Source organism: Salvia splendens, chromosome 2, assembly GCF_004379255.2.
Source record: "Salvia splendens isolate huo1 chromosome 2, SspV2, whole genome shotgun sequence".
In the NCBI taxonomy this organism is placed as follows: domain Eukaryota; kingdom Viridiplantae; phylum Streptophyta; class Magnoliopsida; order Lamiales; family Lamiaceae; genus Salvia; species Salvia splendens.
In genome coordinates, this window is record NC_056033.1 from 26,848,671 (window position 1) to 26,992,849 (window position 144,179).

Consider the following 144,179-nt stretch of genomic DNA (forward strand, 5'->3'; position numbering starts at 1 on the left):
CATATGCAGTTATTCTCATGGTTAGACTCGTGTCAGTCTTTAAGTTGTTTTTGTGGTTTACAGTATATACCCTGTGCGATGCAGGTTGGATGTATTGGGTTTGCATGAGTTTGATAGTGTGCGTAAAAGAATGTCTGTTGTCATTAGATTTCCCAATGGTAGTGTGAAGGTGTTGGTGAAGGGGGCTGATACATCAATGTTCAGCATCTTAAAAAAAGATCTTCCATGTGATGATCACATGAGAGATGTAACGCAAGTACATCTGGATGATTATTCATCTGAAGGTTTACGCACCCTGGTTGTTGCCGCTAGGGACCTTAATGGTGAACTCCTTGCAGAGTGGCAACACATGTACGAAGATGCGTGCACATCTTTGACAGATAGAGTTGTAAAACTACACCAAACTGCAGCTCTCATCGAATGCAACTTGACCCTTCTTGGAGCCACTGCTATTGAGGACAAATTACAAGAGGGTGTACCTGAGGCCATTGAGTCCCTACGGCAGGCTGGAATAAAGGTGTGGGTTCTCACTGGTGATAAGCAAGAGACAGCAATATCCATTGCACTTTCTTGCCGACTCTTGACTGCAGATATGCAGCAGATCATTATCAATGGAAATTCAGAACATGAATGCAGAAAGCTATTATGTGATGCCAATGCCAAATACCATGTCAATTCTGCAAGTTGCTTTGATAATATGACGAATACGCATGGGAAGACTGAAAAGAATTTTCTCGAAATGCCTTCCCAAACAAAGTCTTCCAATATGTCTCAACAGACAGCCGGCAAGGAAGACCGGCCTACTTTTTGCCCACTGGCCCTTATAATTGATGGGAACACTCTGGTTTACATATTAGAGAAAGACTTGGAGCATGAGGCATGTATCATTCTTTTCGATTGCTTTTATTGATTTGACAGTTTCTTAAGTCTTTCTTTATACGTATTTTATTATTTTTTGTGTAGCTGTCGTGAACTAGTTTTACTTTTAAGATTAAACTCAGGAATTTTTTAGCTGTGTTTGATATCTTAATGGAAGCTATTTTGAAGTAGTAAGATTGACCGAACCTCATACTAATATCTTGTCAATGTCTTCAGCTATTCAACCTTGCCACTTCGTGTAAGGTGGTGCTCTGCTGTAGGGTTGCTCCCTTGCAGAAGGCTGGAATTGTGGACATGATTAAAAGACGCACTGACGATCTTACACTAGCCATAGGTGACGGTGAGTCGGATATCTTTTCAGTTCAATCAGCTTTGTTTGAGTTGGCTTGTAAATCTAAACTTGTTATTCCGGTATGCTGGTACTCTCGTGTGACTCAAACACATCATCCTTCATATTTTCTACCTGTAAACTTTATGAACTAGTACATGTTTCCTGAAGGTTTATGAAAATCTCGTTGTCTTCTGATGAATAATGCTTGCAGGGGCTAATGATGTTTCGATGATCCAAATGGCGGATGTTGGTGTTGGAATTTGTGGTCAAGAAGGGCGCCAAGCAGTGATGGCATCAGATTTTGCTATGGGCCAGTTCAAATTTTTAAAAAGATTGCTTTTGGTGCATGGGCACTGGAACTACCAGCGTCTTGGCTATCTCATTCTCTACAACTTTTATCGCAATGCTGTTTTTGTGTTGATGCTTTTCTGGTATGAAACTATCCTTGATCTATATGTATTGCACAATGGTTCCTTACAAATCTCAGGCTTTCCAAGTTGATATGCATGCATACTGTAACTGCATATATCTCCGTGCTCAAACTAGTACTTTCTTCTATCGATTTTGCAGGTATATCTTATGTACAGCCTTTTCTACTACTTCTGCATTGACAGATTGGAGCAGTGTTTTTTACTCTGTCATATATACTTCAGTACCTACAGTTGTTGTTGGTATTCTGGACAAGGACTTAAGTCACAAGACGTTACTCAAATATCCAAAGCTCTACGCAGCAGGGCACCGACAAGAGAGTTACAATATGCCTCTCTTCTGGATTACAATGGTTGACACATTATGGCAGAGCCTCGTTCTCTTCTATGTACCGTTGTTCACCTATAGAGAGAGCAGTATCGACATATGGAGTATGGGCAGCTTATGGACAATAGCAGTGGTCATATTAGTCAACGTGCACTTGGCAATGGACATCCAGCGTTGGGTATTTGTTACTCACGCTGCGATATGGGGCTCAATCATTGTGACATATGGCTGCATGGTGGTGCTCGATTCTGTACCTGTCTTCCCAAATTATGGGTTAGTCCACTTCAGAAGCCTCATATTTGTTGAAAATTATCGTTTATTGCGATGCACCCGCTTAGAAATTGCTATCGTTTTTTTTGCAGTACAATATACCAACTTGTGAAATCACCGGTTTACTGGCTCTCGATCTTACTGATAACGGTTATAGGATTGCTCCCGCGGTTTATTTTCAAAGTTTGCCATCAGATGTTCTGGCCCTCTGATATCCAGATTGCTAGAGAAGCTGAGATATTGAGAAAAAGGAGACCTTTTTTTGGGTCGAATTTAGATCAGGATTCAAGCTGACATGCTTGCTGGTTGTGTGAAGACAGCAGTGGAGCTTTTTTTAGTTTGTTCCTGCCTGTTGTATAGTGTTACTGTAGAGGATAGGTATTTTTAAGCAACTACTGTTGATTAGATTAATGAAATATAATTTTTTTCTCTGATTAAATTTTATACTATTCCTCCCTCCGTCTTGCTATTTGGAGTCCTATTTAAGTTCAACACGAGTTTTAAGAAATATGAAGGAAAGTGGGTGGAAAAAAGATATTAGAATGTGGGACCCTTTTTATGTACTCCCTTGGTCCCGTAAAAGGTATCTAACTTTTCTTTTTAGTTTGTCTCACTAAAGATGTCATATTTTCATTTTTAAAAAAAGTTTTCTCTCACGTTAATAAAACAAAATCACCTAAAATCTTGTGTTGTTCTAAAAGTATGACATATTTTGTGGTATTAGTTTTATAATATATGTGAGTAAAATGAGTTAGTGGAATGTGAGATCTATCCACCACATATAGTAAAAGTAAATCGGGACTTCTAATGGCGGACAAACTAAAACGGTAAATCGGACTCCTAATTGTGGACGGGGGAATATATTTTATCTATATACTCCTTCCGTCCCAACGAAAGTTGAGTTGTATTTTTTTTTAAGATGTCACATCTAAGTTGAGGCTTTTTCTTTTTTAAAAAAGATAAAATATTCCATCATTCTTACTTGTTCTATTAGTTACTTTACTTTTAACATATGTTTCTAATTTCAAAGTCCAAAATTTTTGACACAGTCTAATTGTACTATAGATACTTGAGTGGCAAGGACACTTCCCAACTGTCTTAGACCGTGACTAATTTTTTTAACATTAATTAATAAAGAATACTTTTATAATGAAATAGAAATAAATGCTTGTCGTTTGCGTCAACTTTCCACGCAGATGACAGTGTGAATGCAACTTTTCTGTGCACATGGAGTTTGTAATTTTCTTGATAATATTCTGCCTCATGGGTGTGAGTGAAGTGTGAACGCACCTTTTTTCCAACCCAACTAAACACTCCATCATCTCTGGCTAATTACACTCTAATTAATTTATTGAAAGTGAGCGGTTTTTTCGTATGACAAATCTTGGTTTTTTTGTTTGAAGCCAGAGCTATTGTGACAACTCTTTTATATCTCTACTTACCATTTGATAAATCTAGGTTATTTTGTTCGAGACATTAACTTAAAGAATGCTGAGATTGATTGAACTACAAAATGGACTGAGATGCGATGTTTGGTAAAAAAATTTGATAATTCTCAAGACATGTGTAGAATGCACATGATTGTTATATTATGAATATGATTGTGTGTATTGATGGTTCCAATTATAGTAATAATTTTATGTCTAGCATTACAATAACGTATATGTGTGTGTATATATGTAGATGGAATCCAATGCAAACTCTATATATTGTACAAGTTTCAAACTACTATAATTTGGACGGTTAGAAAATGTCACAGATGACAAAATAACATCAACAGAAAATATTAACACACTGTCAACAATGACAACGTGGACGATATGTTGACATTGTGTTAATATTTTATTGACATTGTTTTGACATCAAAATCTTGAAATTTGATATTGTGTTGATGTTATGTTGACATTATGTTGAAGAGTTTGAAATTTATAAAATATATAGAGTTTGCATTTTATTATATACATATGTGTAGAATACAATCAACAGATCTATAACACACAATCGCCATATTTATCAAACATACATAGAAATTAGAAAATATATTGATTCACAATACCTGGATCTACTTGCATTAATTTAACATCTAACTTTAATAGGTAATAAGTTAATTTAAGATCACAATTTTTCTGGGACATGATGTAATCACAATTTTTTCTCAATTGGCACCGCTGAATTTTTAAAAAAGTACAAATAGTTTGTACTATAACTTTTTAGAAATTTCAAACTATTTATATTTTTAATTGTGCTATTTTTTTTAACATTATGCATGAAGTTCATGCAATTTTTAAAACAAAATTAAAGTTTAAACATTTCTATAAACGATTTCAATTAACTTTCGTTATTAAAGCATAATCTTAGGCCATTCACAATGGGGCGGACGATATCGGACGCGCTATCGTCCGCCACTGTGGCTCTGCGGACGACGGGCGATGCGTTGTCCGCACCCGACGCTTAGTCCGCGGACGAAGCGCGGACGATAGGGCATCGTCCGCCCACTTTGGGAAGCGCGGACGATGCAACACGTTTTTGATTTTTTTTTAAATTCAAAATTTGTCTATTTAAACCTCGATTGTCATTCCATTTTTCATACGAACATTTCTCGCATCAGTTCTCTCATCTCTCACATCTCTCCAAATCTCACAAGCCAAAAGAACCACGACGACGACCATGCGCAACTCGTGAACGACATGATTGAAGAAGTGTGGGCCCGTAACCGCCGTCGCTGAGTTTGCGTATTTTTTTGTAATCCGTATTGTAATATATTAATTTTGTAAATGAAATGAAGGTTTTTCCCAATTTTTGTAGTTATTTAAATATTCAAATAGAAGAAAATGCTTAGGGTGCCCCACTGCAGATGAAAGAGCAGGAGAATAAAATACTGACGTGACGGTGTATAGGGCGGGCTTTAGGGTGCGCTTCAAGCGTCCCATGGTGGATGGCTTAGTAATTAACATAAGAATCGGATAACTGAAACTGGGGACCATTTCCGTGGTATACATCGAACAAAGTCCATAGAAATTTTAGATTGTGCCCACATTATTCGTCTTTATCCACACAAGTTAATAATGTTTTAATCGAATAACATAAATTAGATTTATTGTGCTAGTCATAACTCTGAATTAAATTACTGTCTCTAAAGCTAAAGGGTCTTGTCACATGTAACCTAACAATGTACTTATCCCATAAAATTAAATTCTTTCATGATTTTGATCCCATCAACCCGGACCTTCAATATGATGGTTCCTCACTAGGGATGTCAATCGAGCCAGCCCACCGGGTTTCGGGCCAAGTCTATTCGGGTTGCGGGTCAATCGAGTGCGGATTAATCGGGTTGTGATTTTTTCGGGTTATAAAAGTTCAACCCTAACCCTAAAAGCTCGGGTTTCAGGCTAGCCCACCGGGTTAATCGGGTTGCTACCGATAAAACTAACATGCGATCAATCCAATAAATAATGTTGAAAATTAATTATATTTATAAAATGTAAAATATTTAATTATGATAAATTTGAGATATATGCTTAAACTCAAACATAAACATGATCAAATACTAATATTTGAGATTTATGCAAAATAAAACATAAACATCAAGAAATTTTAAAGCATGTTTAGAAATTTAAATATATTTTTTAGTGAATTTGAAGTTTCTAATTCATTTATCTATTATTATATTAATAAAAACTTAATATATAATTTATATATTTAATATATAAAATGGAAAGTTATTTTTTCAGTAATCTATATTATAAAATAATCAATGAGTTGGAGTCAAACAAATAGAACAATAGAAATTTTATCAGGTTTCCGGGCCAGCCCATTGGGTTTTCGGGTCTGGCCTTAACGAGTTGCGGGTTAATCGGGTGTGGGCTAATCGGGCTGTAATTTTATCGGGTTGAAAATTTTCAGCCCTAACCCTATAAATTTGACGGGCTATTCGAGCCAGTCTACGAATTACGGGCTAAATTGACATCCCTAGTCCTCAGAACAAAGCAACCTTTTTATTGGATAACCCCAACCACCATCTATAATCCAATTTCAAACCAAACCAGAACATCAAAATCTGATTGATAATTAACAAATAAAAAAGTGATCTTTGGCGGGCATTAAAATATTATTGACTATTAGGTTTTAATTAAGTTCAATTTATGAATTACTCCATTATTAAAATAGGCTAATTGAGGATCATACGAATTTTAATACGTAATTAGTAAAGTAAGAGAAAATAAGAAAAAATGGTTGAAATAATGCAGTGGTTTGGTGGGGGCCCATAAATGATAAAGTAAAAGATGAGAAAAATGTTTTAATAAATGGATATGGACTATTTCTATGCGACAAATGAAAAAGAAAATTTGGTATATTTCTATAGTATGGGACGAAGGGAGTAGTACATTATTATTATATAAATAAAATTGAGTTACTCATTCCTTTAAAATACCTCATAAAAGGGAATGATGTGTATGATCATCATCAAGTTGATATGGAATAAGAATTAGGGGTTTTAATACACTCTGGCACGTGTGAACTGAATACAGAATGGACTCCCACGTTTACGTGGGTGAGTTATGATGATACATATAGAATTTTTTACAGTCACTGAAAATATCAAATTTTAATAAAACCCTCTAGAATGGACTAGGGCTGGCAAATCGTGCGGAATGGGTCGTTATCGGGTCAACCTGATAATGACCCAACCCAATAAGGCCTAACCTGAACTCGACCTGTTAAGGAAACTGTAAATCCGAACACGAACCCGACCTGCTACCTTCAAATCCGAACACGACCCGCACCCGACACGAACCCGTTATCGACACGATATAATATGGGTTGACATAACACGATAACACCTGAACCTAATATTACACGATTAAAACCTAATATTACACGATTAAACCTTAATTTTTAACCTAATTAACACAATTAAAATTCGTTTTATACTATTTAAACCTAATTTATAAGAAATTTAAAAATTAAAGTAATATATATATATATATATATATATATATATATATATATATATTTTTAAATAATAATAAAAATAATAATATTATTTTTTAATGGGTTACCCGTATCCTACCCGCATCCGACCTGAACCCAACCCGAAATTATCGGGTTCTTAATGGGTCAACCCGATAAGGACATGGATCCAATAAGACTTGACCCCAACCCAATAATTTTGTGCGGTTTCGTATCAGATTATCGTGTCGTGTCGAAAATTGTCAGCCCTAGAATGGACTCCTTCATCGTCGGGCCCTAATGCAACGCCTATGCCTACCAACATGAAAATAACATCGCCAGTTAGCACTGATGAGTACGAAATCAGTGATATGAAGCCCGCTGTAGGGAAGGGCAAGGCCAAGGTTGCGGATGATGAGGGGCTGAAGAAGTACATAGTCCGCAGGAGACATTGTGGCTGGCCAAGAACTTCGTCGATGTCTCTGAGGATCCTATCGTCGGCAACCAACAGGGCGGCAAAGCGTTCTGGGAGCGGATTGCAGAGAAGTACAACGCTGGTCGACCAAAAGGGTCGTTCGAGTGTAGCTACGTGAAGCTACGCAAGCATTGGGGTCGGGTCCAGAAGGATGTGAACAAGTCGAATGGCAAGTGAACTAACGTAGTTCGGATGTGGCCGAGCGGAACCGGCGGCCAGTGGGGCGCCGAAGAGAACCAAAGTTTCCACCGCCGGACACTACTCTTCGAGCGAAGGAGGTCCGGCGATCGACCTCAACGTGACAGACGACGACGTCTTCCTCTCATCCCCTAGCACTCAAAGCCGTCCGATGGGAACAAAGACGGCAAAGAGGAAAGGGAAGGGGAAGGCAACTGCAAGCTACTCTGCTATGCCGCCACCGCCGCCCAATCAGTCTCTGGACAAGATCGCCGACTCTATGTCGGAGATGAGTATTACCTGGCGGATGAGCCAGCTGACGGAGTTGACATCGAGGGATACCTCGACAATGTCGGAGTTCGATCTCGAATTGCACCATGAGATGATTGTCTATCTTCGCGCCCAAATGAAGAAGTAGTTTTGTTAGGATTTGTATTTTTTTTCCTAGGACTTGTAATTTTTTTTTCTAGGATTTGTAATTTTTTTTTCTAGGATTTGTAATTTCTTTTTTCGAATGAACAATTTATTTTCACGGTTTTAATTGTTCGACGTATTGCATTTACGAGTAAAATAGGTTGAAGTTGTGAATAGTGTCATTTATTAGTTACGGCCCGGGTTAGGGCCTGCAAAATTAGAGCAGTTGTGACCTGGGAATGAAATTTAGGGGAATGATAAAGTGGATGGGACTTGGGGCCTGATTCCACGCCGGGGTTAAGGATGCTCTAAATATAGTGATTAGTCAACTAATCAAAATGAAAAAATAAAAAGGAGCCAGCCGTAATTGCATTGCACATGGTGATGACATACCCCATGACAAAGCAGCCATTCGTCACCTTAAAATGCGTGACAGTAACACCCCACGCGCCCAAGCATCCGTCCATCACACGACTCCTCCCATTGAAGCACACGCACGCTTTTCAATCCCACGAATCCTAAGAGCGCGTGCAATATCAAATCCCATGAATTTCCTACAAATTTCCGACATTTCTAAATCCATTTAACTTTGATCACCCTATAAAAAAGGATTCTTGCACTATAGTTGGCAAAACATAGAAAACAAAGAGAGAGAGATGGCATCTTCTTGTAGCGAGAGTGAGAGAGTGGAGCAAGTGATAAGCGAGCTGAGCCGAGGCAGGGATATAGCGGACCGGATCCGGGTCATGCTCCGGCAAACCGGGTCGGATGGTTCGGTTCAGATCCTAGTGAGGCAGCTCTTAGACACCTTCAATCACTCCCTCACCGTGCTCACTCACGCCGCTGCCGACGACTCCGGTGAGGTTTCGCAGGCCGCCAAATCGGAAGATAGTTGCAAGCCGCCGCCGCCCCCCAAGGATCGCCGTGGATGCTACAAGAGAAAGTTAGTTCGAATTCATTTAATTACTCGCTTCGTCTGTTATTAAATAATTTTTTGATATCTTATTCTACCTATTATGTTTTGTTAAGTTGATTTTTTTTAAGATTTCAATTAGTAATTTATGGAATTGAATAAGTGAGGAGTTGTGATGTGGTCCTTTTGTAATTAACAATGGCAATTAGTAAGATGGTACTCCCCTTATTTGGATTTAATTGTGAAAGGTGAGTATTGGCCTACCCAATCGACCAATAATGGTATCGTGTCTTGTTAGGCATATGATGAAGATTAGTACTATTAATTAACAAAAAGATTGATTAATTTGTTGCAGGAGAAGTTCAGACACGACAATAAAGATGAGCTCGGATTTGTGTGAGGATGGACATGCATGGAGGAAATACGGACAAAAGGCCATCCTTAACGCCAAACATCCCAGGTCTTGATTCTTTTAATTTACTCCCTTTTCTACTACTACTACTACTTTGGAAGTTTTATTTTACTTGACTGAGTTGTGATATAGGCAAAACTAATTCCTAGTGTCGAACCACCGAGCTAAAATATATTTATTTTAAGATTATTTTAGTTCAGTATTTTAATCAAGTCCATGTAAAATGAAATAAAACGAAGTACTAAATCATTTTCAGATTTATTTTATCCACTAGATTACTAAAATGAATGATTGAGATTTGGTCTGCCGTTCGGTCTTTACTGACATGTGTGTGTGCGCGCGCGCAGAAGCTACTTTAGATGCACTCACAAATTCGACCAAGGATGCCAAGCATCGAAACAAGTCCAACAAATTCAAGACGATCCACCTTTGTACCGGACGACGTACAATGGGCAGCACACGTGTGACAAATCGCCGCTGAATCATCATCACATCCTTCCCACGCCACCCGATTCTTCTATCATCTGGAGCTTCAATCGGCCCGTGGATTCGGTCAAGCAGGAAGAAGTTCAAATAAAATCACCATCGGAGGACGACTACATGTCACCGTTCCTTGATTTGTCCGGGGATGTGTATTCTTGCACTGCGAGCACTCATAGCATTGAGGATGTTGTAGGCTCTATTGAAGATTTTTTGAATTTCAACCCTTGAGTTGAATCTTTCTATCTCAATTATCTAGATTGGAATAATTTAGGATTCGTGGAGATCAGGCTAGCTAGGCTACTCATGTCCTACTTATTTAAATTTTAGTGTATGTAAATATATAACCTACTTTACACTATGTATTTCGATAGAGCATCCATATAGTACATAGCTAGACACAAGATCTTTACATATTATGTAACTTTTCAAGTTCTACATTTCATACATCTAGTTCAATCTTGCTACATTTGATTTCCTGAATGTTGCAAATTAATTCTTGTTTATTGACTGATGTGGCTTTATGAGACGATTCATATGCTTTCACATTGCCATGATCATGGGCTTCCTTCATGTCCTTGAATGCTCAAGCATGATTCGAACAAAGATAAAGGACATATACCGAGGCTATTCCTAAGCTTCAAGAATAATTGATTACTTCTAATTTTGGAAACATCCTCAATTTGATCAAACGTTGGCACAAAGTGAACAATCTAGCTCCATGAATGCAACACCGAATTGCTTCCAACGACTATAGTAGTTGATAAGACTTGTTTGTTTTGTGTGAAATTGGAAATAGGAATATATGAGGAAATTGGACCTTGCCATTCTGGTAGTGTGATTCCATTTCTTTAGTTTCTAGCAACCTTGTTGATATGCATGGCTGCAAGGCAAACCATTGGCTATACTATCGTTACACTATATGCTTGCAGTTAGTTAATTTTAGAGCTAATAAATAGTGCTCATTAGAGATATGATCTGAAGTCTTATCCGAAAGTAAAATAAATGTTTGGATGTATGAAGACTACAACAAACTCTAACGGTGGCTCCATCGCCATTAATAATCAAATATTGTTGAAGGGAGAAAGATCTAAAAAGTAGAAAATTTAAATTAAATTTAAATAAATGGCGTTTATTATGAAAATATAATTAATGACCAATTATTGTTTTTTAATTATATAAAAGTCCCAGTATATATTATTTCTACCACAACAAATTTTGATGATCACTAACTACGGCTAAAATAAAATATTTTCTATAAACTTCCGACCCAACCATAAGAGCATCCGCAGCGGTAGAAGGACGGTGTCCTTCCATCCGTGCCAGCAGCGCGGCGGAACGCTGCTCGCCGCTGGCGCGGCGCTGCTCTTAGCTAAGAGCACGTCCGTGCCAGCGAGCAGCTGACGTGGCGGCTCCTGATTGGCTAACGGCAAATCTGTTGGAATTTTAAAAAAAATTAAAAAAAATCAGATTTTAATTAAAAAATCCGATTAAAAATTAAAAAATATATTTTCCCACTTCCCAAAAAATTATATCCGTTTTCTCCCCACTTTTAATTTATTTTTCAATTTTTTTCCCAAAAAATACACATTTTCATCTATAAATACCTTCACTTCCACACAAAAAATTTCACACCACACTACACAATTCTCATCTAAATTCTCTCATTTCCATTCTTACAATTCTCAATCTTTCTTTTACTCTTACAACAAAAAAAATGTCCGGCTCCTGCGATCACCCCTCCGGCTCCCACGGTTGGAACCACGAATGGTTCGGTTCACAACCATTTCCTAGTCCGGAAACGGAATTTTCGGCCCCTCCTCAAACCCAAAGTTCGACGACCAAGATTCCCCCGATGGGCAATACGGGTGGGCACCCGAACCACCCGTACCTAGAGCGGGAGGGAGCAGCGGCTCTCAAACTCCTACTCTTCCTACTCGTGGTGTCCGCACCCCGTACACTCCGGGGGAGATGGAGCAATTATTCAAAGAGTTTTTGTCTATCTCCGAAGATCTGGAGATTGGCACGAACCAATCTGAGGACCATTTTTGGTGGCGCTTCTGTCGCCGGTACAATAAAAACCGACCGGCTAGAACAATCGAGCGCAACGAGAGTATGATGTGCAATGCCATATACAGAGCAAACTAAGAAATCCAAAAGTTCCAGGGGTATTACCTCCAGGAAGAGTGGTCGACGAGGAGCGGCCGAAGCGAGGTCGACATCATCAGTGCCGCGTTGGCGACCTACCAATCTCAATACTACAAACCGTTCAAGTACCTCAATGTTTGACAGGAGGTGCGTGGGCATCCGAAGTATAGGGGGGAGTAGCATCCTCCTCTAGCTCCTCCGGCAAACGGTCGAGGTCGGTATCCCTATCCGACGCTGGCTCCGATGAGGTGTCCACCCAGTTCGCCGGAGCTAACTTGGGTAGCCCCGACACCGGCCCGAGTAGTTCCCAACGCCGGCCGCAAGGAAGGAAGAAGTCGACGGCCAACCGCCGTCGCGCCGCGACTCCATCCGCCCCCGCTCCCTTTGTGCCACCTCAACCCTCCACCAACTCGTTGTGGGGGGTTTTGGCCCAACTGAATTTGGCCGATAGGTCAAATATGACCCCCCGAGCAACTTCGATCGCTTGTGGCAATGATACGGGGTCTCCAAAGAACATTGGGGGTAGAGCCTGATGAATAGTTTTCCACGGGGGTATTTTAGCCTTTAATTATGTAATTTTTATTTTTTAGGAGTTTAATTATGTAATTTTTATTTTTAGGTGTTTAATTATGTAATTGTTAATTTTTAGGATTTTAATTATGTAATTTTAAATTTTTAGAATTTTAATTATGTAATTTTTAATTTTTTTGTAATTTGTAATATTATTCCGCGTATTTTTAATGCATTTTAATTTTGTGAAAATGTTTTTATTTAAATTGAATAATAGAATGGTGAGACCCTTGAGCTTGTCCTTGCGGAAGAGCACAGATGTGAGTGTTGTGCTCTTATCTAAGAGCATGGAGTAAAAAGGTAATAAAAGTGGGCCTGGGCCCACATCCGTGCTCGTTGGCAAGAGCACGGATGGGGATACTCTAACGACCCTGAGGTCTGCACCGTCCTTGATTCTTGTTGGTGGTGCAATCATCATCGTCAAAGGACAAGAGCAAGCGGTTTTTGCGACTATCGAAGGTAAATCTGGAGGCACTGTTGTCGGCTAGGTTCGTGGAGCGAACATGGGAGCGGAGGGTTGAATCTTGTCATGCTCAGGCTCTTTCATCTTAATTTTCGTTGAAGATACAAAATACAATCAACACAAGCTCTTTCATCTTGCTTGTTGAGGATACAAGTCACAGATACAATCAAACAATTTTCAATGAATAAAACTTACTCCAAAACAAAGAACACAAAAAATAGGAGTTTATTGAAGTTAAATCGATCACAAGCAAACACCCAACTTATTGTATAGTACTCCCTCCGTCTCTTTTTAGTTGAGTCATATTCCTTTTTCGGTTGTTCCAATAGCTGAGTCATTTCCTTTTATGGTAAAAGTTATACTACATTTCTTTTCACTTACTTTACTTTATTTTCTCTTCATCTCACTATATTTTTCTTTTCTATTTTATGTTTCATTTACTTTATCTCGTGTTGAAAAGAAACGCCGCTAGTACAAAGAGATGGTGGGAGTATTTAGAAATCCATTATCATGAAAATATATATTAATAAAAACAATTTATTTATCACATATAGTAATTGCTATAGTTCAAAAGAAGATTTACAAGTTTTGCTTTCTTGAATTTCAAAAATTGAGCTTCTGATTTGTACTATGAAATATATGGTCACGAAAACTAACATTGTAGAAAAATTGCACACTTTTTAAAGTTTGTGACATTTACTATAGATTTTAAAGTTCATGCAAAATACTAGATTTCGCCAAAATTAATAATTTAACAGTTATTATCCTTTCAAAAGTGATAAAAATTGAAACTATCATTGTCTCTATTTTCTTACTTTCAAAAAGTGATAAAAATTGAAACTGTCATTGTCTCTGTTTTCTTATACTTCATTATCTTTCATTTAACACTACGTATTAAAAAAGAAATATTACTATTCCTTCCGCTCCAATTAAGTTGAGTTGTATTCCTTTTTAGGATGTCACAATTAAGTTAAGTCATTTTCTCTTTTGACTAAAAACAAAACATCCCATCACTTTTATTTTTTTCCATCACCCACTTTACTCTCTCTTAATCTTTCCTACTTTATTTATCCCTCATACTTTTCAACGGATTTCTTAATCTCCGTGCCCAAAAGTTTTGTATCAACTTAGTTGGAACAGATGGAGTACTATTTAGTAGTAGTATATATGAATGAGATAGATGAAGTAATAGTTTTTCTTAGTTTCATTCTTATTACTAGATTACCATTTTACTAGCTGTCACGCCCGCATTTTCTAAAGATAGAAAATACTATAATTTGCGACCAGGGGAGGGTTAAAGAAGCGGGGAAGAAAGGGGAAACATCACAACAACATCATAGCTCGAAATAATTGGAAATAGCTCGAATAAAATTAGAATATCATTTCGACAATCAACAACTCAAAGGGATAATATTATCTCAACAATACTTGAATCAAAAGAAACAACATTAAACGGAAACATTCGAGAGAAGAATAATATTATGTAGAAGACATAATATATTCAGAATATTTTATTTGCTATCTTCATCACTTTCATGCTCAACACCCACCGCACTCGTCACAACTAAACCTGCACATAGGGAAAACATATGCCGAGTTGAGTACTTGATGCATTCAGTGGAATCATGCCGAAAACATTTTATAAAAATTGTTTATCATGCCATTAACGAGTGATCTCAGGGTTTTAACTTTGAAAATACCTGAGCCACTAAAATTATTTCAACGTACCATCCATCAACACCACCATCATCAACATCACCATACCATATCTGAACATACATGACAAGGGTTGTGGCCACATTCCAAGTCACTAGACCGACCAACTAGAAGAGATAGCACAATCTACGGGGTGTACACTAGCCTGAGTAGGGACTCACTCCCTAGTCAGACCCGAATTCGATTAAACATACATGGCAAAAGCCACTTCAGATAGGTCCCATAGCAATACAAAAGCATGGCATGAGAAACATATTTCACATCATTTGAAAAATAAACATACTTAGGACATAATCCTTATTTAAAAAGAAAGCACACCCTATTGGTTTAAACCCTTAACTTGTCTTTCCGTTCCACTCTAAAAAAGCTTGCAAAATCAACCCTTTTTAAAAGAATATAATATGTAAGAAAATAATTTAATTTTAACAATGCATGTATAAATCTTACCCTTTGGATCTTAATTACAAAATTCTGAGCTCTTCTAAAAAAAAGTCAGTACTCTTCTTTCCTCGAAATTCGTCCTCTCGGCTAGGCCTGTCGAAACGGGTAGCTGGTATCGGGTATTTCCCAACCTGACCTGATACCCGTCGGGTATCAGATACCCGTTACCCACAAAAATCGAGGTCGGGATCGGGTAGTAAAATTTTCAAAATATCCGGTATCGGGTATACCCAACCGGGTATCGGTATACCCGAATACCCGAATAAATACCCGATTAGAATTGTAGAGTAGAATATATCATATATTTATACTGCACAAGTCCTCTATCATTTATCTCACTTTCAATGTGGGACAACTTGGTTAGCCACCACCTCTAGCTACTATCTCAAATATCATTCAAATTCAAATAGTAACATATAAATTTGAATCAAGTGAATGTATAATTTGGGACGATTTGATCAAACAAACATAAATTTTTATTATTAATTTCGAATATTTAAAATGAAATAACTATCAAAAGAGTTTATAAAAATAATTGGACTTAAGACTAAAAAATAATGTATCTAAAGGCGTAAACAAGTATTAAAATTGTAAGATAAAGTCAAAGAACATTTTTCTAAAATATTTATTAAATATAATTGTAAATTGACAAATTATATTAATATTCCACATGTAACTATATAGTTTACCAACTTAGTATCTAACTTTTATTAATTACTGTATATAGAAGGTGTGTTGTCTTATTTAGTTTCTACTCCATTTCATATTTAAAATTTTGTTAAAATATTAATCATTGTTACACTTGAGAGCATCCACAACCGTGCTCTTACCAGCTAGCACGGTTGTGGGCCCGACCCCACTTTTTCTGCTTGCTCTCTGGCAAGAGCACAACACCCACAGCTGTGCACTTCCGCAAGGACGAGCACAATTCAATTTAAAATTCAATTAAACAAAAACATTTCCATAATATTAAAATTCATTAAAAAACCACAATAAATATTACAAATTACAAATAAAATAAAAAAGACATAATTAAAATCCTAAAAATAAAAAATTACATAATTAAAATACTAAAAACTAAAAATTACATAATTAAACTCCTAAAAATTAAAAATTACATAATTAAAAGCTAAAAATACCCCCGTGGATGACTACTCATCCGGCGGCACTACCCCAAATTGACTTTGGAGGCCCAATACCATGGCCTCGTGCGATCGAAGTTGCGAGGGGGTCATAGTGGACCTATCGACCATTTTGAGTTGGGCCAAAAGCTGCCACAACGAATTGGCGGGGGGTAGAAGTGGCGCATATGGAAGTGAAAAAGTGGAAAAAATGGTAAAAAACGGATATATTTTTTTTGGGAAGTGAATAAATATATTTTTTTTATTTTTAATCGGTTTTTTTAATTAAAAACCGATTTTTAATAAAAAAAAATTCAAAGCGTCGTTGCCCAATCGCTGCTCGCTAGCACGGATGTGCTCGATGCAGCGAGCAGCGCCGTGCCAGCGGCACGAGAGCAGCGGCGACGGACCTCGTTCTTGCCAGCGGCACGGACGGACGGACGCCGTCCGTCCACCGTTGTGCATGCTCTGATTCTCTTTAATTTATGTTGAGTGTCTCTTCGCATGCTGCCAATCTCAGAAAATATAAATAAAAACATGAGTTGTGTATAGATAGATATAAGATGTTAATGAGCTTATTCACAAGGTTTAAAAGCTATCCCACGTTGCCTAAGTACTTAATAGTAGTCCCTTAACCAAATCTATACAAATATTGACAGATGCACACTAATTAAATTAACTACGCCTGCGGGTGCGAGTACCCGCAATGCCTTGCGGGTCGAGTATCGGGTAGTATAAAATGTATTTTTTGGGTTCCGATAAATGTGAAATCGGGTGCGAGTACCCGCGGGTACCCGTTTCGACACCCCTACTCTCGGCCAAGACTCCCATGTAACTTCATCTTACTAAATAGTACTGTACTAGTAAATACCAAACCAACCTTCTCTATAACATACATATTCTGCCGGCCCAAACCATGTAGCCTATCAAACAACTCATCCCCAATTAATTTAACAAGTTAGCCCAAAATATTCTCATTCCTCAGCAATTTCTTCTCCCCCAATTTCACACTCATCCTCTTCTTCAGACTACACAAACAACGTCTTTGGAGAACAAATAAAAAGTAGAAAAAGTCGGGTATTACACTAGCTAAATTAGAGTTTATAATTTATATTAATAGCTTTACTTGCTAATTAAGGGTGCGTGATCTTTTAATTTAGACTATATCAACATCAAGAATCGGTCAAAATTACTTATAAAATTTTGTAGTTAGATTACTAATCTAATCTTACGCTAATAGCCTAATACAAACAACATAGTTGTTGTTTACAAGGAGTTTTCAAATATTAAAATATTCCTTCTTATGCTATAAATGATTAATTTATTTTAGTATGAGATTTAAATAATGAAATTTATTAAATTAAGTATTGAGTAAATAAATTAAGACAGAGCAATAAAGTAGAGATAAGGAAAAAAATAAAATAAACTAAAATAAGAGTAAATAATTATATATATATTTTTTACTATGATTGGAAATTAATTAGACAATTATTAATAATGGGACAAATGGAGTGTTATTTTTTTAGCCATAGAATTAAAAAATTCGAGATATTTATATATTTTTAAGTAAAGTGGACTCCTCTATTAAGCTTTTTCACTTTGCTTACTCAACGTTGCAAAATCTGTTTAGGATTTATCTGCGGGTTATATCGATCTTTCCGCTAGTTCGGCAGTTTTTTCGATCTGGGCTGCCAGCAATCCACTTTTTTATGCATAAATCTTCGATACAATTTGTGTTTATCGAAGAAAGATCGAATCTTTTCTTCAGTTGATCACTTTTAAAATTGATCGGTATTTTAGGTTTTCTAGCAAGTAGCAATCCTCTTTTGGCTCTGATCTGATCCGATTGAGTAGAGTTAGAAGGATGAGAGAGAAATTAGGGATTTTAGTTTGTGTGCTGTTTGTTCTCTGCGGTTCCTGCTTGGGAAGATTTCTAGTGGAGAAGAACAGTTTGAAGGTGACATCGCCCGATTCACTGAAAGGTGTTTATGAAAGTGCAATTGGGAATTTTGGGGTTCCTCAATATGGGGGAACGATGATTGGCTCTGTTTTTTACCCTAAATCGAATCAGAATGGGTGCAGTAGCTTTGAAGATGTCGAAGCTTCCTTGAAGAAGAAGCCTGGAGGCATTCCAATCTTCCTTCTTGCTGATAGAGGGGGTAAATTTCGCCCCTTTTCGATGGATTTAATCATCAATTTTGTGTGAATGTTATGTTGATTTTACTTGATTTCTAGTGTATATGTTCAATTTGGTTGTTAGAGATCTATGAATTTATAAATTTTGAGAGCAATATGTATATGTTGTTATGAGCTGATCGAGGATTTTTCATAAGATTTGTGTAGGCTTGTTAAGGTAATTATAAGAATTCGAAAAATTTTCATGTTTATGTGTATGTTTCGGAGGGATCACATCTGGAATTCGCAAACCTTTCTTCAATTTACAGCTTTCTGCTGGTTCTGATTGTCTTGAGTTTGCAAGACCTCTTTTTTAAAATCTAGAAACAACAAGAGGCTACATTCAATGTTGAATTATCTCTATATGATTCCAGATGAACTGTTTGCATGCATTGCCTCGACTTATCTATTTAGTTTGCATCTCTTGCAGAGTGTTACTTTACGGTGAAGGCATGGAATGCGCAAAATGGTGGTGCGGCAGCTATTCTTGTGGCGGATGACAGGAATGAGCCTCTTATCACCATGGATAATCCCGAGCTAGAAGATGCAAGTCCTGATTATCTGCAGAACATCACTATTCCATCAGCCCTTATCAGCAAGGATCTTGGAGACAGAATCAAAAAAGAATTAGCTAAAGGAGAAATGGTGAGTATTAATCTTGATTGGAGGGAAGCCCTTCCACATCCTGATGAGCGGGTTGAGTACGAGTTCTGGACAAATAGTAATGACGAGTGTGGCCCCAAGTGTGAAAGCCAGTTAGATTTCGTCAGAGATTTCAAAGGAGCTGCTCAGATACTTGAGCAGAAAGGCTACACTCAGTTCATCCCACGTTATATAACCTGGTACTGTCCTGACGCTTTTAAGTCGAGCAAACAGTGCAAGTCACAGTGCATCAACCAAGGGAGGTATTGTGCACCAGATCCTGAGCAGGATTTCAGCAAAGGATATGATGGGAAGGATGTTGTTGAACAAAATCTACGTCAAGCCTGCTTCTTTAAGGTGGCAAATGAAAGCGGAAAGCCATGGCAGTGGTGGGACTATGCTACAGATTTTTCAATCCGCTGTCCAATGAAAGAGAAGAAGTATAACAAGGAGTGTGCAGATCAAGTAATCAAGTCACTTGGTAGGTTTCATGCTTTTACGTACATTAATAAGTGTTTATAGTTCTGTTAACTTCTATTATCGAGGTTTAATCACTGAAATCTCTGGTATCTGCAAAGAGCTTTTGTGCTTACACAAATGATCTGTTTTTCTCTCAGTGAAAGTTTAGTGTGTTTTTGCATTTTGGTACCATACACGATTACTTTTTTTCTGATTATGCGTACCATGCTGGGAACTGCTGTGTGTTTATCGATGTGGCATCTTCCTCGTAAGTTGACGGTGGAGTTATTCATTTTTCCCAATTCCCTTTCTCATTTTCCCTTTCTTTCTTTTAAGTGTTTGGGGATATCTCTTTTTGCATGCTGTTACTCCTTTGGGTAAGTTAATATTAGTTGATTATCCTTGCTTCTGTCCTCCGGAATTTTCATTTAAGTTTATTCATTTTGCTGTACCCCCCTCTGTAGGAGCTGATCTTAAGAAGATAGACAAATGTATTGGGGACATAGAGGCAGATGTTGATAACCCTGTTCTGAAAGCTGAACAGGAAGCACAGGTTCGGTGGTCGTCAAAAATCTCATGTCGGTTTCAGTTAGTATCCTCTGTTAGAGCTACTAAATTTGAATGATACTTGATCTCAGATCGGAAAGGGCTCAAGAGGAGACGTTACTATCTTACCGACTCTTGTTGTGAACAATAGACAATATAGAGGTAACTGCTCTGGAGAATCAGTTGTCCCTTAAGAATAACAACGAAAAAAGGATCTGAAATCTTACGTACGTGTTCATATGTTTCAGGGAAGCTGGACAAGGGGGCGGTTCTCAAGGCTATTTGTTCAGGTTTTGAAGAGACTACAGAACCTGCAATCTGTCTGACTCAAGGTTATTTTTGTTTTAGCAGTTGTGTATATTTATCGATGAAGAGCATCCCTGCCCATCAATAGATGCTGGCCCACCCTTGTATATTTCCCTCATTGCTTTGCTATAAATATAATTGTTGTCTTGTGTTTGGTGGCCAGATATACAAACAAACGAGTGTTTGACTAACAATGGCGGGTGCTGGCAGGATACAACTTCTAATATTACTGCTTGCAGGGTATCGAGATTTTAATCAGATTCATTTTAATCTTTAGGTTGCTTTGCCATTTTTTGTCCTATCTAAGTAAGAATGATTTGCAGGATACCTTCAGGGGGAGGGTCTGCGAGTGCCCCGTTGTGCAGGGAGTGAAATTCTCCGGTGATGGTTATACTCATTGCCAAGGTAATTTATTTTCCCTGAATCATAATTTGCACGAAGATATAAATATTTTCCTAAATAAAAGAAAATGAGATATTACCTCACTCTTGCCTCAAATTGGCCGGCTTACATTCAAATGCTATACGCTAACCATGGATTCCTCATACTTTTCTTGATATGACAGCTTCTGGTGCATTAAGATGCGGAATTAACAACGGAGGTTGTTGGAAGGAAACAAAGAATGGACATACATACTCTGCATGCATTGTTAGTCTCCACCCCCCTTAACTAAGAGCATTTTTCTTTTTCCATCACACAAGTTTAGGCCTTTTTTCAATATGTTGATGTTCGGTTTATATTTCAGGACGACCATACAAAAGGTTGCAAGTGCCCTCCTGGATTCAAGGGTGATGGAGTTGATCACTGTGAAGGTAAGATGACAGATATCAGCACTTTTACGTCAGTTGCTTTTGAATCTGACCAGTTGTTGACTTGGTTTAACTTAAATGGCATTTAGATATCGATGAATGCAAGGACAAGTTGGCTTGCCAGTGTTCCGATTGCAAATGTAAGAACACCTGGGGAAGCTATGAATGCAGCTGCAGTAGCAACCAACTGTACATACACGAGCATGATACATGTATAGGTAAAAGCTCTTGTTCACACATACTCCCTCTGTCCCCTATTGAAACAGCACGGGTTTTAATGTAAAATTGGTAAAGTAGGAGAGAGATAGAATGAAAAGTGTGGTAGTGGAAAATGGGTCCCACCGAGAAATTTCTTAAAATAGAAAGTTTCTATTTTTAGAGGACGGAGGGAGTAACTTATTATTAGCTGATTTGCAACAAGTATGAAATCAGACATCGACAAGGGTACATACCCACAATTATAAATTGATCTCCGTGCTTAAGATTAAGAATACTACTATATGATGAGCAGATTTCAATCAAGTTTTCTCCGATCTATCCAATTGCTCTCAGTCTTCTTTTACTATGAAAGATGTCTGATGGTAAAACAGTGTTGTTGCTCGTATGTTAGACATAGAATAACTTCCTTAGTTGCTCGTCCGTGCAGGTAAAGATTCTGTCACAGAATACAGCTGGAACTTCGTGTGGGTGATTATCCTCGGTTTGACAATGGCTGGATTTACTGGATATGCTCTATACAAGTACAGGATCCGAGTAAGTATCAACGAGATCTTGAATACTCGTCTTTTGACTAAAACTTGAATATTGTTAAGTAAATGTCTCTACTTGAACAATTTTGCAGCGATACATGGACTCAGAGATCCGGGCTATCATGGCGCAGTACATGCCGTTGGACAATCAAGGAGAGGTGCCGACTCACACGCCGGTTTAAATTGCACCACTTTATTGTAAATTAGCAAAGCAACTCACCATCGCTTTATTTGGTTGTGTGATGTTTGCTTCCGTTTGCCGCTTAATGATTTCTGTACATTTTATTATCTAGCTTACATAAACTCCTACTCATGGAAAATGTTCGTTGGATTTATATTTTATTTAGATCTTCTAGCCATTTAAATAATAAATTTTGGTCAAATTTTATTCAATACCATAAGCGTGTGTTCGGTACCATTAAATTCAAGCCTTGGAATGGGAATTGTTCGGTAATACAAAAATACATGGATTTGGAATTGAATTTCAGATCCACCAATTCCAATTCTACAAATCTAATTCCATATGCATGCACAACGGTTCCGAACCGCCGGTTCTGGTTCATGAACCGGCGGTTCACGGTTCATCATATGCATGAACCGGAACCGGCCCGCCAAGGGTCCCAGCGGTTCCGGTTACGGTTCAAAAAACCGCCGGTTCACGAGGCGGTTCAAAACCGCCGGTTTTTGGCATGAACCGGCGGTTCAACCGAAAATTTAAAAAAAATACTTTTTATTTATAAAAATTGATTTTTATACTTAAAAACAATTTTTACAAATAAATGAATATAAGAAATTCATAATAGCCTATAGATATTTGATGGGCTTGTGAATTTATGAAACCATTCTTGGTTGTTTCTCTTTTATAGAGACATCCTTGAATGTTTTATGTTTCACTTTCGATGTGAGACAAAATATGTTGAAGTATTTTCTTTTATAACTACATGTTTAGAGCATTCATTCATTTTTTTCCAATGTGGGATACAAAACTTTCTTTTATTTTCTACTTTTCTTCATGTTTTGTATAATATATATAAACAAAATTATTATTCAAATATATTCTTGATTGATAAAAATAAAGAATTATTGAGAAATATGATTTGTATATAGAAAATATTTATTTGTATAATAATTATTGTTAGGTTTATACAATTTGTATAAGAATTATTCTTTCAATGTGTATAATATTATTTATTAGTTAACATATACATAAATTTATAAACATAAGCAAATCATTGATGATAAAGAACTAATGAATAATAGTTTATGTAATAATATTTGTTGTTAAATTATAATAATAGAAGATAGAGTATTAATATACATGAAGAATGATGGACGATCTATAATATACTTATAAATAAAGACTTTTATCCCACATTGAAATAAAGAGTAACACATCCAAAATGTGTAACTATACAAGAGAATAATTCAATATACTATCTTCTAAATTAAATAAAATCCAATATACTATCATCCAAGTATTGGCATTTTAAAAATTAAATCCAACTTTAAGTATGGAGTAATTTTTTTTTGACTTTTTAGTCTTTATTATGTATAAAATGTGCTTAAACAAATTTCAAACAATAAGGTGAAAATTACAATTTTATTGATAATAAATTTGAATTAGACTAAAAATTACAACTTATAATGAATACTATATTTTATTTACAAAAATTAATAAACACTACTTAAAGTTAAACCTTTTGATTTTTAAAATATCAATACTTAATATTGGACTTGAGCATTTAAATTGGAAGAGAGTGTATTGAATTATAGGGAAAACACTACTTGAATTATAGAGAGTGTATTGAATTATAGAGAGTGTATTTCAACTTATAATGAATATATTTTATTTACAAAAAATAATAAACACTACTTAATATTTTATTTATTATTAATGATTTGCTTATGTTTATAAATTTATGTATATGTTAACTAATAAATAATATTATACACATTGAAAGAATAATTCTTATACAAATTGTATAAACCTAACAATAATTATTATACAAATAAATATTTTCTATATACAAATCATATTTCTCAATAATTCTTTATTTTTATCAATCAAGAATATATTTGAATAATAATTTTATTTATATATCATACAAAACATGAAGAAAAGTATAAGACAAAAGAAAGTTTTGTATCCCACATTGGAAAAAGATGAATGAATACTCTAAACATGTAGTTATAAAATAAAGTACTTCAACATATTTTGTCCCACATCGAAAGTGGAACATTAAACATTCAAGGATGTCTCTATAAAAGAGAAACAACCAAGAATGATTTTGTCCCACATCGAAAGTGGAACATAAAACATTCAAGGATGTCTCTATAAAAGAGAAACAATCAAGAATGATTTTGTCCCACATCGAAAGTGGAACATAAAACATTCAAGGATGTCTCTATAAAAGAGAAACAACCAAGAATGAGTTTGTCCGACATCGAAAGTGGAACATAAAACATTCAATGATGTCTCTATAAAAGAGAAACAACCAAGAATGAGTTTGTCCCACATCGAAAGTGGAACATAAAACATTCAAGGATGTCTATATAAAAGAGAAACAACCAAGAATGAGTTTGTCCGACATCGAAAGTGGAACAATAAACATTCAAGGATGTCTCTATAAAAGAGAAACAACCAAGAATGGTTTCATAAATTCGCAAGCCCATCAAATATATATGGGCTATTACGAATTTTTTGTATTCATTTGTTTGTAAAAATTGATTTTAAATAATAAAATCAATTTTTATAAATAATTTTTTTTAAAAAAATTCGGTTGAACCGGCGGTTTGAACCGTTGAACCGCCGGTTCAAACCTGTAAACCGCCGGTTTTGAACCGCCGGTTCACAGTTCACGCATCCTTCGACCCTGAACCGGCCCGTTGGAACAGGCAACCCGCCGGACGGTTCAAACCGCCGGTTCCAGTCCCGGTTCCGGTTTATGAACCTGTGGGCCGGTTCGGTTTGTGCACACCTAGTATACAAAAGAATTGTAATTCAATTCCACGAAAAAACGGGTCAAAATTAAAAAAGGCACGGATCAACTTCCGGGTCAAAATGTAATCGGGTCATATAAAATAAAAAAAATATGCAGCGTGTTTCTCTCTCTTCTCGTTCCTACTCTTTCTCGGAAAAATCGGGTTTATGGGGCACTTTGCCCTTAAGATTACGTAAATGTACCCATTTTGTTATCTATTCCATAAATGGGAAAAACGCCTATGAAATTGGCGTGTCTTTAAGTTAAAACGCCAATAGTAATGGCGTGTTTTCAAGTAAATACGCCAACGTAGTTGGCGTTTTATACTTGTGTCGTATTTTGGGCGTATTCTCTCCGATTACAATTACGATAAAAAACGCCAACTTGGTTGGCGTGTATAACTGGAAAAACGCCTTTGTAGTTGGCGTGTTATCATTGTTGAAACGCCGAACAGATTGACGTTTTTACAAAAAGACGCCAACGGGAATGGCGTGTTATTTAAAAGACGCCAACACGAGTGGCGTATTTACTAAGTCATAAAAAACGCCAACCTGAGTGGCGTGTTTACTCAGGCTGATATAGCAGGCGTTCCTCCCCCAAATCGCGAAAATCTCACAATACACACCTTTCGCGATTTCTCCAGCTGCGCGCCTCCTCTCCCCCAAGTCGGCTTTATCAGGACCTATTATGTCCTCAACCACATCACAATTGTCACGTTCCCCTAAATGCACGCCTCCAGCTTCAAAATCTTGTGTTGCAGCTAAATATGGTTCTTGGGCTCTCGTAGACGTACCAACATCAAAATCTTGTGTTGCAGCAAAATATGGTTCTTGGGCTCTCGTTGACGTACCAGCATCATAACTTATGACATGATGACTATGATGTTGAGTAATTGCCGAATACTCAACATATAATTCAATTACACCTCCAATAATCATACTCTCACTAAACATTAGTTGCATGCATACTTCTTCTAGTTGAACACCTATAAACGTGACTCCGGATCCAAAGCATATAGTACGTTTCCATATTATTTGAATATTGTTTTCATATATGCTTATCCCCATCCTTTCACAAATTTTTTCCACAAGCTCATCGTACGAAATTGTTTCATCCAACATAATGAATCCTTTAGCAAAAGGAGGATCATACGAAATAACTGCTTCGAGAATTATCTTTCCACCCCAATATAAATTGACACACCACGTCATACTATCTGCAATAATGTAAAACACAAATAAATATGTATTATTTTTACATTCATCATTATGTAAAGTCAGCCAAAAAATTGACAAAATAATTCTATTAAATACACTACAATATATATTATCATAACAATCCATTAAATATTGGTAACAAAATTAGATATACTACAACATATAATAGCATAACAATTGGTCAAAATATTTCTATTAAAATATATACTATCATAATAATCCATCAAAATATTAGTGTGCCCATAACAATTGGTCAAACTATTATATTAATTGCACTACAATATATATTATCACAACAATCAATCAAATATTGGAAGACTAATGTTTAGAAGAATGAGTCTAAAATTTGATATACTAACCGATTAGAAGGACTAATGTTTGGAAGAATTAGCCAAATTCAAAATATCCACGCTTAAATCCACCACCGGGTCGACCCGAGCGAAAGGTTTTTCCGCCTTGGGAAGGGTTTTCGCGTTTTGGGGAGGGAAAGTGTTTAGGGTCGCGATGTTGGGGGAGATCTGATAAGGATATGGTTCAACAGAAACACGCCGACCGAAATGGCGTTTTTAATGTAACACGCCAACCTCAGTGGCGTTTCTATTATTAAATACGCCTACTGCAATGGCGTTTTAATAATTAAACACGCCGACTATATTGGCGTTTTAGCCTAAAACACGCCAATTAAGTTGGCGTTTTTTATATAGCTGTATTTGGCGAAAATACACCTACAATACGACGCGATAATAAAACACCAATGATGTTGGCGTATTTACTAATAGAAACGCCAATGTGGTTGGCGTTTTTCCCATTTTTGGAATAGATAACAAAATGGGTACATTTACGTAATCTTTGGTGTAAACTAGCCTATATACCCGATTTTCCCCTCTTTCTCTCCCTCTCTTCGCCAGCGCCGCTGTGCCCTAGCCGCTTCTCTAAGATCGATTGAAGGATAATCAGGTACTCGATTGATGGATACCATGAGTTTCGTGTTTGATCGATTGAAGTTTCTTGTGAACTGCTTCCAACTTATGATGTAGCTATCTTTTGTTTCACATTAGATCTTAACTAGTTGCTGCTTCCCCTAATTTTTCAATTCAAAATTGATTTTTTCTTGTCGGAGTACTACCCTGTAACTATTCTTTGAGTATTGCGATAATTTCTTGAAGCTCTTTTGTTAAATTTTGTGGAGAATTCTTTGAATTTGTTGATCATTAGGGTTGATAAATTAGGGCACTTCTGATTTAGGTTTCATTTTGTATCAGGGTGTTGTAATTTTTAAGGAATGTAATTAGTTCTAGCTATGGATGGTGTTGGAAAAGATGCTAGTGTTGAGCCTTCTAATGAAATGATGATTCGGTAAACTACAACAAGATTCTGGTTTCATCGAGAGGGCAACGAGATTCTGGTGAGCTTTGTTGGAAAAGATGCTAGTGTTGAGCCTTCTAATGCAAATGATGAACCTTCTAATTCTGGTTTCATCGAGATGGTAGCAAGATTTCCATGCTTCAGTGGGGGGAATTTTGGTGAAATGATGAACCTGTTTGCTGTTCCTGATCAGCTGAATCCGTTCTTGTGGGACATGGGTGTGGTTCACTCGCTGAGACATGAAATGAACATGGCCGAAGAGGGAGGTCTGTTTCTGGGGAAAAGGGGGCTAAAGGGAGCCCTTTCAAGAATGAGAAGAGGAACGAGAGCTTACATGATGAGGCTAAACAGGTAGTTGGGGTGTCGTGTAATGACTCTGATGAGGCTAAGTGTAGCGGTCGTGGCCTCAAGAGGAGGTCGCGTGCCTGACGGGGGAGTCTCTCAGTGAAGGGCTTGGCTCTAAGAAGAGGAAGACAGAAGGGGGGGTAGGTTTTGATCTTGTTATGTTGTTTGTTATTTCATAGACTTTTGTAATTTGATTCACTTGTGTTTGCATTAACTTATTCAAATAAGTTATTCAAAGAATAATCTTTTTTATTATGTTCTTTAGATGCAAATTTATTATTAATATTTGACTTATTAGTAGAAATATATATTATATAATTGACATGATCATAGTTTGTATGTAACATGTCTGTATGTAACTATATTCATGTATAATGCTCTTGTATTTGAATTATATAGGCATACACATCACATATATATAACTATATTGTACTCCATGTTGAAAATAAAATAATTATTATTGATTAATTATTTTAATTATGATATATACTGCTTAGTTTTTAATTATTTTAAATATTTTTTTTGAATTTGAATAAATAGAGCTAGAGAAAAAAAATATTAAAATTTTGAATAACTCAACTAAGTTCATAAAAAAATTTGAAGTTTAGAGCAAGAGAAAAAAAAATAGAAATGTGATAATTAATTAAAAAAGAGTTACTTTAAAATTTTTGAATTCAAATTCAATTCCAAATTCTTTGTTTTGAGTTACCAAATAAAGGATTTGGAATCATAATACAATTCCATATCAATTCTTTAACTATACCAAACATAGGATTTGGAATTGAATTATAATTCAATTCCCTTAAATTCAATTTCATAGAATTCAATTCAATACCGAACGGACCCTAAGGTTTCAAAACAGAATAGTATTCAATATCAAGTTTCAATTGTTTTCCAATTGTATTACTCTGTGTGTAAAATGACATTTTTAGATGCTCAAAAATGATAATGTTTCACTATAATAAGAAATATTTTTCTACTTTTTTTATTAATAATATATCATCATTTTGAATATTTCTACAAAAAAAGTCTCATTCTTGGATGACATGAATTTTAATGAAAAATTGATGAAGTAAGAGAGATAGAAAAAAAGTAAGTAAAGTACAGGAGATAAGAGGAAAAAAAGTAGATAAAGTATGAAAGAGAAACTTTTCATTTTTTTAGAAATGAGACTATTTTTGTGGACATTCCAAAATGACAATGAGACAATTTTTCATGGACGAAGAGAGTATTAAAATATACTACAATTAAGAAACATTTAAATTTTCTAATTTAATACTCCACGTCCTTAAAAAATAGACAAATTTTAAAACGACATGAGTTTTAATGCACAATTGGTAAGTGAGAGAGATATAGAAATAAAAAAGTGGTTGAAGTATTGTTAGTGGAGAATGAGTTTAAATGTGTTGTATGTGTGCATTCAGTGAGTGTGTGCAGTGTGCGTATTGTGTGGTTGAACTTAGTGTGTATTGGGCGTGTGGTTAAATCTATAGTGGATATTGAGGGGAGGGGGGTTTGCGTGTGTAGTGTGCTGTTCTTTAAAATTTAATATCATATCAATACTTTATTTTACCAAATAAAAAATTTAGAATTTAATTGTTCAACTATAAGTGTTTGGACACAAGATTCAAGTAAATACTAGTGTTTAGTGAGTTATAGAAATAGAATAAGGTAGATTCAAGTAAATACTAGTGTTTAGTGAGTTATAGAAATAGAATAAGGTAGTATAGTAAAGATGAGTAAAATGAGAATAAAGATAGAGTTTATAGTAAGAAAGGAATACAAGTCACTTATAATGGGACCGACAATAATACAATTCAATTTTCTCAAATTTAATTTCATAAAAATCTAATTCTAATTTTAATTCTATATATATAACAAACCACATACATACATTCCCCAAAAATCAACATTAGCTAAAATCTTCTTGATACATACTTATTAAAAATTACCAAAATCAAATTACTAACAAGTAAAAATCTCAATCATGAATATATATTACAGAGCTGAAAAACATCAATTTTCAATTGAAATTCCTGTAGCATAAAAAACATGCAGCTTGACTCAGACACAACAGCTCTCGATGTAGAAAAAATCGTGACTTATAAGCATTGCCACGTCAACATGCCCCTGCCTAATTCCAGTTTGGAGAGAGAGCTAAGGCCATCCACAACGCTGTTCCTATACCGTTCCTATCTCGTTCCTTAAACCACTATTTGAGGGCCCCACTGTACTTTTTTACTCCATTCCTTAACTAAGGAACGGAAGCTGCAACCCTTCGTTTCTTATCCGTTCCTTAAATTACTAATCATTCAATTTCATTTTTTATTTTTATTTCCAATCCAATTCAATTAAAACAAACACACTTCATTAAAATTAAAATAACATTCCAACATAAAATATAAATACAACTTAAAATTCAAAAAAATAAAAAAGACATAATTAAAATCCTTAAAAAAATGACATAATTTAAAATACAATTTTATAGAGACATCCTTAAATGTTTTATGTTTCACTTTCGATGTGGGACAAAATCATTCAAGGATGTCTCTATAAAAGAGAAACAACCAATGATGATTTTATCCCACATCGAAAGTGGAACATAAAACATTCAAGGTTGTATCTATAAAAGAGAAACAACCAAGAATGAGTTTGTCCCACATCGAAAGAGAAACATAAAACATTCAAGGATGTCTCTATAAAAGAGAAACAACCAAAAATGATTTTATCCCACATCGAAAGTGGAACATAAAACATTCAAGGTTGTATCTATAAAAGAGAAACAACCAAGAATGAGTTTGTCCCACATCGAAAGTGAAACATAAAAACATTCAAGGTTGTATCTATAAAAGAGAAACCACCAAGAATGATTTTATCCCACATCGAAAGTGGAACATAAAACATTCAAGGTTGTATCTATAAAAGAGAAACAACCAAGAATGAGTTTGTCCCACATCGAAAGTGAAACATAAAATATTCAAGGATGTCTCTATAAAAGAGAAACAACCAAGAATGATTTTATCCCACATCAAAAGTGGAACATAAAACATTCAAGGTTGTATCTATAAAAGAGAAACAACCAAGAATGAGTTGTCCCACGTCGAAAGTGAAACATAAAAACATTCAAGGTTGTATCTATAAAAGAGAAACAACCAAGAATGAGTTTGTCCCACATCGAAAGTGAAACATAAAACATTCAAGGATGTCTCTATAAAAGAGAAACCACCAAGAATGATTTTATCCCACATAGAAAGTGAAACATAAAACATTCAAGGATGTCTCTATAAAAGAGAAACAACCAAGAATGAGTTTGTCCCACATCGAAAGTGGAACATAAAACATTCAAGGTTGTATCTATAAAAGAGAAACAACCAAGAATGAGTTTGTCCCACATCGAAAGTGGAACATAAAACATTCAAGGTTGTCTCTATAAAAGAGAAACAACCAAGAATGGTTTCATAAATTCATTTATTTGTAAAAATTGTTTTTAATTATAAAAACAATTTTTATAAATAAAAGTATTTTTTTAAAAAAATTTGATTTTTAAAAAAAAATCGAATTATTGCATCACCGTGACGACGCTCACTCGCGGGGCAGCGAGTGGGCGTCACGCACGTCGCGGGGAGAGCCACGTCGCCGAAGCGCGTGGCGGCACAGACCGTGCTGCGTCTCGTGCCGACGGCACCCGGGACGGCATGGGCACGGAACCGTGACGAAACGTAGCCCTCACGAGACGTCAAATAGCCATCAAATAGCCTTCACACTGCCACATCATCAGCACTACAATTCTCCTGCCACATCAGCTTGCCACATCAACTGGACATCAAATAGCCCTCACATAGCCTTCACACTACCTATCCACATCACTAATAACAATTATATAATTTAATTTACACTTGTATCTACATACGAAATTTAATTTACGAGACAAATACGGAAAATTCGAATAATAATATTAAAATTTAAAAAGTACATTACTTTTTTAAAAAAGTACAATAATATAAAAAAAGTACAAAAATTAAAAAGTACATTAATTTTAAAAAGTAAAACAAAATCACTCATCGCCGCCGTCCTCGTCTCCGTCGTCGCCCAGCGCTTCTTCACCGTCGTCGCCGCCGCCTCCGTCGCCACCTACGCCGCGGCTATTCCCGCCGGTGTCCCTCCTCATCGCCTCCAATTCTTCACGCTGGCTCTGGAGCAATACACGAAGAAAATTCTTCACCTCGGGGTCCACCGCCGCTTGGAAGTCGGCTAAGGCCTTCACCATTTGAGCGCGCGTTTGTTGGCGCGCGAAGAATTTGAGCTCCTCAGTAGACCTGCCGAGGGGGGATGCCGAATGGACGTCCTGGGAACTCGGGGTGCCCCCCCTCGCAACCTGCTGCGCCCGCCTTTGCCCAACCGGGCGAGGTCGGCGACCGAACGACCGAGGAGTCGGGACCTCCTGGGCCGTCTCAGGGAGGTCTGACGAACCACCGCTGCTGCCGCTATAATCTCCGGTATAGTTCAGTCTCTGCCTCTTCGGCCAGCCAGCGTCGACGCCTACCCGGAATTTCTCCGACTCGTTGAGCACAACGTAGCAGTTCCAGTAGGTGAACTCATAGTACTTCTTATCCGGATCGGGGTAGGCTCTCTCCGCAATCCTCCTGCAGTCTTCCTCTGTTTGGCCACTGGTCTGCATACGGAGGGCGTTGGCGTACAAACCCAAAAATCGAGAGACGCCAGCCCTGATTCGGTCCCAGCACTTCCGGACCTCCTCCCCGGTGCACGGTCTCCCTTTAGGGCAAAATGCCCTGTAGGCTGCGGCTATCTTGGCCCACATCGTCGCAGACACTCACCCACGCCTTGGCAACCGCAACGTTCTCCGCGTCTGTCCACTTCCTCCGGCCCCGGATTTCGGCTTGGGGCTGCGACGACTCGCCGACCTTCTTCGCCTTGCCCTTCTTCTTACCCCGCCCTACTCCCTGGCTTTGAATGAGAGTTTCCGAAACCTCGTTAATATCAAAACCCAAGTCCGCTAAGGAGAAGGTCTCCGTATACTGTGCATCCGTTGGGGTCGATGTGTGCGAAGAACCGGTGGAAAAATCAAAAGTCGGCCGATAGGCGTTGTCCCCCCCGTGCGTCCCCTGCGCCGGGGAAATCATCTGCTGCGCCGGTGGCATCATCTGCTGCGCCGGTGGCTGCATGCCGGGTGCCCACCCCGGCATCATCTGCATAGGGGGCTGCATGCCGGGTGCCCACCCCGGAATCATATGCTGCCACGGGTACATGTTGTAGTACCCGCTCATCGGAGGCCAACCACCTCCCCCATGAGCCGGGGAAGTATGAGACCCTGCCCCGGGAGTCGGGGGCGTATGAGACCCTACACCGGGAGGCGGGGGAGTCTGAGACCATCCCCCGGGATTAACTGGAGTACCTTCGTAGTTGTTCTCCATTGCTCGTTATTGATCTTGTACAGAAAGTAAGGTAGAGAGAGAGTACTCGTTAAAACAAGTGGTGCGAATGAAAATGAGGTTCAACGCGCGTATATATAGTGTTTTCGAAAAACAAAAAAAAAAAATTAAATCCGACGCCGGTTTGGCGCCGATCCGGGACGCACAATGGCGCCCGTGAGGATCGGCGTCGGAACCGGCGTCAGCGCGGGAATCGGCATGGCGATGCCGATTTTGACGCCGATTTCGCCCACGCCGGTTCCAATGGTTCGGCGTCAAACCGGCGTGGGCGAAAAATCGGCGTCGCGGTGGTGACGCCGGTTATTGGAGATGCTCTAAAATCAGAGTGATCGTGAGCATTGTTATATCTGGTTTTTACTTTTCTGTATTTCCTATTTTTCACTCATTGTAATTCCTGTTTGTTGACTCTTCACGACCTTATTTCCTCTAATTTCCACTTCAATTGTTGCTTATTATGCGTGGAAACTCATTCACAAGATGCTGAGAGGAGAGCGCATGAAGTTTGAGCAAAGACTAACGTGAGGGCTCGACATGCAAAGACTAACGTGAGGCTCGGGGAAATGATGCAACTGTCAAACATACCAAAATCAAGAAGCATAATTACAGGAGGAAGATTTGTAATTGATATAGAATTAATGTTTAATACATTGTCCTAGAATAGGATTGATCCTTACCTAATTTACTTTGTATTCTTTCCTACATAACCAGGAAAGGACCGAGACATACACACACTTGAAATAAGAGAATCATCTTCTCCTCCAACAGCTTTCTCTATGACTTTCTCTATGAATTATCCTCGCCTAACTCTTGATTACCATCTATAAGATGGTATCAGAGCAGGTTGTATAGGGATTGGGACTCAGAAAATTATCATCATAGTCCCGAGTACCTTTCCCGACCCTTTGAAACCTGCACAAAAAAAAAAACAGCCAAAAATGTCAGATTCAGGATCCAATACTCCACCAAAAACCAGTTCAGCCATAACCCTCTCAGCCGAACAATTCGCTGAGTTCATGAGACTAAGCATGTCTCAGAAACACCAAAACCCACCACCTTCATCAGTAGAATCACTAGGCGAGGTGCGCCTAGCAGAAAAGCTCAACGGAGACAACTACCCGTTGTGGGCTAAACTGATGAGCCGAGGGATCCGCGGGAAGGGTCTGGCATCTCACATAAATGGAGTTACAGACCCCCTTCGTCCGACGGACCCCAACTATGATCGATGGCAGCAGCGGGATGATTGCTGCTTCAACTGGATCATAAATAATATCGACGCCAGCCTCATCAATGAGGTATCTCAATACGAAACGGCATATGACTTGTGGGACAGTCTAGCCACGACGTACGGAAGCGGCGCCGATCAATTTCAGATCTCGGACCTGCATAGACAAGCGTATACCATCAAACAAGGTGAATCGTCATTAGAGAGTCTATGGCAGAGGCTTCAGGACCTCTGGATATCAATTGATACCAGAGATCCCAATCCCATGGATACTCCGTCGAGTATCGAAAAGTACAACCAGAACACGCAACGGCACCGTCTGTACCAGTTCGTGTGGGCACTAGACGACCTCAAATACAGCAAGATCAAGAGAGAAATACTCAACATGGATCCAATTCCAACAGCAAGAAAGGCATATGGATTAGTCAGACGAGAATCAGTAAACGAGAAATTACTCAACCAAGAAGCCAAAGAAGCGTCTGGAATTGGAACAGGGCTCGCGATGATCGATCGAAATCGAGCACCCGCCCCACAATTAGCACAACACCACCAATATCAGTCAAGAAACCCTAACTATCATAAGGAAGAAGATAAGAGCAAGTTATCGTGCAGTCATTGCAGGGGGAAGAAACACACCAAAGAAACCTGTTTTCACATCCATGGGTTCCCAGAATGGTGGGAAGAGATGAAGAAGACAAGGCAAGCCCGGAATGGAGGCCGGACCGGCGGAGGCAGAGGAGGGAGAGCCTCGGCAGCTATTGCACACGACCGCGCCTCCTACGCCGAGAAATCGACGGGTGGCGGCGGCGGCAGCAACGTCACCGACAACAATGGCGAAATCAGAACCGAGGAGAAGCCCTCAATTGCATCTGCATCCATGGCAAGAACATGGTCAGAAGGTAACCAATCAAGAATTGGAGGGTGTGCCGGTGAGATTGCCGGCGGTCTCGGCGAGAAGTCAACCGGAGGGATGGCTAGGGTTCCCACAGGCAAAGGGGGTGAGGCGGCTAGGGTTCCTCATTCGGCCCAATCGAGCCCCAAATATGAACCAGATTACAAAATCTGCAAACCAACCCCCGAAAATCATAAAACCCGTAACCCACCCCTCTCACATACTTATCCCCAGTTTCCACCCCATATTTTTCCATTATCACAAATTAACCCCCGAACTGAAAATACCCTTCACTCTCAACCCCAAATTTGTCCAAATCTACAATTAGACCCCCACCGAAAACGAAAACTCCTAAACTCACCCCAAAAGTCTAAACCTCTTCAAAGTGACCCCCCAATTGCAAAAACCTTGCATATTGCACCACAATCCTCCCATATAATACCAGCCATACCTTGTCGGAACTCCTTCGAAGCCCTTGCCTGCTCCTCCACATCTATATCTGGCCCAAAAGATACCCACTGGATTTTTGACTGTGGGGCTACAGATACGATATCGTTTGAAGCCTCAGATTTTGTCACTATAGCCAATTACAAAAAATCCTATGTCCAAACTGCCAGTGGGGACCTAGCAAAAGTTATGGGGGCAGGCACAATACAAATTTCACCGACTCTATGCCTCTCTAATTGTCTTTTTGTCCCGTCTTTATCCCCTAAGTTATTATCTATTAGTCATGTGACTAGAGAGTTGAACTGCAAATTACTAATGCAACCTAAATTCTGCATGTTACAGGATATCAAGACGGGGATGATAGTTGGGCGTGGCACTGAGCGAAGCGGCTTGTATTATGTGGACGAGATAGCCCAACAGAGTGCTGCCATGATGCTGACTCCCGGACCGACAGACAGACAGGCTTGGCTTTGGCATCGTCGGTTAGGGCACCCATCTTTGGGATATTTTCGTCTTCTTTTTCCTACACTAGCTAGATCATTAAACTCTTTTCATTGTGAAACTTGTGTGTTGGCTAAAAACCATAGACATTCGTTCAAATTAAACAATACGAGAGTGCAATCTCCTTTTGCTTTAGTTCATTCTGATGTGTGGGGTCCTGCACCTATCACGGGGGGGCAAGGTTTTCGCTATTTCGTGCTTTTTATTGATGACTATTCCCGCATGACATGGATCTATTTTGTGAAGCATAAAAATGATGTGTTTGATAAGTTTGTAGATTTTTATAACCTTATTCAAACCCAGTATAAATGCACTATCCAGACACTTAGGTCAGACAATGGGGGGGAATTTGTCAACAATAAGATGCAAGAGTTCTTTAGGGTAAAAGGACTAGTCCATCAAACCTCGTGCGCTTACAATCCAGAGCAAAATGGGGTAGCCGAAAGGAAAAACCGTTACATCCTAGAAATTACTCGGGCTCTCCTAATTGATTCCAAAATACCAAAATCTTTCTGGCCAGAAGCTGTAGCTACCGCTGTCTACCTCATCAACCGTTTACCCACAGGCATACTAAAATTCAAAACTCCATTAGACCTTTTTTCCCAACACTTCGATATCCCATCATCACTATCCCTTGAACCTAAAGTCTTTGGCTGCTCGGTCTTTGTCCATATCCCTAAACACGAACGTTCTAAATTTGATCCCTGCGCCCTCAAATGTGTCTTTCTTGGCTATGGAAAAAATCAGAAAGGATATCGATGTTATGACCCAAAAACCCGCAAGATACACACAACCATGAATTGTGATTTTGTGGAAGGGGAGTACTTCTATGCACAATCTAGCGGTCAGGGGGAGACACCATCCTTAGACAATAGTCCAAACAATGACCTTCTAGATTGGCTACCAGATGTACAACGCCACAACTTAGGGGAAGAACCAACTGGGGAACCACAGACAGGGGGAGAGCCAATGCCAAGTCCTGTCACAGACGTTGGTCCACCTGAGGAAGCTAGCGACACCGCCGGGCTGTCAGATCCCGTAATACAGAACGACGAGCGAGGTGAAACTAACCAACCGTCGAACCCGTCTTCGATTCCTGAGGTAACTAATTCAGTTCATGATAATGTACCGTCGGATAGTGCTGACCTGGACAGGGACAATCATGAGGAATGTGGAACTAGTGGAAGGAATGAAGACACATACGAATTGCCCCCGAGGAGAACAAGAGGAGTACCTCCTCGACGATACTCACCAGACTGGAAAGGGAGAAAGGCAAAATACGCAGTATCGAATATTGCGCAGAGCCACCTATCAGAAATGGCTCGAGCTTTCGAAATTGCATTGTATGAGGAAGAAGACATCCCACAAACATTTGAGGAGGCAAGCAAACATAAGCACTGGAGAGAAGCCATAAAGAAAGAGATAGATGCCCTAGTAAAGAATGGCACATGGGAGAAATGTACGTTGCCAAAGGGAAAGAAGCCAGTTGGATGTCGGTGGATATTCACCATAAAACGACGAGCAGATGGGTCAATCGAGAGATACAAGGCGAGACTCGTGGCGAAAGGCTACACCCAAGTCTATGGGGTAGATTATGAGGAGACCTTCTCCCCTGTAGCTAAAATGGAGACTGTGCGAACACTGCTATCTGTAGCGGCATGCAAAGACTGGAATCTACACCAGTTCGATGTAACTAACGCCTTCCTCCATGGAGAGCTAGAAGAGAACAAGGAAGTATACATGGAGGTCCCACCAGGATTTTCTAGAGAGTTTGGAGACGGAGAAGTATGCCGACTACGGAAGACTTTGTACGGGTTGAAGCAGTCTCCACGGGTCTGGTTTGGCAGATTCTGCCAAGCTATGCTCAAACACGGATTTCAACAAAGCCAGTCTGATCATACACTCTTCACAAAAAGAAGGGACAACAAGGTAACCTGCCTTATTATCTACGTTGATGATATGATTATTACGGGGGATGACGTTGAAGAAATCCAAAGGTTGAAGGAAAATATGTTCAAAGAGTTCGCGATGAAAGATCTAGGAGCACTGAAATACTTCTTGGGGATCGAAGTGTTGAGATCCAAACACGGAATATTCCTAAGACAGAAAAAGTATGTTCTAGATCTGTTGACTGAAACAGGTCTCCTTGAATGTAAGCCCGCAGACACTCCAATGGTTCCTAACCATGGTTTGAAGATAGAGGACGGAGCAGAGCTCGCAGACAGAGACAGGTACCAACGGCTTGTCGGAAAACTCATCTATCTCTCACATACCAGGCCCGACATTGCATACGCCGTGGGCATCGTAAGTCAGTTCATGCACCGACCTCAAGCTAATCACATGGAAGCTGCATTAAGGATCGTGCGTTATCTGAAAGGAACTATAGGATATGGGGTGTTTCTGGCAAAGAAAGAAGACTTGGAGATTGATGGATACACCGATGCCGACTGGGCAAGCAACCCGGTAGATAGAAAATCTACGGGAGGCTACTTTACCTTCATAGGGGGAAACTTGGTGACTTGGAGAAGTAAGAAACAAAAGGTTGTAGCACTATCTAGTACCGAAGCTGAATTCCGTGGAATGAAGAGTGGACTCATGGAAATCCTCTGGCTACGGAGGTTGCTCACAGAAATCGGGTTCCCACCTGCTCGGAAGAGTCGACTATTCTGTGACAACAAGGCCGCCATTAGCATCTCAGAAAACCCAGTGCAACACGATAGAACGAAGCACGTGGAAGTTGATAGGCACTTCATCAAAGAAAAGCTGGACGGTGGCATTATCGAGTTCCCGTTTGTCCGTTCGGAAGAACAACTCGCAGACATACTAACCAAAGCAGTTCTGCCGAAGGTTTTTCAGGAAACATTAGCCAAGTTAAGCATTGGGGATACCATTGCTCAACTTGAGGGGGAGTGTCAAACATACCAAAATCAAGAAGCATAATTACAGGAGGAAGATTTGTAATTGATATAGAATTAATGTTTAATACATTGTCCTAGAATAGGATTGATCCTTACCTAATTTACTTTGTATTCTCTCCTACATAAGCAGGAAAGGACCGAGACATACACACACTTGAAATAAGATAATCATCTTCTCCTCCAACAGCTTTCTCTATGACTTTCTCTATGAATTATCCTCGCCTAACTCTTGATTACCATCTATAAGAGCAACCAATTACGGCTCTCAACATTCATAATCAAGCGAATACCATTGATGCGTATTTTAGAGTATCTAGACCAGTTCACCTAAACTATCAAGTTTAACTAATTAACTCTAATAATACTACAAAACTGCAAGATTACAACGTCGTAGTAGTATTTCAAGTGTCGATCCACAGCGAGGTGAGAGATTGATTATACTTAAAAGCATACAAAAACATGGAAATGTTTGATTTTTTATTTTGAAAGTTGTTGACAAAATAAAGCTACAAATTTACTAAAGAAAGACTTTTCAAACGGGAAAAACATGCAACTCCAAGTTGCTCACTGGACCTTTTTCACATTTTTTTTCCACCCGGTCGGGTGAATTTTTAGGCGTGAAATTCACCCGTCCGAGTGGCTCTTTTTCAGCTTATTCTGGACTCTGACACAAACTGGGCAGGCAGTCTGTTAAACTGGACAATCTGTCAAATTGGCCATTTTGCACGACTTTCTTCAATGACCTTGTGCTCATCCCGAGCTTCATTTCATGTCCAGTTTCACCAACCATTCTACTTCCTACACCATAAAACATACTTTTGCGAGCATCAAATCATATAAATCATGTAAAGCAATGAGAATAAAGATATACTATTTGATTCACATCAAATACCCCCAAACTTATTTGTTTGCTCGTCCTCGAACAAGATCACATAAAACACAAAGTTTCAAAGCTCAACTCACAAAAGTTTTCATCACAAAGAATCAAGTAAGGATGTGGATGACAAAATCTAAACCCCCAACATTTCCAATAAAAAATTCTCACTCTCAAGAACGATCACTCATCCACCTAGAATTTCAAGTCAATGTGCACTTCAAAGTAAGTTCAAGCATAAGATCCTACAACTCAAACCGTCGTCATTGACTCGTCATGCAATACTTATCATGTAGCCTTGCGGATTTCAAGTCAAACTTCTTTAACTCTACTGGGTCATTTACAAACCACCCATAATTTATCAACGTTAAAGTCCAAGGTCTTTAATCATAGGTTGTAATGGGAATAGGGATGAGGTAAGATAAATATGGATAGTAGCTCAAAAACTACATATTTGAGTGCCAAATTCTTCACTCCTACAACTTCCTTTCAAAGAACCAAGCAATGTACATTTTACAACCCATACTTTCACTCCCCCAAACTTGAGATCTTTTCTAGACAAGATTACATCTTCAACATGCAATAGAAGTTCTATCTTTATTTCATTTTTTTTTCAAAGGCCCTGACTTTTACAATTTGAAGGCTGTCTTTTTCCTTACAAAGAACTTCATTCTCAACACTTATATATTACATCAAATCTGAAAAATCTCTAAACTTTAATAGAACACCACCCAACACTCACAACTCAATTAACAAAGCCCAAACTTGTATTTAGCACTCAAATAGTCGTAAGGGTTATTGATGAGGCTAAAAATAAGGCTTATTTAGTAGCTAAGTAATTGGCTAAGTGTTTGTAAAAAATAGGGAATAAGCTCAAAGTGGCTTCTAGGGAATCATTTGTTGGACTAGGCATGTGAAAATTTAGCCATGGAATTCATCCTAGTGCCTTATCGTCCCTTATCATTAACACATATGAATGCAAGCACGCAACTAAATAAAACAAATCAATCCAAGATAATTTCTACAAGACACATGACTTTCATACTCTCCTCAACTCAAGAAATCGATTGTAGTCATAAAATGCTCTTTCAAATAAATCAATGCACAAATTCCATACATCCTAAGCTTCAAAAATCAAGAAAAATCAAGCAAGATTTCCCAAATTTGATGGGAACGGATTTGAAGGGTGGAAAATGAGAGCTTAACTTTACCCTAGAACTTCCATAAGAACGGATTAAGCCTTAAGACTCATATCTACATTATTATAAAAAAATGCGGTGCTAATTATACGACTGATTATTAAAGTATATGTATTATGTGCCTGAACCCAAAAGTAGAGAAACCCAATATATAAAGGAAGATTCAATGTCATAACTCATTTCTAATATGCAGATATGATTATCTCCAAAGATTTATTTCGCATATTGAAAGAAAAACTAACAATCTCTCTCAACTGAATTCCTTTAACTGACCCCCCTACTGGAAACAACTTCATTCTATTCCTTCAACTCATCACTTCAAACCATGGTTATTACTACGAAGCATCGCAAATCTTGGCACATCATATATCGATGGCTTTCCTCCCACCCGTCCTTTACTTGATGCAGAGTACCTTGTCTGTGTAATCACGACTTGCATCACCACAAGGATTAAGTTTCGGCCCCTAGTTCCTGACTGGACCCTCCCGTCTGCTCTCTGTCCCTGATGATCCTATAGAGATAGAATGCAAGTACTCCGCCACTACATAATTACAAGCTAGCCGTCAAATAGGAGCAAGACGTTTCATACATCAAAAAATGAGAAAGAACTCTACTTGATTTAAAAATCAGAATAAATGTAATAACAGATCATATGAGTGCCATCTGCTATTAATTTAATCTTTTAGCGTTCATATTTATCTGCATATTTAGCGCAGTTCCCTCACATGTTATGGAAGAACAACAGGCTAGCCCAGATTAGCCAGTCTTTTATACCTCTTCGGCTCCACATTTAGACAAAATGCATAACACTACTCCTACTTCTAAAAAATGGCATTTCAGATGGAATGAAATGATTATGTTTAAAACTAGAACAACTGAATAAAAGTTTATCGAATACATGATGAGAGAAAACGGACCTGATGAGTGTTGTAATGAAGTTGGAAATAAACGGTCGCTGCAAATAAAAACAAAGAGAGACTGAGTTAGAACAATGGATGTGCATGACCAGCTTAGAATTTAGGCACGACAGATTTACCATAGCCAACAGGCGCAGTTCCCTCACAAAAAAGATTGCAGCAATTACTGCAGAGACAACAAGAAGTCAAGGAAGGAGTTCGAACAAAATAAGGTAGTAGTCCCCACAAGATAGATAACTAGCATAGTTAAACAAACAAATCTAAACAATTCCACTTCATCTAACAATGAGACATTCCAGACAGACAGTGCATATAAATTCTCAGATGCTTGATCACGCCACGCCTCAACAGTATTACGCAAACAGTATCAGGAATCCACACTCGACAGATACCATTAGGTCAGGACATACTACATGACTTCTTGTCAATGGATACTGGATTTGATCTTGTTTTTGCACAGATCTTCTTTCAAAAATAATATTTTTATGACAACTAGAACGTAAGCACATAACCTTAAAATGCAACTGAAGCATGTATGCTACAAGTTTTTACTATTAAAAAAAAATCAATCAATTGCTAGAAGATACCCCTACATTTTACACTAATAAAATCATGTTTTATTTATTCACTAGAAAGACACTTTAAACCTTAACATTTTTATGCCATAGGTAACAACATAATGGTCGGCATAAAATCATGAAATTACAGTGGACTAAACACACACCTGTTTGTCCTTTCACAAGCAAGGACGACGGCTCCCCCTTCTTCCACGATTTCAAACTTGCTATACTCAGGGCCAGAAGAGTACCACCAAGTATAATACCAAACCTGATGGCATGGATGCTTCCAGTTAACATAAACGAAAGAAAGCCTCCAACAGAAAGAAGTGCACCTGATGAAACAGAACAATTTTGGATATAACTATGTATCTCAATAAACTTAATCAAGTATGACAATTGGATGAAATAAATAATGCACTTGTATCCATACCATAAGGTATCCCAACATAAAAGTCTCGGACTTTAGACACATCGTTGAGCTCATCCGTTGAGGTAGAAAAAGTTTCTACAATATCCTTCACCGGTTCAGGGGAATTCTCTGCAGCTGCAGCCAAGTATTCTTTACTTTCTTCAGCAGTTTCTTTAGCAATCTCAACTAAATCCTGTCTCGCCTTTTCTGCTTGAATCTTTAACTTCTCCGAAGTTTCTTTTAGAACGACGAATGCCTTCTCAGAGTACAACTCATAAGCTTCCTTAGACATGCTCTGCATTTTTACAGCTTGCTCCTTGAAAGATTGGAGAGCCTGCTGCCATGCTTCCTCTGATTCTTGAGCTTGCCCTTTAAGATCCTCCTTTTCTTTCTCTATACCAATATCAGAAGGCTTCTGGCGACCAAGCCAAAACAAAACTATATATTACGTGTTTATATTGAAACTATAAAAACAAGGAATAAAAGTTTAATAATGACTCCTAACAACAATAAATTCACTATATCTGCTAGCATCCTATATAATTTTAAGCTAATTCTGGAATTGGGTCAGCAGCATCTATCTTTAATCCAATATATATATTGGAATAATTTATGCTCACAACGCAGGGTAACTACACCACACATACAAAATGTTTCGTGGACAAATATTTGAAGTTTGCATAAATAATACAATTTGTGTCATCTGTGTTTCATTTTAAATTTTACTCCATCCGTCCCACAAGAATATGCACTCTTTCCTTTTTAGTCCGTCTCACAAGAATATGCACTTTATAATTTTGGAACTCCTTACACTCTAATAAGGTGGGACCCATTCTCCACTTACAATACTTTATTTACTTTTCTTTTCTTTCTATCTTTCTCTTACTTTACCAATCGTGCATTAAAACCTATGCCCAACCAAAAGTGCATATTTTTGTGGAACAGAGGGAGTAATACATTCCATCATCTATTTTTAAACGTGGTCAACTCTTTACCTACATGGAGGACATAAAGTTTCATCATTACTTCATGTTTGGTGCAAAAAGATTCAATCTTTGTTTTATGTTGGTACAAAATGTTTCATTGTTGTTACAAATTGGTATAAAAAGTTTAGCTAAAGAATTGAATAAAACATTTTGTATCATCAATTATGCAAACCTCAAACTTTTTGTACCAAGATGAAACATGGCAAAACATTTTGTATGAATCATGTAACTTCCCCTCGGAACACAGAGAAAGTGTTAAGAGAATAATGACACCAAGTCCTTGAGAATCAAATTAAAACTTGATACATTTCCATCTCGTAATACATTTTCTAGCAGAGCATCATTATATCTAATACATTGACACAATGCAGAAAACCGAAATCTGATAGAAAAACAGTTAAAGTAAATTTAATTGAAGAAACGAAAAAAATAATTAAAAAAAATAAATAAAGACGAGCTCACCGATTCCTCGTGGGACGCAGCGAAGGAGAAAACGGTGCGATTCCTGAGAGTAATCGGGCGTAGATTAACACCGAGCAGCCTGGGAAGCGGCAAGCTGACATTGATTCTGGGTGGAAGCAGAGGTTGAAACCCTAGAGTTGTCGGCGGCGCGTGGCAGAGTGGCATTGTTGAAGCAGGTGTATTGATGTTAGGAAAGGAGTTTCTGAATTTGATGGATTCCAATCTAACGCTCATTTCGCTAATGGAATTGCTCTGTGTTTGTGTGTAGATAGGAATTAGGGAGATGAGGGTTTTGGCTTCGTTGATGAACGGAACAAGATACTGATGCTTGTATTTAACGTGCGCAGTGTGCGCACGCAAAACAAATGCTTCTTATTTTTCGTTTCGAAAAAAATAAATTAAAGTGTAGTGACACTGAATCTGGTAACGGGGCGACACATTTTAAGAAGATCCGACCCGTTTCTTGATTTAAATTTTTTCAGAACAAATTTAATTAAACTTATCGCGATTTAAAAATACATATAGCTTTCGGTTTGAGTTAAGCTTTTATATGAAAATTGAAATTTAATCTATCAATTGGTTTGGGTTAATTCTGATAGTACACACTGGATTAAATGAATACTTTTATAATGGAAGTGGTGGATGTTGTAATTTTTATTTTCATTTGACAGTTGCTATCTGTTGGAAAGAAATCATGTAATTAAGACAATTGATCACAAATTGATTCTTACTATAACTAGATTATCTCCTTACCATATGGAGGAGTGATTGTATCTATAAGAATTGTAACCCTAGCACACAATGAAATCAAGAAACATATTCATCAAACTACCGATCCTAGTTTCTTCATGGCATCAAGAGCAGGAAAAAGATCTCTGGCTCAGAGAAATCTCATCATTGCCGTGTAATACCCCTCTCGGCCTTCACCTAAAATCAAACACAATCAACCTCACCCAAAATGTCAGACGGAGCAGAAGAGAAGCCAACAACAGAAACCTCAACATTGAGGACAAACAAGAACGTTACCGTGGCGTTCAAATTGAACGGGAAGAATTACCCGTTATGGTCGCGCTTAATGAAAGTCGCGATAGGAAGCAGGAGAGGATATACGCATATCCAAGACAAATCGCCGGAACCCGGCAGTAAGGGTTACCGCGAGTGGGAAGAGACAGACCTCGTGGTCTTCTCGTGGATCATCGACAACGTCGAGCACGATATCATTGCCGACTTCGCCCACCACCAAACGGCCAAGGCGTTGTGGGATAATCTCGCGATTACGTTCGAAGGAAAGGCGGATCCATGTCAGATATATGACCCGGAGGACAAGATAACATATATGAGACAGGAAAATCTTGACGTAGAAACATATTACCGTCGTCTCCACGGATTGTGGATTAGCATTGATCGAACCCAGAAACAACCGGTCACATGCTGCGATAAGGGGATCGGGCAGTATCGACAACAAGCGAATGACAAGAGGCTCATCAAATTCCTCACGGGCCTAAATCAAGAATACGACCACATCCGACGGGAGATCCTCAAGGAACAGCCGTACCCCTCAGTCGAAGAGGCCTACGGATGGGTGAAGAAGGAGGCGGCTCGACAAAGGATCATGCCGCCGGCATCAACTCCACCCACCGGAGACCCCTCTGGCATTGGAAGTGCCGATGCATCATCGGGGGAGATAGGCTACGGATTCGGGGCACAGAGAGATCGACCGAACAACTGAGGGAACAACAACATCCGCCACCCGGAAACCACCTCTAGACCGCAGGTACCGGAGGGAGACCGGACAAGAGCAAACTGTGGTGCTCCCATTGCGGGAAAAACAAGCATACGAGGGAGACCTGCTTTCTCCGGGTAGGTTACCCGGAATGGTGGGACGAAAAACAGCGAGCACGAGCCCAAGGAAAGCTCGCCGCCGTCGGAGTCATGGAAATCAGTCAGCGACAGCCCCCAAATCAGAATCGAGAGGGGGCAATTGATGGAGGAAATTCAACCGGTAACCCTCCCCAGCCAGAAATCGGCGGTGGAGGTGGTAGCAGCGGCGGCGGGAGCGGCATCTGGATCGGGAATTTCGTGGAACGGACCAGAGCAGCGACAGAGAGTCAGAATTGGAGGAGCGGCGGAGGAGGTAAAGGGTTTGATCTTCGATCAAACCCTAATAAGTCTCTTCAATTGTGTTTTTATCCCCAGCACTCTCAAAACTTACAAAATAAACCCCACCACATTAAAATGAAACCCCCAGACTCTTGTTATTTCGAAAAAGCCCCCACACTTGCTAAAAATCTGAAATTGACCCCAAAAGTTGACCAAATTAATGTCCAAAACCGTTTTGCACCCTTGTTAAGTATTTCCGCTGCATGCAACGTGCAAAATAGTGATAGGATTGATAAAAGAGGTTGGATTTTTTATTGTGGAGCCATAGATACCATGACCCCTGAAAGAACGGACTTTAGCGATTTTAGTGAAGTCACTAAAACCTTTATTAGAACTGCGAATGGGGAGTTAATTAAAGTAGCAGGGGCAGGAACAATAGAAGTTTCTCCGAGTTTTCGATTGTCAAATTGCTTATTTGTGCCAAGCTTATCTCAAAGATTGATGCCGGTTAGTCATGTCACACGGGAACTACAGTGCACCCTTCTGATGCACCCAAATTGTTGTGTTTTGCAGGATATTCGGACGAGGAAGATCATTGGGCGTGGCACTGAGAACAATGGACTCTACTACGTGGATGGGGTAGTTCAACATGGCAGTGCAATGCTAGCTCACGGATTTACAAGAGAAGAGGCTTGGCTGTGGCACAAAATATTAGGACATCCTTCTTATGGTTATTTTCAACTTTTATTTCCTAACTTTAAAATTCCTAAAGATTTTTCCTGTGAGACATGTGTTTTGGCCAAGAGCCATAGACAATCTTTTAAACCTTCGAATTCTCGTATGAAATCTATGTTTGAACTTGTGCATGCTGATGTTTGGGGCCATGCGCCAGTTATTGGGGGAAAGGGATTTAGATACTTTGTAACTTTTACTGATGATTGCACTAGGATGACATGGGTTTATTTCTTGAAACACAAATCTGAAGTGGTTGAAAAATTTGTTCTTTTCTTCCATATGATTCAAACTCAATTTCAAACCACCATAAAAATCCTTAGGTCCGATAATGGGAGGGAATTTGTCAACAGTGATATGTCTGATTTTTTCCGAGAAACTTATTCATCAAACTTCGTGTGCGTATACACCCGAACAAAATGGGGTAGTCGAGAGAAAGAACAGAACAATCCTAGAAGTAACCCGAGCTATCATGATTGACTCCAAAGTCCCAGCCTTTCTTTGGCCAGAAGCCGTGGCAACTTCCATCTACCTTATAAACCGATTACCCACAAAAATCCTCAACAAAAAAACACCCCTTGATGTCCTCTCCCAACAAGCCAAAATACCTGAATCCCAGAGTTTGTCACCAAAAGTTTTAGGATGCACAGTTTATACCCATATTCCCAAACATGAAAGAACAAAATTTTCTCCGTGTGCTACCAAATGTGTTTTTGTGGGGTATGAGATCAACCAGAAGGGATATCGTTGCTTTGACCCAAGTACCAGAAAGATTATCACCACCATAAACTGCACCTTCTCAGAAACCGAGTTCTTTTACACCCACCACCTTAGCAGTCAGGGGGAGCAAAATCCTGAAATTAATCATAGGGACTGTCTAAGTTGGTTTGTGTCACCTCCAAGTCCTTCAATTGAGGATCCACCAGAGACGGTAGCGGTCACTGCTGCCGAACAGGCCTCCCCACCAGAGTCTCCTCAACCACCTCAAGATCAACCTCAACCGATATCCCAGGTATCTCCTATACCACCATCTGAAGAAAATACTATGGTTAATACTAACCCTGCAGAAGAGGAAGAAGAAGATAATACCATTGATAGTGACACTGGGAGATATGTCCTCCCAAATCGGAGTACTCGGGGCATCCCTCCGAAGCGGTACTCCCCCGAGAAGATTGGTGCCAAAAGCAGATATGGGGTTGCAAATTTTGTGCAAGGGAATTTGAGCAAGATGGCACGCGCATTTGAGGCAGCGCTGTATGAGGAAGAAGAAATTCCACAAACTGCGGAAGAAGCAATGAGGCACAAACACTGGAGAGAGGCCATGGAAACAGAAATGAAAGCATTGATGAAGAATGAGACATGGGTGAAAGGAAGACTGCCAGAAGGAGTCAAAGCCGTGGGATGTAGATGGGTGTTCACTATCTAACGAAGACCTGATGGCTCGATCGAACGATATAAGGCACGACTGGTAGCCAAGGGATACACTCAGACTTACGGAGTTGATCATGCTGAGACTTTTTTGCCAGTAGCGAAGATCAACACAATCAGGGTGCTATTCTCGATTGCAGCCAACAGAGATTGGCCACTTCATCAGTTTGACGTGACAAATGCCTTCCTACATGGGGAACTACCCAAGCCAATCTTCATGGTTCCTTCCCCAGGATTCGGAGATAACTTTCAGCCTGGAGAGGTGTGCAAACTACGGAAGACATTGTACGGACTTAAGCAATCTTCGAGGGCCTGGTTCAGTCGATTCACTGAAGTGATGAAGAAGTATGATTACCGGCAGAGTAACTTGGATCACACGTTGTTCATCAAGAAGAAGAAAGGCAAAATCACGTGTCTTATCGTCTATGTGGACGACATGATTATCACTGGAGACGATGAAGAAGAAATCCGGGAATTGAGAAAGAACATGTTCAAAGAGTTTGAGATGAAGGATTTGGGTCTTCTCAAATACTTTCTAGGAATTGAAGTCCTAAGATCAAGAAGGGGAATCTTCATCAATCAGAGGAAATACATCCTTGATTTGCTAGCGGAAGTGGGAATGGTAGACTGCAGGCCAGCAGACACGCCAATGATATAGAATCACGGATTGCAGATAGTTGAAGGAGCTAAACTCACAGACAGGGGGAGATATCAAAGGCTAGTAGGTAAGCTCATCTACCTAGCTCATACTAGGCTCGACATAGCATATGCTGTGGGAGTGGTAAGCCAGTTCATGCACTCACCACAAGAAGATCATTGGGAAGCTGCTCTCAGAATTGTACGCTATTTGAAGGGTACAGCGGAGCATGGGGTCTTGTTCGAAAAACATGGACACTTGGACATTAGTGGTTTCATTGATGCAGATTGGGCCGGAAACCCGAATGACCGAAAATCCACGGCAGGGTACTTTACGCTGGTTGGAGGAAACCTTGTCACTTGGAGGAGTAAGAAGCAGAAAGTGGTTGCTCTCTCAAGCGCAGAAGCTGAGTTTCGTGGAATCAAAAGTGGCCTCACTGAGATTTTGTGGCTAAGGAAGCTCATGACAGAGCTTGATTTGTACATACCAAAACCGTATAGATTGTTCTGCGACAACAAAGCTGCGATCAGCATCTCCGAGAATCCAGTCCAGCATGACAGGACTAAGCATGTTGAAGTGGACAGACACTTCATCAAGGAGAAAATTGAAGCTCGGATTGTCGAGTTTCCATATGTGAAGTCAGAGGATCAGTTAGCAGACATTCTAACCAAGGCGGTGAACTCCAAGTCATTCAAAGGAGTACTGAGCAAGTTAAGGATCGGAAATCCCGTTACTTAACTTGAGGGGGAGTATTGGAAAGAAATCATGTAATTAAGACAATTGATCACAAATTGATTCTTACCATAGCTAGATTATCTCCTTACCATATGGAGGAGTGATTGTATCTATAAGAATTGTAACCCTAGCACACAATGAAATCAAGAAACTTATTCATCAAACTACCGATCCTAGTTTCTTCACTATCGATTATTAAATCTTGTGACATTGGCTGAAATTTTTCAAGAGTTTGCTTAAATATGAGTTGGGTATGCCCTTATCTAAGTACACAACAGGTCCCATTTCCAAAGCCAAAGATTAAAGGAGTTTTTTTCTGTTTAGTTTTGAAAGATTCAAGTGAAATCTTTTTTACTGAAAGAAGCATAAAAAATCGATTATGAAAAAATGTTATTTAAAGTAGTTAATTACGTCACAATTTTTGTACTTTTCTGTCTCATGCAACTATATAATTTTAATGAAATTTGTTGTGATTTTTATACTTTTCTTTATTATATTTTTATCAATTACGTAATAATCATCTAAAAGTGATCATCATAACATAAAACAATGCTAACAAGTTAACAAAAAATTATGATTTAAATGATAAATTTCTTCAAAACTTTAATTATATGCTAATTCTATGCAGACATTAACTAAAAATTATGATTTAAATGACAAATTTCATTAAAATTGTAATTGTATCGGACAATTGAAAAATATGCAAAAGTTATGATTTAATTAACTACTTTTACAAATTATGAGATTGACTAGAATTTAACCAAAAGTTTAATTTAAATGACAATTTTCACTAAATTGATTCCTCATAGTTGTTGGTAGCGGTTATTAAAGTAGTTTAACCTTCAAATGGAGTACTACATACTACAATAGATTATGTATACCATATTGTTAGAAATGGTATAGACAAGGCATGCATCTTTATGAAAGAAGCATGCTAAAACTGAAAATTGGACATACCAAAAGTAGTAAGGAAGATGTTAATTATTTATGCTGCAAAGCAAGGCATAAATTCAAAACCTCTATACAAGTACAACTCAGGTTGGGCCGCCATATTTGGGCTTCTTATTATCTTGCCTACCTACAATATTTATAGTTTTAAAGGCCCAATTAATAATGGTTTACAAATGTAAAAGCCCAACAAGAAGTGGACCAATAACAAATTATGGACACACAAAAGCTCAATTGATTTATTATTAATTGATTTAATTCTGCAGAAGCTCAATTTTCTATATGAGGACAACGCACCATTCACGGCACTCAATTTATATTTGTGCAAATCCAACCAAATTTCAACTTTTAATTCTAACATAAAGTCAACTGTCAATCAAAAGAGGCCACCACGAATTGCATACTCATTTAACCAGAACACCATTTCTTTTTTATTTTACTTCACCTAATAAATTGAAATAGAGTCAAGTCAAACTTATCCAAACTCTTTCTATTTCTTTGTTCTAGGGTTTTAATTATGTAATTTTAATTTCATTTATATAATCTTCATTTTTTAATGAATTTTAGTTGTTTTGCTTATTTATAAATTAATTTAATAAAAAAAATGCAACAAGAAAGCATTATAAAAAGGGATATAAACAAATATGTGAGTGATGTAGCATTCAATTATTAGAGCGAAAAAAATTATGAATAGTGCTCATCAAAAAATAAATGGTAATACTGTCAAGATCTTAAAGCTCAAAAACTATTATATGACCCGACTCTATATAAATATAAATAAAAACATAATTTTACTACTCCCCTTCCTCTTTCCTCTCTACTAGTTAGACTATATAAAGCCTAAAATATTATAGCTCAAGGCTTGAACGGTACCTGTGAAAAAGGCAATAATAGGGCGAGAAAGTGGGAAAAGGTCACTGTTTGAGCTCCTTTTCCTATCTTTGGTAGCTATGAAAACTATCGGGTGACCCGATATAAAATCACCGGGTTTCATAGGAGTGGAGATACTTATCGGTGTTTAAGGGAAAATCTTGTCGGCAGAATTTTGTGGTATAAAGTTTATCACTCTTTCTCATAAATCTCTAATCAACGATTTCTCCCAAATTTGCCCTCAAACCTCTCCAACTGCAACACCCTACTTCTCCAACTGCAACCCCCCACATCTTCAAGCATCTCCGCGACACGAAGAAGACGCATTGCCGGCAGCGATTTCAACTTTTCGAGACAGGTACTTCTCCATCTTTTGAGTTCGAAAATTTCACCCAAATTCAATACTGGAATTTTTTGTGTTATGAGCCTTGTCGGCGGTCATGTGCTTCTATATGAATTATGATAATGAGTATTGATGTTTGAGGTAGTGTTTATAATGGAATTTTGTGGGTTTTTCTGTGAATTTTGCAAGAATTGGTCAGATTGTAATATTGTACACTTTTGTTTGTGAGTCTGTTGGTGATTGTTGGTCGCGATTTCAACTTTTCGCGACAGTTACTTCTGCATCCTTGACTGTGAAATTTCGCCCCAAATTCAATACCTCGAATTTTCTTCTGCATCCTTGGAGTAGTGTTTATAATGGAATTTTGTCTGTGTTTTTAGATTTTCGCAAGAATTGCTCAGATTGTAAAGTTGTAGAATTGTGTCTGTGGCCTCATCTCTACCTAAATCCGATTGCGAAGAAGTTGATATGGATTTGGAGTGAGTGAGTTGTGGGATTCCAGCCACATGTTTATATAGAGGAAGCACGTTTCTGTTGATGGCGCCAAACTCAAGGAACTTAGCCGCCAATTTTTTGGCAAGAAGAATGAAGAAGAGTGGATGGTAATTTCATCTCCCAAAAGTAAGGGTATTATTGTCAGCACAAGTATTATCATCACGTGGGAATATATCTCATATCAGCTACCAAACATAGGTATATACAATTTCTGAATTCTCAAAAATGCTACCGAACACTAGAATATATGAAAAATACTATCTCCCAACTTGTGAAAAGCTATCTAAAATGTAAACCTATGAAAACACTATCACATAACCAATCACACCTAAAAATGAAATAGTCTGTCAAGATAATAAATTAATGTATATATATAGGAGTGTGATACGCAAAATTTAATCTTACTACAGGACAAAAACCTTATTAAACTTAGATTATTTTTAGATAACATGGAGATCATTTTTAGTTCACTTTTGTTAAGAAAATTGCACAATTAAAGTGAAATTGTAATTGACAATAAAAGGAATATATTAAAAAGAACAATTAAACCTGACCAACTCAAAAATTTAATTCCAACAGTGCTTGCGAAAAAAATTGATTTTAAAATAAACGGATTTCCATACATAACTAAGTGGAGAATTAGTGTAGTGGTATATATATATATATATATATATATATATATATATATATATATATATATATATATATATATATATATATATATAGGGTTTTGATCTATGCAAAACTAGATTTAAATACAGAAACGCAGAACAATATCATAATTAGGTCACTTTTAGGTCATAATTAGGTAATTTTTAGGTCATGCTAACAAAGCATGACCTAAAACGATCTTAGCATGACATTAAACTCAAATATTATAATATGACCTAAAATTGCTTAATTATGACCTTCCGTGTTTTTGGTTAATTATTGACCATTAGATCATCTAATCCTAGGGCCAAGATTTGGTCTGCATTTCTGGATTTAAACACATACTTATTTTGATCATCTCCCTATATATATATATATATATATATAGGATTGTATTCAAATCCTTTTCTCCTTATTAATCCAATCTCCTTCTTAATCACATCCGTGGATTTATAGTGATCTAATGGTTTAAATCTTTGGCTGAAATTATTTAATTTTCTTAATTTTTAACGTGTAAAGGGCATAATAGAGATTAACAATTGGAGTTAGTTATGGAATGCTCCATGATTTCAGCCGTGGAGGATTTGTTCAGTTTCTCAAAATATTTTCTGCAGATTCTGCTGAATTCTTTCTCCATTAGTCCGGGTTTAATTTTGCTTGAATCACACATCATCTTCCCGATTTTATTCGCGATTCTCCGTGTCCACGTTTCCTGCTCGCTTCTGGGGTAGGTTTCCCTATCTCTCGCTGCTGTGGACGTTGCGTTTTTGTCTTTGATTTAATCGATATTAATATGATTTTCAATTGCAAAAAGTTGTTCACCAGTAGTCTCTCGACTCTGTTAATTATGTATATTTATGTTTGTAATTCATCTTCATCTGATCAGTCGCAGGGGATTAGAAGCTGACAAAAATATTCTCTTGTCTCCTCGACGAACAGGTCTGTCTGATGACTAAGTACTCTACCCGTTGTTTATTGTTTTCACCCATGGTTATTGATTTCGATGTTTTCATTTTTTTTTGGAAAATAAGTCGCATTACCAAATATGTGTAGATCATGAAATTCGAGACCTTCGCTGCCTTCGGAACTGTGCTCTCTTGCAAGATCGCAGTCGATCACAACGAGAACTCGAGGGGCTATGGCTTCGTGCAGTTCGACAAGGAGGAAGCCGCGCAAAACGTACTCATAATGTACATATTGTATAGTATAATGCGTAGTTTAGTTTCTGTAATGCATTATTTGTGATATGTAATGAACATTTATACGGCGCGTTTAATTTAATTTGTGTCGTGTTTCGATGTTTGGAGCACGTTTCTTGTTTTCCCTAAGGGTTTAACAATCCTAGGGGCTAGGGTGTAGTATGTTCTAAGTCTAAAAAACGTTGTCCAAATACAAGAGCTGCAGTAATTCGTCTGGGGTTGCACATAATGTACATTTTGTATAGTATAATGCGTAGTTTATATTTTGTAATGCATTCTTTGTGATATGTAATGAACATTTATCCTGACCCGTTTAATTTAAGTTGTGCCGTGTGTCGTTGTTTGGTGAACGTTTCTTGTTTTCCCTAAGGGTTTGACAAGCCTAGGGGCTAGGGTGTAGTATGTTCTAAGTCTAAAAAACGTTGTCCAAATACACGAGCTGTAGTAATTCATCTGGGTTTCCACATGCATAACGCGTAGGTATATTTTAAAACAGATATACATAATGTACATATTGTGTAGTATAATGCGTAGTTTAGTTTCTGTAATGAATTATTTGAGCTATGTAATGAACATTTATCCTGCCCCGTTTAATTTAGGTTGTGCCGTGTTTTGATGTTTAACGCACGTTTCTTGTTTTCCCTAAGGGTTTAACAAGCCTAGGGGCTAGTATGTTCTAAGTCTAAAAAACGTTGTCCAAATACACGAGCTGCAGTAATTCGTCTCGGGTTGCACATGCATAGCGCGTAGGTATTTTTTAAAACAGATACACATACTGTACATATTATGTAGTGTAATGCGTTATATAAGTTTTTGTAATGCATTATTTGTGAAATATAATGAACATTTATCCCGACCCGTTTAATTTAGGTTGTACCGTGTTTCGATGTTTGACACACGTTTCTTGTTTTCCCTAAGGGTTTAACAAGCCTAGGGGCTAGGGTCTAGTACGTACAACAGCAACCACGTGATACCTAAAACATTATAAATAATGCATTCAAATAGCCAAGTAATATACAGAATCAGTCAAGTAATTAACATACAAATATTGCATTCATTCTTAGACTCTTGTACAACATCAGTCTAATGATGCATAATACAGGATAACTAATGCATAGAAATAGCTAAATAATGTACAAATAATGATTCACTCCTTGCAATTCCTACTGGCAGTATATCATCGACCGCCTCGTTGATGTCCAATTTTAGCTGCTTTGATGCTGTACAACATACAGAATAATAACATACAATTAGTTACATAATGTACAGACTGAATAAAATAATGTGGACAATTATACTGCATTCACTTATACACCCTTGCACAGAAGCATCAAAATAATGCCTAAAAACTGATACATAATGCATTTTCATAATCAAATAATGTTCAGAATAAATCAACAAATGCACCATGAGTATTGCAATCACTCATTGTCACATGTCCAACTACAGTCACATAAAACATAAACCATGATAAATACTGCACTAAAATAACTAAATAATGTACAGATCCGGTCAAGTAATAAACATACAAATATTCCATTCACTCTTTGACACATATACAACAACAGTCACATGATGCATAAAATAGGATAAATAATGCATTCAAATAGCCAATTAATGAACAAAATCGCTCAAGTAATGAATATATAAAAATATTCCATTCACTCTTATACTCATGTACAACAGCGGTCAAATGATGCATAAAACATGATAAATAATGTATAGTAATAGCTACATAATGTACAGATTCAGGCTAGTTATGAACATAAAAATATTTCATTCATTCTTTAACCCATGTACAACAGCAAGCACTGGATGCATGAAACAGGTATATAATGCATAGAAATAGTTAAATAATGTACAGATTCATTAACACAATTCACATATAAATATTGCCTTCGCTCTTCGAAGGCTTTACAAAAGCATTCACATTATGTATAAAACATGGTAAATAATGCATTCAAACAAGCGAATAATGCACTGAGTAAATAAAGTAATAAACATACAAATATTCCATTTACTCTTTGACCATATACAACAGTCACATGATGCATGATACATGATATATAATGCATAAAAATAGTTACATAATGTACAGATCCATTCAAGTAATGGCCACACAAACATTGCATTCAAGTAATGACCACACAAACATTAAAACATCTTCTATGTTCATCCTCAACTGCTTTGTCCCTGTCCAGCAGCACCAACATGCATCAAGAAATGTGCAATATAAGGAATACCAAATAGATATATATTGTAGAAATAAATGTACCAAATGAACATTAAAATTACAACCAAAAAATTTCCACTGCCCAGCAACATATATAATGTACTCATTTAGGTAAATACTGCAGTGACATATAGTTATATTAAAAAGAATGTAACAATTACTTCCTTTACTATTTGACTATACAAAACAACAAAAAGGAGAAAATTGATAAAAAAATGAGGAATTCATATTAGTATACTAAACCTGCTTGAGCTCAGGTTTCGCTAAACCTGACATGGCAAAGAAACTCGTCGCGTCATTTCCAGTTAACCGGCCATCTCGATCTGTAAACACAAATGATAACTGAACTAAACGGCTAATATTCCATAGACGGAAACATTTCAACTTGGAAATAAAAACAAAATTTGAAAAAAAAGGAAAGAGGAAGCAACCTGTATCTGCAAAGTTGAACCAAGTTTGATACATTTTGTGTTGCTCTTTGGAATACAAGTTTATGCCTGAATCGATTTCCATTTCTCGGCGAGAATTTGAATTGCTTCTGTATGCAGTGCGCTGGTGATAATATTGTTCAAACCAGGAAGGGTTATTGGAAATCAAGGCAAACCCCGGTGAATTTCCGAGAAAACGGCTTGATTTTGAGTGGCTGCGGCTAGGGTTTTTACAGGAATTGGGAAGACGCGTCGAGAGAGAGAATCGGGAGAGATATTGTGAGTAAATTTCGCACAATACGTTTTCGTCAGTTTTGAGTACATAAAATGACTACTTCACCCTCATGATGCATGAAATTGGTCAAATAATGAAGTGCGGGATCATAAATATGATTTTAATCAAGAACGTCCATCCTCCTGATCCAACGATCCAGATTGCGAAGAAACTTAAATCTAAGGGGAGAAAAGGAGTTTAACACTACCATATATATATATATATATATATATATATATATATATATAGGGGTGCGTTATAATGATAACCCCAATTTCCGTAATAACCCTATAACTAAATCTGGACCACACATTTTTAAAATCACGCGGTCTAGATTAAAACTTAGATTTACTTCATAAAAAAAGCGCGGGGGTAAATATGTCATTTCGCTCATGATAAAATTTACGTATCCAAATTTCGCTCATTTAATTTCTGAATTTCGCTCATTTTATCATTTTATCAGTCAGTCAAAAGTATCATTTTATCAACCCAGAGTATCATTCTATCCGGGAAAACTATCATTCTATGCAATAAACCTAACATATATCATTTTATCATTTTATCAGTCAGTCAAAAGTTCATTTTATCAACTCAGAGTATCATTCTATCCGGAAAAACTATCATTTTATCAGTTTTAAGTCATTTTGTCACGTTAAAGTATCATTTTATCAGCTTATATGCAATTTCTTCAGCTAAACTATCATTTTTATAAGGTTACTGTCATTTTATCCGCTTAGATTATCATTTTATAAGGTAAAAGTATCATTTTATTAAACAAAAATGTCATTTTATACACAAAAAATACATATCATTCTATCGGCTGAAAGTATCATTCTACCCGGCAAAACTATCATTCTATCGGCTGAAAGTATCATTCTATCCAGCAAAACTATCATTTTATCATTTTATCATTTTACGTGATATTTGGCGAAATTCAGAGTATCATTTTATCAGTCAAGAGTATCATTTTATCAACTCAGAATATCTTTCTATCCGGCAAAACTATCATTCTATGCAATAAACCTATCATTTTATCATTTTACGTGATATTTGGCGAAATTCAGAGTATCATTTTATCATTCAGAGTATCATTTTATCAACTCAGAGTATCATTCTATCCGGCAAAACTATCATTCTATGCAATAAACCTATCATTTTATCATTTTATCATTTTACGTGATATTTGGCGAAATTCAGAGTATCATTTTATCATTCAGAGTATCATTTTATCGGCTGAAAGTATCATTCTATTCGGAAAAACTATCATTTTATCAGTTTTATGTCATTTTGTCACGTTAAAGTATCATTTTATTAGCTTATATGCAATTTCTTCAGCTAAACTATCATTTTTATAAGGTTACTGTCATTTTATCCGCTTAGATTATCATTTTATCACGTAAAAGTATCACTTTATTAAACAAAAATGTCATTTCATACACCAAAAATACCTATCATTCTATCGGCTGAAAGTATCATTCTACCTGACAAAACTATCATTCTATCGGCTGAAAGTATCATTCTATCCGGAAAAACTATCATTTTATCAGTTTTATGTCATTTTGTCACGTTAAAGTATCATTTTATCAGCTTATATGCAATTTCTTCAGCTAAACTATCATTTTTATAAGGTTATTGTCATCTTATCCGCTTAGATTATCATTTTATAAGGTAAAAGTATCTTTTTATTAAACAAAAATGTCATTTTATACACAAAAAAATACCTATCATTCTATCGGCTGAAAGTATCATTCTACCCGGCAAAACTATCATTCTATCGGCTGAAAGTATCATTCTATCCGGCAAAACTATCATTTTATCATTTTATCATTTTACGTGATATTTGGCGAAATTCAGAGTGTCATTTTATCATTCAGAGTATCATTTTATCAACTCAGAGTATCATTCTATCCGGCAAAACAATCATTCTATGCAATAAACCTATCATTTTATCATTTTACGTGATATTTGGCGAAATTCAGAGTGTCATTTTATCATTCAGAGTATCATTTTATCAACTCAGAGTATCATTCTATCCGGCAAAACTATCATTCTATGCAATAAACCTATCATTTTATCATTTTATCAGTCAGTCAAAAGTATCATTTTATCAACTCAGAGTATCATTCTATACGGCAAAACTATCATTCTATGTAATAAACCTATCATTTTATCATTTTATCAGTCAGTCAAAAGTATCATTCTATCAACTCAGAGTATCATTCTATCCGGCAAAACTATCATTCTATGCAATAAACCTATCATTTTATCAGTCAGTCAAAAGTATCATTTTATCAACTCAGAGTATCATTCTATCCGGCAAAACTATCATTCTATGCAATAAACCTATTATTTTATCATTTTATCATTTTACGTGATATTTGGCAAAATTCAGAGTATCATTTTATCATTCAGAGTATCATTTTATCAACTCAGAGTATCATTCTATCCGGCAAAACTATCATTTTATGCAATAAACCTAACATATATCATTTTATCATTTTACGTGATATTTGGCGAAACTCAGAAATTAAATGAGCGAAATGACATATTTACCCGTCCGCCTTTTTTTATGAAGTAGAGTATCATTCTATCCGGCAAACCTATCATTTTATGCAATAAACCTAAAATATATCATTTTATCATTTTACGTGATATTTGGCGAAATTCAGAAATTAAATGAGGGAAATGACATATTTACCCCTCCGCCTTTTTTTATGAAGTAAATCTAAGTTTTAATCTAGACCGCGTGATTTTAAAAATGTGTGGTCCAGATTTAGTTATAGGGTTATTACGATATTTAGGGGTTATCATATGATCACGACTCTATATATATATATATATATGTATGTATTTAAGGAGTCGTCATCAATTGAGATTTTTTAGCCTAATTGAGAATTGAGATACGTTATCAACCACTCATTTTTATTAAATGAGTGGTCCATAATTTGTCACATGAAAAATATCTTTAGATTAATTAATTATGAAAAGGTAGAATGGTAATTTACAATTAATTTTTAATTTTATTCAATAATTTTTTTTAATTTTTTTATTTTTAATTTTAATATGTACAATCCATGTCAATTACATATATAATCCATGTCAACTACATATATACAATGTCAATTATATGTAAAATGTTGTTATTGACATAATTTATACGTAAAATATTGCTGTTGACATTAATTATATGTAAAATGTTGTTGTTGACATTAATTATATAGGTCGTTGACATGAATTATATTGCTTGTTGACATAATAACGTTTGTTGTTGACATGAATTTATAGGTCGTTGACGTAAATTTTATGAAAAATTTTGTTGACATAAATTATATGTAAAACATTGTTGACATGAATTATATAGGTCGTTGACATGAAAATATTTGTTGTTGACATTAATTATTTGTAAAATGTTTCTGTTGACATAATAGTTGACATAAATAACGTTTGTTGTTGACATTGTAGTTGACATAAATAACGTTTGTTGTTGACATGTAGTTGACATAAATAACGTTTGTTGTTGACATCGTAGTTGATATAATGTCTCCGTAGTTGACATCGCGTGAAAATGACAATTATGCCCCCTAGTTGACATAATGTCTCAGTAGTTGATATTGCGCGAAAATTATGAATAAGTGACTAAAAATATATCTTAGTTCTCAATTAGGCTCAAAAATATCAACCTAACAAGACCATGTATTTAAGTGTAGGTATTAATGAAGAGTCTCGAAAGCAGTCAATGAAAAAATTGTCATTTTGTGTTTCTAACAATTAAAAATGAGCCCTTTTTCTTCAAAATATTATTTATAGAGCAGAGTAAAAATTTGGATTTGACTCGTTTTCTATTGGGCTTTTCGATATCAACAAACACATATCTTTGGATTTACTCTTTACTCAGATTTTACTAACACGTAACGCCAATTTATTTCCATATGCATGTGCCAACTTTATTCAACTAATTTCCACTATTAATCTTGGATTACGTAATCTTCTAAATTAACGATCTTATCGTGCCAAACATCAATTGGCATCATCTAACAAGGATTTTTGCTTAACTATAAATAAGGGTATACAAATTATTTGTTTATTTTCCAACTTAGTCAACAAGGACCAAGGCCAATACTTTAGATCAGATCTCAAAATTTAAATTTCCAACGTGGTGTGGAATTAGTTTAGGAATTTTTTTTAAATAATGGTATAGTTTGATGGGTGTGTTTGTAGTAGAATTATATATCACGTTATATGCATAATTACACATTGAATAATTGTGGAAAAAGGTGAGCAAACTTCAAATTCAAGTCTCGTTTACCCACATTAGGCATAATGGTAATGCTTGAAAAAGTCTGAAAATCAGAGGAAAGGAAACAAACATAATTGAATTGTCTTGACCATGTAAAAAAGATGGCAGGGATGAAACTTTAACATATATTTTCTCTATCTAAAACTTTAAATTTACATAAGTTTTTCGATTTTAATTTAACAAATAAATGTATTTTTATCAGGAATCTAATGACATCTTAGTTATATACTTCTTTTTAAATCAAGAATTTTGATATTATTTTCAAAATGTTCTCCCTCCATCTCTAAAAATAGTTTTCTTTACCATTTAGTTTATCCTACAAAATTTATTCATTTTCTATTTTAGTAACATTTTCATCACATATTACACTATTAATAAACACCCACATCGTTTGGAATAATACCCAAAAATTGGAGTAGTAAAAATTTGGCTACCCTTTATAATTTTTAGTTGATGCCCTAGAGTTATGCGACGAGATTATATATGATTGAGAATAAAATGTTCTCCCACCATCTCTAAAGTATTTTTCTTTTGCCATTTAATCTGTCTTATATAATTAGTCTATTTTTTCTATTTTTTAACCATCTCAGCACATATTAAACTTTAAATAAGATGGTCTCTCTCACTACAACGCTACTTTAATTAATTTTCTCTTATATTATTATCAATTTTACATTAAAATTAGTGTCATTTGGTGTTAAAATATAATGGAGACAAAATAATTACTTTGTTTAGTTAAAATGATTTTACATTAAGAGCGTGTCTATTACAAAAAAAAATTATGCCTTTTAGGCTAACCAAATATCTCATGTGAAACTAGCATTAAATAAACTTTTTAATTCATTCGAAATTAGCCCTTATAATAGTAGCAAAATAATTTGTTAGTAGCAGTATTATCTTCCATTTGAAGTTTTCACATAATAATATTGTATGTTGGCTTTATCAGAGACTCCATGGAGAGAAGTGATGAGAGTATAATGAAAAAGGCATAGAATTGAAGAATTTATGAGAGAGACAGATAGATTGAGAAAAGCAAAAGTGTAAGAGCATTCAAGGCAAAGTTGCAACCGCACTCACATTCTTTAATCACCACAAATCATCACTCCTTCTCTTCTATATTTCCTCTCAATTCTTCCAAACACGATGAAAATCTCCCACTCCCACATTTCTCCGCCGTTTCCCGATACCTCTAGCCCAAAAAAATCCAATCTTTTCGCTTTTCAAATGCTTTTCTGAATCGAAAAAATCCAACTGAGAAATGCTGTTGCCGGTAAAGTTAGTATCTTTTTTGTTTCTGCTCCAATCTTGGTTGCTTTCGGCTCAATCCCTCGCCGCCCCTGCTTTCAACGACGACGTTTTGGGTCTCATCGTCTTCAAAGCGGGCCTCTCCGACCCGCAATCGCGCCTCGTTTCGTGGAGCGAGGAAGACAACGTGGCCTGCAAATGGGCCGGGGTGAAATGCGACCCGAATACCAGCCGGGTCACCGAGCTCGCCCTAGACGGATTCTCCCTCTCCGGCCACATTGGGAGGGGCTTGGCGCGGCTGCAGTCGCTCACGCTCCTGCAGCTGTCAAGAAACAATTTTTCAGGGGAGATTCCTCCGATTCTCGCCCAAATTCCATCTCTGGAGGTTCTTGATTTGAGTTCCAACGCTCTCTCAGGATCAATTTCCGAGGCCCTTTTCCAGCAATGTGGGCGGCTGAAGTCGATTTCGCTAGCTAAGAACAGTTTATCTGGCCCACTGCCGAAGTCCTTGACCTCTTGCTTGAATCTGCAGAGGCTCAATTTTTCCTCCAATCGCCTCTCAGGTCAGTTGCTACCTGGGATTTGGTCTTTGGCTTCGCTTAGGTTTCTTGATTTGTCTGATAATTTGTTGGAGGGGGAGATTCCGGGAGGGATTGAGAGTGTGGCTGATTTGAAAGTGATTAGTTTGAGAAACAATCATCTTGTTGGTTTGCTGCCTGAGAGTCTTGGAAAGTGTTTGAATCTCAAGAGTATTGATTTTGGTGGGAACTATTTTAGGGGCAGTCTTCCTGTTTCAATGAGGGAGCTTGGTTTGTGTAGATATCTTGATGTGAGTTTGAATTCATTGACAGGGGAGTTTCCTGATTGGATTGGGGAGATGGGAAGGTTGGAATTCTTGGACATTTCTGGTAATAAGTTTTCTGGTAGGGTGCCTAGCTCTCTAGGCAATCTGCAATTGTTAAAGCAAGTTAATGTGTCAAGGAATAGGCTTAGTGGGAGCTTGCCTGAGTCATTTGGGGGATGTGTGAGCCTTAGAGTTGTTGATTTTGGGCACAATTCATTCTCTGGCAATCTTCCTTCTTGGATTTTTGTGTTGGCTCTGGAGAGTGCTTCTTTGAATGGTAATAGGTACAGTGGGAGCATCACTTTTCCGGCTTCTTGGTCGCAGTCGTTTGAAAGTCTTCAAGTGTTAGATTTGTCGTCCAATGCGTTAACCGGTGGGATTCCAGGAGCTGTTGGGAATTTCAGTAGGCTGCAGTCGCTGAACGTGTCGTGCAACTCTTTAGCTGGTTCGATTCCAGCAAGTGTCGGGGAGCTTAACACGACTCGTGTTCTTGATATGAGTCACAATCGGCTCTCTGGGAGCATCCCACCTGAGGTTGGGCGCTCTGTTTCGCTGCAGCAGTTGAGATTGGACCGCAATATGCTGATTGGAGCCATTCCGAAAGAGATTGGGAATTGCTCATCTCTAACTTCATTGTGAGTTGTCTTGAAATACTATGTTTAACTGTGAAATTGTTTGATCTGACATGATCTTGCTTTGTGTATAGGGTCTTGTCGCAGAATAATCTCACCGGCCCTCTGCCTGGTTCGGTCACAAACCTATCGAACCTCGAGGTGTTGGATTTGTCATTCAACAATTTATCAGGAAGCCTGCCGAAAGAGTTGACAAATCTTTCGCGTCTTGTGTCGTTTAATGTCTCATTCAATCACCTCGAGGGGGAGCTCCCGGTTGGAGGCTTCTTCAACACCATTCCCTCGTCGTCTGTTATTGGAAATCCATACCTATGTGGCTCCATAGTCAAGCAATCGTGCCCGGCCGTCCATCCCAAGCCTCTCGTCCTCAACCCCAACTCGTCCGTCTCAAATCACGGCCCTCTTCCACCAAATCTTCGCCACAAGCGAATCGTGCTCAGCATATCCTCCCTTGTGGCCATCGGTGCAGCTGTCTTTATTGCTCTTGGTGTGGTTACAGTCTCTATTCTCAACATGCACGCGCGTACCTCCATGGCACGGTCTGCTGCTGCGAGTGCATTCTCCGGGGACGAGGATTTTAGCCCTTCCCACGACACTGAAGCCAACTACGGGAAGCTTGTCATGTTCTCTGGAGAAGCCGAGTTTGCTACCGGGGCTCAATCTCTGCTCAATAAGAACTGTGAGATCGGCCGCGGGGGGTTTGGGACCGTCTACAAGACAGAGCTTCGAGCGGGACGCTCCATCGCCATCAAGAAACTTAACACCACGAGTTTGGTGAAATGTCAAGAGGATTTCGAGAGGGAAGTTAAAACGCTAGGGAAGATCAGACATCTGAATCTGGTGACACTCGAAGGGTATTACTGGACACCTTCGTTGCAGCTGCTGATTAACGAGTACGTCTCTGGTGGAAGTTTGCACAAACATCTCCACGACGGAGGGGAGGATAGCTGCCTCGCGTGGCAACAAAGATTCAACATAATTCTTGGTATTGCTAAAGGGCTGGCTCATCTGCACCGGATGGGTGTCATTCACTATAACATGAAGTCGAGCAATGTTCTGATAGACGTCTCTGGTGATCCGAAGGTGGGGGATTTCGCCCTCGCCCGGCTGCTGCCAGGGTTGGACCGATATATCCTGAGCAGCAAGATTCAGAGTGCGCTCGGGTACATGGCCCCAGAGTTTGCGTGCCAAAGTGTGAAGATCACCGAGAAATGTGATGTCTACGGATTTGGGGTCTTGACTCTGGAAGTGCTGACTGGGAAAAGACCGGTGGAGTACATGGAAGACGACGTGGTAGTGCTGAGTGACATGGTGAGGGAAGCGTTAGACGAGGGCAGGATCGAGGAATGTATCGACATGAGGCTGAAAGGTGGATATCCGGTGGAGGAGGCGATTCCGGTAATAAAGCTCGGCTTGATTTGTGCCTCGCAGGTGCCATCGAATCGCCCCGACATGGAAGAGGTCATAAGGATTTTGGAACTCATTCAATCTTCATCAGAGAAGGAAGAAATGGAATCATGATCTGCAAGAGGAAGATTTAAGTTAAAAATTGTTGGTATCAGGTGAAGAGGAATCCAGTTTGTGTTCAATATACAAAGAAGGTAGGCTTGCTATGAAATCTATATCATTAGTTTTGAAATCTCCTTTGTTTTATTCTTTACATTACTGGATTTGTTTTCATGTGATCTCTCTAGTAATAGTAATATTAATATTAATAGTAATAGTAATATTAATAGTAATAGTATACTTGTGATTGATCTTGATCACAGTCTTTAAGTTGTCTGAAAATATGCCACCTCATTTTCATTACTGCTTTTTGGTTAGTTTGGGTGTAATCAAATGCAAACCGTAAATATCGTACAAACTCCAAATTATGATCTGGAGCGCTAGAAAATGTCAACAGATGACAAAATAACATCAACAGAAAATATCAACCGTTGACGTTGTGTTAACATTAATATTTTGAAATTTTACTATGTTTCTGTGACTATCCAGTGAAAAATGAAGAGGGATTTGCCTATCTCCTTTACGTTGTAGATATAGGTCATTCATATCCAAGAATATATAAATGAGACATAATCATCATCAAATTGATGTGGGAAGTATGAGGGTTTTCAACGTACTTAACAAACGAGACATGAATCGAGCAAGTTGACATGTGGTCTAACTTAAAGCATACACTGCAGTTAATTATGTTTGGTTTGTTCGATTATTACAACTTGGATGCTAAGCAATACTTAATGTTTGTTGATTCTAATCAACAAACAAAATTAATCAACACCATGTCGTGATCATTGCTTACTATCTAAGTGAATTTTCAAGCACAGTAATCTCAATATTCAAAACAGTTTCAGGCTTTGCATCTCATGTTGTCTCCTGAAAGCAATGCTCATAGAGTGGGCCAATCAAGTAGAAAAAAGGGAGAGTAATGGGATTTTGGGAAAATTGTTTAAAAAATTGTTCCATTGAGGTTGTAGGGGGCACTGCTTTGTAAGACAGAATGATGAGCCATGCAACAACTTTTATTTGAATAGGCAAAGTTGGATGGAGCATAAGCATAAGCATGATGAGTATTAGTATGTCATAAGGTGTGATATAAGTGGGGACACATTCCATGTTAATGCTCATTTGGCATAATCATTTCATTGATTAAAGTGAAGCATGCCCTTTATATTTCCATATTCCACCAAAAACTAAACCATATTATTTTCATCAACCACAATCTTCATTATTGGTATGCATTGTATTGATGATGTTGGGATGAGATATAAACAATTGCACGCTTCCACTTTACTTTCCAAACTAAAAATATTGAATAATCTTGTGATTTGATTTTGAATATTTATCAGACTACTACGCAAACGAAAAAAAAAGATTAAAAAAATGCTATAAGAGCAACCATATCATTATTCCTTTCCTTTGTCATATGCCACGCACCTACTTTTCAAAATAAAAATAAAAATATTTCTATAATTTAAACATTTATCACACTACTAACAAATAACAAAAAAAATCCAATGGTACTCCAAAACCAATCTTATTTTTGGTTTTTGAGTAAAAATCACTTATTTTTAGGTTTACACTAAAACAAAACCAATTTTTGTTTCAAATTTGTGAGTAGAAAATGTATAATATAGAGAATATTCTTTTTAAGTTTGAGTTTAGTGTAAATGGTTAAAAATAAAATCATATTTAATATGACATTTTACATTAAAATGAGTTTGAGCTTAAAGTAAATGATTAGAAATGTTCTTAGAGCATTCATTGTTGAGAGCCTTTAAAAATTTCTTTTCTTGCATAGTACTCATGGCAAAAGTGGTGGATGCACCGGAGAGCAAAGGGTACGACTGTACCCTCAAAATTAGGTGTGGGTCAGTTAGGTATACTTTACTAAAACAACCATATCTTATACCTTATCAAAAATTCAGTATAAGAAAAAAATATACTTTTAGAAGTTTATCTTATTAAAATTTTTGGTATATCAAATTTTGAATTTTAGGTAAAACATTATATTAAAAAATTTGGAAATGATAGAGATACATAGGACATAGTTGGAAATAAGAGAATAATTTAAGGGTGTATGTGGAATTTAGAGTACTTTACTGCTTAACACTAGTGTAACCCAACACGAAATATTTTCTTTGGTAATTAAACATACAAACCAAATTACTTATCCAAATATTCTAACTCAAGAAATGAGCTTTGCAAACACACATTCTCCCTTTTCTTGAGAATTTGTAAATGCCAAAGCAAACACATCCTAATAAGACAACAAGTCAAAGACAAGAATTTCATTATTTTCTATAGAGCAAAATAGTAAATTATCTAAGTTGCTTGATTAAACATAGGGGTGGGTCAGTTCGGTATACGTTACTAAAAACACCATATCGTATACCTTGTCAAAAATTCGGTTTGAGAAAAAAACCATACCTTTGCTTTACTAAAATTTTTGATATACCAAACTTTGGTATACCTTATTTTCGGTATGACGAATTTCAATATCAATATAGTACCTCATTTTCGGTATGTTATACCGGAAATGGTAAGACTTATATTTTGTGCATATAAGAAGATACAATAATTGATAACCAAATTTTGAGACTTGGTGCGTTGTGGGTCATTAAGACTACCGTCATCAGGTCATTTTAATAATGTTGATTTATTTTAGTTATGTTGCATATTTTTATTGACGTTGATGCTTGATCAATTAGCTAGTATATTTTTCTCATTAAGTTAAATTAGTTGAGAAGGACTATATGTATTATTAAACTAACAAAAATCTATTTTTTATATTATTATACATTTTTTCATACATGCATACACTTCCTAATATAGTGTATGATCTGTTCATAACAAATATGCTTCCTTTTCATAATGTAACAAAAAAGTTGTTCTTGTTTACAATTTCTCCAGTATAATCCTGTTTCAAGAAAATTTAAAAATAAAGTAGGTTTCGAATTTAACCTTATGTACACCACCATTGTAGACAGTGACGAAGCCAAGATTTTTTGCCTGAGGGGGCTCAAAAACTGTTTATAATTGTGAGCTATTTTTTACATCGACATTAATATCCCCGTAAACAACTGCAACATAAGTGGAAGTAATAGTGAGAGATGGAGATGGTAATGAAATAAATACTAGTGATAGAAACTAGAGATATATACAACAACTTTAGTAAAAATCAATCCCGACATCAAAATTGCACAATGTCGTGAAAATGACCGTATTTGCATCTTATATACTATTAATAACATTTCTTATTAACGATTATAAATCGTAACATTAAATAAAGCATATAATATCATTTTTCACACATATTCATTATTCGAAAGCTTATAGTATCCTTTCGGCAGAGCTCTTCATGTTTTTCGATCAATTTATGTTTCAAATTAACTAAATATTTGTGATTTAAAAAGTAGACTAACAATGGACTTATGTTTTAAAATAATTAATACATTTATCATTCATAAAAAATTTAAAAAATAGACTAGAATAATAACTAATTACTATAGTTAAAGTATTAAAAAAAGTAGCCAGAATAAATAATAACTACTATAAAATAAAGTACTAAATTAAAAAATAGACTATAAATAAAGTCTAATATTTAATAAGTGATACAGCATTTAAAATTCTATACAAATGATATATATTAAGATTCAAGAGTAATTGAAATAAGATGTTTTGAGGAAATAAAATCCTACTACTAAAATAAATAAAAAGGAAAGATTCAAAAGTAATTTAAATGAACTGTTTTGAGGAAATAAAATACTACTACTAAAATAAAAAGGAACTTTGAGGAAATAAAATACTACTACTAAAATAAAAAGGAACAAAAACCATGTTGTTTCCAAGATTCGAACAACTGACTTTAGGAAGGAAAATGGGAATATCAAACCAACTCGGCTACCAACATGCTTGTATATCTTAGGAATGTACACTCCATATATAGTAATAATTTCAATAGCTGGGGGGCCCAGTGCCCCCCAAGCCCCAATGTGGCTTCGTCCCTGATTGTAGACATCTTCGCTAAGAGGATGTTTGATGATAATTCGCAGACGTGGATTCCCATCTTTGTTGGCATGCATAAACACAAAAGTGTGATCTTTAAGAGCATCTTTGTTTTTTTAAAAAATTTGGTTCGCATGCATACATCAACCTATATATTAGAACAGTAATCATTTATCCCGTTTCAAATATTACACTAATAAGACAACAAATCAAAGATAGGAATTTCATTATTTTCTATAGAGCAAAATAGTAAATTATTCAAGTTGCTCAGTTAAACATAGCTTTGGGTCAATTCGGTATACGTTACCAAAACCATCATATATAGTGACTGATCCAAATTCATAAAATGGAGGGTGCGGAATTACCATTGCACATTTATTCTTCGGTTTCAAAAAAACATGCTCAAAATACACCAAAAATAATGAGTTATTGGTGGGTAATTAGTAGTGTTTTATTTTGATTTTTTTAGTATGATTGGCGAGTTAAAATAAAATATGAGACTATTTTTTATAGACATAGATATGTTAAGTTAAAATGAATATGACTATCAAATTTGAAATAAATAACATAATTAGTTATTAGAAAAAATATTTTAAAAAATTTAAAATTCTTCTTTCAAGAAAAAGAAACCTAACAGAAGAAATGAGAATTATGGATTATCAAATATGGCTTACAAATAATTGAATAGATATTTATACCGAAATGACTTTAGTTCCAAGTTTAATTTTGGATTAATATTGAAAATTTTATTTCTAAATTATTAATTAAAAATATTAAGCTATCTACATTGAAAAAAAAAATTTATACTCCCTTCGTCACCTATTATTAATAGTGTTTAATTGTGTTCTATTTTTCGTGGACGGAGGGAGTAAAAGATTGGAGAATGATGAATGCCTCATACCTTTGACTATTGCGAACTATGCTTGGAGAATGCTGAATGCTCGTTCCACATTGTTTTCGCACAAACTTTTGATTTTTGGAAAAATAGACTTTTATTAGCTCAACTGACCACAAAATGGTCTAGACGAATGTTGACTTTTGTGATAGATGCGTCAACTAGATAATAGTCCACACTCATAGAAACGTCCATTGGTCATTAATCACCGTACATGCCGTTGAACAATTTTTCAATCCTATTGCCTGTAGTCTAGTTGCCAAGCATGTCAGGGAAGTTGTTTTGAGCCTGACGACCACCCGCCATCGGATCACCGTATAATTTTGTTGCATTGAAAGCCCTTGCCACTTGAGCCTATCCCATTGTCACGGGAATAACTCTTCACGAGCCACCAACGTATTTTCTATGCACATGAATAAATCTTTATGATTACGAAACCTATGACAAAATACCCTAACCCCTATTGCAGATTGTTGATGAAATAATCCTCCATGAAGCGTTCGGCCAAGTGCCGATGACTTCTAGTTGCCCCTGTGTTGCAAGTGACATTGAGAAGCTTGTTGCACTCGTCAGACGAACTATCTTCATCAGAGAAGTTTCTGATGTCGTATGAACCCATATAAACGAAACAGATTTAAAAGAAATAATGGTTGAAATATAGAGATAAATTGGGGAGAAATTGAAGAAGAACTGAAAATGTAGTGTGAACATGAGATTAAATGAAAAATATTTATAGATGTTTAAATGAAAATTGGTGTGTGATTCAACAGGCGAATTCGCATGTCGAATCGAGTAATAATGATGAGGAAAATGGTTCATCTGAAAGCAAAATTGACAGATTAATATGAAGGTAGTGAAATCAACTCGGCAAAAGGGAGGGGAAACGACTTGAAGAGATAAAAGATTGGAGAGAAGCAAGAGAAAAAGAAAGAATGAGCTAACGTCGTATTGCTTGCAAAGTTTTCATTATTCACGTGTCATAAAATGCGACATGAATAGCTGAAATCACTCTCCATTCGAAATTTGACAAATTTGTTAATTTATTTACAATGATTAAAGTTTGGAGAAAGTATCAAATTTGGTCTAAGATTCATGGTTTTCGACCAACATTTCTTTTTAAATCATTTTAAAAAAAGATATTGGCACTCAAAAACTAAATTTAAATAATAATACTAATTTGATTAATGATGACTATATATACGCAAAATCTTATACTACCTTCATCCCATCAAAATAACCACTTTTGAAGCGACATGAATTTTAATGTATAATTGATTAAATATAATAGATAGAAAAAAAAAGATTGAAATATTATTAGAGAAGAACGAAGTCCGCCGCATTAGAAAAAAGAGTTTCCTAGATTAGAAATTATTATTTTTAAACAACGGACAAAAAAACAAAAATGATACTCCATCCGTTCCTTCATAATTGATGCACTTCTTTCTAGCATGGAGTCTAAGAAATACTACTAATGTTTAGTGTGTTAAATTGATAGGTAATAAAGTAGATAAAGAGAGAAATGTAGAAAAATGAATAAAGTAGGTAGAATAAAGTAAAAGAGAACATGAAGTAAGAAAAAATTGAGTTAATTATTACCATATGAAAATGACCCAAATATAAACAAACATTCCGAAATGGAAAAATGACTCAACTATGAAGGAACAAAGTGAGTATGTTTTTATTGTACGGACCAAAAGTACAAAAGTGGTATATTTTTATGGAAGTAATATTCAAAGATTAAAAAACATCAAATTAATGCCTGCACAGCAGCAAAACCCGTCAATTTTGATGCATGTAACCCAACCGCGCTCTGCACATGCCTGACATGAAAGGCGCGGCTGGTCCATGTTGCGGATGCTCTAACTTACAAAACAAGAGCTTCCAATTTTAGCACAAAACTGATCTTGCACAAAAGATCCAATATAAAAAACAGTGCTTACAACTTCCTATCATGGCTAAACGAGGAAAAAGATTCATAATTTACCAATGGCTCTGTCGTTTGTTATCCCGCCTCGCAAAATCTGTATGTCTTACTCTTGTGTGGAGTTTTTCGCGCTTCGCGAAATCTGTATGTATTACACTCTTGTAAGGGGCTTTTTTTCGTGTAATCCTAATCGTCCCAGCCATTCTCCCATCCATCTCTCTTTGGAGACCTAGAGGTGAGTCCATCGGCAGAGACACTTCTTACTTGGTGTCCAGAGGGGGACTTCACCTCAACATCCTCATCCCAATCGTCGACCCAATCCTGATCCCAGCCTTCGGAGCTATCCACGTTAGCAGTAGATTCTGGAAGGCCCATTTCAAGCTCTTGATAAGTAACTACATCCTGCTGGTTTCTCTTCCTAAATCTGCAACAGGCCCATGTCCCTCCTAAAAGTAATGTGATGAGGAAAGAAGCATATACGGCATATATAGGAGTCACTTGCTTAGAGTAGAAAGAGAGCTGCTGCATAATCTTGTCGACAGAAGCAGACTGCACTAAAACGAGATTGCATGGGGCACCTCCAGAACTCACTATCAGTTTATTGCTCTTGCCAACTACAGATGAAATGTTTATCTGCATAGCATGGATTCATTAATTAAGCAAAAAACGAGATAAAAAAACAGAGCGTAACACGTCAAGTAGCATCAACTGCCAAAGCTAAAATATGTGTTTTTCATATGCGTTATCCCATATTCTATATCCACATTTATGCATGAACGAGTATTTCAAATTATGAATATATTGTGTTTTAAACATGAATCCTATTCGTCTACGATCCTATGAGCTACAGAACTCCCTTGTTTTAGTACTTGAGAATGAAATTCACTTTCAACCTAGCATTCCAGCATCAAACATACAGAAATCATAATACTTGTTGTCTTCAGTTTTCAATTTATATACAAGTATTGCAATGGACTAGCATCAGGCAATAACTTACATCGCGATCACATATATGGCAATAACTTCCAAAATTTGATATTTAAATTTTTATAAAAATGGTCATTTGCTGTCATACAACTTATAGTTTCCTTAATCATCATACAAATATCAATTTTTATAAAACAAACAGCCTAATAGAATATTCCAAACATCATAATTAATATGTTGCAAGTGAGAGTAGACAAACAACCCAATGAAATATTTCTATGCACACAAACAATGCAGATCCATACCTTTTTACTTGTATGTTTGGGTACTTCGACATCTGACACAATATATTGAACTGAATTAGGTAATTTGATGTTGACTTTTAAAGTATTTTCTCCTTCATTCGTCGCTACAACAAACACACTATCTACCCCTGCCAAAATGAAGCGTGGTTATTTCTTTGCAGCTCAAATAAGTAAAGCAATTGACCCAACAAAAGGAAATGAAAACCATCAGTTTTCCTAATCACACAAGCGAGAACAAAAGATTTTAGGATCTCTAGCAAAGAGCTACAAGTCGTAGGAGCAAGACAGTATTCTTTCTCCTTGTCTATCAAACAAATATTGTGAATTATTTTCGTTCTTTTCAGAGCCCTATACTAAGAGAATGAAGTGTGTCAGCAATATCTAATAACAATGTCTATGATATGATGTATGATGAGAATCAAGATGCTCTAGCACGGCCATGAACTTCCTAAACTAGTGTTGCACTATCCTTAATTAATCCGGCTAAATTTAGCCCTGCTAAGGGGAAAAGGTTCCTACATCCAAGATTATGCTACTACCACTGGAACTAACTAATACCACACATATAATCTTAGACATTTTTTTGAATAAAAACCATCATCTAGCATTCAAACAAAAGAATTAGATACTACCAACATTAACACATAATAGGAGAACAAGTACCGCCATCTTTCGACATTTTAATGCAGGCAAGCATTGTTTGATCCCTGCAACTGCTAACTGATCCATCGCAGCTGACGATGTCATCTGGCTTCGGCATGGTCACATTGGCCTTCTCATTGCCTCCAACAACTTCATTGCTCTTCTTCTCACCCCCTGGCAGGCTAGGATCACCTAAACTTTTAGTGCCATTGTCAGGTTTCTTAGATTCCTCCGGAGCAACTGGTAGTGTCGAATCACTATTAGTCTGATTGCCCGCCTGAGATTCCTCTGGCTTCTCTAATTCAGGCTTTTCGGATTCTTCCGGCTTCTCTAATTCAGGCTTTTCAGTATTTATCGAACTCGTATTCGTATTCGAATCATTAATTGGGCTTGCAATTGGTGAAACCTACGCCACAAAAATAAAAAATCACTCATAAAAATCTAAGATTTTCGCAATATACAGAGGCGCGCGGAAAGAAGCTTACCTGAGAATCCGCAGAAGCATTATCCCTCTCACTGGCAATCAATTTCCGTAGATGAAACACTAAGGAGGCATTGGAAGTGGTAGACAAAAACAGGAATACCAAGACGATTGCGATAGAGCGATTTTTATCCATTCGACAATACTTCCAGCAAATTTTCTAGCTTGTTCCGATCATTCCAATCGAAACGAAGCCAAAAAACTCATTTTCCAGCGGAATCTTCAAACTTAGCTATCCCTTCCAATTAGGCTTAGGATTCACGCAGAGTTGCTTCTGAGAAACGAATTAGGATATACAATGAATCCAAAAGGGGGAATTTTTAAAAAATGAAGCTGGAAAATTAGGGGATTAAGGCAAAATTGATGAACGAATGAATTTAGGGTTTACGAATCGATGGATCTAAAACGTGAACACAAAACGAGATCGCGCGAGTGTTAATCAGTAGTTCTTCAACGAGCTGCTCCAATCAATAGCGGACACGTGCCAGCCCAATCACTTTAAAGGTCTGAGAGCATTGAGAATAGTGGACAGCCCATTCTCAGCCTATCTCACTATCTTTATGATTCATTTAATTGTTGATCAAAAATAAAATAACAAAAATGAAATAAATTAGAGAAAAAAAAATATAGAAATACAGTGAAAAAATTATTTAAACAAAAAAAATTGAAAATGGTAATCGACTCATCGTTCGCCGGTGGTCCACCTACAATAGGCGCCGATCAGCGAATGCTCTAAAGGAACATTGTTGGCTACTAAATCAATCGAAATTGTTGTTTTGTTTTTATTACTTCTCATGTCTGTAAAAAAAGTCTCATTTGTAGACGATACATGTTTTAATAAAAAAATTAATAAAGTAAGAGAGAAAATAAGAAAAAATGAGTAATGTATGAGAGAGGAAAAAAAGTACTAGTAAGTATGAGGAGAAACTTTCTTTTGAATATTTTTATTTATGATAAATTCATAATTGTGTAAATTCTCATATAAAAAAAATATCCATGTAGAAAAGATAGACTACCTTCGATAAAATGGCATATGTAAGTATTTATCGACTAGAAGCCTAAATGTTGCGACAGGGCATTTGGATTATTAGAAAATTAAAATAAAGTAATATCATCACAAACACCTAATAAGTTACAAATTTATGCACTATTAAATTCTTATGGTTATTGATTGATTTTACCCCAACACCAATTAATTTAGTTGAGAATAGGTTTTCCGTCTCGAAGTTTGATTTTCTAATTGTTTTTATTATATTGTAGTACACTAGTACTATAATTTTGTGTATATGTATATTTTTAGAGGACCATAGTGTAGTACTATAATTATGTGTATAAGTTTGATTTACCACAACACCAACTAATTTTGTGCAAAAGAAGTGAAATATAAAGTTGCATGGCCTGACCTTTTTGCTGAGGACACTTCTACTTCACGAAAGCATAGAGCGGCACAATAACAGTTTTGGCCTCAAGCGTCCTTACGCTATCCAAATCCCTATCTCAATACCGTCTCATCCATTAACTATTCATAGCTTCACTGCACGTTTTACCACATTTCTTAACTGAGAGACGTCCATCTATTAACCATTTCATCCATTAACTATTCATTCAATTTCATTTTTTATTTTTATTTCCAACAAATTCAATTAATATTTCATTGAAATATTAAATTAATACTAATAATTCATAAAATCATTAAAAATCACGAAAATTACAACATCCGAAAATACAAAAAATACATAATTGAAATCCTAATATTACAATTTATTGAAATCCGCATAATCATGGAAAGTGATGCGGTGACCGTCTAACGGTTGCCAAATTTTGCCCAAATGTATTTCATTAGATCCTCCTGGAGTTGAGTGTGGGTCATAGAATCATGTGTCCTTGCCCGGACACACAACCGCTCTTGCAAAGAAGGATGTACTCCACTGCGAGGCGGACTACTTGCGGAAGAGCTTCCCGGGGTTTCAGGGTCGAACCAATTTCCCGCCTCAGGTCCTTCGTCGGCGACAATAATGTTGTGCAAGATTATGCACGTATACATGATGTCGACCATATTCTACATAAACCACGTACGAGCCGGGGATTTGATAATGTGGAATCGAGCTTGTAGAACCCCGAACGCTCTCTCCACATCCTTGAGAGCAGCCTATTGCTTCTGCGCAAAAAGAGCCTGTTTGTCGTCTATCGGCATGTTGAACCTCTTCACGAAGGTTGGCCACTTCGGATAGATGCCGTCGGCAAGATAGTACCCCATTTTAAACTGGCGGTTGTTAGCGGTGAAGTTGATGGCCGGCTCTTTACCATTCAAAACTTCGCTGAAGAGGTCGGATTGGTTGAGCACGTTGATGTTGTTGTTCGATCCGGGGACCCCGAAAAATGCATGCCAAATCCATAGCCGGTAGTCGGTAACGGCCTCGAGTATAACGGTGGGGTGGGTGCCTTTGTGGCCGCTCGTGTATGATCCCCTCCACGTAAGCATGCACAAACCGAACCGAACCGGCGGTTAACCGCCGGTTCATAACCTGGAACCGGAACCGGCGGCGGCGGTTCGAACCGCCGGAAGGTTCGGTTCAGGTTCACGATTTTCAGAAACCGGAACCGCTGGTTCAAATAAAAATAAAAAAAATATTTATTATTTATAAAATTTAATTTTCACAAAAAATAAATACAAAAATTTCATAATATCCCATATTTATTTGTTGGGCCTCTGAATTCTAAAAAACCATTCTTGGTTGTTTCTCTTTTATAAAGACATCCTTGAATATTTTATGTTTCACTTTCGATGTAAGAAAAAATATATTGAAGAATTTTCTTTTATAACTATATATTTAGATCATCCATGAATCTTTTTCCAATGTAGAAGACAAAACTTTCTTTATATTTTACATTTTATTATTTACTATTTTTATATTTATTTTTGTCATAATTCCTTTTCTAAGACAAATTTATAGTTAATAATAGCGTCAACTAGAATAGTTTAGTTATAATAGTTTAATTAAATTTGAATGTGGCATGTTGCTTATAATTTGTATATTTATAGAATGTGGACATGTTCAAATAATTGGATTTAAATGTAGGTATGTTACTCATTTTTCTCAATGTATTGATTAAAATGTGCAAAAAAGCAACAATTAATATAATTTGTATAAGAATGATAAAAATAGAGGATTAAAAAAGCAACCAATATTTAAATTTATTGTTTAAGACTTAAAGTCTTTAGTGATTTGTAATTGTTGTAACTTGTAGACTTGTTCAAATTTATATCAATAAAGTAATTTTCTTCGTGGTTTTTTGAATTTTATTTACGCACATTCCATAGATAAATAAAGAAGAAAATGGCTGAACCGTCGCCCGAACCGGAACCGGAATCGCCTAAACCCTTGGCGGGTCAGATGAGTTCATGATTTTTTTGAACCGTGAACCGCCGGTTCCGGTTCGGAACCGACGGTTTTTGAACCGTGTGCATGCCTACCTCCACGCCACAGGGCAATTCTTCCATTGCTAATGCATGCAATCGACGCTGCCAAGCATCCCGGGGAACCCGTGCACTTGTTCGTGAAGTCGGAGCAGAAACTGACAATCTGCGGTGCTTGGCTTCCGGAGAAATTCATCGGTGAAGGCTGCCCGGACGCCTTTGCAGATCATCAAACACAGTCTCTCAGTGCTTTCTCCAATGTGCAGGTACTCATTGAACAAATCCGCCGTTTGTCCAGTAGCGAGCTGACGGATTGCTGCAGTACATTCTGGAGCGTCGTGAGACTGGGATGGCCAGTCGTGTCGAACCACTCTTGGAAGTACTCTTCCCGGGCCGCCAATGTATTTGCGATATGCATAAATAGCTCCCACCACATGCGTAAACGGCGACGAAAGTAGGTATCTCCCCATACCGGGTTCTCACAAAAGTAATATCTTACCAACCTTGAGGCAGCTTCCTCCCGGTCACGATGGATGTATTTCCGGGGTCGCTTTTGACGCGTCGCGGCTTTCTCCTCCTCCCTACGTCGATCTTCTTCTAGCGATTCTTCCATCATTCGGCGCATTTGCTCAAATGGATCCATGAATGGATTAAATTTGGGAGAAGAATTGGAGAGGAAAGAGAGATGATATGATAATGACGAGAAGAAAAAAAGATGAGAGATAGTGTGTTTGTGTGTAAAATGAAAGAGGTTAATAGGAGTATTTATAGAATAAAAAAAGAAAAAATAATAATAAAATAAAAATAAAAAAATCACCGTTTCAAACGGTAATATTACCGTTAAAATTTTTTAAACTAATTTTTTTTTCGAAAAATCGATTTTTTTTAAAAAAATATTTATTGCGTCAGCATGACGACGCCTATTCGCGTGCCGGCGAGTGGGCGTCACGCCGCGCGCCAAAGCTCGCCACGTGGCGAGACAGCCCGCCAACCGTCCCTTCCACCCGGGCTACGCGACAAGACGGAGCATCCACATCGGTGTCTCGATGCCGTCTCGTCTCGCCAGGACGAGCCCGAGCCCGCATCGAGACACCGATGCGGATGCGCTTACTACACGCTAATGTTTCAATAACTACATAATTATAGATCAAGTCAATATTAGACAATATTTATATATTTAAGTCTTCAGCTAGATGGTTATCGGTAATTTGATAACTAAAATTTTCGATTGCAATTAGTTATTAAGATTTAGTAATCGAATGTAACAGAAAAATCCATCTAAAATATGCAGTAATAGTAGTAACACATTATATTCCCTCTACCACTATGTAGTATATGCGTTATAATATTCTTTTTTTCTCATTATGAAGTTGGGAGAAAGTAAAGTTTGAGAGAAAATAAGATAGAGAAAACTCTTCGTTATAATATTCTTTTCTATCAGTATACTTTCTTTTCACTTTAATTATTTATTAGTATTATTTATAAGTATCACTTTACTACGTAGGGACCGAGGGAGTACAATGATATTGTTTTTATTAATCGACTTACCGATAATAAGTTCGGTTAGAGTAAAGGATTTGAAATTAATCCCCGACATATCTCCATAACTAATACTAGTATTGTATTTCATAATATACACATTTAAAAATCATAGTAGCACAATGGAAATAGTTATTAATTTAATATAAAATAATAATAATAGTTATTATTATATAATATTATATGATTCATAATTAAAATAATTATACTATAATTATTTATTAAATACTAGTAGTTTTTAGTATTATAACAATAATATTATTATATTACTAATTAAATATAATTATAACTATAATTTTAATTAACTATATTTGAATGATATTAAAAAAAATTAGTTATTAAATTATAACATCAAAATAATAATATTAATATTGATTAATAATAATAGTATAAAGAGTGAGGATAATGAGAGAAGATATTATAATATCACGTTTGGTATTAGTTTTGTGTATGCCCAAAATAACCTTTATGACACAAATGGAAAAAATGTATTTGATTGGAGGGTATAGATGAAAAACCCATCAGGTACCAAAAATGTGATTTATAGGTACCAAAAACGATATAAAATAAAGATCAGGTACCATTTATGTGCGAAAGTGAAAGATCATGTACCGTTTATATAGTTCACTCTTTAGAAAATGAAACAAAATGAAGGTTGTCAAAGGGAAGAAGAAGATAATTTTGAAATAATATGATATTAAGTATATTATTGAAATAATATCAGATTGAATAAGTTAAAAATGTGAAAAGATAAAATTGTCCAGCAGCCCAAAAGGGTAATTTTGGGATAAAACAATGTAAAAGTATTGATTTTGAAATAAACCCTTAGTTCTGGGACAACTGGAGATATTTTTAAAGTCCAGAGACTATTGGCAAGATAAACCCATAGTTCATGGACCATTTTTGTAATTCACTCTTTATTATTATTGTTATTATTATTATTATTATTATTATTATTATTATTATTATTATTATTATTATTATTATTATTATTATTATAGTGTAGTACTACCCCTCCGTCCCACCGAAGATAATTCACTTTCCTTTTTAGTTTGTCCCACCCAAGATGACTCATTACTAAAAATAGAAACCCTCTTTATCTCTATTTTATTCTCACTTTTTATTTTATTCTCTCCACGTAACACACAAATAAAACTGCTTAAAATCTCGTGCTACCCAAGAAAGATGACTCATTCCTTGGGTGACACATGATTTTATGTAGCTTTATATTTTGTGTGTTAAATGGAGAAAGTAAAGTAAGAGAGTAGTAGAAATAAATGTATTTTCATTTTAGTAATGGTCATCTTGAGTTGGAGAAACTAAATAGAAAAGTGGATTATTTTTAATTAGACGGAGGGAGTTTAAGTATATTTCTGCAGGACCACAGTGTAGTAGTATGTTTATGTGTATAAGTTTGATTTACAACAAAACCAACTAATTTTGTGTAAAAGAAGTGAAATATAAAGTTGCATGGCCTGACCTTTTTGCTGAGGAAACTTCTACTTCCAATGAAACACAAAGCAATTCACGAAAGCATAAAATGGCATAATTACAGTTTTGGCATCAAGCGTCCTTTCTAATTTTTTTATAATATAAATATTTATCATTATTTATATTAATTAATATAAAAATAATAAAATGAGCCTTTTAATTTATAATATTCATTTTTAGTATTTTTTCTGTGTTTTGATTTCTCCTATTTTTTTAACCTATGGATCAATTTTATTTATTATGAAAATATCTTAATTTTTGCGATATTAATTTATAAATTTACATTCTTTTAATTTCAAATACTATTATTAATTAAAAAAAAATCAAAGACTAAATATCGCTTGAATATTTTCAAAATATTACTCATGTTTCAATTTTATCATGAATGACAAGAAACTATGCAAATTTATATTTAAAGATTGATGTTCATATGATGTTAAAATTCTAGTTTGAGAAAAATTAAAATTATCAATAAAATATCAATCATAAAAATCGTCTTAAAGTTAGGTTTCGAGTAACAAATTAGTTTGATGATGTATAATGAAATAATATTTTAATGTCAGTGTTTTCAAGAAAATAATTGTTATATTATTTAATTAAATTTGAAATATTTTTTATTCTGTGTATTATTGATTCAGATTTTATTGCATAAATAACTTCACTTTTTCATATTTTTTGTTATTTTTCAATGAATTTCCTACATGATATAACTAGTATATTGTTACCACTAACTAGAAATAGAGGGATATGAGAACTTTTTTCGTACACATAATGACAAAACTTTAATCATGTATGAAGTACTAAAACTTATTAGGGAATTACATAAGAAGTTGATGACAGAAATGTGATAGATTTCAAATGTCAACGAAGTTAGGGATTGCCAAAAATGCCTTTCAAGCCATTTGGGCATTTTCGTTCGAAAAGTGGCCAAAACCCACTGCATTCGTGATTATATTATATGTTAGGGTCCTCTAGTGGCTATTTTTTTGTTAGGGGTTTGTGGTGTCACAATGCTGAGGCAGTTCACTCTAAAATAATAGTAACATATTATACTCTCTTTGTCACTCTGTAGTGACATCGTTTCACTCGTTTTATAAAAATGATAATAAATAGTTAAGGTTGAGAGAAAGTAAAGCATCAGAGAGAATAATATAAAGAAGACTCTACGTTATAATATTATTTTTTCTCACTGTACTTTCTCTCCACTTTAATTATTTATTAGTATCATTTTTTTAAAACGAGTGTTGAAAATGAAAAACTTTTACTAAATAGGGGCTGAGGGAGTACAATGATATTGTTTATATTAATTAACTTACCGATTGATTTTGATCGATCGGTCTAACCGGTTATATAATAAATTAGGTTAGAGTAAAGAATTTGAAATTTAACTAATTCGTTGAAATTAACCATCCCCGACATATCTCCATAACTAATACTAGTATTGTATTTCACAAATATATACATTTGAAAATCATAGTAGCACAATGGAAATAGCATTACCAACCCTTCAAATACATACATTTAACAATCATAGTAGCACAATGGAAATAGCATTGCCAACCCTTCAAATATATACATTTAAAAATCATACTAGTAGCATGATAAGGGAAAGACCCTTATCAAGTGAAAAAATAAACAAAGTCGCAGAGAAATCGTGCTCTGTCGACAATCGGAAATTCTAAACGGAAAAACTAAATAAAGATAAAAGACAATAATTATGATTTCATGGATTGAATAATGAGAATAAAAATAGGTCCTATTTATAATACTCATATGAATAACCTAACTTGGTAAACAAGATAATAAAGATATGGAAAAAATATGATAATATAATAATAGAGATATGTGAGATATTTCGGAAGATATAATCGTATAAACTCCCCCACGGTTGAAATCCACCTTGTCCTCAAGGTGGGAACCACGAAGCTAACAACGAGGAATCCTCCAGGATTAAAAACATGCTCGCCAAAATTGAGTTTGGAAGGGATTTTCAACTTTCTTTTCTCACCCAAGCACATCCCCAATACTATGAATCCTATCGGAGCTACATGACAAGAAGATAGCCGCTGATGGTGGCGCCGGGGCTGGGTAAGGGTTGAATTGGTGGCGGTAAAACTCAGGATCATACGCTGACACGAGACCATCGGTCGGGACTTGCTGGTCGGGAACGGGCTGGACGTAATTCTGCGGCAGTCCGTTGGGTGGGTCTGCGTGCGCGCCCCAGTTGTAAGGCCGGTATGGCTGCTGCCAATCCGGGGGGTCAGGTTCCGGCCTCAGTGACAAAAGCCTTTCGTGTTCATCAAGTCTTGCCTCGAAACGCACCACCCTGGCAAGTAGGTGTTCCAGCATCGCTGCAGTTTGGTTTAGCTGTTGGCTTCCTGGCAGTGGCAGTACCGCCGAGACCATGGACTCCGTTGGAGGGCTTGTCATGTGCAAGGGCTCCGTGCGACTCACGCCCATAGATGAGATGACCATAGCGATGTCGAGAACTTTCAAGGAGACCTTCCCAACGCCATCTTTGTCCAACAAACGTTGTCCTCCAATCATTCGGTTCTGGGGAAGCACTTGCAGAGCAGATCTCGGGAGTACCTTGTTGTCCCTCAACATCTCACGTGCCTCGTCTTGAGATCCTTCACTCTGTTCAATTTCATCGCTCACATCTACCCCGACAGCAGTGTTGATGGCAACATCGGTGATGCTGTTGGGAACATCGTTAATGTCTTTGGGAACATCCGCACTCAATACCATCGTAAAAGTGTTATCAATGTTCTCCTCAGTTATATTTTCATCATCAGTGTTCTCCTCAAACCAAGCGGTCACACGGGCGAGCAGGGGAGAACATCGTTAATGTCTTGGTCCAATCTATACACACGTAACTTCTCGTTGTAATCGTTTACGGCGGCTAGTTGGGCAGGGGAGAACAATCGAGCCATGAGGTCAGGATTATTGGGGTCAGAACCCTGGTATGTCACTTCACCATAGGCGAGGTACGGGCTGTGAGGCGGCGACTGATCATAGGTCGAAGAACTCTGCTGCGTGCGCACCCATGGCGGGTCCCAGCAAGTGGGCTGTCGGGCCTGGTAGGGATGATATTATGGGTGGAAGTGCCTATCCAGTGGATAGGATTGTTGCAGATCTAACGATCCAATCGGATGGTGTGGTGGCTGATATATGGGCTGCGATGGGTGGTGGGCGAATTGCGGCTGATGGTAGTCGAATTGGTGATGGTAATAGGCAGCATAGGTGGATGACATGATGGAGGTAATTCGGAGGATGAGAACCGAATGAAAGCACCAATTGATAAGGGAAAGACCCTTTATCAAGTGAAAAAGATAAACAAAGTCGCAGAGAAACCGTGCTATGTCGACAATCGAAAATTCTAAACAGAAAAACTAAATAAAGATAAAAGACAATAATTATGATTTCATGGATTGAATAATGAGAATAACTATAGGTCCTATTTATAATACTCCTATGAATAACCTAACTTGGTGAACAAGATAATAAAGATATGGAAAAAATATGATAATATAATAATAGAGATATGAGAGATATTTCGGAAGATATAATCGTATCATAGCACAATGGAATTAGCATTGCCAACCCTTCATCTCCAAATTCGACAACGACATGGACGAAGATCGCACCATCATTGCTCAATTCCGAATTCCATAACCCCAACCTGGCTCAGACCTTCACTAAGACAAAGACAAAGACGCATCATCAATTTCGTCGTCTCCGGCAAAATCTCGTCCTATTCTCTCGAATCGAAGCTCACGGTGAACTAAAATACACTCAAAATACCGTAATCGATTAATGATTTTCAATCAAATATATATAAAATCGACCGGGCTCACAAGTTGAGCATAATTTGTTATACAATTAAACGGCAATCGCATTGAACAAGATACAAATTCATAATTAAGACGAAATCAGATTTTAAAAATCAAAATTCGAATGGAAAAATTAAATAACTCAACGACATGCACACAAACAAGTTTGAACGACGCATCCATCGCTATAAATTCCCACCTACAATAATAAATTGTTACACTAAATAAAATTCTGACAATCTCAATAACTAAAAAAACACCTATCCATTTGAAATAGTACTGTCCGATTCTTGATCACTTTTTTTTGTCACATTTGCTTTGCTTGTGAGTTAGTCCAAGTAAATTCCCTCTGTCTAAATTCCCCAAGATTTTCAAAACAACACACACATGCATATATATAGAGTTCGCATTTGATTACCTCTCTGGATAGACATGGCAAAAGTGGAGGAAATCGCGGCGGTTTTCAAGAGATTTGGGGACGAGCAAAGCACGTTTCTGTATGAGTACGAGCGGCTGGTGCAGCTCAACAACGCGATGCTGGGGCGGAGTCTGTCGGAGACGCCGGTGGCGCGGCGTCATGCGCCGCCGGTGAAGGTGAAGCAAGGGCGGAGGGCTGCCGGATTTCAGAAGGCGATGAGGAAGTTGTTCACTCCGATTCTTGGGAGAAAAGGGCCCACAAAAGATGGACAAGCTGAGACCAACAAGAGTCCGTTTTTTTCCAAGAATTTTAGCAGATCATTGAGGGTTTAATTTCATGAATTCAGAGATTAATCGTTTTATATTATTGGGATTTTTGTTTTACTCACACTTTACGTATGTACAATTACTATAATAAAGATGGGAATTCCGGCCATAATGCTCATTTCAATGGCGGTATGTGTTAGTAGCAAGATTATAAATCATGGAGTACTTTATTTTCTTGGTTTCGTTAGTTTAATTTACTTTACACATATTATTTTACTGTATTCATCCTCATGAGATCGATGTTATTTTTCGAGTACTAACTTCATTGTGTTAATTAATTAATTAAAATGGAAGTTATCATTACATATTACATGGTCGGAATACTCCCTCCTAAACTAAAAATAGTCCTGTACCATACAGATTTTAATAATAAATTGGTAAAACAGAGAGAATGAGAAAAAGTGAGTAAAGTATGCGAGAAGAGAGAAACAATAAGAGAGATAAAGAGAAAAAGTGCATAAAGATAGAGATAGTTTCTATTTTTGAAATAAGACTATTTTTTGTGAACATACCAAAATGGTAAAATGAGACTATTTTTTTGGATGGAGGAATATATATGTTGATTTAAACATTTTTGGATTCTGCTATGAGAAAGAACAATTTCATTTTCATCTTACTAATTTCATATTGTCAACCAGTGAGCCTGTCAACCAAAATGAATAATAATATCATTATCTGACTTAAAATTTGTAAATTTACTTTATATTACCCTCCCTTCGTCCGTAAAATAATCATATTTTGCCATCTTAAGATGCTCTCAATTTAAAATCTTATTTACCCTTTTTTTTCAATTCTAACCATGCCATTCTCCTACTATCATTAACAAATATAATAATTATAATTGAGCGCACATGATGCGTTAGCACTTGAATAAAACAAATTAAATTGCGTTCCACTTTTAAGTTAAGAGCATCCACAATAGGGCGGACGTCCCAATAGCCTAGCACACGGACATCCCAAAAACGCCTTCTGCCATATCATAAAGACATCTCACTGTACTATCACATCATAAGAACATCCCACTGCACAATAATAGCCTAGCACTAGGAGTCTAGGACATCCCAATAGCCTAGCACAATAGTAACCAATTTTTTTTTGAAAAATGGGGACGTCCATCGCAAGACCGCAATAGCGGACGTTCGCACGGACAAGGGGACAGACGTCCGCCTTTTACGACGGACGATCTCTCGTCCGCCCTGGATGTCCGTGAGCCGCTAGGCGGTTGCAATAGCGAACGTCCGCGACGGACGAGCCGCTAGGTGGTCGCACGTCCGTCGCGACGTCCGCTATTGCGGATGCTCTTAGGCTACTACTTGAGTAAAAATTATTATTTCAAGTTATTAAAATCCTCAATTTTCTTATGCTAGAAAGTTTTACATAGAATAAAAAAGCTGCTACCATTGAACAAATAACATTAGATTGTCAAGTACAACTGTACAAGAGTAAAATATAATCAATTCATCTCACGTGCTTGTTCAATACGGTAGAGGTACATGCTTGTTCATTATCTATGTGATGACTTTATTTAAATCTCGTTAGTTTACTTGATTTTTATAGATCTATTAAGTAGAAAATCCTTTTGATAAATACCGAAAGAGCTCTTTATATAGTTCACTTTTTATTTTATGTTGGCAACATATACTGAAAATGGATCAACAATTTGCCGGGCTTCATGGCAATTTATGATAGTTAGCTAATCTTGGGCAAATCCACTATATATTAGTCATTATATCCAACAATAAATTAAAGTAACTTATCCATTTAGCATGAAACTAATACACCATCCATCCGTCCCATAAGAATATATACTATTTCCTTTTTAGTCCGTCCCATAAGAATATGTACTTTCTAATTTTGGAAAGTTTTTTTTCTCTAATGAGGCGGAACTCATTCTCCACTAACAATATTTTATTTACTTTTTCTCTCTACCTCTATATTCTTTACCAATTTTACATTAAAATTCGTGCCTCCCCAAAGTGTATATTCTCTAGGGACGGAGGGAGTATATAAATTAAAACAGTTATAATAATATTTTCAATTAATTAACAAAAATTTTTGACAGAATAACTAACAAATTAAAACTATACCATTAGACAATGAAAAGATAGCGAGGCAAGGTGGCTACGGGCAAAAAGACTACTTCTGATCTGACGAAATAACATAGTAAGATTGAAAAGTGTAGGAAAAGATTGAAGAAATCGAGTTGAAGAGAAAATGAAAGAAGTAAAATGAGAGAAGGTGAGATGCAGACATGATCTGAAATAATATCTTCATTTTTTCGGGCACCTTGCAAGTGCTAGGAATTCTTCATATAAATTTATTGTAAAATACAAGGTTTAAATTATTTTCCGAGCACATATGTACTCGGAACCGCACGCTTATTGCGAGCACACAGTAGGTGCTCGGAATTCCTAGCAAATTCTACCATTAGCTCGGAAATTTGCTCGCAATTGCCAAGAGGCATCCTAGTCCGTTGACCGTGCTCGGAATGTGCACAATTTCTTTAACATCCCAACTACTCCCTCCGTCCCAGATTAAGAGTCACTTTTTGTCATAAAAGTATGTCCCAGTTTAAGAGTCACATTTAGAATTTTCCATATTTGGTCATACAATTTTACCTCATTCTTCATCAAAATTACATAAAAATGCCATTCTCTGCATTAAAATAAACCAAAATAAAAATCAAACATTTAATTACACACTCTACCATCTCACTTCATTTATTACACACTCCAAAAAGTCAAAAGGGACCCACCTTCAACCAACTCACTTCATTTATTACACACTCTACCATCTCACTTCATTTATTACACACTTCAACTCTTTCTTAAAACCCGAGCCATAATAATAAGTGACTCCTAATCCGAGACGGAGGGAGTACATACTAGGCTCATGTGCTCAGAAGGTGCTCGCAATTTTGTGATAGGTGAACAATGTTTTTTTGTAGTGCTAGTAATATGCATATACTTCATGCAGTAGTATTATTTATTTTATTAAAAAGTCACAATTTTTTTTTTATTTTTGCTTGCAATTATGTTTTAATCTTCTCAACTCCAACGTCTAAATTTCAAAAGTACCTATTTGTGATGGAAAAAACAATTACTTAATCACTACTTCACAATATGTATTACCTCTATCAAAGCTTAAGTGAGTGTTTCGATTTTAGCATAAGAATTTAGGACACAGTATTTAGTGAGTTAAATAATAAATAATAAAGTATAATATAAAATAAAATAGGAAATTAAAAAAGAGACTAGATGGGAAGAGATAAGAAGAGAGTTAATTATTATCAAAAGAAAACGACTCACTTAGAGGACATCCAAAAAAGGAACACATCTCCCTTAAGTTGCTATAGATGGAGTAGTTTTTAAAACTATAATCCAGCATTATTAATATTTCCCAAGAAACTGATAAATATTAATTTATCATTTTGAGAAAAATATGAATACACAAATTAGGTTTGGCTACATTTTACCATAGAAGAAAAAGCCACATCTAAAATGCAGGTTCATTTCATAAATAATTTTTAAACTATGATGCTTGTATCAAATTGATTACTAATATAAAATGAGTAATAAGTTTTATATTTTAAATCATTTATAGTTAAATAATTTCCTTAATTATATTATTTCACATAGCAATTAAAATGCAAATAATATTTTTTTTCTAATTTAGAGCATCCAAAATGGCGGCGAGCGGACCGGCTAGCTGATCTCCGGCGCTCGCCGAACCATTGTAACCGGCCAGCGCCATTTCGGCAAAAAAATCGGCGAGCGCACGCCGATTCGCGAGCGCTGGGCGATGCGCTCGCCGGTCCGCTAGCCGCCATTGCAGGCTTCGGACCGGCGAGCGATCGGCGAGCGAATTTTTTTTTTAATTTTCGAAACACTATATATACGCGCTTTGCACGTCATTTTCATTCACACCACTTTTTTTAAATTAATATATTTTTTTAATGTACTTTTTTTAATTTAAATAATATTATTGAATTTTCTCGTATCTGTGTCGTAAATTTAATTCCGTATTTTGTGTGATTGTCAATTATTTGTTTTATATAATTAGGAGTGATGTGGCTAGGCTATTGCTGGGCTATTTGCTTGTCCTGATGATGTGACAGGAAGATTTTTAGTGCGGATGATGTGGCATGAGAAGTTTGTGGCTGGATATGGCTGAGCTATGAATGGGCGAAAGCCATGGTGGATACTCTTGTGCCTTTTCACCCTCACAATTCCAACACTGTCTTATCACATTATTCATTTCTGCTTCACATTATTCTAAAATCCACAAATCATGATTTCTTCCCAATGCCAAACACCCTCCAATTTCCTTCATCAATCAGCCGATTTTTCTGCATTCAACACAATCCATCACCGGAAATTTCATGTATTCGCCGCTCCCATCAAAGAAAAACACAATCTTTACGGACACACGAGCGCCACCACACTGCAATTCGAAGATTTTCTTCAAACTGTTACCACATCTCCAAAACAGCTGGCGAAAGTCAATAGATATGGAGAAATTCGAACTATTGCTGAATTCAATCGTCTACTCGTTTCCTTAATTTCGTCGGATGAGGTTGAATTGGCGTGGAAGCTCAAGTCTACCTTATCCTCTCTCGGTTTATTCCCGGATGTGCGGACGTATTCAATTTTGGTGAACGGTTTCTGCAAGAACAAGGCGATGATGATAGAAGCGAGAATCACACTTCACGAGATGCTGGAGAATGGCTTCGAGCCAAATGTGGCCACGTTCACCACAGTAATCTACTCCTTTTGTGAGAGTGGAAGATTGAAGGATGCATATGAGGTGTTCGACGAAATGTCTAAGATAGGTTGCGAGCCCACGGTCAACACTTACAACTGCTTGTTGAAAGGTCTGTGCTACGTTGGTAGGATAGAGGAGGCTTATGACGTTATCAAGCGTAAAAAACTCATCGATCAAGCCGGATATCTACACCTACACTGCAATGATGGATGGCTTCTGCAAAGTAGGACGTTCGGATGAGGCGTTCGAGCTGCTCGTTGAAGCCCTGAGGATGAAGTTGACGCCGAGTGTAGTGACGTACAACACTCTGTTCAATGGCTACTTCAAGGAGGGGAAGCCCTTGCTCGGTTTCGGGCTGTTGAGGCGGATGAGAGCGAGGAAATGCAGCCCCGACTACATCAGCTACAGCACGCTGCTGCACGGGATGTTGAAATGGGGGAAGATTAGAGCGGCAATGCAGGTGTATAAAGAGATGGTTGGAGATGGTTTTCGCGCGGATGAGGGGATGATGAACACCTTGCTTAGGGGCTTGTGCAGGCGTGCTAGGAAGGAGAAGTATGTGTTGGATGATGCATACAATGTGTTTGAAGAGATGAGGGATGGGAGGTATGTCATATATCAAGAATCGTACGAGCTGGTGGTGGAGGCCATGTGCTGCAATGGGAGGGACATGGAAAGGAGAGGTTTTGAGGTTTTGAATGAGATGATTGGGATTGGGTTTTCACCCAAGACTTTCACCTTCAACATTGCTATTCATGCGCTTTGTTGCTGCGGTGAGGTGGACAAGGCTTTGGCTGTTTTGGCGATGATGCATAAACACAGAAAGGCGAGAGGGATACCGTTTAACGCATTGATTGATGAGTTGATTCTGCAAGGAAGGGTGTTGGAGGCTGCCTGTGTTTATGGGTTTGCTTTGAAGAAAGGTGTGGTGCCAAAGTGGAAACCTCAACTAAGGACCTGTTCAATATCTTAGATATGCATTAATGGATGTTCAGTATGAACCAGCCCGAGAATTAAATGAGGGCCCGCGCTGTTGAGTGCTGTAATGGGCGAAATTCATTTCTCACGAAAGAGGTGGTTTATGAATCAGCATCGATTTTTATGTCAAGAAATGAATAGAAAATGAAAATGCTACCCCTCTCGAAATTCACTTCCCCCGAATTCAAAGCTTCCCGCCAAAAACCCTCTCTCGCTCCTTGCCGGGGTAGTAATCTGTCCATCTCCGACGAGAAAATTGAGACCCATTCGTGGTTTCTGCCTCGCTTCCCTGAGGAAGAATGGGAGAAGAAGGAAAAGGAGGAAGTGTTTTAGGGCGTAATGATTCAAAGAAGCAACCTTAATTGGTGGGACTAATCTTCTTTGTATGAGCTTCTACATAGTACTAGTAAAGATTTCTTGGATAAAGAGAATAGAATTTGTAAATCTCCAATCATTATGTGGAGCTGGTCATCAAGCTGTTCTTTCAAGCAGAAGAAATGGTGTTTCCTTCTGCTAATAAATTAGATAAAGCATGATGTAGAGTGTTGAGTTTCCAACACATATTCAACTTCATCAACTTAATGTGATTGTGCATAAACTAGGATCTCCTGTGTTAGAAATGAATAGAGGGAAATTTTGATTTCATAAGGGGTTTATGCATTATGTTCCTTGAATACTTATTTTTCTTCCTTGTATTGCTAATGAAGATAGTAGTAATCTCTTTGGGCAAAGAATATTTGTTCACAATTCTGTATTTTCTTCCTTGCAGAAAATCTAAGTAATATTCTACAGTCTTTATCTGTTTTCTGTTTGCTTGCTGTCATTCTTCATGCTGTATTTGGGTTTGGCAGATTTGAAGTTAGTCATCTAAGCATGGTCTGTTCTTTAAATCTGAAATTTGTTTATAAAGACATTTAATATGCAAAATGACTTCACAATATGTGAATTTTACAGCTAAGGATCACCTACTCCACACTCACAAACATCTCCTACTCCACAGGCATACTCACAAACATGAGTAATGGACCCCACCATCATATATTATAGTATTTGTGAGGGGTGGAGTAGGAAATGTTATAGGCCGAAATTTGTTTGACTCATGTTTGTTTGACTGCAAGGAAGGAAACTATGGCAGAAATGTTTAGGATGTTTAGATCTGATAGTTTAGTGGATAGTTTTGCATGATCATAGGTTAGTTTATTGTTCACGTGAATGAAGTTCAACTATGAGGAGTAGATTTCAATTTATAAGTTGTTATGACATTTTCTTGCTCGTAAATGTTCAGATCTGCTTTTACTCTATTTTTCATGTTGATCCTACGAAGAAGATGAAGTCGTTGGGAAAGTTTTACTTTATCGTACGTTTTGCAGGAGACTGACATTCATCGCTTTATTCTGTTTGTCCATTTCATGAAATGATAATATGAGTTGATCAAGTAGATTTATTTCGACTAGCAAGTGGAGCAGTGTAGTTAGTTTAGTTTACAAGTCAAGTGTGCCAACTTAACCCACCATAGTGAAGCGTGGCAGTAACCAGCCTCAACGTGTCTGCAAACAATGTTAAACATATCATCTCTGTGGGATCGATCCTTACTTCCCTGTACTAGTTACTAGTATTGTGGGTTTTTTTTTTCATCATACATAGGAGTTCGAGATACATTCGGCAAGCGAACTAGCCCAACACAACCCCTTGTGGCTCGAATACTTAGTTTCCCTCCGACGGGTTCGGCCCGTGAACTAGCCAATGTCTGGCTCGTAGACTAGCCTCCCTCCGACGAGTTCAGCCCCGTAGACTACCCGCCACCCTCAGACACGTCCAGGGTCGAAAGCTTGCCAAGCCCCAAGGAAACAACCTTGAACAAACCCACAGGGAAATTAATCCCCAAGTCGCGCCATCCAGGAGTCGAACTCAAGACCTCCAGGATGGCGCCATATCCGCCCCCATGACCAACTGCGCCAATGGGCTTGGATTTACTAGTATTGTGGGTTAAAGTTTTGAAAGCGCTTCGAGCTCTCACTCAAGTTGAACCTGGATCAAGCTGATCAGTCGGAATTTCCACTGGATCCAATCATCCGCATCTGCAGGAAAAAAGCGTACACATAGGCAGCCGGATCAGTTTGACAATTGACTTGAGCAACTCAAGAACGACAAGAGAATAGAAGCATGAGCGAGTTCGAGCTAGAGCCGACCTCTTTCAAACGGCGCCGTTGCCGGGGATGATGGCGTTTACCCTACATTTATTGCAAGACACCTTGGTGTATATACTGTTAATGTTTTCTTTCTTTTGTTTGTAGTGAAGAGACAGCTCAGGGCAACAACAGGGGAAGATCAATGTCCATGTCTATGTGGATCAAGTGTTTCCCCTGCTGATGTGGAACGAAGGGACTGCTGGATCAAGCTAGCACATAGATGAGCGGAGCGTCTCAGGGTTGTTTAAACATTTAAGTTTGAATTTTGTAAATAAGCTCTTTGTTGTTTTTTTTCCTCAGTTCGAAGGCACTAAGTTCAAGAAGCAGGCAGAGGAAGAAGTGGAGCCTAACATTGTCCAACCAGAACCATTTCCTGGCCAGCCGTATGATCCGGATGCTAACAAAGGAGAAAAATAAGACATCACCTTCGTGAGCCCGCCATAGTCAGTAGCTTACCCGAAGGAGGTAGAAACCACCATGGATGGCGATTTGGGGAATGATCCGGAGATAGGTTCGCTCTATCCCCACGATGATAACGAGCCAACCCACGCTATCTCCAACACATGTGGTCAAGAAGCTGTATATGTGAAGCCGGAATTGCTGGTTGTTTTACCTATGTTCCTAGGAGATAATACTGGAAGCTCAATTGAATTCCTTCATGAATTCAAAAAGAATTGCAAAGTACAGAAAAGCCCAAAGGGGACTTCAAGCTAAAGGCTATTCCCCATACTCTGAAAGGCAAAGTAGATACTTGGTTGCGAGGATTGGAACCCAACATCATCAAGGCATGGTTGGACTTCGAGAAGGAGTTTCTAAACTAGTTCTTTCCAGCAGCAAAGTCAAATGCACTACGAAGGGAATCAGGGAGGTTACCCAAGGATATGATGAGAGCTTGAGCAAATATTAGCACAGATACAGAAACTTCTGGATGCATGCCCAAATCACAACATGATGGAAATAGAGGTCTATTTAAGGTTCTATGAGGGCATAGATGCAAGGAGTAAGGACTTGGTGAACTCGTCAAGCGGGGGGAATTTCGCCCAACTTCTGTTGAGTAAAGCCAAGATCGTTCTGGAGAAACTGCTAAGTGCGAAAAGAGGGTACGATGATACATCAGAAGCTCTACCCCATAAGAATGAGATGAACACTCACGTCATGGATAACAACACACAGCTGAAGGGTCGAGTTGACAGACTTGAAGATATGTTCAGTTCAATTCTTAAATCAAGCCATCCACAAGTTCCTTTAATCAGACCCCATTTCTAAACTGATCAAGAGAGCCATAGCCAGAACACATGGGATCTTTGGAGTTCAAACAGAAGTTGGAATCCAGGAGGGCAAGCAGAGGTATGCCAGCACAGATACCAACCCTGCGCAGAATGGAGCTGGCCTGAAGAGTACTCATCCTTCCCACATCAGTCAGAGCCATAACCAACTGCCACCCAATTGCCCACATGACAGATGGTATATCCAGACTCCTCATCTTGCCCTGATCTCCACGTTCATGAGCCCAATCAGCAAACTCATAAAGCAAACTGCCCCAGCCACTATCCACCCTTCCAAGATCAACCCTATAGCCTAGACATGCACAAATCGAACCGGCTCGGTGGTTAACCGCCGGTTCGGGCCCGCCGGTTCATGAACCGGAACCGGCGATTTGAACCGTCCGGTGGGTTGCCGGTTTAGACGGGCCGGTTAAGGGTCGAGATATTGTTGAACCGTGAACCGACGGGTCAACGGTTCCAACGACGGTATTCCGACTAGGGTCCGTAGGGGTGCATGCTAGGGTTGCAGAAAACCGGCGGTTTCTGACGAAAACTGCTAGTTTCCGCCGGTTCCGGTGACTTTTCAGGCGGCAGGTTGAAGGGTGCAGGGCGTAGGCCTGAAAACCGGTCAGAAACCACCGGTTTTCGGTCAGAAATCAGCGGTTTCCGTCAGAAAACCATGGACTGAACCGCCGGTTTATGGTTGAACCGCCGGTTCAGGCGGTAAACCGGCGGTTTCTGCCGAATTTGAAATTTCAATTTTTTTTATTTATTTCTTCCAATTTTACTCCTATAAATACCCCACTTCCCCCTCATTTCTACTCACCCCATTCTTGTGTTAACAAGGATTTCCTTCTCTCAATCTCCATTTATCTATTCTCTCCTCATTCTCTCTAATTGCTCAAGTTGTTTACTAGTTTCTACTTACTAATATATTTGTTTTTGTGCTCGTAATTTACCACTTATTCTATACTCCATACATATTCCATCCATACTACTTTCATTTATCACTATGTCTTCTTCTCGTGGTGGACCGGGACGTGGTGATCGGGGCAAGGGAATTGCCCAAGATCAATGTACTAGTCGTCCCTCAAAATCAAGGCGACCTAGTCGTCGAGAAATTATGGAAGAGGTTTCCCGAGTGCAGGCTGAAAGCATGCAAGTAAGTAATGAAAAATTATTTTTACAATTCATAATTCATAATTTCATAAAATTGAGTTTATAATTTTTTTTTTGTGTTCATACCTTAAAACTTCAACTTATATAATATTTATAGATAGAAGAAGATCATAGGACCGCCTTGCTACTCGCTGAAATGCAACAAGGTGGGGGTAGAGGAGGTGGTTCCCTACAAGATAACGAGTACGACGTGGCTATATCGTCAGACTCGGACAACACTGAGGATAGATCTCATTCTCGTATTCCGTCTAGCACCGGCGGAAATGAGGAGATGCCTCCCCCTCCACCCACTAACACGGCAAAAGCTTTGAAATCTGATATTTTTGTCAAACACTACAAGAAGGTCCCGGTGGTGATTCCAAGTCCTCATGATCCGCATTCTCAATAAGAGACATCGGCGTTTCATGCATATTGCAACTATTGCGATAAAGTGTACAAATTCTCGAGTGGTGGGGGATATGGCACCCTCCATCGCCATTTGGTGACAAAGCATCCGGTAGAATGCGACACTCCCTCTACCCAAACCCAACTAAACTTCCAACCCGGTGGCTCGGGTTCGTCAGGTACGCCTCTTTTTAAAGATGATCAACAATTTTTTTCTGATGTTATGACTAGATAAGCGGCAATGAAGCATTTTCCTTTTAACGTTTATGATGACAAAAAATTTGAGGTTACTGTGCAAAGTGGTTAAAACGTAGCTATCAAAAGAATAGGTAGAATGACCGTTCAACGATCTACCGTTAGGCAATGTTTAGAGAAAAATGTTGAATTAGCACGTTATTTAGTTAACTTGGGCCACAAAGTGAACATTTGCTCAGATGTGTGGACTGGTTGTTTTAACCGTCATTCATACATGGGCATTACGGTTCACTTTGTGGACAATAGTTGGACTTTAAACAAGTGTTTAATAGGTTTTAGAGAATTTGAAACTCCACACACTGCACCCGAAATTGCATCTTTGATTATACAAGTTTTGAATGAGTTTCAATTATGCAACAAGATATTTTCTATTGGTTTTGATAATACAACTGCTAACACCGCAAGTATTAGCGAGTTGATTGCTGCTTGTTCTCCGGTAATTGGAGGTAAGTATTTTCATCAAAGATACATATGTCATATTTTAAATTTATGTGTACAAGATGCGCTTGAATTATGGCAAAAGCATGTTAGTCCTATTAGAACTGCAGTTAGATTAATCCATCAAAAGCTAGCTATTGGCAAAGCATGGAAGAAATATTGTCATCAAAAGAATGTGATTTTTTAGAACATATCCCGTACATGATTTATATCTTTCACATAGTCGTTGGGAACATAGCGTCGCTTTATTTAAATTGTTCAAATATTTCAAAAATGCTACTGTTGAATTATCGGGTGTTTATTATTGCACCGTTGTACGTGTTTTAGAGCATTGCATGTATATATCACTTGGTTTTAAAACTGCAATGAAAAATACTTCCTCTTCACCTGAATTAATGTGTGTTTTATATTATATGATTGAAAAATGACTTACGTATTTCAGTGAGATTCCAACCGTGTTTTTGATTGCAAATGTATTGGATCCAAAATGGAAATTAGCCGGTACCTCTAGGATTTTAGATTTTTATTATAACAATTTGAGTTCAATTGATCTTGGCCCCCTTCAAGCAATCTAATCCGATACCAGTGATGAATTTGGAGTAGACCTCTCAGAAACCTTTCAAATAACCTTCCCGGACCGGTCCACTACCCAACATGCCTTCGAGTTTAACTTGCGCGTTCTCTACACCGAATATGAAACCAAGTATAACAATACCCACCAAGTCAGAAGACCCCCCCTCCTCAACAACATAACTATGACTTTGCATATCAAGTCGATTATGATGACCCCGACGCGAAATCCCAACTAGCCGACCTATACAACTACAGCACCGGCGGAAGGTCCTCAGGTATGGTAAGTGAATTAGATTTATATTTCGATTCACTCTTTTCTTTTGGTGATGAAGGTCCTACTCCTCCCGCCCAAATCGACGTCCTCGATTTGTGGGGAACCCACAAGAAATATTTTCCCATCCTTGCGTCAATGGCCAAGGAGATTTTTTCTGTTCCGGCTTCCACTGTCGCCGTCGAGTCCGCCTTTAGTGTTGGCTCGTGTGTGTTGGATGAATCAAGAAGTAAGCTCTCGGCGAAAAATATGGAAGCCGTGATGTTACTTGATGATTGGGCCAAAGCCGACGTCAGAGAACAAGAAAATGATTGGGATGATCGTCAGGAGGGATCACAAGATGAATTCACAGGGGATGAATCGTAGGCCAACGGTCAACCGCCACCGGCCAAGCCAAATAGGTAAGTAAAGTAAGAGAACTACATGAACTTTGATTCCCTTTTACAAATGAACATTGGGGATATGTAGGCACCTCAACTTAAATTTAAAATTTAAGTTGAGCTCAAGTCTTTTTTCCTTTATTTTTTTTTTCATTTGTTCCTACTTTAAAAATATGCAAATATAATTACATAATTGTATTTGTATATACTCTAGTCGATGAAGTAGATTTCTCTATACAGTTAAATCCGAAAAACTTTTGACAATTCTACTATAATTGTTGATTGTTAAACTAAACTCAACATTTAAAGTTGAATTGCTAAAGGTGTCCTTAATTTAGTTATGTAGAAAGATCTCCTTCGCCGATTAAGAGTATATATATAATATACTTATAAGTTTTTTTATAAGAACTTCTACGCCGTTTTTGTCATTTGTAATTAGCTTCGTTGTTGACTAGTAATCTCGTTTGTATTTACATTTTTGTTTAAGACTTCAAGGCCTCGAGGTTTTTCGATTTGTAATTGTTGTAACGTGTAATATTTATATTAAATTTATATTCCACAAGATTAGATTTGTATTATTTATTTAATTTATCATACCCAACACAGAATTGAGTCCAATAATTTTTCCTCAAGGAAATGAATTATTTAAGTTTCCGATTTGTTATTACACCATCACTAGTTCAAACTCGCAAAACAAGTTATCTCGCCTTGGCAATAAATCCAATCATTTGACTGTCAAATAAATTCACCACGTATCAATTATTCAAAACGCCACGTCACGTTATCGACGGAACTGATTCGGTCAACGTACAATCAAAACCCTAAATCCAATTAGGTCACAAGAATATCAATTAATCATTTCACACGTCATTTATTCTATGGACTTCATAGCATTAAATGCAAAAATTTTAGGTTAAAAAATTAGGATTCAAAAAGTGGGGCGTTACAGAGTGAGACTGAGGAGATTGAGCCATCAGATGCTAAGCAAAAGTCGGAGGAATCACTGGAGAAGCAAGGAGAGGCAGTGGCCATTGAGGCCAAATTAGCAGAAGAAAGGTCTCAAGTTGAAGAAGAGTCGAGTGTCGCACCTCTCATGGACGACCTGACATGCGAAACTCCAGAGGAAGCGGAGGACAAACTTCCGGGGGAGAAAGAAGAAGACATCATACACCATGAAAAATCGGGAACTTCATTATTTTACCTTCAGGTAAAAAAAGAGCATGTCCTTGAAAGGGGAACAGTGAGGTTTGTGTCCAACGTGGAAGGAGAACATGCACAGCCAGAGAGATCACCTCCAGTGATAGATAAGCTCGAAGGACGCCACAACGAAGAAAGACCAGAGATGAAGGAAGAAATGCCGAAAGGAAGAGCAGCAAGAGCGATCTACTGGGTACAACTAGAACCATGGCCTAAGCCATTCAAGGTGGAAAAGTCTCCTGACATTGGACTACGCCCCAAGGAAAAAAAGAAAGTTCAGGGGACTTACAAGAATCACAAGAAAAAGCAAGCTATCATGACGGTGATGTGCCTTTAGAAAAATAGGTGGAGTGCAAGAGAAAAAGTTCGATCAGGATCCCCAATTGATGATTGTTCCTATGACAGGTTGTCAATCTCTGAACTGATCAAGTTGGGAAGAAGCTCAACCTCAGTTGAGTCAGTTAAGTGCAAGGATAACAACGAGAATCTGAGGATGGATGACTGTAAGGAGGAAATGAAGCTGCCAATCCAGGAGCACAAGGATGCTAGGATGATTAACTGGGCAGAAAGTACTACTCCTCACATCTTGGTGGGAATCGAGGCATGTCGAAGGACAACTTCCAACCCCGCCAATCCACCATATGGAAACCACAAAGTTTGAAGGGAGTATCATGATCTTTTACTTGTTCTTACTCCTCCATCTTTAAATTTTGAATAAACAGTTCGGCAGTATGTGTAGCGGAAGAAATTCTACTACACATATTCAGCCTAATCAAGTGAATAATTGTTCGCTGGATAATTCTCAAGATTCTACTTACTCTACTTAATACACGTGTATGAGCAAACACTTGATCAAGTGGAATCCGAGAATTATCCACGGCTGGGAATAAATGTTTTTTTTATATTCTGTTATTATTTTAGTCTCTTTAGAAAATCCCAAACAAAATTTTAGTTTAAGAAAATAAAAAAATATATTTCAAGAAAAAAAATTTGGAGGTAACTGGAAGGGTTCAATTTAAAGATAAATCTTTTGATTCTCGAAGGAGAATCTCCAACTAATACTCCACAAAATCTCTTATTTTGTTTATTTTACTTTTGGGTCAGGGTTTAGCTGAATAAGTGAGAAAAAGAAAGTAATGAGTAAATGTGTTTTTAACCGGGAAAGGTAAAAGGGAAATCATTTGATTTGGAAATTTGAAAATTGGCGTAGGAAGGCGAACAGACACTGATGTCATAAGCGACCGTTCCCTTTTCTCTCTATTACTCCGATTTCTGCGTACCTTTCTCCCATTTCTCTCACATCCCTTCAGTTTTTACAACTTCCCCTCCCAAAATCCCAATTCCTACCCTTCAGTTCTCTGTCGAGACCACACTTATTTACCAAAAATGGATAGAACCTTCACCTCCAGCCGTTATCAGAAGCCTGCATCCGGTCGAGGGGTGCGTTTAATTCCAGCGACTCCTCGTCAAGAACCCATAATACCTTTAAGCTTGTCGTCATCAACCACTGATTCCACCCAATCTCCAGCGACCTCTCCAAGCGATTCACAGTCAGGGAGTCCCAGGGGTATGATGCGAAGAACTAGGCTAGTGGTAGAAATGCCATACCCGTTCACCTACCAAGCCACTAGCACTAGAGACGAAGAGATCTCTCCCTCTGCGCCAAATTCTCTCGAGAGTTTGGACTGTTAGGTTTAGTATACTGAAAAGCATGTTTCGAGCGAGTTCGCACGAATAGAATCTTGCTTGTGTACAGAAAAACTCTACAATCCAATTTTGACCCGATTCAGTATTATTCGAGCATTTCGCACGAATAGAATCAGTATATTATTACATTGTGTTTGCTTATGCGTTTATAAGATGTTTTATAAACATTTAAATGCATAAGAAGTAAACAAAGCCTAAGTCTTTTGCTTAGTAGACTGGTTGTGGGCGTCGTCCACTTTAAGGTAACTACAGTCGGTTCTATGCAATGCTTTGCAAAAGAAAAGAAGAATTTCACATCCTAGATAGGCTTAGGCTACCTATCGTGAAAGGTTGCAATGTCAGTCTGATTATTTCTAAGCCTTATTGAAATAAGATGACGTTGGTGTGGTAAAGCACTGAATGGATCTAACAACAAGACGAGTCTTTATGCTATCTACTGAAAGACGAGGTCTTGATAATTAATTTCTTAATCTACATACGTTAGCATTGAGCATACGACATTGTGAAGGGGTTGGCAGGGGAAGCGTGCGTTCAATATCCGATCACATGAATTTGATCTATTTAGCAGATTATTTAGACAAATTCTATTCGCGCAATTTTCACATGTATCATGCTCATAACTTGAATTAAAACATGCTTTAGCATATGAAATCCCTAAAATATGCTTACTACGGAATTAGCCAATTTACCTCATTGATTCAATCAAGAATCGATGATGGCTCGCTCCGTCTCCACGTGAAGATCTTCAATACAAGACCTCAGATCTTCTGACTGGTGTCCCGGACTATACGCCGATATTTTTGTGGGTAAATCTCACCAACGTATTAGGATTTGAATAACGAAGACAGAACTCAGCTCACGGAGGAAGGTAATTTTCAATTTCTTTCTCTAAAAGGAGTGGACGAAAATTTGTGAGTGGAAAAGGTGTCTTTTCTGTCTCTTTTATTCTCCTATTTATATAAGTCACATATTGGGCCCAGTCAGAGATCTAAGGAAGAATTTGGATCAGGCCTCACCCAATTAGCTTTTTACTAATTAAATTGAACCCACAATTTAATATAACCTTATATTGGAATATTACAAGCAGCCACTACAGAAGTAATATTGCACTGCCTTTCCAAATCCGAAATTACAAGTATTCCGGGTTTCCTTTATTCGCGTTCAATTTATTTCCCGTGCTTAAGATAGAAACATCAATTAATTAATTATTGTCTGCTATGGACTTAATTAATTAATATATTTTATTCTCCAAGAGTGGACTTAGCAAGAAACTCTTATTTATTATTCATAGAGTAATTAAACTCCAACTAGCTAGGTTCCGAATAATAAAACCTTGTTTCGAGCTCCTCTTGTGGATGTTATCAAACGAGACTCTCCTCGCGCACGTTTCAACATAATAGCAATCCTAGCACCTCTAGATAATGATCACCACTACCCAATATACCTGGATCATTGGGTTACGAAAAACCCGCACCTTTAGTAAGTCAAAGTAGTGGATACTCAATATCGTATGCTCAATGCTAACGTACATTGATTAAGAAATTAATTATCAAGACCTCGTCTTTCAGTAGATAGCATAAAGACTCGTCTTGCTGTTAGATCCATTCAGTGCTATACCACACCAACGTCATCTTATTTCAATAAGGCTTAGAAATAATCGGACTGACATTGCAACCTTTCGCGATAGGTAGTCTAGGCTTATCTAGGTTGTGAAATTCTTATTTTTCTTTGTTTAGAACTGACCGTGTTACCTTAAATTGGACGACGCCCACAACCAGTCTACTAAAACAAAGACTTAGACTTTGTTACGTTTGCTTATACATTTAAATATGCAATAAAAAACCATTAAATGTAAAACATAACAACATTATGACAAAAATAATCTGTTGCATTTATTGGAAAATAACCATTAGAGTTTTACAGTATGCAATTACTCGAAAGGTGATTTCTAGTATACAAAACTCTAACAATCTCCTACTTATACTCAAAACAGCTTTCGAGTATACAAAATGGTAGTGCACAAGTCTAAATTTCTCCCACTTATATTGAAAGCGAGTTGAGGTCTTGAATGAGTCGAACTCCCATCCCTTCAACGTAGCAGTCGAACGGTTTTACCGCCAAAGCCTTTGTAAAAGGATCTGCCAGGTTGTTCTCTGACTCAATCTTAACCACTTTTATGTCTCCTCTCTGCACTATATCTCTAATGATATGATACTTCCGCTCTATGTGTTTGCTCGCTTTGTGAGCTCTTGGATCTTCCTAGTTTGCCACAGCACCAGAATTGTCACAATAAATGGTGATGCTCTTGGGCAGATTCGAAAACACACCTAAATCCATAAGGAAGTTCTTGAACCATACAACCTCTTTTGCAGCCTCCGAAGCGGCCACATACTCGGCTTCCATGGTCGAGTCCGCGATGCATTTCTGCTTCACACTCTTCCAAATTACGGCTCCACCTCCTAAGGTGAACACATATCCTGAAGTAGATTTTCTCGAGTCCTGATCAGCTTGAAAGTCTGAGTCAGTATATCCCAAAGGACAGAGCTCGGCTGCATTGTAAACTAGAGCATAGTCCTTAGTCCGTTTAAGGTACTTGAGTATGTTTTTTACGGCAGTCCAATGTCCTTGGCCCGGATTCGACTGATATCTTGCCACCATGCCAACAGCAAAGCAAATATCAGGTCTAGTACAAAGCATAGCATACTTGAGACTTCCAACTGCCGAAGCATATGGAATCCTTCTCATTTCCTGTATCTCAGACGGCGTTTTAGGGCACATCTCTTGAGATAAATGGATGCCATGTCTAAAAGGTAAGAAACCTTTCTTGGCATCCTGCATGCTAAAATGACTAAGTACTGTTTCGATGTAAGATTCTTGAGATAAGCACAACATCTTCTTCTCTCGATTTCGAAGAACCTTGATCCCGAGGATGTGTCCCGCGTCTCCCATATCCTTCATCTCGAACTGGTCTGATAACCATGTTCGAACTGATGACAACATCTTTTTATTGTTTCCGATTAGAAGAATGTCATCTACATATAAAACTAAGAACACTACTTTCCCCTTATCAACTTTCTTATACACGCAGCTTTTAATTGGGAACTTTTCTAATCCAAACTTGCAAACAGTTTGATCGAAACATTGGTTCCACGATCTAGATGCTTGCTTGAGGCCATAAATGGCCTTCTTAAGCTTCCAAACCATGTGTTCTTTGCCCTTTATGGCATATCCTTCGGGTTGTTCCATGTAGATGGTCTCCTCAAGACTGCCTTTTAGAAACGCAGTCTTAACGTCCATCTGCTATATATCCCTATCCATATAAGCTGCAATAGACAACAGTATCCGAATCGATTTGAGCATGGCCACTGGGGAGAAGGTCTCATCATAATCGATGCCTTCCTTTTGGGTATACCCCTTGGCAACTAGTCTTACTTTGAAGACTTTAACTCGTCCATCGGGTCCACGTTTACGTTTATATATCCACTTGCTCCCAATGGCAGTACAGCCTTCGGGTAGGACGGACAAATCATATACGTCTTTGTCTATCATAGATTGTAGTTCCGAATCCATTGCTTTCACCCATTCGCAATGATCGACATCTGCCTGCGCCTCCGCAAAGTTTCAGGGATCTAATACATTGCTGTCCGAGGAGTGATCCATAGATTCTCCCAAACCAATGTATCTGTCGGGTTGTTGCGAGACCCTCCCACTACGGCGCGGCACTACAATATTTTGAGTAGAAGTTGAAGTTTCGGGAATTGTTTGTACACTTGGTACTTGTTCTTGGTTAATGGAACTTGTGACAGAAGTTAGCTCATCAAGAGCCATTTCACTGCTGGGTTTATGATTCATTACATAGTCTTCCTCTAAGAATGTCGCGTGAGTACTCACAATGACTTTCTTGTCTCGGAGGCTAAAGAATTCATAGCCTTTCGTCCCTCTAGGGTACCCTATAAACAAACATATCTCCGTCCTTGATCCTAGCTTAGTTGGATCCTTTTCCAATACATGAGCCCGGCAACCCCAAGATTGGGCTTACGCCCAGTCCACAACTCATATGGAGTTTTAGGTACGGATTTTGATGGTAAATTGTCTAAAATGTGACTTGCAGAAAGCAAGGCATGTCCCCAAAATGAAATAGGTAACCGTGCAAAACTCATCATCGAATGGACCATGTTTAACAAGGTCCTATTCCTTCTTTCAGCCACGCCGTTCTGCTGGGGCGTGCCCGGCGCAGTCAGTTGGGATTCAATTCCCGACTCCAATAAGTAGTCCAAAAATTCGGCACTGAGGTATTCGCCTCCACGATCAGATCATAGGCATTTGATATTCTTTCCATGATACTTCTCCACAAGAGTCTTAAAGTCTTTAAACTTGTCAAAAGACTCTGACTTGTGACGCATCAAATAGACATATCCAATTTTCGAGAAGTCATCAATAAATGTGATGAAGTATCGAAAACCACCTCTTGCCTCAATAGACATTGGTCCACATACATCGGAATGAACGAGCTCAAGTACTTCCTTGGCCCTATTGCTCTTAGCCTTAAAAGGCCTCTTGGTCATCTTGCCTTCTAAGCATGACTCACACTTATGAAAAGGTTCCTCCTCTAGACCTTTGATAAGATCTTGTTGAACAAGAGAATGGATCATCCTTTCATTGGCATGACCAAGTCTAAGGTGCCACAAGTACGTTTCGTTCATTGAACTTGAAGGTTCTTTTCGTTTCTTTGAAATTTTTGATGTTGTACTGAGTTCTGATTTGCGATTATTAAACTGTGTAGAAGTGATTGTGTACAGATTGTTTTCCATGATACCACGACAGATATAAGAACCATCTTTCTTAATAACGCAGTTGTCATTAAAAGAAATCGAATATCCATCATAAACCAATTTAGAAACTGAAATTAAATTTCTTCTAAAAGAAGGTATCAACAAAACATTCTTCAAAATAAAAAATCTATCACTACTAAAACGCAAATAAATGTCTCCCACTACAACGGCTGCCACTTTGGTAGCGTCGCCCAGCTGGACTTCGATCTCGCGATCATGTTGCCGTCTTGTCACCTGCATTAAGTCAGGATCAAAACAAATATGATCAGTGGCTCCTGTGTCAATAACCCAAGTGTAGATTGATGTCGAAGTCAAACAAGACTCGACTACTAGAGCTTGGTGCATACCTGTAGCCTTGCCCGTTTAGGACAGTCTGGCTTCCAATGCCCCTTCTCTCCACACTTGAAACACTTCCCCGTGGGCTTCTTCTTCTTCTTCTTCTTCTTCTTCTTCTTCTTCTTCTTCTTCTTCTTCTTCTTCTTCTTTCCCTTAGCTATCTTGGCCGGTCCTGAGTTCGGTGCCTGCCTTTTTCCTTTGCTAGGCTTTAAGCGAGAGGAACGAGGCGCCGAAATCATCATGGCCGCCTTAGCCTGGACCATAAGGTCCTCTGCCGACTGAAGTTCAGTCAACAGATCTGCCAAGGTGTAATTCCTTTTGTTCATCTCGAAGTTGAGCTTGAACTGTTGGAAGCTAGGGGGAAGACTTTGAAGGATGATAGTCACCTGGGACTCGGGATCGATGGTCCCTCCCAAGACCTCAATTTGGTTGAGGTGACCCATCATCTCGAGGACGTGATCCCTCACAGATGAGCCTTCCTTCATTGTCTTCGACATGATACTCCGAAAGGCTTGAAATTTAGCCGTTCGATTCTGAGTACCAAAAAGATTTTTGAGATTCTGCATAATCTCGGCGGCTGTTTCCATGGCTGAATGCTGATGCTTGAGTACCGAAGACATAGAAGCCAACATGTAGCACTTAGCCTTCTCATTCGCCTTATGCCACCGTCTGTGTGCATCTCTGACTCCTGCCGCAGCGTTAGCCGGCGGCACTGGAGATCGCGGGGTGGTGAGCACAAAGATGTACTCATCTGCTGTGAGAATGATGTCCAAATTTTGTTTCCATTCTATGTAATTTTGGCCCTCGAGTTTATTTTCTATGAGAATTGCGGAAAGAGGATTAAACGACATATTGACGATTTGATTTGCACTGCAAAACAGAGTATTTTACTATTGTCATAAACTTATGTAAGAAGTTTGATTAGATTAACCATTAAACTTTTTAAAATCTTACAACTGTAAAATTAAAATTTTGTACCCTCCAGAGAAAGTCAATACGCATTAAAATCTTACAATTTTACTGGTCACAACACCGACGAATAGTCTAGAGACCACAGAGTGGCATGGCCTCCTAATGTTGCCTAAGCAAGACCATCTCTTTAGCATTACAGAGTCTCATTTCTACAACACACTCCCATAACAATGCTCATGTGTTGCTACCAAGATCAAACTATCTCATAAAACCTGTGTGAACTTCTGAATCTCGCAGTTTCTTAGGATTATTGTCCCCACAGAGCAGGCGGCGATAATATTGGAAACTACATTCTAGTTCATACTATTTATATTTGAGAAGTCCGCCCTCATGAACTTGCTATTTTCTTAGGATTATTGTCCCCACAGAGCAGGTGGCGATAATATTAGAAAAAGGCTTCATAAATTGCAGACCAATTGATGGAGACCATATACAAACGTTGAGTTCGTAATTATTGCTTAGATATTTTGGGTTATGGTTTTACTTTAATTATCCTTAGCCTTGAGACAGTTTAAGGCTTAATTAAATTCTGTTGGTATTTAATCTACTGGATAATTAAATCTTTAGATTAATGTTGTTATCTTCCTGTAGGAAATTGTTGATCTAGAATTTTATTCTTATTCATGTCTACTATAAGGTATATCTAAAATAAAAAAATTATTTAATCCTTAATAAGACATGAAAAATAAATTCAAATTATTTCCTTGTTCAAGATTAGGAAGAGATATTTTATTATTTAATGTATTCATACATATCTATCCTTATTAGGATCTTAGATATATAAATTTTAGGAAACTATTAAATTATTCTCATCCATATCATCTAGGAATAAAATAATCATTATTTATTTCCATAGATATAGAAAATAATAAAAATATTCCTTAAATCTAGATAAATATTAGGAAACTATTAAATTATTCTCATCTATATCATCTAGGAATAAAATAATATTATTTATTTCCATAGATATAGATAATAATAAAAATATTCCTAAAATCTAGATAAATCTTCCAAAAAGATTTTATTTCTATTAAATAATAATATTTTAATGATATCTTTTAATAAAATAATCAAATCATTAAAATAATCCTTCATCGTTATCTCATCGCACGAGGTTCGCACGAACGATGAACGACGAAAATCCGACGAGTTCGTCGTCGGATCACGACGCATGAAGTGTCTCGGCCAGCAGCGCACGAGTGCGCACATGCTCTCGGCCGCCTGGCTAGACCACCGGCGCGTCGGTGTCTCGGCAGCTCTCAGCCAGCGAGACGCGCACAGGCGCCTCAGCTCTCGGTAAGCCGCTAAGTCCGTTTCGGTGTTGTGGCTCGTCGGGTCCCGCGACTCTCGGCCAGCAACGCGCACGACTGCGGCGCTGCTCTCGGCCAGTTGCTATCGCCCGTCTCGTCCCTCCCGAGCCTGGATTCTCCTCTCGTCTCGGCACACGTCACGCCTTATGGCGCACACGTCTCGGCCACGACTGGAGCTTCGTCTCGGGAAGCCTTCCGCCTAGGGTTGGCCTGGTGTCTCGCGGTGTCTCGGTGGTTCTCGGACGAACCACCACTCCACGCCAGTCACCTCCACGTCGACCTCGACCCGGGTTCCGTTTGGTGCGTGTGGTCTCGGCCGGCGGCGCGCACGAGCCCTCACTCGTCTGCGCGTCGCCCCGTGATCACGGCTCCCGGCTCCCACTGTCTAGACATCCCTACCTCGATCGCACGTGGTGCGTTCGAGCAATTCAAGTTCTTTGATTCGATAGTTCTTGAGTTCATCATGCATAAAATTAAACAAAAATACCAAGAACATGCTTCACAATAAAATAACATATGCATACATGAATTTCGCGAAATTTAAATCCAAATAATCAGAGCCAAAGACTGGCTCTGATACCAATTGAAGGGGTTGGCAGCAGAAGCGTGCGTTCAATATCCGATCACATGAATTTGATCTATTTAGCAGATTATTTAGACAAATTATATTCGCGCAATTTTCACATGTATCATGCTCATAACTTGAATTAAAACATGCTTTAGCATATAAAATCCCTAAAACATGCTTAATATGGAATTAGTCAATTTACCTCGTTGATTCAATCAAGAATCGATGATGGCTCACTCCGTCTCCACGTGAAGATCTTCAATACAAGACCTCAGATCTTCTGACTGGTGTCCCGGACTATACGCCGATATTTGTGTGGGCAAATCTCACCAACTTATTAGGACTTGAATAATGAAGACAGAACTCAGCTCACGGAGGAAGGCAATTTTCGATTTCTCTCTCTCAAAGGAGTGGACGAAAATTTGTGAGTGGAAAAGGTGTCTTTTCCGTCTCCTTTATTCTCCTATTTATATAAGTCACATATTGGGCCCAGTCAGGGATCTAAGGAAGAATTTGGATCAGGCCTCGCCCAATTAGCTTTTTACTAATTAAATTGAACCCACAATTTGATATAACCTTATATTGGAATATTACATGCAGCCACTACAGAAGTAATATTGCACTGCCTTTCCAAATCTGAAATTACAAGTATTCCGGGTTTCCTTTATTCGCGTTCAATTTATTTCCCGTGCTTAAGATAGAAACATCCATTAATTAATTATTGTCTGCTATGGACTTAATTAATTAACATATTTTATTCTCCAAGAGTGGACTTAGAAAGAAACTCTTATTTATTATTCATAGAGTAATTAAACTCCAACTAGCTAGGTTCTGAATAATAAAACCTTGTTTCGAGCTCCTCTTGTGGATGTTATCAAACGAGACTCTCCTCGCGCACGTTTCAACATAATAGCAATCCTAGCACCTCTAGATAATGATCACCACTACCCAATATACCTGGATCGTTGGGTTACGGAAAACCCGCACCTTTGGTAAGTCAAAGTAGTGGATAATCAAAATCGTATGCTCAATGCTAACGTACATTGATTAAGAAATTAATTATCAAGACCTCGTCTTTCAGTAGATAGCATAAAGACTCGTCTTGCTGTTAGATCCATTCAGTGCTGTATCACACCAACGTCATCTTATTTCAATAAGGCTTAGAAATAATCGGACTGACATTGCAACCTTTCGCGATAGGTAGTCTAGGCCTATCTAGGTTGTGAAATTCTTATTTTCTTTGTTTAGAACTGACCGTGTTACCTTAAATTGGACGACGCCCACAACCGGTCTACTAAAACAAAGACTTAGACTTTGTTACGTTTGCTTATACATTTAAATATGTAATAAAAAACCATTAAATGTAAAACATAATAACATTATGACAAAAATAATCTGTTGCTTTTTTGAAAAATAACCATTAGAGTTTTACAGTATGCAATCACTCGAAAGGTGATTTCTAGTATACAAAACCCTAACACATTGAGTATCTACTACTTTGACTTACCAAAGGTGCGGGTTTTTCATCACCCAATGATCCAGGTATATTGGGTAGTGGTGATCGTTATCTAGCGGTGCTAGGATTGCTATTATGTTGAATCGCGCAAGAGGTGAGTCTCGTTTGATAATGTCCTCAAGAGGAGCTTGAACAAGGTTTTATTATTCGGAAACTGGTGAGTTGGAGTTTTATTACTCTATGAATAATAAACAAGTGTTTCTTGCTAAGTCCACTCTTGGAAATAATAAGATGTTAATTAATTACGTCCATAGCAGACTTTAATTAATTAATGGACATTTATATCTTAAGCGCGGAATATAAATAAATAACAAAATGAAAACCCGGATTACTTGTAATTTCGGATTTGGATGGGGAGGTCAATATTACGTCTTAAGTGGTTGCTCGTAATATTCCAATATAAGCTAGTATTAAATTGCGGGTTCAATTTAATTAGTAAAAAGTTAATTGGGGGAGCCCATATCCAAAACCTTCCATAGATCACTGATTGAGCCCAATATGTAACTATTATAAATATGAGAATAAAGGAGACAGAAAAATATAATTATCATTGTGGAAAATTTCGCTCACTCTTATTTTAAAGAGAGGGACGATTTTTCCTTAGAAAAATCTCCTCTGTGAGTTTTTCAGCTTCTCCTTCGTGAGGAATTTGTGTCTTCTTTATTCGAGTCCTAGTGTTTCGATAAGATCAGCCCACCCTGATGTCGGAATACAGTTCGGGACACCAGTTAGAAGGTCCGTGGTCTAGTATTGAAGATCATCGTGGAGAAGGCGCGAGCAATCGACGATTCTTTGGAGAATTAAATTGGTAACTCTAAACCGTAGAATTCATGTTTAGGATTTATATTCTATGAGCATGAATTATTTGCGTTCTAGCATGCAATTCTGTGTTAACATGTGAATAGATTAATCCCGTAATCGGTCAAATAGATCCCACGTCTGATTTATTTGTTTTGAACATGTATTCCGCTGTGCAAGGAGCTCCAAAACCCCAACAATTGGTATCAGAGTCAATTTTTGGCAATGATTACGTGGATTAATTTCATGTGAATTAGAGCGAGTTGTGGACTAGAGCGACCCTAGTCTAGCACATCTCAAGGTGTAATGTTGTTCCAATGCATTTGGAAAGGTATCCAAGTAATTGGAGTTGAGTACTGATCATGCATGTTTTAAGGTTGTCCCAAATGATGTAAGATTATAAGTTCTGTAATCATCAAAGATAGAACTCTTGTTTGAAGATCAAGACAGGAACTAAAAGCCTAACATCGTGATAACTCACAGGACAAAGAGAGATATCGAATCTTCCACATTACCAAAGAGTCATACCATTAGAAACTTTTGCGCTAATAAAATCAACTTCAACACCTAAGATTGTATGAACCATGTCGTAGTGGGAGCGTTCCTAGGAACATAACAAGTTCATGGGTCTAAGAGTGTCGCAAGACTCGGTCTTAGATTTACTTGAACATAATCCCTTTAACTACAATGTAGAATTGGTTCATTTGGATATTCGTCCTTGAAAAGGTGATAGATTCCAAACTACAATCTTAGATAGACAACATGTTTTACAAGACTTGCAATACTACCTACAGGCTGTGTCAGTCAGTGGGAGCTAGTATAATTGCAAGTGTAAATATGGATCTGAAATGGCTAGACAGTGACAATGGGCTATGCCCAAAGAGAAATATCATCTTCTCGCTGTCGTTGTGCCAAGATTGTTCGATCCTACTGTCTATCAGAACTTACATAAATTAGAATGTATGTATTATGATTGTCAAGATAGCTTTCTATTAATAGAAGTCTTGAGGAAATCATTTACATGGAACATCCTAATGGGTATGTAATAAAGGGAAAGAAACACAAGATTGGAAGCTAATGAAGACCTTTATGGTCTTAGGCATGCATCTAAATCAAAGTATGTGTTTTAGCAAGATTGTCAAATGTTTGGAATTGGACATGTGCCCTTAAGCGTGTTGTGAGCACAAGGAAGTTGAAAGTGCATTGAATATGGTATTATTGGTACTCTACGATGATGAAATCTATAAAAGTTGCAAACAACTAAGATTGGCATCTAGCGTAGGAAACTGGTTGTCTACCCAGTTTAAGATAAAGGATTTAAGAGAAACTAATTACATTCTAAGCATCTAATTCTTTAAGATTGCTAGAAAGAATGTTGAGATTCTCTTAGGAATCCTATATCTATACATAGCTTGGAACATTTTAGCATTGGAAATTCCATGAAAAGGTTGTTACCATTCCAGATGGAATTGTCTTGTCTCTAGTCAAGTGTCGTTTGACACTTAGTGAGAACAAGAATTATGAGACTAGTTCTGCAGATAGATGTCTCATGTATGCTATGATGTGTACTAAGTTTGATATTAGTTGTGCTTTTGCATAGCAAGTATATATCATTTTAACCATGGCAAAGGACTTTGACTGAGGTAATGAATATACCATAGTACTTTAGAAAGACTAATCGCTATATTCTAGTTTACCAGTCATTCATGTAATGTCCTTGGGGTTACACTGACTAAGTTTTATGACTAATCAGTGATTGAGTAAGTCATCCTCATCATATGTGTTTACCTTAGGAGTATACTCCTAGTAGCTTTGATCGTAAGTTTGAGTATGCCTATGAGTATTTTTACTCTAGCAAAGGCTAATTCAAGAGGAACACGAGATCATAACCTAAGCAATCACATAGAGAGATGAAATTAATTAAAGATCAAGTACGTAACAAAGACATAGTGGTGCAAAAGATATTATCAGAGAACAACCAAGCAGATTTTTCACAGAAATTGCCTTTGTGGCAACATGTTTCAAACATTGTGTGAAATGAATGGTAGTTCGATATATCTAGCTCCAAGACATGCTTTGTGTATAAGTGAGAGAGTTTTTGGCAATGGGTATACTCGAAAGCATGTTTTGAGTATAAGTGGGAGATTGTTAGGTTTAGTATACTGAAAAGCATGTTTCGAGCGAGTTCGCACGAATAGAATCTTGCTTGTGTACGGAAAAACTCTACAATCCACTTTTGACCCGATTCAGTATTATTCGAGCATTTCGCACGAATAGAATCAGTATATTATTACATTGTGTTTGCTTGTGCGTTTATAAGATGTTTTATAAACATTTAAATGCATAAGAAGTAAACAAAGCCTAAGTCTTTTGCTTAGTAGACTGGTTGTGGGCGTCGTCCACTTTAAGGTAACTACAGTCGGTTCTATGCAATGCTTTGCAAAAGAAAAGAAGAATTTCACAACCTAGATAGGCTTTGGCTACCTATTGTGAAAGGTTGCAATGTCAGTCCTATTATTTCTAAGTCTTATTGAAATAAGATGACGTTGGTGTGGTAAAGCACTGAATGGATCTAACAGCAAGACGAGTCTTGATGCTATCTACTGAAAGACGAGGTCTTGATAATTAATTTCTTAATCTACATACGTTAGCATTGAGCATACGACATTGAGTATCTACTACTTTGACTTACCAAAGGTGCGGATTTTTCGTCACCTAATGATCCAGGTATATTGGGTAGTGGTGATCATTATCTTGCGGTGCTAGGATTGCTATTATGTTGAATCACGCACGAGGTGAGTCTCGTTTGATAATGTCCTCAAGAGGAGCTTGAACAAGGTTTTATTATTCAGAAACTGGCCAGTTGGAGTTTTATTACTCTATGAATAATAAATAAGTGTTTCTTGCTAAGTCCACTCTTGGAAATAATAAGATGTTAATTAATTAAGTCCATAGCAGACTTTAATTAATTAATGGATATTTATATCTTAAACGCGGGAAATAAATAATAAACAAAATGGAAACCCGAATTACTAGTAATTTCGGATTTGGATGGGGAGGTCAATATTACGTCTGCAGTGGCTGCTCGTAATATTCCAATATAAGCTTGTATTAAATTGTGGGTTCAATTTAATTAGTAAAAAGCTAATTGGGGGAGCCCATATCCAAAACCTTCCATAGATTCTGACAGAGCCCAATATGTAACTATTATAAGTAGGAGAATAAAGGAGACAGAAAAATATAATTATCATTGTGGAAAATTTCACCCACTCTTATTTAAAGAGAGGGACGATTTTTACTTAGAAAAATCTTCTCCGTGAGTTTTTCTGCTCCTCCTCCGTGAGGAGTTTGTGTCATCTTTATTCGAGTCCTAGTGTTTCGATAAGATCAGCCCACCCTGATGTCGGAATACAGTTCGGGACACCAGTCAGAAGGTCTGTGGTCTAGTATTGAAGATCATCGTGGAGAAGGCGCGAGCAATCGACGATTCTTTGGAGAATCAAATCGGTAACTATAAACCGTAGAATTCATGTTTAGGATTTATATTCTATGAGCATGAATTATTTGCGTTCTAGCATGCAATTCTGTGTTAACATGTGAATAGATTAATCCCGTAATCGGTCAAATAGATCTCACGTCTGATTTATTTGTTTTTTACAAGTGTTCCGCTGTGCAAGGGGCTCCAAAACCCCAACATGGACGACACCGCATCTCTCTCCGCACTCAAGCAATGATTTTCACTTCCTCCTCCTCACACGATATAATTGCAGACACAGACAGCGAAGAGGAAGAAGAGGGGAGTAAGAGGACCAAAGGGAAGGAGATCTGCAAGAAGCGCTCAGTGGGAATGGAACAAGGGAAGACCAGTACTGAGCAGTCGGGAAATCTGGTGGATATCGTAGTGATAGATTCCGAGGAGAAGGTGGAAGAAATGAAAGATAGTTATGGGCAAACCAGCAAGCAAGGGATGGGTGGAGTAAGTTTCCCCTTGAAGAGATCGCTTCTGAGGCGATTCGGGAGATATAGGAGTTTGATAGGAAACGAAAGGGGAAATCGGCAGAAATTTCACGAGGCCCAGCCTTAGAGACTACAAATGAATCTGAAACAGAGGATGAGGAGGTAACCGTGCCTGCCAAATGGAAGAGGAAGATAAAGGAGACGATGGACGGGCTGGTTGCCGAGAATGCTACACATCGGACGTTAATGAAGGAACAGAGGGAGCAGTTGATCAAGGTCGTCGACCTTGTTGGGAGAATGGTTTCCTGGATGGAGGGAAAGTCAGACTCTTCTCACCAACGTCCAGCTCCCATTCCTAATCCCAGAGAAGATGACTCAGGCATCACCCCGACTCCACCGACTGCTACAAAAACTCCCCTATCCTCGACCAAGACTACCCGGGGTCCTGGCACCTCAGGGAGCCAGAAGAATAACTAAACTAGCCGAACCAAGTAAATTTTACTTTTGGTTTTAGTTTTAAGTTTTTCTTTGATTATGTTTATGCCTATCTTGTATATATGTTGGTGTGATCTTCTCACACTTAGCTCATTGCTTGAACTAAGTGTGAGAAGTTTATGTGTAAATATGATGTTCTTTCTCTATGTTTTGTTTACCTTCTCCCACTTAGCCCGTTGCACAGTCTAAGTGTAAGAAATTTTGAGTACATAGTATATCTGTATGTTCTTGGTTCATATGTGTACTTCTCTCACTTAGCCCAATGCTTGGTCTAAGTATGAGAATTTTGTCTGAAAATTTGATAAACATGCTTGGTTTTGAATATTTGTTTTTGCTGCCTTCTCCCACTTAGCCCACTGCTTGGTCTAAGTGTGAGAAGTTTGGTTTTCCTTTTTCGAACACTGACTACCCTGTTTTCCATTTCATTAACCCTTCTTTTGGTAACCAAGTTTTACCCACATGTGAATAGAAGGGACAGAGCTGAGGCAACTCACCGAATTGTGGTAGAAAAAGTAGGCTGATCAGATGAAATGAGGGAAATTTATGCCCAGAAAAAAAATGAATATGCTTTTAAGCAAAGAGAGGATGGTCCTTTATAATTTGATCCCCACAAAAAAAAACCTTCAGAAAAAAGCATAAGGGCAGAACCACAAAACCTAGCCATGGAAAAAGTGATAAGAATGTATAGAGTCAGAATGGCTAAGAAAGAGAGAAAGAGAAAGAATGTGTATATCCCTTGGGAAATAGTCAGAGCAGACTGGGAGGTTGTCTTGGTTTTTCTCTAAGTTCACATGTTCGCAGAAATGGAGTACCAACCTTCATGAACTTAGAACCCCTAGGACTCTCACCCAAGCTCAAATAACACCCTTCTAGCCCCATTACAACCTAATCAAAGACCTTAAGGAACTGTCCTGAGTTGGTGATTCTCGCAGCATCAATGGTATGGCAAAATGAATGAGTGAATGATCCTAACAATTCTTTCTGGTGAGTATTGAGTGGCTGAGCGAATCCAACAGTTGAAAAGATAGAAGGTATCTTGACAAACAGACAAGCATGATTAGGTAGAAGAGAGGAGGGAAAGGAATTTAAGTCTGTAGACAATTGGATTGACCTTAAGCTTGTGGGGACGAATGCCGAACAGCACAAACCAGTTCTGTCTTTCTTTTTCATGACAATGTGTTTAGTTTACTTATGTGGTTTCATTTTCTAGATCTTTTACGTAGTTGCGTCTGTTTTATGTTGTTTTCCATAAGAACCATGCTTTAAAACTTGTCTCTTTTCTTTTTCTTTTCTTTTTCTTTTCTTTCATACTTGAGGACAAGTATGGATTAAGTGTGAGCAGTTTAATGAGGCTCGTTTTACGCATGTTTTCTGTCTTAAAACTACATCAAATTATGTGAACTAACGTCTAATTTTGAGCCAGATGTGTGTGTAAGTCCGCCATTTTTAGAAAACGAGTTGATCAACTGGGCGGATGAATGGATCAAGAAACGAAGCTGAAAACCTGCTAGACTGAGCCGATCAAGCCAGAAGTTTACTGGAGCCAGCAGGAGTTTTCCACAACAAGAAGATTGAGCTGAGGACCCCACCAAAACCCAGAGGGCAGGAGTTACAATTCGAGAGGACGATACCGTAGGGATCAGAGCGCTAAGCCTCTCTATAAATAGGAAGCCCAGCACGAGTAGGAGGAGGTTCTGCTTTTTTCCACAAATGAACATAAAGAAATATCTTAGGAATTTAGCTCTATTATAGAGTTGAAGTGGAAGCTGCTTTACTTTGTTTCCCGATCTCAATCACACATACACTTGGTTCCGATCTTAGTTTAGTTTTGTAGCAGTCTTGGTGTCAGTTTACTTTTGCTCTATAATTCTGCTTCGAGAAGGAGCGATGAAATAATTTCCCATTTTCTTAGTTATTTCTAGTTTATGCTTTGTTGCTATTTATGATCTTCAGATTCAGTAATCTCATTTTTATGCTTTCGTTACCTTGTTGGATCTCTCTGTTGTTATGCATGATCTTTGAGATCTGTTTATGATTTCCTTTTTGTGATGCATATTCTCACTCAATTGTCTTGTTGATGTTTAGATCTGAGTTCGACTCATGTTTGTTCGACTGCAAGGAAGGAAACTATGACATAAATGTTTTGGATGTTTAGATCTGATAGTTTAGTCGATAGTTTTGCATGATCATAGGTTAGTTTATTGTTCACGTGAATAAAGCTCAATTCTGAGGAGTAGATTTCAATTTATAAGTTGCTATGACGTTTTCTTGCTCGTAAATGTTCAGATCTGCTTTTACTCTATTTTTCATATTGATCCTACGAAGAAGATGAAGTCGTTGGGAAAGTTTTACTTTATCGTACGTTTTGCAGGAGACTGGCAGTCATCGCTTTATTCTGTTTGTCCATTTTATGAAATGATAAGATGAGTTGATCAAGTAGATTTATTTAATCTAGCAAGTGGAGCAGTTCTATTTAGTTAGTTTAGTTTTCAAGTCAAGTGCCCCAACTTAACCCACCGCAGTGAAGCGTGACAGCAACTAGTCCCAACGTGTCTGCAAACAATGTTAAACACATCATCTCTGTGGGATCGATCCTTACTTCTCTGTACTAGTTAATAGTATTGTGGGTTAAGGTTTTGAAAGCGCTTCGAGCTCTCACTCAAGTTGAACCTGCATTAAGCTGATCAGTCGGAATTTCCACTGGATCCAATCATCCGCATCTGCAGGAAGAAAGCGTACACATGGGAAGCCGGATCAATTTGACAATTGACTTGAGCAACTCAAGAACGACAAGAGGATAGAAGCATGAGCGAGTTCGAGCTAGAGCCGACCTCTTTCAATGATTCCCTAGATGATGCCACAGTACCACAACATGTACTCTTGGCCCCAGATGGCAGGGATGGTGCCCCAGTTGGCGGGCATGAGTGTCGGCATGACCCAAATGTGTTGGATGATGCCCCAAATGATGACCCAGATGAGCGGGATGATGCATGGGTCGCCCGGGGATAATGTCTATCGCCCCACTATTGATTTTTTTACGGGGGGGTTCCCAGACCTGTACTCCACTGGAGTCTCAGTTCACTTCTGCTGAGACTTTCTCACTAGAGGAGTTGGGTCTATCTCCGGTTAGGGTGCCTCCCACTCAGAGTCCACCGGCTGCAGGACATCAGGGTGGTTTGAAAAAGAAGGGAAGGGGCAGGGGTCGCGGCAAGGGCAAGGGGGTGGCGGGTGAGTCGTCGCAGGCGAGGGCTAGGGCGGAGGAGGTGGATGACGATGAGGAGGAGAGACGGCGGACCGTCTGGAGTGAGGAGGAGTGTGTGGCTTTGTCGAAAGCTTGGATTAATGTCTGCGATGATCTCATTCGCTCGAGCAACCAGAGAATCGATAACATGTGGAATCGCATCTCCCAAGCCTACTGTGCGTTTAAACCGGTGGATGGAAGGTTTCACACGGCTGAAGAGTGTCGAAAGATATGGAATCGACTGAAGACCCCTGTCTCCCGATTTACAGGCCTATACGAGAACAACGACCGCATGCATACCAACGGCTAGACCATGGAGGATGCGAAGAGGATGGCGATGCAAGAGTTTCCCAAGCATGGCAAACACGACCCGTTTAACCACTGGGACTCCTATGTGGTGCTAATGGAGTCGACAAAGTTTCGGGCGGGTGTTGCCGCTGGCTGGCCGAAGCGGCAGAAGATCAACATCAGCGGCGACTACAGCAACAGTGCCGGTTCCACCGACCTCCCCGATGATGCCGAAGATATCCTGACCCCTCCCTCCTTTAACTGCTACCGTCGCCCGATTGGGCAAAAGACGACAATGCGGATGTCTAGGGGAGGCGCCAGCAGCGGGTCCCAGGAGGTCCAAACCATGTGTTCTTTGCCCTTTATGGCATATCCTTCGGGTTGTTCCATGTAGATGGTCTCCTCAAGACTGCCTTTTAGAAACGCAGTCTTAACGTCCATCTGCTATATATCCCTATCCATATAAGCTGCAATAGACAACAGTATCCGAATCGATTTGAGCATGGCCACTGGGGAGAATGTCTCATCATAATCGATGCCTTCCTTTTGGGTATACCCCTTGGCAACTAGTCTTACTTTGAAGACTTTAACTCGTCCATCAGGTCCACGTTTACGTTTATATATCCACTTGCTCCCAATGGCAGTACAGCCTTCGGGTAGGACGGACAAATCGTATACGTCTTTGTCTATCATAGATTGTAGTTCTGAATCCATTGCTTTCACCCATTCGCAATGATCGACATCTGCCTGCGCCTCCGCAAAGTTTCAGGGATCTAATACATTGTTGTCCGAGGAGTGATCCATAGATTCTCCCAAACCAATGTATCTGTTGGGCTCTTGCGAGACCCTCCCACTACGGCGCGGCACTACAATATTTTGAGTAGAAGTTGAAGTTTCGGGAATTGTTTGTACACTTGGTACTTGTTCTTGGTTAATGGAACTTGTGACAGAAGTTAGCTCATCAAGAGCCACTTCACTGCTGGGTTTATGATTCATTACATAGTCTTCCTCTAAGAATGTCGCGTGAGTACTCACAATGACTTTCTTGTCTCGGAGGCTAAAGAATTCATAGCCTTTCGTCCCTCTAGGGTACCCTATAAACAAACATATCTCCGTCCTTGATCCTAGCTTAGTTGGATCCTTTTCCAATACATGAGCCCGGCAACCCCAAGATTGGGCTTACGCCCAGTCCACAACTCATATGGAGTTTTAGGTACGGATTTTGATGGTAAATTGTCTAAAATGTGACTTGCAGAAAGCAAGGCATGTCCCCAAAACGAAATAGGTAACCGTGCAAAACTCATCATCGAATGGACCATGTTTAACAAGGTCCTATTCCTTCTTTCAGCCACGCCGTTCTGCTGGGGCGTGCCCGGCGCAGTCAGTTGGGATTCAATTCCCGACTCCGATAAGTAGTCCAAAAATTCGGCACTGAGGTATTCGCCTCCACGATCAGATCATAGGCATTTGATATTCTTTCCATGATACTTCTCCACAAGAGTCTTAAAGTCTTTAAACTTGTCAAAAGACTCTGACTTGTGACGCATCAAATAGACATATCCAATTTTCGAGAAGTCATCAATAAATGTGATGAAGTATCGAAAACCACCTCTTGCCTCAATAGACATTGGTCCACATACATCGGAATGAACGAGCTCAAGTACTTCCTTGGCCCTATTGCCCTTAGCCTTAAAAGGCCTCTTGGTCATCTTGCCTTCTAAGCATGACTCACACTTATGAAAAGGTTCCTCCTCTAGACCTTTGATAAGATCTTGTTGAACAAGAGAATGGATCATCCTTTCATTGGCATGACCAAGTCTAAGGTGCCACAAGTACGTTTCGTTCATTGAACTTGAAGGTTCTTTTCGTTTCTTTGAAATTTTTGATGTTGTACTGAGTTCTGATTTGCGATTATTAAACTGTGTAGAAGTGATTGTGTACAGATTGTTTTCCATGATACCACGACAGATATAAGAACCATCTTTCTTAATAACGCAGTTGTCATTAAAAGAAATCGAATATCCATCATAAACCAATTTAGAAACTGAAATTAAATTTCTTCTAAAAGAAGGTATCAACAAAACATTCTTCAAAATAAAAAATCTATCACTACTAAAACGCAAATAAATGTCTCCCACTACAACGGCTGCCACTTTGGTAGCGTCGCCCAGCTGGACTTCGATCTCGCGATCATGTTGCCGTCTTGTCACCTGCATTAAGTCAGGATCAAAACAAATATGATCAGTGGCTCCTGTGTCAATAACCCAAGTGTAGATTGATGTCGAAGTCAAACAAGACTCGACTACTAGAGCTTGGTGCATACCTGTAGCCTTGCCCGTTTAGGACAATCTGGCTTCCAATGCCCCTTCTCTCCACACTTGAAACACTTCCCCGTGGGCTTCTTCTTCTTCTTCTTCTTCTTCTTCTTCTTTCCCTTAGCTATCTTGGCCGGTCCTGAGTTCGGTGCCTGCCTTTTTCCTTTGCTAGGCTTTAAGCGAGAGGAACGAGGCGCCGAAATCATCATGGCCGCCTTAGCCTGGACCATAAGGTCCTCTGCCGACTGAAGTTCAGTCAACAGATCTGCCAAGGTGTAATTCCTTTTGTTCATCTCGAAGTTGAGCTTGAACTGTTGGAAGCTAGGGGGAAGACTTTGAAGGATGATAGTCACCTGGGACTCGGGATCGATGGTCCCTCCCAAGACCTCAATTTGGTTGAGGTGACCCATCATCTCGAGGACGTGATCCCTCACAGATGAGCCTTCCTTCATTGTCACCTCCACGTCGACCTCGACCCGGGTTCCGTTTGGTGCGTGTGGTCTCGGCCGGCGGCGCGCACGAGCCCCCACTCGTCTGCGCGTCGCCCCGTGATCACGGCTCCCGGCTCCCACTGTCTAGACATCCCTACCTCGATCGCACGTGGTGCGTTCGAGCAATTCAAGTTCTTTGATTCGATAGTTCTTGAGTTCATCATGCATAAAATTAAATAAAAACACCAAGAACATGCTTCGCAATAAAATAACATATGCATACATGAATTTCGCGAAATTTAAATCCAAATAATCAGAGCCAAAGACTGGCTCTGATACCAATTGAAGGGGTAGGCAGCGGAAGCGTGCGTTCAATATCCGATCACATGAATTTGATCTATTTAGCAGATTATTTAGACAAATTCTATTCGCGCAATTTTCACATGTGTCATGCTCATAACTTGAATTAAAACATGCTTTAGCATATAAAATCCCTAAAACATGCTTAATATGGAATTAGTCAATTTACCTCGTTGATTCAATCAAGAATCGATGATGGCTCACTCCGTCTCCACGTGAAGATCTTCAATACAAGACCTCAGATCTTCTGACTGGTGTCCCGGACTATACGCCGATATTTGTGTGGGCAAATCTCACCAACTTATTAGGACTTGAATAATGAAGACAGAACTCAGCTCACGGAGGAAGGCAATTTTCGATTTCTCTCTCTCAAAGGAGTGGACGAAAATTTGTGAGTGGAAAAGGTGTCTTTTCCGTCTCCTTTATTCTCCTATTTATATAAGTCACATATTGGGCCCAGTCAGGGATCTAAGGAAGAATTTGGATCAGGCCTCGCCCAATTAGCTTTTTACTAATTAAATTGAACTCACAATTTGATATAACCTTATATTGGAATATTACAAGCAGCCACTACAGAAGTAATATTGCACTGCCTTTCCAAATCTGAAATTACAAGTATTCCGGGTTTCCTTTATTCGCGTTCAATTTATTTCCCGTGCTTAAGATAGAAACATCAATTAATTAATTATTGTCTGCTATGGACTTAATTAATTAACATATTTTATTCTCCAAGAGTGGACTTAGAAAGAAACTCTTATTTATTATTCATAGAGTAATTAAACTCCAACTAGCTAGGTTCTGAATAATAAAACCTTGTTTCGAGCTCCTCTTGTGGATGTTATCAAACGAGACTCTCCTCGCGCACGTTTCAACATAATAGCAATCCTAGCACCTCTAGATAATGATCACCACTACCCAATATACCTGGATCGTTGGGTTACGGAAAACCCGCACCTTTGGTAAGTCAAAGTAGTGGATACTCAAAATCGTATGCTCAATGCTAACGTACATTGATCAAGAAATTAATTATCAAGACCTCGTCTTTCAGTAGATAGCATAAAGACTCGTCTTGCTGTTAGATCCATTCAGTGCTATATCACACCAACGTCATCTTATTTCAATAAGGCTTAGAAATAATCGGACTGACATTGCAACCTTTTGCGATAGGTAGTCTAGGCCTATCTAGGTTGTGAAATTCTTATTTTCTTTGTTTAGAGCTGACCGTGTTACCTTAAATTGGACGACGCCCACAACCGGTCTACTAAAACAAAGACTTAGACTTTGTTACGTTTGCTTATACATTTAAATATGTAATAAACAACCATTAAATGTAAAACATAATAACATTATGACAAAAATAATCTGTTGCATTTATTGGAAAATAACCATTAGAGTTTTACAATATGCAATCACTCGAAAGGTGATTTCTAGTATACAAAACCCTAACACATTGAGTATCTACTACTTTGACTTACCAAAGGTGCGGGTTTTTCATCACCCAATGATCCAGGTATATTGGGTAGTGGTGATCATTATCTAGCGGTGCTAGGATTGCTATTATGTTGAATCGCGCAAGAGGTGAGTCTCGTTTGATAATGTCCTCAAGAGGAGCTTGAACAAGGTTTTATTATTCGGAAACTGGTGAGTTGGAGTTTTATTACTCTATGAATAATAAACAAGTGTTTCTTGCTAAGTCCACTCTTGGAAATAATAAGATGTTAATTAATTAAGTCCATAGCAGACTTTAATTAATTAATGGACATTTATATCTTAAGCGCGGAATATAAATAAATAACAAAATAGAAACCCGGATTACTTGTAATTTCGGATTTGGATGGGGAGGTCAATATTACGTCTGTAGTGGTTGCTCGTAATATTCCAATATAAGCTAGTATTAAATTGCGGGTTCAATTTAATTAGTAAAAAGTTAATTGGGGGAGCCCATATCCAAAACCTTCCATAGATCACTGATTGGGCCCAATATGTAACTATTATAAATATGAGAATAAATGAGACAGAAAAATATAATTATCATTGTGGAAAATTTCGCTCACTCTTATTTTAATGAGAGGGACGATTTTTCCTTAGAAAAATCTCCTCCGTGAGTTTTTCAGCTTCTCCTTCGTGAGGAATTTGTGTCTTCTTTATTCGAGTCCTAGTGTTTCGATAAGATCAGCCCACCCTGATGTCGGAATACAGTTCGGGACACCAGTTAGAAGGTCCGTGGTCTAGTATTGAAGATCATCGTGGAGAAGGCGCGAGCAATCGACGATTCTTTGGAGAATTAAATTGGTAACTCTAAACCGTAGAATTCATGTTTAGGATTTATATTCTATGAGCATGAATTATTTGCGTTCTAGCATGCAATTCTGTGTTAACATGTGAATAGATTAATCCCGTAATCGGTCAAATAGATCCCACGTCTGATTTATTTGTTTTGAACATGTATTCCGCTGTGCAAGGAGCTCCAAAACCCCAACAATTGGTATCAGAGTCAATTTTTGGCAATGATTACGTGGATTAATTTCATGTGAATTACTTGAATGCATTTAGCTTGCGTTATGCTCTTCTCGTGTTGAAATTGACGACATGCTTAGGGATTAGTTTCCCAATTATTGTCATCATTACATGGGAATTATTTGCATATACTTAATAGTATTCCTTGTGTATGTGAATTCTTGCGCCGCAAATTTTGACGTGAATGGTAATTACATGAGATCATGTTTAAATGTCACGATGATGTTGAGGAATTATTTGATGTGATTAGTTTCAATCATGAATTGGGTAGCGTGAATTTATCCTTCCGGCACTATTCCTTAAATTTCATCACGTCTGTTTGCGTATTGCGGCAACATCCGCTCGAGTCCGATGGATGGGCAGTTCCGCAAGAGTCCAGCAGCGAATGCAGCAAGAAACAAGAGAGTTGGCGACGGACAGCAGCTCCGGCAGCAATTGCTTCGCCTTCGGACAGCAGCGCCGGACAGCAGCTGTGTCGTCGACGGACAGCAACAGCAGCGAGACAGCAGGTTTCCGGCGGCGACAGCTTTTCAAGTGGGAGCTTTTCTTCGGCAGTTTCCGGGCTCGAAGGAAGCTGTTGTCACAGCCGCTGCGAAGGCGACATCGCGACAGCGACGACGCAGCAACAGCTGCGGCGCCGGAGAGGATGCAGCTGCAGCGCCGGTGGGGCACGGGCTGCCGGAAACGTGGCAACAACTGCGGGCTCAGTGGGAATGCAGCGGTGCCTCGTTCCGTGACTTCGCTTTCCAAATTTTGATTAGTATTTTCAAATCCTTGGATTCAATTTTGGAAATAATTCAAGATACATATGGGAATAAGATTTGAATATATTTTTGCGGATTTTATATATTATATAAGATTTGATTTTGTATCAAATAATGTATTAATTAGATTCTTTCCTTATTTAATGGATTTATATGGATTTTATTCCTAGATGAATCCTAGTTATATTTGGAAAATAATAATCTAATTTTATCTATATTCTATGGATTTATATGGATTTATTCCTAGACAAATCCTAGTTGGATTTAGATAATAATAATAATATTATTTTATTCTTATCCTATGAGTTTATCTGAATTTATTCATAGATAAATTCTAGATGAATTTGGATAGTGATAATATAATATTTTATTCTTATCTTATAGATTTATATGGATTTGTTCCTAGATAAATCTTAGATAGATATGAATAATTATAATATAATATTATCTTATTCTATGGATTTATGTGGATTTATCCAAGATAAAATCCTAGATGAATTAAGATAAATATTTATATTAATTTATTTTATCCTATAGATTTGAATAGATTTAATTCTATTAAGACAAATCTTAGATGGATTAAAATAAACATTAATCCAAGTTATCCTTATCTTTTGGATTTATATCCTAGATAGATTAGGATAAAGATAATATATAAGAAAATCCTTATTTAATTGGATTTAGATAAATTAATTTATCGAAGAAATCCTAAGTGGTGTTTGATATATTGTAGATGTCTATTCTAAATAGAATTAAGATTTGTATAAATCTTGGTTGATTGGATTTTATTTACCGTATGGATTATGATGGAATCGTTTCTGTCTAGTAATTTCCTAGAACGATTTAAATAAAGATAATCCTAGATCAACGTTATCTTGAATTAAAGGATTTGATTTTATCGAAATAAAATCTAGAATGATCCCAAATGGATTTAGATAGTTAGGACTATCTTGATAAATCCTAAAAGAAGTTGGATAATCATTATCCAAGATAAAACTTAATTATTTAGTTGATTCTACCTTGACTAGATTAAATAATTGTAGTTAATTATCTAGTGTGTTTAAATGCCATGCATTAAATAGATTTATCTGTTTATTTGGTGTTTATCTTTGTAAGTGGATTATCTGCATTATCTGCTTATGTGATAATTATGCAAAAACCATATAAAATATCTAAGCGATAATTACAACAAGTGTGTTGTATATGGTCTCCATCAATTGGTCTGCAATTTATGAAGCCTTTTTTCTAATATTATCGCCAACTGCTCTGTGGGGACAATAATCCAAAGAAATAGCGAGTTCATGAGGGCGGACTTCTAAAAAATAAATAGTATGACCTAGAATGTGGTTTCCAATATTATCGCCACCTGCTTTGTGGGGACAATAATCCTAAGAAACTGCGAGATTCAGAAGTTCACACAGGATTTATGAGATAGCTAGATCTTGTTAGCAGCACATGAGCATTGTTATGGAAGTGTGTTGTAGAAATGAGACTTTGTAATGCTAAATTCGGTGGTCTTGCTTAGGCAACATTAGGCGGCCATGCCACTCTGTGGTCTCTAGACTATTCGTTGGTGTTGTGACCAGTAAAATTGTAAGATTTTAATGCGTATTGACTTCCTCTGGAGGGTACAAAATTTTAATTTTTTACATTTGCAAGATACATAATTGTTTTGTGGTTATTTGCGATTATGTATTGAGCATAAGTATGTGATAATAAGTTTATTTGTCAAATCTTCATTAGGTCATTCAATATCTTGTCTGCGATCCTTAAAGAAATAAACTCGAATGCCGAAAGTATGTAGACTAGAAATGAAAATGGATAAGATTCACATCGCTAAAACTTGGAGTTTATACTCAATGATTCATGTCCTCCATTTCCTCGACATAATTCCCCGAAGATTGTTCGAGAATGCTTTTTGCATGTACTTGACAAGTTCTTTGAGGAATAAGGTCAAGCTATTTTCTTTTAAGTAGCACGACAAGTCTTGGTTAGTGACGGTGAAAGTTGGATATCAATAGAATTTGTCAAGATGATTCGATTGAAATATCCTAAAGGGACAGAATATTTTGAGGAATCTTTTGATCACTCAAATAGTTTCTGACTCAAGTCATCGCCTGAAGTAATAAGAAATGACTAAAAGAAGGTTTAACAAAAAAGTAGAAAACCTTCAGATTATTAGTCGTTATATTACTGTTAGAGGAAAGTAACATGATAGATGACGAATTCGTAAAGGCTGCATTTTTCCTAAGTCCTAGTTCATTTGAACAAAAGACTAGATATGGAAATGAGAGAGCCTGAGTTGTCATCAAAGTTTGTTTAAAGCGAGTGAAGATGTTTTGTAAGTTGGATTGACCTCTTTTAAAGAAGGACAATGACTTACATGGAAATGCAACTTCTAAGTAAGAGATCTTGATCCAGTTAGGTTTTTGTTGCAGTGTGAGCTATTTTTGCTCAATTATTGTTTTATGGTTGATGTTTAAGGCATCATAGTAATGAAACGATACAAATGCAACAAGATTGAGTATGAAACAACACATCAACTTCTTAAACAATGAATGATAAAGTATTTATGGTTCTTAGTCTAAAGGCCAAGAAAATACTTAGCTATTGTTCAGACTGATCCAGACCATCAAGATTTTAACGATTTGTTAAATAGCTTGAAAGTCGAGAATATTTGTTTGATGCACTATAAGTGAGAATCATTCGATTCAGATCGCTTACAGAAGTGCAACATAGAAAGACTAGCAAGTCTCAATGGTTTACACCATAGAAGACAAGCAATGGGTTATGATCAGTAGTGGGAGCCTAACCTCCATTGACGAATCCAAGCGTTCTTCTAAAGAATGAGATAGTTATATAAGAAGGAATCGAAGTCTTTCTAAGACAAGTTTGATTAAGTGATGAGTTGTACTCATGAAAATCTTATCATAGATGGGATAAGCGTTAGATATAACGAGATACATCTTAAAGAAACTACCATCATCAGTACCTTCTACAAAACACGAGTTATGGACTAGAGCGACCCTAGTCTAGCACATCTCAAGGTGTAATGTTGTTCCAATGCATTTGGAAAGGTATCCAAGTAATTGGAGTTGAGTACTGATCATGCATGTTTTAAGGTTGTCCCAAATGATGTAAGATTATAAGTTCTGTAATCATCAAAGATAGAACTCTTGTTTGAAGATCAAGACAGGAACTAAAAGCCTAACAGCGTGATAACTCTCAGGACAAAGAGAGATATCGAATCTTCCACATTACCAAAGAGTCATACCATTAGAAACTTTTGCGCTAATAAAATCAACTTCAACACCTAAGATTGTATGAACCATGTCGTAGTGGGAGCGTTCCTAGGAACATAACAAGTTCATGGGTCTAAGAGTGTCGCAAGACTCGGTCTTAGATTTACTTGAACATAATCCCTTTAACTACAATGTAGAATTGGTTCATTTGGATATTCGTCCTTGAAAAGGTGATAGATTCCAAACTACAATCTTAGATAGACAACATGTTTTACAAGACTTGCAATACTACCTACAGGCTGTGTCAGTCAGTGGGAGCTAGTATAATTGCAAGTGTAAATATGGATCCGAAATGGCTAGACAGTAACAATGGGCTATGCCCAAAGAGAAATATCATCTTCTCGCTGTCGTTGTGCCAAGATTGTTCGATCCTACTGTCTATCAGAACTTACATAAATTAGAATGTATGTATTATGATTGTCAAGATAGCTTTCTATTAATAGAAGTCTTGAGGAAATCATTTACATGGAACATCCTAATGGGTATGTAATAAAGGGAAAGAAACACAAGATTGGAAGCTAATGAAGACCTTTATGGTCTTAGGCATGCATCTAAATCAAAGTATGTGGTTTAGCAAGATTGTCAAATGTTTGGAATTGGACATGTGCCCTTAAGCGTGTTGTGAGCACAAGGAAGTTGAAAGTGCATTGAATATGGTATTATTGGTACTCTACGATGATGAAATCTATAAAAGTTGCAAACAACTAAGATTGTCATCTAGCGTAGGAAACTGGTTGTCTACCCAGTTTAAGATAAAGGATTTAAGAGAAACTAATTACATTCTAAGCATCTAATTCTTTAAGATTGCTAGAAAGAATGTTGAGATTCTCTTAGGAATCCTATATCTATACATAGCTTGGAACATTTTAGCATTGGAAATTCCATGAAAAGGTTGTTACCATTCCAGATGGAATTGTCTTGTCTCTAGTCAAGTGTCGTTTGACACTTAGTGAGAACAAGAATTATGAGACTAGTTCTGCAGATAGATGTCTCATGTATGCTATGATGTGTACTAAGTTTGATATTAGTTGTGCTTTTGCATAGCAAGTATATATCATTTTAACCATGGCAAAGGACTTTGACTGAGGTAATGAATATACCATAGTACTTTAGAAAGACTAATCGCTATATTCTAGTTTACCAGTCATTCATGTAATGTCCTTGGGGTTACACTGACTAAGTTTTATGACTAATCAGTGATCGAGTAAGTCATCCTCATCATATGTGTTTACCTTAGGAGTATACTCCTAGTAGCTTTGATCGTAAGTTTGAGTATGCCTATGAGTATTTTTACTCTAGCAAAGGCTAATTCAAGAGGAACACGAGATCATAACCTAAGCAATCACATAGAGAGATGAAATTAATTAAAGATCAAGTACGTAACAAAGACATAGTGGTGCAAAAGATATTATCAGAGAACAACCAAGCAGATTTTTCACAGAAATTGCCTTTGTGGCAACATGTTTCAAACATTGTGTGAAATGAATGGTAGTTCGATATATCTAGCTCCAAGACATGCTTTGTGTATAAGTGAGAGAGTTTTTGGCAATGGGTATACTCGAAAGCATGTTTTGAGTATAAGTGGGAGATTGTTAGGTTTAGTATACTGAAAAGCATGTTTCGAGCGAGTTCGCACGAATAGAATCTTGCTTGTGTACGGAAAAACTCTACAATCCACTTTTGACCCGATTCAGTATTATTCGAGCATTTCGCACGAATAGAATCAGTATATTATTACATTGTGTTTGCTTGTGCGTTTATAAGATGTTTTATAAACATTTAAATGCATAAGAAGTAAACAAAGCCTAAGTCTTTTGCTTAGTAGACTGGTTGTGGGCGTCGTCCACTTTAAGGTAACTACAGTCGGTTCTATGCAATGCTTTGCAAAAGAAAAGAAGAATTTCACAACCTAGATAGGCTTTGGCTACCTATTGTGAAAGGTTGCAATGTCAGTCCTATTATTTCTAAGTCTTATTGAAATAAGATGACGTTGGTGTGGTAAAGCACTGAATGGATCTAACAGCAAGACGAGTCTTGATGCTATCTACTGAAAGACGAGGTCTTGATAATTAATTTCTTAATCTACATACGTTAGCATTGAGCATACGACATTGAGTATCTACTACTTTGACTTACCAAAGGTGCGGGTTTTTCGTCACCTAATGATCCAGGTATATTGGGTAGTGGTGATCATTATCTTGCGGTGTTAGGATTGCTATTATGTTGAATCACGCACGAGGTGAGTCTCGTTTGATAATGTCCTCAAGAGGAGCTTGAACAAGGTTTTATTATTCAGAAACAAGCCAGTTAGAGTTTTATTACTCTATGAATAATAAATAAGTGTTTCTTGCTAAGTCCACTCTTGGAAATAATAAGATGTTAATTAATTAAGTCCATAGCAGACTTTAATTAATTAATGGATATTTATATCTTAAACGCGGGAAATAAATAATAAACAAAATGGAAACCCGAATTACTAGTAATTTCGGATTTGGATGGGGAGGTCAATATTACGTCTGCAGTGGCTGCTCGTAATATTCCAATATAAGCTTGTATTAAATTGTGGGTTCAATTTAATTAGTAAAAAGCTAATTGGGGGAGCCCATATCCAAAACCTTCCATAGATTATGACAGAGCCCAATATGTAACTATTATAAGTAGGAGAATAAAGGAGACAGAAAAATATAATTATCATTGTGGAAAATTTCGCCCACTCTTATTTAAAGAGAGGGACGATTTTTACTTAGAAAAATCTTCTTCGTGAGTTTTTCTGCTCCTCCTCCGTGAGGAGTTTGTGTCATCTTTATTCGAGTCCTAGTGTTTCGATAAGATCAGCCCACCCTGATGTCGGAATACAGTTCGGGACACCAGTCAGAAGGTCTGTGGTCTAGTATTGAAGATCATCGTGGAGAAGGCGCGAGCAATCGACGATTCTTTGGAGAATCAAATCGGTAACTATAAACCGTAGAATTCATGTTTAGGATTTATATTCTATGAGCATGAATTATTTGCGTTCTAGCATGCAATTCTGTGTTAACATGTGAATAGATTAATCCCGTAATCGGTCAAATAGATCTCACGTCTGATTTATTTGTTTTTTACAAGTGTTCCGCTGTGCAAGGGGCTCCAAAACCCCAACATGGACGACACCGTATCTCTCTCCGCACTCAAGCAATGATTTTCACTTCCTCCTCCTCACACGATATAATTGCAGACACAGACAGCGAAGAGGAAGAAGAGGGGAGTAAGAGGACCAAAGGGAAGGAGATCTGCAGGAAGCGCTCAGTGGGAATGAAACAAGGGAAGACCAGTACTGAGCAGTCGGGAAATCTGGTGGATATCGTAGTGATAGATTCCGAGGAGAAGGTGGAAGAAATGAAAGATAGTTATGGGCAAACCAGCAAGCAAGGGATGGGTGGAGTAAGTTTCCCCTTGAAGAGATCGCTTCTGAGGCGATTCGGGAGATATAGGAGTTTGATAGGAAACGAAAGGGGAAATCGGCAGAAATTTCACGAGGCCCAGCCTTAGAGACTACAAATGAATCTGAAACAGAGGATGAGGAGGTAACCGTGCCTGCCAAATGGAAGAGGAAGATAAAGGAGACGATGGACGGGCTGGTTGCCGAGAATGCTACACATCGGACGTTAATGAAGGAACAGAGGGAGCAGTTGATCAAGGTCGTCGACCTTGTTGGGAGAATGGTTTCCTGGATGGAGGGAAAGTCAGACTCTTCTCACCAACGTCCAGCTCCCATTCCTAATCCCAGAGAAGATGACTCAGGCATCACCCTGACTCCACCGACTGCTACAAAAACTCCCCTATCCTCGACCAAGACTACCCGGGGTCCTGGCACCTCAGGGAGCCAGAAGAATAACTAAACTAGCCGAACCAAGTAAATTTTACTTTCGGTTTTAGTTTTAAGTTTTTCTTTGATTATGTTTATGCCTATCTTGTATATATGTTGGTGTGATCTTCTCACACTTAGCTCATTGCTTGAACTAAGTGTGAGAAGTTTATGTGTAAATATGATGTTCTTTCTCTATGTTTTGTTTACCTTCTCCCACTTAGCCCGTTGCACAGTCTAAGTGTAAGAAATTTTGAGTACATAGTATATCTGTATGTTCTTGGTTCATATGTGTACTTCTCTCACTTAGCCCAATGCTTGGTCTAAGTATGAGAATTTTGTCTGAAAATTTGATAAACATGTTTGGTTTTGAATATTTGTTTTTGCTGCCTTCTCCCACTTAGCCCACTGCTTGGTCTAAGTGTGAGAAGTTTGGTTTTCCTTTTTCAAACACTGACTACCCTGTTTTCCATTTCATTAACCCTTCTTTTGGTAACCAAGTTTTACCCACATGTGAATAGAAGGGACAGAGCTGAGGCAACTCACCGAATTGTGGTAGAAAAAGTAGGCTGATCAGATGAAATGAGGGAAATTTATGCCCAGAAAAAAAATGAATATGCTTTTAAGCAAAGAGAGGATGGTCCTTTATAATTTGATCCCCACAAAAAAAAACCTTCAGAAAAAAGCATAAGGGCAGAACCACAAAACCTAGCCATGGAAAAAGTGATAAGAATGTATAGAGTCAGAATGGCTAAGAAAGAGAGAAAAGAGAAAGAATGTGTATATCCCTTGGGAAATAGTCAGAGCAGACTGGGAGGTTGTCTTGGTTTTTCTCTAAGTTCACATGTTCGCAGAAATGGAGTACCAACCTTCATGAACTTAGAACCCCTAGGACTCTCACCCAAGCTCAAATAACACCCTTCTAGCCCCATTACAACCTAATCAAAGACCTTAAGGAACTGTCCTGAGTTGGTGATTCTCGCAGCATCAATGGTATGGCAAAATGAATGAGTGAATGATCCTAACAATTCTTTCTGGTGAGTATTGAGTGGCTGAGCGAATCCAACAGTTGAAAAGATAGAAGGTATCTTGACAAACAGACAAGCATGATTAGGTAGAAGAGAGGAGGGAAAGGAATTTAAGTCTGTAGACAATTGGATTGACCTTAAGCTTGTGGGGACGAATGCCGAACAATACAAACCAGTTCTGTCTTTCTTTTTCATGACAATGTGTTTAGTTTACTTATGTGGTTTCATTTTCTAGATCTTTTACGTAGTTGCGTCTGTTTTATGTTGTTTTCCATAAGAACCATGCTTTAAAACTTGTCTCTTTTCTTTTTCTTTTCTTTCATACTTGAGGACAAGTATGGATTAAGTGTGAGCAGTTTGATGAGGCTCGTTTTACGCATGTTTTCTGTCTTAAAACTACATCAAATTATGTGAACTAACGTCTAATTTTGAGCAAGGTGTGTGTGTAAGTCCGCCATTTTTAGAAAACGAGTTGATCAACTGGGCGGACGAATGGATCAAGAAACGAAGCTGAAAACCTGCTAGACTGAGCTGATCAAGCTAGAAGTTTACTGGAGCCAGCAGGAGTTTTCCACAACAAGAAGATTGAGCTGAGGACCCCACCAAAACCCAGAGGGCAGGAGTTACAATTCGAGAGGACGATACCCTAAGAATCAGAGCGCTAAGCCTCTCTATAAATAGGAAGCCCAGCACGAGTAGGAGGAGGTTCTGCTTTTTTCCACAGATGAACATAAAGAAATATCTTAGGAATTTAGCTCTATTATAGAGTTGAAGTGGAAGCTGCTTTACTTTGTTTCCCGATCTCAATCACACATACACTTGGTTCCGATCTTAGTTTAGTTTTGTAGCAGTCTTGGTGTCAGTTTACTTTTGCTCTGTACTTCTGCTTCGAGAAGGAGCGATGAAATAATTTCCCATTTTCTTAGTTATTTCTAGTTTATGCTTTGTTGCTATTTATGATCTTCAGATTCAGTAATCTCATTTTTATGCTTTCGTTACCTTGTTGGATCTCTCTGTTGTTATGCATGATCTTTGAGATCTGTTTATGATTTCCTTTTTGTGATGCATATTCTCACTCAATTGTCTTGTTGATGTTTAGATCTGAGTTCGACTCATGTTTGTTCGACTGCAAGGAAGGAAACTATGACATAAATGTTTTGGATGTTTAGATCTGATAGTTTAGTCGATAGTTTTGCATGATCATAGGTTAGTTTATTGTTCACGTGAATAAAGCTCAATTCTGAGGAGTGGATTTCAATTTATAAGTTGCTATGACGTTTTCTTGCTCGTAAATGTTCAGATCTGCTTTTACTCTATTTTTCATATTGATCCTACGAAGAAGATGAAGTCGTTGGGAAAGTTTTACTTTATCGTACGTTTTGCAGGAGACTGGCAGTCATCGCTTTATTCTGTTTGTCCATTTTATGAAATGATAAGATGAGTTGATCAAGTAGATTTATTTAATCTAGCAAGTGGAGCAGTTCTATTTAGTTAGTTTAGTTTTCAAGTCAAGTGTCCCAACTTAACCCACCGCAGTGAAGCGTGACAGCAACTAGTCCCAACGTGTCTGCAAACAATGTTAAACACATCATCTCTGTGGGATCGATCCTTACTTCTCTGTACTAGTTAATAGTATTGTGGGTTAAGGTTTTGAAAGCGCTTCGAGCTCTCACTCAAGTTGAACCTGCATTAAGCTGATCAGTCGGAATTTCCACTGGATCCAATCATCCGCATCTGCAGGAAGAAAGCGTACACATGGGAAGCCGGATCAATTTGACAATTGACTTGAGCAACTCAAGAACGACAAGAGGATAGAAGCATGAGCGAGTTCGAGCTAGAGCCGACCTCTTTCAATGATTCCCTAGATGATGCCACAGTACCACAACATGTACTCTTGGCCCCAGATGGCAGGGATGGTGCCCCAGTTGGCGGGCATGAGTGCCGGCATGACCCAAATGTGTTGGATGATGCCCCAAATGATGACCCAGATGAGCGGGATGATGCATGGGTCGCCCGGGGATAATGTCTATCGCCCCACTATTAATTTTTTTACGGGGGGTTCCCAGACCTGTACTCCACTGGAGTCTCAGTTCACTTCTGCTGAGACTTTCTCACTAGAGGAGTTGGGTCTATCTCTGGTTAGGGTGCCTCCCACTCAGAGTCCACCGGCTGCAGGACATCAGGGTGGTTTGAAAAAGAAGGGAAGGGGCAGGGGTCGCGGCAAGGGCAAGGGGGTGGCGGGTGAGTCCTCGCAGGCGAGGGCTAGGGCGGAGGAGGTGGATGACGATGAGGAGGAGAGACGGCGGACCGTCTGGAGTGAGGAGGAGTGTGTGGCTTTGTCGAAAGCTTGGATTAATGTCTGCGATGATCCCATTCGCTCGAGCAACCAGAGAATCGATAACATGTGGAATCGCATCTCCCAAGCCTACTGTGCGTTTAAACCGGTGGATGGAAGGTTTCACACGGCTGAAGAGTGTCGAAAGACATGGAATCGACTGAAGACCCCTGTCTCCCGATTTACAGGCCTATACGAGAACAACGACCGCATGCATACCAACGGCTAGACCATGGAGGATGCGAAGAGGATGGCGATGCAAGAGTTTCCCAAGCATGGCAAACACGACCCGTTTAACCACTGGGACTCCTATGTGGTGCTAATGGAGTCGACAAAGTTTCGGGCGGGTGTTGCCGCTGGCTGGCCGAAGCGGCAGAAGATCAACATCAGCGGCGACTACAGCAGCAGTGCCGGTTCCACCGACCTCCCCGATGATGCCGAAGATATCCCGACCCCTCCCTCCTTTAACTGCTGCCGTCGCCCGATTGGGCAAAAGACGACAATGCGGATGTCTAGGGGAGGCGCCAGCAGCGGGTCCCAGGAGGTCCAATCGGCAGCCCCTACAGCAGTCCAGTCGACCCCCGAGTTCTCCCATATAGCGAATATCCAACATCATACGAACATGATAAAAACCATAAAGGAGTGGAGAGCGACCAATGACCCCATACACAAGGAGATGTTGCAGGGGGTCATCGACTCGGCGGTGGGGGAGCATCTGGGGACTCCGATGCTGCCGCAACTGGCTTAGGGGACGACGAGGAGTGAGAGGGGGAGGGGCGTGTGTCGAAGCTTTGGGATGTTTTATTTTTCTCTTTGAACTATGTATTTTTTTATTTCACTATGTATTTTTTTAATTATGTATGTTTTTTTATTTATAAAATGTTTGTATTTTCTCCGTATTTGTGTCAAAATTTTAATTCTGTATTTAAATTCCGTATATGAAATGTGAATTTGTTTGTTGGGAAGTTCTAGTGCTAGTCCACTATTGTGCAGTAGAAAGTTTTAGTGATGTGGCAGTGGGATGGAAAGTCCTAGTACTAGTTCGTGGGGAAGTCTTCCTATTGTGGATGCTCTAATTGTTGCTTAATCGACTAATCTTGGGCCAATTTTAGGAGGGAGGCCCAACTCCCAAGGAGAATTATTGGCGTCATTGTGAGGTAAGGATGGCATCATCAAGCATAGTTGAAAAGCAACCGAAACTAATGATGATTGCTTCATCACAAAAACAGCAGCGTGCACAGCTGCCCTGGAAAATGCACATTAAAATTATTATGCCTATATATAATTATATACTAGTACTACTCTAATTTAGCAGTTCCACCTAACTTCTACACTATAACATTTCTTCCATATGCACATTTCAAATTAATTAGGTTGCACATCCATCAACTATTTGTCAAGTATAATTGTTATCATAGTTTTTAAAATGATTTAATCAAATGATGTTTACAGAGTGAGTAATGAACAAAGAATTAAATAGATAAGTGAATGTTATATTTTGCTAAAATGTTGATATTATATAAATAAATACTAGTCACTTATAGTGGGACCAAGACCTAGAAAGTATATAAATACATAAATTCAGAATATATTCCTATGATTGGGTGCATTGTACTACTATTTTTTATTAGTTTTAATTTCTCATAACCAAAACTATGTCTCATTATTTAGAGTCACAGTGTCATCTATTTCAATCCTGTATAATCAAATTTCGGTGCTAAGTTAGTTTCAACTCGACTAAAAAAATATAATTTTCCATATTAAGATAGCAATTTCTGAAAATCTTGACAAAATTGAAACTCAGTGTTGATGTGTAACAAGTTACAGCAACTAAAAAAAATGAAAAATGAAAAATGAAAAATGTAGCTTTTCAAATTCATTATAAAAAAAGTGAGTTGAAAGAGAGAAATGCTGTTTACCAAATTCGATCTTGACATCACAATATCAAAATAATTGACAACACAGGTAATTGTAATTCCGATTAAGGAAGAATTAGAAGCTACGATTACCAAATCATCTTATATTTTGGAGGCGAATTGCATCGACGGCGGCGGCGGCTTAGTTGTTTGTTAAGTACGGCCGCAATACATAGACCAATCATTACTATCACTTCACAAATTGCTCGTGCAAAAAGATATGTTTATTTTAACTCAAAACCTCCCACTTCCCTTCCCTGTTCGAACTGAGCTACTTTTTAGGGATTTACCAACATTTTGCTTCCCCAAATTTGACTAGTTTAGTTGGTTATTCTGTAATGGAGGGTGGGGGATTGTGCATGAATGGGAATTGCGCTGCATCCTCCTCACTCAATTGGAAAAAGGGCTGGCCTCTGCGATCCGGTGGTTTTGCTACTCTCTGTCATGATTGTGGGTATGTCTCATCTCTCTCTCTCAATAGTTAGGTTTAATTGGAAGAAATCATGTTTAATTGTGGCTTTAATTTTGATTGGGGAATAAAATAATTACAGATTTTAGTAGAACAACAATGTAACTGTGTTAAGTTCTTAAGCCCTATTCAGATAGCAGCAAACTAGGATGCTTAAACTTAAATCTGATGTTCACTTTTTTCAAATAAAATTGAAGAATTGAGGTGAATGGGCTGATGATGTGAATTCCAGTGTAATACTTGGCATTATCAGTACTTCAATTGGTGTTAATTCTAGTAGTTTGGGAGATCTTAATGTATGGGAAAGGTAGCTTTTCTCAATTCAAGGATTTCAATCTCTAAAAACAACATATGGTTTTCATTCGGGGCAGCTAACCTTACTCCGTTGAAGTCTTAATCAAGATAATGTATTGTTTAGGTGTTCATTTTTTGTAAGCTCTGCTCTCTTGGAAGAAATCACTATCCATCTGGATCAATAATTTATTTATTTTTTGAGTTGGAGCAATTTACGCTCGTGACTATAAAAATATGGGTTCAATCATCACTGCAGCCCTTCCCCCATATTAAAGTTAAGAATAGAAACTAGCGGTTGTTAATCCAATTGACAACATAATGGTTGTTTACAGGACTGCCTATAAAGATTTGGTCTTCTGCGAAACATTCCATTTAGAGGAAACTGGTTGGAGGGAGTGCACCTCATGTGGAAAGGTGTGCACTCAGATTTTTTTTTCCTCCAGCTTCTTATAATACACCGTCTTCTCTTTTGGATTCTTGTCATTTACTGGTAGAGTTTGACTCAAAAGCTTTGCAGCGTCTTCATTGTGGATGCATTGCTTCCAGTACGTTGCTAGAGCTACTCGACACTGGTGGGGTGAATTGTGCAGGCTGCAGCAAGAGTTTTCCACATTCTCACGTAAGAGCAATTTATGCAAGCTCATAATGGGACACTAGACAATGGGTGCTGCATTGTGTTATTCTATTTATGCATCTGATGTGCTTTTGGTATATAATTGTGTAGTGTGTGAGAGTGTGAAATTGGCTCTTTATATGGAATATCTCATGCAGAATTCTATATAATCTTGTTATCTTCACTAAGTTTTAGTTACTCTAACTGAGATATACTCTGATTCTTCCAAAGCCTTATGCAGACCCACTTTGAAGAAAAACATAAAGCATGTGATCTTTCAACAGAAAACGGCACTGATAGAAATTCTGATACGATGGTACCTGCACAATCTGGTGATGATACTAAAATGGACTGCCAAAAATACTTGTTACCATCCCAGAATGCCAACGTGACTTCAAGGAAACTAGAAGAAGCTCTTGCCAGTCCCGAAGGAATAGGTTATAAATTGTTGTCAAGTTCTAATCAACCACCTGTTGGACCATCAAAAAGTTATGACATGTTCCAAGAAAGTAGAAGCTTACATAAGTCGTTAGTTGAGACGAACCTGAGCATCAGCTTGTCTGCTTCGTCAAACTCAAATACCATGTCCGGGGTTATCACTGAAGAAAGGCAATTGAACACTGCAATTTCTTCCTTTCAACAGGGTTGTAGGCCCCACCATCTCTTACCAAGGGTACCAACCATTTTGGCTGCAGGAGTAGAAACAAACTCTAGCTCTATTTCACAATTACGTGTTGCAAGGCCACCTGTTGAAGGAAGAGTTAAAAGTCAATTGCTTCCACGCTATTGGCCACGGATAACAGACCAGGAGCTGCAGCAGATATCCGGAGAGTATCCTAAATTTTTAGCTTTTTAAATAATTTTGTATGCTTATTCTCTTTGTTAACTTACTTCATAAGCAGTGTATATCCTTAATTTGGCCGTTTCCAGCTCAAATTCCACCATTGTTCCCTTGTTTGAAAAGGTCTTGAGTGCCAGTGATGCTGGCCGTATTGGTCGTCTGGTTCTTCCTAAAGCATGTGCCGAAGTATGTTTCTAATCTAGCTAGTGCTTCTTGAAAGTATTGTCTTATTCGCCCTGATTTTCTTACTACAAAAGATTAGCATAAGTTGTTTTTATCTTTTAGCCTTTTTTTTTTGTTCTCTAACGAGATTAGCCTAACTCACTTTTCAGGCATATTTCCCGCCTATCTCTCAACCGGAGGGCCTTCCTTTGAGGATTCAGGATCTCAAGGGCAAAGAATGGGTATTTCAGTTCCGATTTTGGCCAAATAATAATAGCAGAATGTATGTTTTGGAGGGTGTAACCCCCTGCATTCAGTCGATGCAGTTACAAGCTGGAGATACCGGTACTGTAATCAAGTTTTGTTTATCTGAAGTTCAATAATTCATAAAAAAACAATAAATTCTCTTTTTTGATTTTAAATCCATAGACAGATTCTCTAGTAACACTCTAGTTTATTGATTCTTATAAACAGTCACATTCCAGTAATTTGCAATGATGTTTGAATTCAATCTTGAACAGCTGTTTTGGTAGTGCAGTCCTTCCTTTGCTCACTTCTTCGAGTTTTCTTGTTCAGTTACGTTCAGTCGTATGGATCCAGAAGGAAAACTTCTAATGGGGTTCCGGAAAGCATCTAACAGCGTTTCAGTACAGAAGGTAGCTATGATCTTATTCAAGTTGTTTTAAGAGTTATCTTTGATGGTACTCTAAATTAAAAAAAATGACTGTTGATTTGCTATGCAGCAGGATTCACTTTATCCAATTGATATGGGTGCTTTTCAAGGCGAAACGGTCATGGGAAATGCTGAAAGCCTACCTCTAATAAGCGGCTATTCTGGCCTTCTTCAGTCGCTAAAAGGAAGCAGGAGTCCTTCGATGACTCTATTTCCTAAGCACGTCTACCCTGGGAATATCAGCCCCCAAATCACCGAAATGAATGTTTGCAAGTCTGGAGGAGACAATCTCTCGACCCAGGCGTTGGTGCCTTCTGAGCGCAAAAGAAGAAACATTGGGGCTAAGAGTAAACGGCTACTTATTGATGGCCATGATTCTTTGGAGCTGAGACTCTCGTGGGAAGAGGTGCAGGATTTGCTCAGGCCACCACCAACTGTCAAGCCAAGCACTGTCTCAGTTGAGGATCATGAAATCGAAGAATTTGATGTAAGAAATTACTTTTCAAGTCATCCTGCATTTGAGATTCTTAATTTTTAGTTTGGTGTTCGTATTCACTTCAGGAACCACCTGTTTTTGGAAAGAGGAGTATTTTCATCGTTCGTCTCCCCGGGTAAGAATGAATGAAGACTTGTACTAAATCATGGAGTTATTTCTGATGCTGCTGTCTTATTATTTTGCTATACCTCTCTTATTGTTGATTAAGATTGGATAATTTACAAAACGACGACTCTAATATAGGGAACAAGAACAATGGACTCAATGCGACAGTTGCTTAAAATGGCGAAAACTGCCACTTGATCTTCTGCTCCCTCCCAAATGGACATGTCAAGACAATATCGACGACCCGATGAGGTTTGTTTGGTTATATTCTTGAATTATCTTCGAAAGACTAGATCTTGAGCTTCGTACCGACATTCTTTTGAAATCAGATGCTCATGTTCTGCTCCCGACGAAATGGACTCGAGGGGACTTGAGAATCTTGTCAGAATGCACAAGGGTATGTCTGAATCACTCAACACCATTTATGGCTTCTGTGATTTTAGATTTAGTGAAAATCAGCATTTAATACACATTTTCGTTATGCAGATTTCACCAAAAGGAGAGCATTAACCAGCCTCAAACCAGTACACGGACAAGAATATCAGGAAAACGTCGAAGCACAGACAAACGGAGGACCTGCTGGGGGAAACATGAGCGAGCCAGGATCTTCGTCAGTGGCCACAACCACAAGACATCCTAGGCATCGTCCGGGCTGCTCCTGCATCGTCTGCATACAGCCTCCCAGCGGGAAGGGCAAGCACAAGCCAACGTGCGTGTGCAACGTCTGCATGACTGTTAAACGACGCTTCAAAACCTTGATGATGCGCAAGAAGAAGCGCCAGTCGGAGCGTGAAGCAGAAATCGCCCAGAGGAATCAATCTGCTGCCAAGGAGGAAGCCGAGGTTGATAGCGTTCCCAGTCAGGCACCATCAGATAATGCAAAGAGATCGGAAAGTGAGAATCTCTTGAAATGCCAGAGCTGCGACGGCCCAGCTCAAGAAAATGCTAATAACTTCAATGGAGGATTGGACTTGAACTGCTGTCCGGTTCGACAGGGAACGGCGCGCATAAGCATGATGAATTTGCTTCAAGAAGCTAGTTTGCCTTTGGACACATACCTAAGACAGAACGGTCTT

The 144,179-nt window shown here is 38.0% G+C and overlaps 7 protein-coding genes, 1 long non-coding RNA gene and 1 pseudogene across 13 annotated transcripts in view; 7 read left to right on the top strand and 2 right to left on the bottom strand.

The window, feature by feature from the left end:
• The window catches only part of LOC121792069 (phospholipid-transporting ATPase 1-like), a 6,274-nt gene extending 3,599 nt beyond the window's left edge, over nt 1–2,675 (top strand). For both annotated transcript variants that reach the window (XM_042189861.1, XM_042189862.1), the window contains exons 4-8: nt 85–877; nt 1,096–1,219; nt 1,422–1,641; nt 1,781–2,239; nt 2,329–2,675. In XM_042189861.1, coding sequence (XP_042045795.1) covers nt 85–877; nt 1,096–1,219; nt 1,422–1,641; nt 1,781–2,239; nt 2,329–2,530 — 1,798 coding nt within the window. In that variant the 3' untranslated portion in view covers nt 2,531–2,675. The remainder of the gene's footprint in view (nt 1–84; nt 878–1,095; nt 1,220–1,421; nt 1,642–1,780; nt 2,240–2,328) is intronic.
• A 6,202-nt stretch (nt 2,676–8,877) lies between these two features.
• On the top strand, nt 8,878–10,534 carry LOC121763445 (WRKY DNA-binding transcription factor 70-like). Its single transcript, XM_042159470.1, has 3 exons — nt 8,878–9,195; nt 9,521–9,625; nt 9,925–10,534. The coding sequence occupies exons 1-3, from the start codon at nt 8,909–8,911 to the stop codon at nt 10,286–10,288; spliced, it is 756 nt and encodes a 251-aa protein (XP_042015404.1). The 5' UTR covers nt 8,878–8,908; the 3' UTR covers nt 10,289–10,534.
• A 7,569-nt stretch (nt 10,535–18,103) lies between these two features.
• LOC121792071 (vacuolar-sorting receptor 1-like) lies at nt 18,104–22,595 on the top strand. Its single transcript, XM_042189863.1, has 12 exons — nt 18,104–18,675; nt 19,122–19,814; nt 20,257–20,345; nt 20,431–20,500; nt 20,587–20,670; nt 20,808–20,884; nt 20,968–21,049; nt 21,210–21,292; nt 21,390–21,456; nt 21,543–21,671; nt 22,100–22,206; nt 22,295–22,595. Exons 1-12 carry the CDS (start codon nt 18,381–18,383, stop codon nt 22,382–22,384), a joined length of 1,866 nt encoding a protein of 621 aa, XP_042045797.1. The 5' UTR covers nt 18,104–18,380; the 3' UTR covers nt 22,385–22,595.
• Nucleotides 22,596–41,748: 19,153 nt separating this feature from the next.
• LOC121792073 (protein FATTY ACID EXPORT 3, chloroplastic-like) lies at nt 41,749–45,316 on the bottom strand. 2 transcript variants are annotated; one of them, XM_042189866.1, is made up of 6 exons: nt 44,948–45,316; nt 43,521–43,911; nt 43,255–43,422; nt 42,650–42,696; nt 42,531–42,568; nt 41,749–42,154 (listed from the first exon to the last, which is right to left on the bottom strand). In XM_042189866.1, exons 1-6 carry the CDS (start codon nt 45,179–45,181, stop codon nt 42,064–42,066), a joined length of 969 nt encoding a protein of 322 aa, XP_042045800.1. In that variant the 5' UTR covers nt 45,182–45,316; the 3' UTR covers nt 41,749–42,063. The 2 variants fall into 2 exon arrangements, with proteins under 2 accessions (XP_042045800.1, XP_042045799.1); XM_042189865.1 differs by having other exon boundaries at nt 43,521–43,914; nt 44,948–45,315.
• A 7,043-nt stretch (nt 45,317–52,359) lies between these two features.
• LOC121780579 lies at nt 52,360–55,059 on the top strand. The gene is made up of 5 exons (XR_006046052.1): nt 52,360–52,755; nt 53,121–53,433; nt 54,501–54,613; nt 54,773–54,825; nt 54,940–55,059. It is a non-coding gene; the product is annotated as an uncharacterized LOC121780579 (long non-coding RNA).
• Nucleotides 55,060–63,259: 8,200 nt separating this feature from the next.
• Nucleotides 63,260–66,759, top strand: LOC121792074 (leucine-rich repeat receptor-like protein kinase PXC2). Its single transcript, XM_042189867.1, has 2 exons — nt 63,260–65,041; nt 65,113–66,759. Exons 1-2 carry the CDS (start codon nt 63,576–63,578, stop codon nt 66,557–66,559), a joined length of 2,913 nt encoding a protein of 970 aa, XP_042045801.1. The 5' UTR covers nt 63,260–63,575; the 3' UTR covers nt 66,560–66,759.
• A 6,377-nt stretch (nt 66,760–73,136) lies between these two features.
• On the bottom strand, nt 73,137–76,189 carry LOC121763454. The gene is made up of 4 exons (XM_042159478.1): nt 75,725–76,189; nt 75,261–75,645; nt 74,598–74,725; nt 73,137–73,998 (listed from the first exon to the last, which is right to left on the bottom strand). The coding sequence occupies exons 1-4, from the start codon at nt 75,854–75,856 to the stop codon at nt 73,552–73,554; spliced, it is 1,092 nt and encodes a 363-aa protein (XP_042015412.1). The 5' UTR covers nt 75,857–76,189; the 3' UTR covers nt 73,137–73,551.
• A 14,785-nt stretch (nt 76,190–90,974) lies between these two features.
• LOC121763465 lies at nt 90,975–93,218 on the top strand (annotated as a pseudogene).
• A 46,242-nt stretch (nt 93,219–139,460) lies between these two features.
• Nucleotides 139,461–144,179, top strand: part of LOC121792075 (B3 domain-containing transcription repressor VAL2-like) — a 4,983-nt gene continuing 264 nt past the window's right edge. The window contains exons 1-12 of one of the 4 annotated variants that reach the window (XM_042189868.1): nt 139,461–139,904; nt 140,546–140,627; nt 140,731–140,832; nt 141,068–141,657; nt 141,757–141,853; nt 142,000–142,174; nt 142,406–142,485; nt 142,573–142,989; nt 143,064–143,113; nt 143,242–143,355; nt 143,433–143,500; nt 143,590–144,179. The exon at nt 143,590–144,179 is cut by the window's right edge and continues 264 nt beyond it. In XM_042189868.1, the coding sequence (XP_042045802.1) occupies nt 139,789–139,904; nt 140,546–140,627; nt 140,731–140,832; nt 141,068–141,657; nt 141,757–141,853; nt 142,000–142,174; nt 142,406–142,485; nt 142,573–142,989; nt 143,064–143,113; nt 143,242–143,355; nt 143,433–143,500; nt 143,590–144,179 (2,481 nt within the window). In that variant the 5' untranslated portion in view covers nt 139,461–139,788. Of the gene's footprint in view, nt 139,905–140,545; nt 140,628–140,722; nt 140,833–141,057; nt 141,658–141,756; nt 141,854–141,999; nt 142,175–142,405; nt 142,486–142,572; nt 142,990–143,063; nt 143,114–143,241; nt 143,356–143,432; nt 143,501–143,589 lie in introns of those variants that run through there. The other 3 variants (XM_042189869.1, XM_042189870.1, XM_042189871.1) reach the window with 3 other exon arrangements.

Coding starts and splice junctions, on each gene's coding strand:
- LOC121792074 (XM_042189867.1), top strand. CDS start 63,576: ATGCTGTTGCCGGTAAAGTTAGTATCTTTTTTGTTTCTGCTCCAATCT. Junction 65,042..65,112: donor TGCTCATCTCTAACTTCATT/GTGAGTTGTCTT, acceptor CTTTGTGTATAG/GGTCTTGTCGCAGAATAATC.
- LOC121763445 (XM_042159470.1), top strand. CDS start 8,909: ATGGCATCTTCTTGTAGCGAGAGTGAGAGAGTGGAGCAAGTGATAAGC. Junction 9,196..9,520: donor CGTGGATGCTACAAGAGAAA/GTTAGTTCGAAT, acceptor AATTTGTTGCAG/GAGAAGTTCAGACACGACAA. Junction 9,626..9,924: donor CTTAACGCCAAACATCCCAG/GTCTTGATTCTT, acceptor GCGCGCGCGCAG/AAGCTACTTTAGATGCACTC.
- LOC121763454 (XM_042159478.1), bottom strand. CDS start 75,856: ATGGATAAAAATCGCTCTATCGCAATCGTCTTGGTATTCCTGTTTTTG. Junction 75,646..75,724: donor ATGCTTCTGCGGATTCTCAG/GTAAGCTTCTTT, acceptor TTTGTGGCGTAG/GTTTCACCAATTGCAAGCCC. Junction 73,999..74,597: donor CCAAACATACAAGTAAAAAG/GTATGGATCTGC, acceptor CATGCTATGCAG/ATAAACATTTCATCTGTAGT.
- LOC121792073 (XM_042189865.1), bottom strand. CDS start 45,181: ATGAGCGTTAGATTGGAATCCATCAAATTCAGAAACTCCTTTCCTAAC. Junction 42,569..42,649: donor AACTGCGCCTGTTGGCTATG/GTAAATCTGTCG, acceptor TTTTATTTGCAG/CGACCGTTTATTTCCAACTT. Junction 42,155..42,530: donor TTCATTACAACACTCATCAG/GTCCGTTTTCTC, acceptor GTAATTATGTAG/TGGCGGAGTACTTGCATTCT.
- LOC121792071 (XM_042189863.1), top strand. CDS start 18,381: ATGAGAGAGAAATTAGGGATTTTAGTTTGTGTGCTGTTTGTTCTCTGC. Junction 21,293..21,389: donor ATACATACTCTGCATGCATT/GTTAGTCTCCAC, acceptor TTTATATTTCAG/GACGACCATACAAAAGGTTG. Junction 22,207..22,294: donor TATACAAGTACAGGATCCGA/GTAAGTATCAAC, acceptor ACAATTTTGCAG/CGATACATGGACTCAGAGAT.